Source organism: Mytilus californianus, unplaced genomic scaffold, assembly GCF_021869535.1.
Source record: "Mytilus californianus isolate M0D057914Y unplaced genomic scaffold, xbMytCali1.0.p SCAF_12, whole genome shotgun sequence".
NCBI lineage: Eukaryota > Metazoa > Mollusca > Bivalvia > Mytilida > Mytilidae > Mytilus > Mytilus californianus.
Window position 1 is genome coordinate 38,599,199 of NW_026262604.1, and position 144,179 is coordinate 38,743,377.

Sequence of the window (144,179 nt, forward strand, 5' to 3'; positions counted from 1 at the left end):
CTCATTTTGATATTCGTTTTATCTGTATTCTAGTGTGTTCACAAGCGATCAATTATCTATATATTACACTATTATTTTAATAAAATGCTGATCATTAATGACAAAATTATGATTTTTATTAAAGAAGGTTAAAGTTCGTGCAACTAAATTAAGCAAACATTAGTTGGTCTTTCTCTTTAGGTTTGGTATTTTTTTGATAAATTACACGGACCTTTGGGTGAATAAAATAAGTAAATGTGGGACTTTTAGGCGAATTCAAAAATAAAAATAGTTACTTCATCGGAGTTATTTCTTTCCAATATTTTACTTGAATATTAGTATTGTATCCATAAAGGACACGAAGATTGTTCATCATTTTACGCTTGTTACTTAAGTAAAGTTTGTGTGTTTATTTTTCAAACACCACCTTCTTAAAAGGCGTATGACTAATTTCTTGATTCATTGTTCCGCTTTTAAGATAATGCGTTTCTTTCAGGTTTTTCCAAAATCTCAACAGTAGTCTTTTTCTCAAGTTTTGAAATATTTAGAGATATGATCGAAAACCTTAACTTATAACAATTCTTTCTTGGACAGGTGTTGTCGAGTTGTCATTTGTTCAAGTTCATGCAACTAAAATTAGTAAACATAAGTTGGTCTTTGTCTTAAGGTTTGGTAATTTTTTGATAAATTACACGGACCTTTGGGTGAATAAAATAAGTAAATGTGGGACCTTTGGGCGAATTCAAAAATAAAAATAGTTACTTCATCGGAGTTATTTCGTTCCATTATTCTATTTGAATATTAGTATTGTATCCATAAAGGACACAACATTTATTCATTATTTTACGCTTGTTACTTAAGGTAATTTGTGTGTTTATTTTTCAAACACCACCTTCATATCACCTTTCTTCTTAAAGGGGTAAGGCAAATGACTAATTTCTTGATTCATTGTTCCGCTTTTAAGGTGATGCGTTTTGTTCAGGTTTTTCCAAAATATCAACAGTAGTATTTTTCTCAAGTTTTGAAATATTTAGAGGTATGATCGAAAACCTTAACTTATAACAGTACTTTCTTGGACAGGTGATGTCGAGTTTTCCTTTATTAGCAAACCATGCATGTCTTTCATTACTGATCGGATATGCCATTTTATTAAGTTATTACATTTTTGTGTGAATAACTTTAGGAAAATCTATGCTTCAATCTGAAAATCGTCTCTGAAAAACTGGATAGTACCCTAATTTTGACATTCGTTTTATCTGTATTCTAGTTTGTTCATAAGCGATCAATTATCTATATACCACACTATTATTTTAATAAAATACTTATCAATAATGACAAAGTTATGTTTTATATTAAAGAAAATTAAAGTTCGTGCAACTAAAATAAGTAAACATAAGTTGGTCTTTCTCTTAAAGTTTGATAATTTTTTTGACAAACTACACGGACCTTTGGGTGAATAAAATTATTAAATGTGGGACCTTTGGGCGAATTCAAAAATAAAAATAGTTACTTCATCGGAGTTTTTTCTTTACATTATTCTACTTGATTATTTGTATTGTATCAATAAAGGACACGACATTTGTTCATCATTTGTTACTTGAGGTAACTTTGTGTGTTTATTTTTCAAACACCACCTTCATATCAACTTTGGGCGAATTCAAAAATAAAAATAGTTACTTCATCGGAGTTATTTCGTTCCATTATTCTATTTGAATATTAGTATTGTATCCATAAAGGACACAACATTTGTTTATTATTTTACGCTTGTTACTTAAGGTAATTTGTGTGTTTATTTTTCAAACACCACCTTCATATCACCTTTCTTCTTAAAGGGGTAAGGCAAATGACTAATTTCTTGATTCATTGTTCCGCTTTTAAGGTGATGCGTTTTGTTCAGGTTTTTCCAAAATATCAACAGTAGTATTTTTCTCAAGTTTTGAAATATTTAGAGGTATGATCGAAAACCTTAACTTATAACAGTACTTTCTTGGACAGGTGATGTCGAGTTTTCCTTTATTAGCAAACCATGCATGTCTTTCATTACTGATCGGATATGCCATTTTATTAAGTTATTACATTTTTGTGTGAATAACTTTAGGAAAATCTATGCTTCAATCTGAAAATCGTCTCTGAAAAACTGGATAGTACCCTAATTTTGACATTCGTTTTATCTGTATTCTAGTTTGTTCATAAGCGATCAATTATCTATATACCACACTATTATTTTAATAAAATACTTATCAATAATGACAAAGTTATGTTTTATATTAAAGAAGATTAAAGTTCGTGCAACTAAAATAAGTAAACATAAGTTGGTCTTTCTCTTAAAGTTTGATAATTTTTTTGACAAACTACACGGACCTTTGGGTGAATAAAATTATTAAATGTGGGACCTTTGGGCGAATTCAAAAATAAAAATAGTTACTTCATCGGAGTTTTTTCTTTACATTATTCTACTTGAATATTTGTATTGTATCAATAAAGGACACGACATTTGTTCATCATTTGTTACTTGAGGTAACTTTGTGTGTTTATTTTTCAAACACCACCTTCATATCAACTTTTGACTTAAAAGGGTAAGGCGTATGGCAAATTTCTTGATTCATTGTTCCGTTTTTAAGATGATGCGTTTTGTTCAGGTGTTTCCAAAATCTCAACAGTAATATTTTTCTCAGATTAGAAATATTTAGAGATATGATCGAAAACCTAAACTTATAACAGTTCTTTAGTTGGACAGGTGATGTCGAAATTTCCTTTATTAGCAAACCATGCATGTCTTTCATTACTGATCGGATATGCCATTCATTTGAATAAAATATTTTTGTGTGAATGGCTTTAGAAAAATCTATGCTTCAATCTGAGAATCGTCTATGAAAAACCGGATAGTACCCCCATTTTGATATTCGTTTTTTTTTGTATTTTAGTGTGTTCATAAGTAATCACCTATCTGTATACTACACTATTGTTTTAGTAAAATGTTTATCATTAATGACAAAATTATGTTTATATTAAAGAAGGTTAAAGTTCATGCAACTAAAATTAGTAAACATAAGTTGATCTTTGTATTAAGGTTTGCTATTTTTTTGATACCTTATGCGGACCTTTGGGTGAATAAAGTAAGTATCAATGGGACCTTTGGGCGAATTCAAAAATAAAAATAGTTATACTTCATCGGAGTTATTTCTTTCAATTATTCTATTTGAATATTAGTATTGTATCAACAAAGGACAAGACCTTTGTTAATCATTTTACGCTTGTAACTTGAGATCACTTTGTGTCTTTATTTTCACAAACCACTTTCATTTCAGTTCCTAAAAGGGTCAGGCGTATGGCAAATTTCTTGATTCATTGTTCTGCTTTTAAAAGAGAGTCGAAAGATACCAGAGGGACAGTCAAACTCATACATCGAAAACATACTGACAACGCCATGGCCAAAAATAAAACGACAAACAGACAAATAATAATACAGATGACACAACATAGAAAACTTAGGACTAAGCAACACGAACCCCACACAAACTGGGGGTGATCTCAGGTGCTCCGGAAGGATAAGCAGATGATGTGTTTTGTTTTGGTGTTTCCGAAATCTCAACAGTAGTTTTTTTTTCTCACGTTTTGAAATATTGAGAGATATGATTGAAAACTTTAATTATAACAGTTCTTTCTTGGACAGGTGATGTCGGGTTTTCCTTTATTAGCAGATAATATTTTGGTTTATATTTTGAAACACATAATTGGTTTTATGATGTTGTAAGATAGTACTATGATGTAAGATGGTCTGTCTTTGAAAACATCCTTTGTATAATTAGTTTTTACGGTGTAGGTAGCTAGTATTATGATGTAAGATGGTCTATCTATGATAACATCTTTGGTATAATTAGTTTTTATGGTCTAGTAAGATATTACTATGATGTAAGATTGTCTGTCTGTGAAAACATCCTTGGTATAATTGGTTTGTATGGTGTAGTTAGATTATATTATGATGTAAGATGGACTATCTAAAAAAGCATCCCTGTTATAATTAGTTTTTATGGCGTAGTTAGATAGTATTATGATGAAAGATGGTCTATCTTTTGAAACCTCCCTGATATATGGTCAGATGGTCTATCTATGTAAACATCCTTGGTATAATTGGTTTAAATGGTGTAGTGAGATAGTACTATGATGTACGATGGTCTATCTATGAAAATATTCTTGGTATAATTAAATTTTATGGTGTACTTAGATAGTACTATAATGTAAGATGGTGTAACTTCGAAAATATACTTGATATAATTTTTTTATGGTGTAGTTAGATATTACTATGATGTAAGATGGTCTATCTAAAGAGAATACCAAAGTTTTGAATTTTTCTCTACGATCAAAAGTCAGATGTGCAAGTTTGGAGTGTAAATTTGGACAAATTTCTGAATTTTTCAATCTAACTGTTTGTTCCATAGTTTTAGAACGAAAAGGTGGTTTAATTACATCTGGTTTGTCATGATTGTTCTCCAATTTAACCATGGCTAAAGTGGCAATTGGATTACTTTCACCGTCATTAGTACGCTCAAAATATGGTTTTAACATACTAATATGACACACTCTATTTTGTTTGCGCCGACCTGGAGTTTTTACAATATAATTCAAATCATTGATTTTACTCTCTATTGTATAAGGACCACAATATTTAGCCTGTAAAGGATGTCCAGGGACTGGCAAAAATACAAGTACCTTATCACCAGGCTCAAAATCTCTGTCTCTGGCATCTTTATCATACCATATTTTCATCTTGTTCTGTACATTTTTTAAGTTTTTCTGAGCAATTTGACAAGCAGTATACAATTTTTCTTTAAATCTAGATACATAGTCTAAAAGATTCAAGTCAGTGTGTTCAACAAGCCACTTTTCCTTAATCAATTTTAAAGGTCCCCTTACAATATGACCAAATACCAACTCAAAGGGACTAAAACCAAGGGATTCTTGAACAGCCTCTCGGACAGCAAAAAGTAAAAAGTGAACACCATCATCCCAGTCCCTGTCAAATTGAAGACAAAAAGTTATAATCATGTTCTTCAATGTTTGATGAAAACGTTCTAAGGCACCTTGAGATTCTGGATAAGCACTTGACCTATACTGAGCAATCCCTAACTGGTACACGACTTGCTGAAATTTAAACCCTGGTCGGACTGTATAGACTTCGGAAGTCCTACTAGCGTGAAAAATTTGATAAGAGCTTTGACAATAGTTAGTGTCTTGATATTCCTTAGCGGAATGGAAAGCGAATGGATGTACACATGATCATCAATAAATACGCATTTCCGGTCTTGGTCTTTGGTAAAGGTCCAAAGCAATCAATGAGTAGTCGGCTGAAAGGTTCTTCAAAGGCTGGAATAGGCAGAAGTGGTGCTGGTGGTATTTTCTGGTTAGGCTTACCAAAACCTGGCATATATGGCATGATTTGCAGTTTTCTGCGACATCAATTTCTAAGTCTTGGCCAGTAGAAATGTTGCAAGATCTTAAGACAAGTCTTCCTTGTACCTTAGTGTCCAGCCATGGGGGTGCCATGGGCAAAACCAATAATTTCTTGCCTATAAACTTTAGCCACCACCACTTGGTATACCACTCTCCATTCCTCCTTTGGGGTAGCATCAGGGGGCCTCCACTTCCTCATTAAAATGTCGTCTTGGTGGTAATAGCATTCGGCCACTTTGTCTGCTTCCTCCTGTGGTTAAGCCCTCTTGCAGAGCTGAAGAACCTCAGGGTCTTCATTTTGTTCGACAAATTTCCTTCGGTCTAATGAATGGCTGTTTACGTCTGCCCATGGCATAATTAAATTCTTGTTAACACTAGGTGGTCTTATTATGGCCTTTTCTGAGCTACCAGGACCTTCAATGTCGGCTAGGAAAGTGTCAGAATGGTCCATGTAATCAAACTGGTCTTCTTGCAAATTAGAGTTGGGTGTATGTAAGTTGCAATAATTTATACTTGAGATACAGTTGATGTATACCTCAGGTAGACAATACCTATTGAAAGTTTTGATTGTAAAACACATCAATGTTTATCATAAAAATCTGTAGATAGAATTGGTCAACACTTGAGTTTCAGTTGATGTGTACCTCAGGTAGACAAACCATGTCGAAAGTTTAAGTAATAATACACATCAATATTCACCAGTTAGGAGTATGAAAGTTGCATTGGTCTGCACTTGAGGTACAGCTAATGTGTACCTAAAGTAGAAAAGCCTGTCGAAAATTTGGATGGTAAAACACATCAATATTCATCAAAGTTGGGTGTATGTGAGTTGATTTGGTCTGCATTTGAAGTGCAGTTGGTGTGTACCTAAAGTAGAAAAGCCTGTCAAAAATATGGATGGTAAAACACATCAATATTCATCAGAGTTGGGTGTGTGTAGATAAAATTGGACTCAACTTGAGGTACATTTGATTTGTACCTCCAGTAGACAAAATCTATCCAAATGTTTAATGATAATGCACGCCAATATTCACCAAAGTCGGGAGAAAGTATATTGAATGGTCTTTACTTGCGGTGCAGTTCAATTGTACCTCACGTAGACAAAGCTGTCGAAAGTTTTGATGATAATACACATTAATATTCATCAGAGTGAAGTGTATGTAGATTGAATTGGTCTGAACTTGAAGTACAGTTGATGTGTACCTCAGGAAGACAAACCCTGTCGAAAGGTTTGATGATAAAACACATCAATATTCATCACAGTTTGGTGTATGTAATTTGCATTGGTCTGCACTTGACGTACAGTTTATGTGTACCTCAGGTAGGCAAAGCCTGTCGAAAGTTTTGATGATAATTCACATCAAAATCCATCACATTTGTTTGGGCGATCACATGAAACCACACTCAATATCTGCACGAATATTTTGACCAGAAGTTCCTAAGTCAAAGTCTGGGTAATGTTACCAGAGGTAACCCAAGTCTTTATCTGTATTTGTATGGTGACCAGAGGTTCAAGAATTCAATATATCTGCAAGTTGACCAGAAATGAACGTAGTCTATATCTGTAGGTGTATATGACAGGAAACAAGCACAGTCAATATTTGATTAAGGTATAAACCTAACACAGGCCAATATCGTTGTAGGGAGAACACAGTATTCATCAGCAATGTTTTTTTTGTGTTAAATATATTATCAACTACGACTCAAAATTAATTGGAACAGAAATTGCAATGCATACCCACTAATCAGTTGTACATCACTGATACATGCAATCAATAAGTGGGAAATTATGTTACAGATAACCATTCCACATGAAAAATTTGATTTTTTTTCCTGCAGAATTTGCTTAAGACTAGTGAAAAAAATATTTAACCAGAAAACAACATTTTAGTTCGTGTTGCTCAGTCTTTGGTTTTGTATGTTGTGTTTTGAGCACTGTTGTTTGTCATTTTTTTTTCTTTTTTAGCTATGGAGTTTAATTTCGACTTATGAGTTCTTTTGCCTCTCTTTTGTAACGCATCAAAACAGCACAACAGATAAAATATCACATAAATAACAACTAAGTAGGGACAACAAATATATGGCATCAATAACAAATACATCCAAAGTTTATTTTATATTCTAATTTATTTTCACATTAATGAAAATGGTAATATATACAAATGAAATATGAGTTCTTCGAATACTGTAAATTCAGAAAATATTGTGATTTTTCACAAATGAACAAAAATACAAGTTTAACTTATGCGATTTCAAAAAATCTGCATAAAGATCTTTGTTTGAGTTATCAAAATGAGAGTTCTTATTATTGCGATTCTCACCCAGTCGCACTATTTGCATCAATAAAAACCTTGTAATAATTCTGAATTTACAGTCTGCAAAATGTATTCATTCACTAATGCAATGGTATATGAAGTAAACAACAACCATAAAAATTGATCCACATGTTAATTTTAGTGGAGAAAATTCAATAAGACAATTTAATAAATATTCAATAACTTTGTTGCACACTTAGGTTTACGTGCGTCTTCAGCAAGGGAAACATTTTCGACTATATTGTTATAAACTGGCTGTTTCTGTATTGGCCTTGTTAAAGATTTGAGGTCGGTTGTATTGGACCAGAGACTTGAAGAGTAATGATTTACATCAATAGGGCAACATCATCAGTATTGGACATGTTGATTTGTCTGTATTAGGGCATATTTGCTCATATCATTTAATAACAGAACTATGAAAAAGTTTCAAAGTCAATGAACCATAACGATGGGGTTGTGTTATATAATCTCCATGGAAAAGAAACTTGCAGATGTTAATACATTTGCCTATTAAATATCAATGACTTAACATAAGTGGTTCATCTCAAACTGACAAATCATAAACTAATACATGTACATGTAAACTAAACAAAAGTTTCAAAGTCAATAGACCGTGACTGAGGGGTGAGAACCAAATAGTCTCCATTGAAATGAGATGTGCTAATGCTTATACAACTGCATTACAATTATCATTGACCTACCACTAATGATTCCCCATAAACTGACCTAATCACAATCTAATACATGAAACCAAGCAAAATTTTCAGTCAATAGACCATGACTCTGACAGTGGGGCCAAATATTCTCCATGGAAATAAGATATGCCAATGCTTATACAACTGCATACTAAATATCATCGACCAATCACTAGTGGTTCCCCATAAACTGACCTATTAACAAAATAGTACATGTAAACTAAGAAAAGTTTCAAAGTCAATAGACCATGACTGAGGGTGCAAGGCAAAATAATCTCCATTGAAATGAGATGTGTCAATGCTAGTACAACTGCATACCAAATAACATTGACCTACCATTAGTGATTCACCATAAACTAGAACTAATCACAAGCTAATGCATTGTTGACGCAACCCCTGATGCCGGAAACAGCATACTTATGTCACGCCAAATTATCATTAAAGGGCAATGAAATCAGCAAGGAATTGACTAATTCCAGTTATTTGGACATATTTGGAGATCTTATCATCTAAATTTTCGGTCAATCTTTTATAGTTTCAAGATAATAGTCGAAATTAAAAGTGGTAAAAAACTGCCATTTTAGGTCAATTACTCTTAAAGAAGTTGTCTGACAGTTTTTGATATAAATCCACATTTGGTCTTTTAAAAATTCTGAACATTTTTACTTGAATAAGTTATTTTATACATCTTTGAAAGAATTAGTAATAACACTTATTTAAGGAACATATTATGTAATTGTTATGGGTTACAAGTTATATAACTTTAAGTCTTAATTAATTCACAAGTTTCTATCTATCTATATCTGTCTACCTTCAAGATTTTCGAGGAAAATGATAATCTAATAGTCCCAAGAGACCAATCTTTGACCCAGAAGCGTTGATATGAAAGATAAGTGCATCAGAAAGGCAATTAGTGTTTCAGAAGGATTAGACTTTATATTTCGTTGGAATAATAACCAGATAACTGTGAAAATTTGTTATAGCTAGTAAAATCTGTATAATTGGACACCTATGAAAATAATATTTAGAAAAGTTACTTATATAAGTAATATCTAAAAAAGCCTCAATTTCTACAAAACTTGTATAGGTAATTTTAAAAGTTAATTGTTAAAGAAATGCCCTTGACTGTTTAAACTTTTAATAAATTTCTTTTTATTTACTCTCATTTTCATTTCAGGCATTTACATTAATGCCTGGACATAATTTTCAGGATTTAAGTTTAAATCCTGGGGTTTCAGAGTAATGTCTAACATTATTCAGGTAATAGACTTACTTCCTAGGCATTAGCTTATTGCCTAGGATTTAAGGTTAATGCATAATTTCGCATATTGCCGCTAACATATATACTCCTTCATATATTTTTAGTACTGCATTTTGGTGAGTTATTATATGAAACTGTGACAAACAGGGTTGTATATACAATTTTGAAAAAATAACAAATACAAAAAAAAATAAATTGAAAGAAAATACAATTTGAAATAAAAGCAAAAAACATATGATAGTTCCTAATGAAAATATGACAAATATTTCTATTTTTCAGTTTAAGATAATTATAAGAATATTGCATTGATGAGACTGTCTGATGTATATGTGAAATTAAAATCTATTATGATACCCATAATATATAAATATACATAATATGTATATGCAACTGCAAATGCAGTTCAGATAAATATTTCACATAATTAGTAACAATTTATGCTGACCATGCTCATAGATGTACATAAACTGCATGCCCTATCATTTTAAAATATCAACAGTTAATTTACAAACATAAAGTATCTGATAATTATTCATGATATTGTTCTGTTCAAAGCAATATTTATGTCCCCATGGGCATAGATGATGCCCCCACTTGCATACAACATCATAAAGGGAAATAACACAAGAACTATAAAAGTGTGTACTTGATCTGAGTTTTGCGGTTATAAGTATTGTGTGTAGGTTTCATAATGTTTGATTGGGGCAAACAATTTTTCTATTCATAAAGGACATAACTCGATAATGGTTAAAGTGATGCCACAAAAATTCAACTTGATCTGTGTTTTGTGGTAATAAGCATTGTGTATAAGTTTCATAACATTTGGTTAAGGCAACTTAAGTAAGAGAACAGAAAGTAAAAATTTTGCATTTTTTTCCATTTATAAAGGGGCTAACATGTTTAACCCCGCCACATTCTGTACGTATGTGCCTGTCCCAAGTCAGGAGCCTGTAATTCAGTGGTTGTCATTTGTTTATGTGTTTAACTTACATTTTTTTTTCGTTCATTTTTTGTACATAAATTAGGCCGTTAGTTTTTCTCGTTTGAATTGTTTTACATTGTCATTTCGGGGCCTTTTATAGCTGACTGTGCAGTATGGGCTTTGCTCATTGTTGCAGGCCCTATGATGACCTATAGTTGTTAATTTCTGCTTCATTTGGTCTCTTGTGGAGAGTTGTCTTATTGGCAATCATACCACATCTTCTTTTTTATAATAACTCGAGAATGGTTAAAGTGACCCCACCAAAATTCAAACTTGATCTGTATTTTGTTGTAATAAGCATTGTGTATAAGTTTCATACATTTGGTTGAGGCAAACTTGAGTTAGAAAACGGAAACTAAATATTTTGTAATTTTTCCATTTATAAAGGAGCAGAACTCTAGAATGGTTAGAGTGACACTACCAAAATTCAAACTTGATCTGTATTTTGTGGTATAAGTTTAAAAAATTTGGTTGAGGCAAACTTAAGTAAGAGAACGGAAACTATTTTTTTTTTCATTTTTCCATTTATAAAGGGGCATAACTCTAAAACAGTTAAATTGACGCCACCAAAATTCAAACTTGATCTGTGTTTTGTGGTAATAAGCATTGTGTATAAGTTTCAGAACATGCAACTCAGTACTAAGTAAAAACAAAAATGTCATTTATTAGGTTATGTAATAAAGATGCATTTGTAAAATAAAAATTGTGTAACAGAGAATTCACAGATCTATTATTAAGCAAGAGGCAGATTTCAAATAAAAATCAATTGTATCAATAACACTTAAAGCAGATGTATAAATAAATTCATATGTATAAGGTAAAAAAGATTGTAAATATAAACAAATTAAAAATATTCTGTACAACTGAATACGCAATCAGAAAATATACAGCTTGAAATCAACCTGTAAACTATTATGTATTACTATTATTGAAATTCCTTGCAAACTGTACATATCATTTACAGGATATAATAGCATCTTACTGAATAAATTTGTCTTCATTCTTCATATGATCAAGTTATTATAAATTATAGAATAAACCTAAATGTCACATTCTGTATATTTTGTACTTCAATGAGCATTTAAAAACAGCAATGCCAGGCAATACCACGAAATGTAAATATTGAAACATTGAAAAGTAGCTACTGCAAGGAAACAGGAGTCCATGCAAAAAAGTATAACAGAAATACTGAACTCCCAACAAAAATCCAACTAGGAGTCTGTGTACCTCACCTATATCTACTGTGTTTTTGGAAATCATGTGAAATAAGGTTAAAATCATAATTAATAGTATTAGATACCCTAATAATGATTGAGGCCAAGTTTGGTTTAATTTGGCCCAGAAATTAAATTAAAAGCAGGTCATTCCATTGTAGTCTTACAATATTTACTGAATACCCTGGCATTAAACCAACATGGCTGCCATGGCTAATAATAGAACATAAAGGGTTAACTATAGAAGTCTAAGGGAAAATTGTAAAAAAACAAAATTCAAATGGTCACAACTTGAAAATTAATTTTGATAATGATACATTTTTCAATCAAGATACCATTGAAAATTGTGGCAAAGTTTGTAGATTTTTTTTTTAATCATACAAAATTTATGAAAAATTTACTATAAAGAGCAATAACTACTTAAGGGGTCAATTGACAATTTTGCTCATATTGACTTATTTGTAGATCACACTTTGCTGAGTATTGCATGGCATTACAAAGTCCCCTACCGGTTAAAAATTAATTGTACTTGAACAAAATGCTAACTTGGTCTATAGTGTTAACTTTATAAACTAGAGGCTCTAAAGAGCCTGTGTCGCTCACCTTGGTCTATGTGCATATTAAACAAAGGACACAGATGGATTCATGACAAAATTGTGTTTTGGTGATGGTGATGTGTTTGTAAATCTTACTTTACTGAACATTCTTGCTGCTTACAATTATCTCTATCTATAATGAACTTGGCCCAGTGGTTACAGTGGAAAATATTTTGTAAAAATTTACAAAAATTTACAAAATTTATGAAAATTGTAAAAAAATTTACTATAAAAGGCAATAACTCCTTAAGAGTTCAATTGACAATTTTGGTCATGTTGACTTATTTGTAGATCTTACTTTGCTGTACATTATTGCTGTTTACTGTTTATCTCTATCTATAATAATATTCAAGATAATAACCAAAAGCTGCAAAATTTTCTTAAAATCACCAATTCAGGGGCAGCAACCCAACAACGTGTTGCCTGATCGGTCTGAAAATTTCAGGGCAGATAGATCTTGACCAAATGAACAATTTTATCCTCGTCAGATTTGCTCTAAATGCTTTGGTTTCAGAGATATGAGCCAAAAACTGCATTTTACCCTATTTACTATTTTTTAGCCATGTCAGCCATCTTGGTTCGCGGGCGCGGTCATCGTACACATTTTTTAAACTAGATACCCTAATGATGATTGTGGACAAGTTTGGTAAAATTTGTCTTCGTAGTTTCAGAGAAGATTTTTGTAAAAGATTACAAAAATTTACGAAAATGGTTAAAAATTGACTATAAAGGGCAATAACTCCTTAAGGGGTGAACTGACCATTTTGGTCATGTTGACTTATTTGTAGATCTTACTTTGCTGAACACTATTGCTGTTTACAGTTTATCTCTATCTATAATAATATTCAAGATAATAACCAAAAACGGCAAAATTTCCTTAAAATGACCAATTCAGGGGCAGCAACCCAACAACGGGTTGTCCGATTAATCTGAAAATTTCAGGGCAGATAGATCTTGACCTGATAAACAATTTTACCCCCATGTCAGCTTTGCTCTAAATGCTTTGGTTTCAGAGGTATAAGCCAAAATCTACATTTTACCCCTATGTTCTATTTTTAGCCATGGCGGCCATCTTGGTTGGTTGGCCGGGTCACCGGACACATTTTTTAAACTAAATACCCCAATGATGATTGTGGCCAAGTTTGGTTAAATTTGGCCAAGTAGTTTCAGAGGAGAAGATTTTTGTAAAGTTAACGGACGACAGACCCCAAGTGATGAGAAAAGCTCACTTGGCCCTTTGGGCCAGGTGAGCTAAAAATATCAATTCAATATCTTCAAGCATGACAAAGAAAATGTAGAAAACTGATTATTTAAGTGAATTTTATAAATCCAAGGACCATAACTCTGTAAAAAATCATCAGCCTGAAACAAAATTTGAACATTGTCTGTAACTTTTAATGATAAAACTTTATACCAATTATCAAATCAATATCTTCAATCATGACAAAAAAAGTGTGGAAAACTGTTCATTTGAGTGAAGTCAAAGGACCATAACTCTGCACAAAATCATCAGACCAGAACATAATTTAAACTTGATCTGTAACTTATCATGATAAAACAATACACCAAATTTCAAATCAATATCACTCAATATTTGAATGATGAACATTTTGACCAATGTCAGATTTGCTCTAAATGCTTTAGTTTCAGAGATACTAGAAAATAACAGTGAAATATACTTTGGTTCATAATTTGAAGATATATAGTTTTGGTGTAAAGTGATATTAAGATCTTAAATCTTTTTGAAGCGTGTCACAGACGAAATACCACCACTCAATATGACACCCAAAACTAGAGGCTCTCAAGAGCCTGTGTTGCTCACCTGACTCTACTTTTGTTTTAGAAATCATGTAAAGATAGATAAAAATCATAACAGATACCCAAGTAATGATTGAGGCCAAATTCAGTTTAATATTGGTCCCATCATTTAATCAAATATCCTAGTGGCCATCTTGAACAGTAAATCGGCAACAAAGTAGCAACACTTGGTCAGCACCTCATAAGGAACATTCATGCCATGTTTGGTTTCATTCCATTCAGTGGTACTCTAAAAGAAGACATTTGTATGTATTTTCAATAGGGTCCTATGTTAAACTAAGTCCCCCCATGGCAGCCATCTTGAATGATGGATCAGCTGCAAAGTAACAACACTTGGTCAGCACCTAATAAGAAACATTCATGCCATATTTGGTTCCAGAAGTCAGAAGTCCCCCCCCCCCCCCCCTTGTGGCCTTCTTGGATGATGGACCAACTGCAAAGTAACAACACTTGGTCAGCACCTCATAAGGAAGATTCATGCCATGTTTGGTTTCATTCCATTCGGTGGTTCTCTAAAAGAAGACATTTGTATGTATTTCCCATAAGGTCCTATGTTAAACTAAGTCCCCAACTGGCGGCCATCTTGGATGATGGATCGGCTGCAAAGAAACAACACTTGGTCAACACCTCAGAAGGAACATCCATGCCATGATTAGTTCCATTCCATTCAGGGATTCTCTAAAAGAAGACATTTGTATGTATTTACCATAGGGTCCTATGTTGAACTAAATCCCCTGTTGGCGGCCATCTTGGATGATGGATTGACTGCAAAGTAACAACACTTGGTCAACACCTCATAAGGAACATTCATGCCATGTTTGGTTTCATTCCATTCAGTGGTTCTCTAAAAGACGACATTTGTATGTATTTCCCATAGGGTCCTATGTTAAACTAAGTCACCCACTGGCGGCTATCTTGGATGATGGATCGGCTGCAAAGTAACAACACTTGGTCAGCACCTCATAAGGAACATTCATGCCATGTTTTGTTTCAGTCCATTCAGTGGTTCTGTAAAAAAAGACATTTGTATGTATTTCCCATAGGGTCCTATGTTAAACTAAGTCCCCCGCTGGTGGCCATCTTGGATGATGGACCGACTGCAAAGTAGCAACTCTTGGTCAGCACCTTATAAGGAACATTCATGCCATTTTTGGTTTCATTCTATTCACTGGTTCTCTAGAAGAAGTTCAAAATGGAAAAAGTTTACGACGATGGATGACGGACGCCAAGTGATGAGAAAAGCTCACTTGGCTCTTTGGGCCAGGTGAGCTAAAAAGTAGTCTTCCTGACAAACTATTGGCGTTTGTGATCTAATCATTGGATATGTCATTGTTATACCCTGGATGCATTGCACTGATCAAAATAATATGTGTTTATAAATACCTTTAACTAGTGACATATAGAGTGAAAACTGACTGGGATTTTTTACAAAAAATATCGTGACCCTGATTTTGTTAAAAAAAAATATCTGTCTAGCACTTCTAGCAGTTTTGCCAATCCCCAAAAAAATTTTGGAAATACATTTTGTGTACTGATATGTAATTATAGGTCAAAGTAATAGTCAAAATATATTTGACTGTTCCAAAACGTTTGGACTATATATAATTAGGTTACAATTGTTATGCATACATATATGAATAGGCCAGATTTATGGTCTTGGGCAATGTATATGAATGGGGGTGTTTTTTAAATTCCAGTGGCACACCTGTACCCTTTTTTTTTTCGAAGTCGCCCCTGCATGCACAGCCTGCCGGTTGTGAAGAATCATGTGTTTGGGTGCTTAAAAATGGTTAAAATTGAGTTAAAATATATCATACATGCAAGATGTTGATTGTATTTTTCGTAAATGAATATCCATATTTGTGCTGGTAAACATCATATGGTCTGGGGTTGAAAGTCTGTTATAAGAGACGGGTCATTATTTATCTGCAGGGGGGCCGGCAACTTATTTTGAAAGTCCAGAAAAAATTCAATGACCACCCCCCCCCCCCCCTTTCCATTTCTGCAGAAAAATGTTTTATTGCTATCAAGCTTATAATGTTTTAAAAAATAGTAAATAAATACTACAGTTTTCAGTTTGGATTAAATACAGATTGTCACCTTTAAAAATTTCTATATGAGTGGGCTGAAAAATTTTATGCATTATACATCAATGGGGGTGTGTAACATTCCAGCCGCACTTCGGTACCCATTCTTAACCAAAAACTGAAGTAATCCCCCTACCCTTTTCATGTTGAATTGATGCAGTTCCCCGGAAGGAAACGCTCTTGACGTGTAAAAATCTGTTGTTAAATTGCTGAGAGCGTTAAGGGAATGTGTATCACAAAGTGTTTCAGTGTAAGGTCAATATTTACCGTATCTGCTACGAAATAAAATTTAATTTTGCCAGGCAGACGTGCAATGACAGAAATGATGATGGCACATGAATTTCAGAAAATTTAATATAAAGTGCAATAACTCCTTAAGAGTTCAATTGACAATTTTGGTCATGATGACTTATTTGTAGACCTAACTTTGAACATTGCTGCTCTTTACAGTTTATTTCTATCTATAATAATATTCAATATAATAAACTAAAAACTGCAAAGTTTCCTTAAAATTACTAATTCAGGGGCAGCAACCCAACAACAGGTTGTCTGTTTTGTCTGAAAATTTCTTGGCAGACAGATCTTAACCTGATAAACATTACCCCATGTCAGATTTGCTCTAAATACTTTAGTTTCAGAGATATAAAACAACTAGGAGTGTCGTTCCCTGATATTTTTGTTTATAACTGATGCATGAAATAATGCAACCATTTGCTTTTGTTTCAGAGATATAAGCAAACAAGAATGTGTCCATAGTACACGGATGCCCCACTCGCTTTATCATTTTACTATGTTAAGTGGACCGTAAAAATGTGGGTCAAAACTCTATTTTGGCATTAAAATTAGAAAGATCATATCATAGGAAATATGTGTATATGTGTATTAAGTTTCAAGTTGATTGAACTTCAACTTCATCAAAAGCTACCAAAATCTTTAACCTGAAGTGGGACAGACGAACGAACAGACGAAAGAATAAACGAACGAACAAACAAAAGAACGCACAGACCAAAAAAAACATAATGCCTATAAATGGGGCATAAAAACTGCATTTTACCCCTATATTCTTTTTTAAGCCATGTCGACCAAGTTGGTTGGCAGGCAGAATCATCGGACACATTTTATAAACTAGATACCGTAATGATGATTGTGGTCAAGTTAGGTTATATATGTCTCAGTAGTTTCAGAGGAGTAGATTTTTGTAAACAATTACAAAACTTTACACAACAAGAATGTGTCTATAGTACAAGGATGCCCAATGGCACTTTCATTTTCTATGAATTCCCATTGAAATTGGTCAAGAAATAACAATTTATACAACACATATTAGAAAAGTATTGTTTTTGGCCCCTAATTCCTTAACATTAAGGACCATAACCTCCAAAAGCAACCCTTACCTTCTTTTTTTAATATAGAACCTACTGGTAGAACTTTATAAAGATCCTTAGACTTATACTCAAGTTATTGTCCAGAAACCAGAAAATCCTTGTTTTTGCCCTCTTGTTTCTAAACAGTTTGGGCCATAACCCCCAAAATATTCCCAACCTTGTGACACAATTACATAAAGATCCTTTAATACACAAGTTATTGTCCTGAAACATGAAAATTACTTGTTTTTTGGCCCATAATTCTTAAACAGTTAAGACAGAAACCAAATGTCATTGGACAACAACATCGACATACCATATATGGTCTTATAAAAATCAATATTTAGAAGTTTGGGTCCAGTTCTCAAAGATAACAGCTCAGAAACAATTAAAAAATCGAAAAATGTTTTTAGTACAATTAAGATGCAAAAGATAATACAGAACAAATTAAATAAAAATTTGACAAAATGAATGTTCAACATCATGAACAATGATATTAACACTTATATTGTTTTCTAATTCATTATTTCAGTATTTGTTTTATGTCAGTGAACTACCTTTTGCTCTGTCATTAATTATAAGGAACTAATAATTAACTCTGCAAAACAATACATTCTTGTGAGTGTTCAAGTCAATCTAATTACATACTTACACAAGGTAATAACTATGAAAATTATGTTTTTCAACACATCCTAGCCAAATGAGTATATATATTTACTGGTCTCTGTCTTCTTTTTTCATTATGTCATAAGACTAAGAGTACTTGATGTAAGATGTCTTTCCTTTTAGATCTTTGTTTTTTGTCAAAGCTTCATACTGTTCTGGATTCATACAAAACATAATCTAAAATTATATCACATTTCTTGTATTAAGTAAATTTTTTAATCATGTGTTAAAAGACTGTTATGAGTTGTTGAAAGAGAGGAAAAGATACCAAAGATACACATATATATTTATATATTTTTCTAATTCTTACTTGATTTATCCCTTTCCTGACCAGTTGATTATTTAAGAAATAATTCATGGCAGCTGTAGATTTGTTTTCATTTAACCATGGGTTGGGCATTTATATTCCATTATTTTACCCTGAGCGTTAGCGAGGGGTAAAATACGAATATAAATGCCCAACCTATGGTAAAATGAAAACAAATCTACCGCTGCCATGAATTATTTCGATTCTAATAGGACAAATTCGGTAATTTTGTTAACCCTGAAAGCCCTATACATACGATACTGTTTTGGCTGTTCCGTTTTACGCAATTTTGATAATATTAGTAAAATTATATAATTCAGTGATTATTGTTCACTTATATATTTTCTTCCAATGTAATTTTATTCGTTCTGAGGCATACAAGAAGCTTTAAAAGGCCCATTGGTGGCCATCTTGGATGATGGATCGGCTGCAAAGTAACAACACTAGGTCAGCACCTCATAAGGAATGTTCTTGCCATGTTTGGTTTTATTCCATTCAGTTTAATATTGGCCCTGTAAATTAATAAACAAATCCTGGTGGCCATCTTGAACAGTAAATGGGCAAAAAAGTAGCAAAACTTCATCAGCTCCTCATAAGGAATATTTATGCGATATTTGGTTTCATTCCATTCAGAGTTTCTCTAAAATAAGACATTTGTATGTATTTACCTCAGGGTCCTATGTTAAACTAAGTCCCCTGCTGGCGGCCATCTTAGACAATAGATTGGCTTCAAAGTAACAACACTTGGTCAGTACCTCATGAGAAACATTCATGCCATGTTTGGTTTCATTCCATTCAGTGGTTTTCTAAAAGAAGACATTTGTATATATTTCCCATAGGGTTCTATTTTAAACTAAGTCCCCCGGTAGCTGCCATCTTGGATGATGGATGGGCTTCAAAGTAACAACACTTGGTCAGCACCTTATAAGGAACATTCATGCCATGTTTGGTTTCATTCCATTTAGTGGTTCTATAAAAAAAAATTGTATGTATTACCCATAGGTTCCTATGTTAAACTAAGTCCCCCGCTGGGGGCCATCTTGGATAATGGATCGACTTCAAAGTAACAACTCTTGGTCAGCACCCCTAATTCCTAAACTGTTAGGACCATAAACCCCCAAAACCAATCCCAACCTTCCTTTTGTGGTTATAAACCTTGTGTATAAATTTCATAGATTTCTAATTACTTATACTAAAGTTATTGTCTGGAAACCAAATGTCTTCGGACGACAAAGACGACATGATACAAATATTTTGTGGTCGTATAAAAAAGTGTGTAAAACACTTTTGCCGGACTGAAGGATGGACAGACAGATAGACGGATGGAGTGCAATCCTAAAGTTCCCTTTGACTTTGTCAGTAGGGGACTAATAAAAAGTTATCAAAGGTACCAGGATTATAATTTAATACGCCAGACGCGTAATCTTTTCACATCAGATTATAATTGTTTTCTGCATGAACATTCTTACATGCATGTGTACTACTGTATTCATTCAAATTAATAAAGACAATGAAAGAATTGATGCTTCTACAACATTTATGAACAGAAAGATTTGGGAATCCTCAGAGGCCCAGACCACAATTAATGATCCCGCTTTTTGTTGTCCACGAATACAGTTCCCTTTAATTTAAGTGTATTTTTTGGGGGTGGAAATGAAAGAAGAGAACATAAATAAATTTTTGGATGTTTTATTTTAACTGATTTTGATATGGAAAGAGTGATTTTTTAATGCGACAAAAAGAACTAATAGAGGAATTAATTGTGGTCTTTGGCCTAAGAGGTGCATTTTCGCAAATTTCAAATTTGTACTTTGACAACTTCTCAGAATGATTTTCTGGTATGAATTTGTCAAACTACATGATAATAAATGATTTCCACTTTAACCTGATAGAAATTTGGTAAAAAAGTCCCATTTTAGCTTATATAATCGAAATTTAGCTTTTTCACTTGTTTCAATATTTTCACAAAAGTACATGTAGCAGGCTTACTTTCTCTCTGACAGGTTCTTCTGATTTTCAATTTGTGTTTAATTTGTGTTTGTGGTATTTAATTTAGATGTTTTACTCATTTGTGAACTCTGAACACAAAGAAAATTAGATAAAAACATAAAAAGTGTGCATAATGAGTTGTTTTAATGGTTCAAGTCTAACAGTCTACGAAGCAAGTGAAATGTGATGTTATATGCTCATAGATTACCTTTATTTTCTTCTGCTGAATAGCTAGTGATTAAAATATTGGCCTTTAAAGGCTGAAATTTCATGCAGATTTAAAACAGTAAAGCGAATAAAAGAGGGACGAAAGATACCAGAGGGTCAGTCAAACTCATAGATCGAAAACAAACTGACAACGCCATGGCCAAAAATAAAAAGACAAACAGACAAATAATAGTACAGATGACACAACATAGAAAACTAAAGACTAAGCAACACAAACCCCACCAAAAACTGTGGGTGATCTCAGGTGCTCCGGAAGGGTAAGCAGATCCTGCTCCACATGTGGCACCCATCGTGTAATAAACTTTGCATCAGACCATACTGTCTACATATAAAGTTGAAAGCTACAGACTTGTTACATACAGGCTCATGTTTTATCATATCTAAGCAAAGATTGAGCAAAAAGAAGCATATTTCCAATTCCCATATCATTTATATGTTTTTTAATATGGAAGTATGTGAAACGGCCTAAATTGACAATTTGATTTTTAAGCTTGACATTGCTTAAGACCATGTCATCCTCATGTGTTATTTGATTTGAAACTTATGTTTCCATGAAAAGTACATTTATGATATATATGTGGAAGGTTTTTGTTTAACTTCACAACTCCAAAAAATTGTTGTCAGTGAAAAATATTACATTTCATATAAGGCCTCACTTCATTTAAAAACCTCTATTTTTTTGGCACAGGCTCATATAGAATAAGTGAAACTATGAGCTACTGCTCACCGTTTGTACTCCCGCCCAAATACTTGACAGTAAACAGGAAGTTTTTGAGTGATGAATCTTATAACGCACCATACTGTAAAGCTGACCTATACAAACCCTAAACAAAAATTTCAGACATCCTTGTAAAATGTAGTTCCTGAGAAAAATGTGACGAAACTTTTCAACTTGGATATCATGTGTAAAATGATGTATGTTTTCGGTAAACAGGAAATTGGTGAGTGATGAATCTGAAAACCCATCACAAGGTATACCTGACTCGTATAAACCCTGAAACCAAATTTCAGAAATCCTTGTAATTTAGTTCCTGAGAAAAATGTGACAGAAATTTTCAACTTGGATGTCATGTGTAAAATGTTGTAAGTTTTCGTTAAACAGGTAGTTGGTGAGTGATGAATCTGAAAACACATCACAGTATATCTGACTCATATAAACTCTGAAACCAAATTTCAATAATCCTTGTAATGTAGTTCCTGAGAAAGATGCAATGAAAATTATTCATCGGATGGATTGACAGACAGACAGACAGACAGACAGACAGTATACCCCCACTTTTTTTAAGGAGAAGGGTATAATGATAATTAAGTTTTGGCAATTTTTTTATAAGTCTGATACATACTGTATGCTATCTATAACTTTAAATAAATAATAGCTAATACATAGAGACATTAAAAAGTGCACTTTTTTTTTTTTTTTTTTAATCCAAAATTTGATAGTTAAAATTGTTCTATTTCAATAGCACAATTTATCAACCAAGTTCAGATATAAAAATGGCCACATTTTCTATAATTGATATCATATGGCTTTGAAACTATGTAAACCGTCTCATAATACACTAAGCTTACATCATTCCAAGTTTTATTGGAATTGGTAAAGTTTTTGACTTCTAATAGGCCCCAGACCACAATTAATGATCCCGCTTTTCATTGTCCACAAATATCATGAATATAGTTCCCTTAAACATGTTTAATCAAAGTGTATTATTTCTTTATTTTTTTCTTTCCCTTTCTCATACATTTCTTAGTTTGTATGGGGTGGAACTGATTTTGATATTGAAAGAGTGATTATGGCAGGTGTAAAAAGGTAATATTTACAGTTTTTGGAACATCTCTTAACCTGTTTATAGGTTGCATTTCTGTAAATATTGACAATGCAATTTCCCATAGGAACTCCTTTTACGGCTAAAACTATACCACTTTTACTATAAAGTTTTGAAAAAAATCATATCCTAGAATGGAAAGTTCATATGCACTACTATTTTTTTCAAAGGTCAAAATATAGAGCTGTGTGGCATATTTTCAACTTTATATGCCCCGAACTTCTAAGAGTTTAAACTAACACTAAATTTCTTAATTACCCTTACCTTAACTGTAGGATTACCACAGATTTCAATATAAACATTATGCATATGTATATTTACTGGTAACATTCCCAAGTTATGTCTCTATGAGATGAAACATAGAGATCATAACTGGGATCCAGTTTGTAAACAAAATTAATTATCTATGAATATTCTATATCTCCCCAAAAGAGGTGTGGTTTGAGAAACAGCTGTATTTACAAAGTGCAACCTAAAGGGTATGGATGTGTATTGGCTAAATTTTTAAGATTTTAACATGCAATTTTTCTGAAAGTTGGATATATTTTTGGACTTGTAGTGTACATTACACACACAAAGTACTTGACAAAAAAAGCAGGTGAATTTTTTTTAATGCAACAATCCATTATGAAGAACTAGTAGAGGAATTAATTGTGGTCTGTGGCCTGTAAGTGCATGATGTGCTTGGAAGGGTGTAAGTGCCATATTGCCAATGAAATTCTTGTCCAAGATTATTATGAATTTTTGTAAATGATAACGAAAATGATTAGAATGTGTATATTTTATATTTGTGTAAATGTACTGTACATGCTGTATAACCTCTGAAACATATCTTCCACTGTCATAACTACATGTACCATGACTACATGCTAAATTTCAATTATCATGATTATCCAGTACTTACTCTGGCTTCAAAAAGAAAATTTCAGTGAATTTCATGAACAAGTGTGTAAAGGCAGCCTCTTTCAAATTTTTTCTGTCTTCCTTTGGAACTCCATGACTGGGCATTGGATTGTTCAATTTTTCTAACATTTCTTTTTCCTCAGCAAGAAAGTCAAATGTGTCCTCAAATCATCAGCGCAACAATCTGAAAAGGAGGTAAACAGTTTTGAAATGACAGCTGTTAACTTGACTATTTCAGAAATGTAATTTGCATATATACATGTACATCATAAGTAGATGAAAATACATGTACTCACAAAACTGCATGTGATGTTGTATTTATTCAATATCAATTACATCATGTATATATTTTCAATCGGTTCAATGTAAACACTGATTTAATCATAAAAAGATTATTTCTTTCATTTGTCTTTATATCAGAATGCATGCTCTTATTACAATGTATTATTGCTATATCATGTATATAAACCTAGTTGCATTATTGGCATTAATAAAAACCTTTCAATAATTTCTGAATTCACAGTTTTTAATATAATACACACAATGTATGTATAAACATTTGGATTTGTTTAATTGGTGTAAAAGTTTTACGATACATGTACCAAAAAGATGGTGAAGTCATCCGAGTCCTCATAATCAGTCAGCATATAAAAGAACCCCAGTTGCATATATTCAGTTTTTGTTGAAATCTAACAAAGTGGAGTTTTGGACCCTATTTGAATTGAACCCATTTCAAAACTGGGCCAAAATTCAAAACTTTCAACATGTTCAATACACACATGATACATGTTTCACTTCTGCATATCGAAGAACCACAAGAACTCAAGTTGTATTGAAATCAAACAAAGTTTAATTTGGGACCCTAAATGTGGACCAATTTGAAAACTGGCCCTAAATCATCATTGTTAATACACATTTGGATTCAGCATATCAAAGAATCCCAAAAATTTAATTTATGTAGAAAATGAACAAAGCCTATAATTTTAACCTGAATTTTACCAACTAGAATAAACTGCTTCGCTGAGTGAAGCTGAATACGCCCGCAGAGGTCCAACCCTGAACAGTTGGGGCAAAAATGTACACAATATTCAAGCTTGATACAGGTCTGAATTTGGATTGTATTAAATATTTGACATATTACAGGTTTCTGAATAAATGTAGTGAAAGAACTTGAAATTGGTCATATGAATTGAATTTATATTCAATTAAAGATTTCTTGCTGTTGTGCAATACACCATACCTGCCAACCCTCCTGTTTTGAGCAGGAGACTCCCGCTCAAATGGCGAATTTCAGGAAATCTCCCGCTTGACAGTACTCTCCTGCTTTGGGATATTTTTACCTTGAATGACAAGTCAACATTTATTACGTTTTTGTCTCACTGATGAAGGTTGTTTTTAACCTGTAAATCACAGACCATGTGAAATTAAATGGCTTCACCTGACAGCTTGGGTGTCAAATATAGTACTAATTAACGATCATTAAAGACTTTTGCTTCAAGCAAAACACTTAAAAGAAATTTCGGGCTACTTCCCCTGTTTAATCCTGTTTTAAGTTACCCTTCTTAAAATAATGTGAATTGATAAAACAATATAAACTAAATACAAATTAAACAAAGAATCATAAAAGGATGGCAATTAAAAGATTTTGTATGCCTCAAGACAAAAAAAATAATTATATTTTAAAAATCACTTAAAAGATCTATACTTCTATTCATTGTTTATATTGAAATTTATACGATATGTATTGAATAAAAGTTGTGAAATAAATATGTGCACACAAAAATGCACCATCTGTGACTACATGAGTGCTCTCTTATAACAGAGCCTCAGAGATGTCTGGGGTGAAAGTTGTCCCGAAGGGATTCAAATATCAAAGTTGATGAAATAGGAAAGAAACAAACAACACACCTTCTGTAGGATATAACCATATTTAAAGAAACAAAGTATATCTATTAACTCTTATATGTGTTTCGTAGATTAATAAATAAACACGTCATATATTTCACTTGAAAATGTTGTTCGCGCAAAATCTCCCCCTCAGCTGTCATAGCTGAGAGGGAGATCTCCCTCTTTGAAGGTTTCAGAGGTTGGCAGGTAAGAATACACTGTGCTGTTGTGCAATACTTAGAAAATCTGTTGTCAGACTATAAACAAATAAAATTCAATTAATTCTCAGTCATTTTAGAAATTTATGAAAATGTAAAGGGAGCTTACATCAATAGATATAAACAATTCACCAAAGTTTCATGAGAATTGCATACAGCATTTTTGAGTTATTGTCTGAAAACTTGAAAATCCCCCCTTTTTAATGAATAAAACCCTGTAACTCAGAAATGTAAAATATAAAATTTATAAAATTCTAAACAATTCAACAAAGTTTCATACCAACTGCTGAAAGCATTTTAGATTTTTTGTCTGAAAACTGGAAATTATGAATAAAACCCTGTAACTCGGAAACGTAAAATCGAAAATATATAAAAATCGAAAGGGAGCTCATGTCAATAGATATAAACAATTCACCACAATTTCTTGCAAGTTGGTGAAAGCATTCTTGAGTTATTGTCTGAAAACTGGAAAATCCCCCTTTTTTAATGAATAAAACCCCATAACTTGGAAATGTAAATTCTAAAATTTATAAAAAACAAAAGCGAGCTCATTCAAAACAATTCACCAAAGTATTATGCAAATTGGTTAAAGCGTTTTTGAGTTAATGTCTGACATGTTGACGACAGACGGACGGACGGACAGACAACCGTATACCATAATATGTCCTGTAAACAGGCGTATTAAAATGGGCCCAAAATAATAAATCTTTATTTATACATGTTTTTAGCATATCAATGAACCCCAAAATTTCAATTTTTATATCGGCTGTAACCTTGAGAGGTCATACTGGTGTTGTGTTGCCGCAGAATTTTCTGCAAAATACTACAGGGACTGATGAAATTTTAACGAAAATGTTTCTACTGTTAAGGATGTAGAACAGGATGAAGGCACTAAAGCAGTTAGTCTGAGATTTGCCAGACAAGCTGGGGCCGTAGGTTGTCTGGCAAAACAGCCGTAGGAGGTCATAGTAATAGGAAGATATCGGATTCATGAGTTGTCATGCATTCCTGTTTTTGATATCCAAATGGACGATTTTTTTTATTATCTAAGAAACAAGAAAATTCAAAATTGTTCATGAATATCTATTGCTTTAACTTGACGTCTTTTTTGACAGGTTTCGCTCCGCTGAATTATTTGCACAAACAACATTTTAAGGTCAGTTATGATTAATTTGTCTATTTTTAAAACAATAAACATACGGATTATTTTTGAATTTTTATTTTTTCACAACACAATTTGTTATCAATTCTGTTTGTGTTTGATGCATTTCTTTTCATAAAAAAGAAAATTTTATTTATATTTCAGGGATTAGGTATTTGTTAGGGTCAGCGGGATTTAAAAAGCATGAAATGTCAATTTTATTTTTATTCTGCAAATCAGAAAAATAGGGTCTGCAGATCCATAAATCAACAAATTAAAAAACCCTGGCCTTATACGACACATTTTCTAGGGCCCAGGCCCCATTTGAAAAGGGTAGGAAAATCACTGCATAAGGCATCTATATACAAAGAATGACATTCTTAAATATTAACATTTTAAGTAGTTTGATGCTGCCGCCGCCCCTGGAATATTATCACTATGATGAGTTACAGATCGAGTTTGGTTTTGCTCTGCTGATTTTTTGCTGAAATTACAGGCTATGAAAATGTTGTGAGAATATCAGTTATGCAGACATTCAATCACAAATTTCAACTCCTACAAATGGCTTCAAGAGTTTTTGCCAGCTGCTGTTCCTGTCTTTGTAGCACATCCAGTTTTTGTGAAGCCTGTGACTTAAGCTTGACAAAGGGATAATAATCCAGGGGTGGCAGCATCAAACTTCTTAAAATTTAAAATAAAGACTGCACAGTGTTTTCATTATTATTTCTTCGATACCATTTTTCGTGGATTTCATTGGTACAGATAGATCATGAATTTAAATGTTCAGCCGATTACAAAATTTCCATCAGGTTGAACGTATAATTTAGTTTAGTTTAAACATATTTTATTGTTCAAAAATGACAAATGGATTAGACACAAGTTTTTCAACACAAGGTTGTACGTATGCAGACTAGAACAAAACCAAAAAATTTAATTTTCACGAAAAAATACAAGTTTTCATCAATCCAAAAAAACTGATACCCATGAAAATAAATGAATCCACAGTAACTGTTATTGCTAAAGACAAAAGCCTGAAATTTCTACAAAAATCAGTGGAGCAGACCCAAAAACATAAACTCAATCTGTTAAACATCAAAGTAGACTCACATACTTGAAGCAACTAAATATGTGAAGGTGTTAAGAAAAAAGTCTGTATAACTGTTGTGAAATAATGGATAAAGATAACACTACATGTAAAATCACAAAACTTCATATCATACCCTTAAATCCATTGTCATTATCATCTACATGTACTGCCTCTTCATCTCTTTCCTCATCATCACTCTAAAAATTAAAAAGAAAAAGTTAAGATAATAAAATTGAGAATGGAAATGGGGCATGTGTCAAGGAGACAACAACCCGACCAAAAAGTAGAAAACAGCCGGAATCCACCAATGGGTCTTTAACACAGTGAGAAAATCCCGCACCCAGAGGCGTGCTTGTGTAACAAAAAGTACAAAGTCAATTGAAATCTACAAAGATTATTATAATATTGATAATCAAAGTTGTTAATAATGTGATCCAGACAATTTTAAATGAACATAAACACATGTATGAAAACTATAACATAAAATCATTTCTTTATCAAGGTTTTACTCAAAACAGCATTGTTGAAAGAGTTTTCAAGAATTCATGTGACTTACTTAACTACATGATATTGAATTGTCAACCTCATTGGCTCATTAATCTTTTTAGCCATCTAGGTATTTGTATAGACATCATTTTTTTTCACTATATAAACTCTTGTTACAATAAGGCATACATTGTTTGACAAGAAATTCCATCTGTTGAATTGAACATAAATCATTTTTGTCAAATGTGAGTACACATCACATGCATGGACAGGAACAATATTTTCACTTACTTGTTAATCTTTCAATAACTACAACATTCATAAAATTTTTAATAAATAATTGCCTTTGGACAAAAAAATTGTTCATCTATGCTTACAATTTGTTTTGATTGAAGGAAATTGCAAAGTAAACATTTTAATTGTTGCACACTTTTAATCAGAAGGGATAACACTAATTAACCAGAGATCAAATGATCTGAAAACAGATTGCCAATCATCAAAGGTGATACTTGGGCCATTTACGTATCAATTAAATCTCTTTGGCTAACTCGGCTGTGAATTTTTATGTGCTGGTTTGTTGTTTTATGTATCCGTTTTTATGCTAGAGACTATACTAAATTGAGGTAAATTATATGGCCTTCCAAATACTGTTTCGATTCCTAACATCACTGAAGAGACATTAATTGTCGAAATCCGGATATGGTGTACAAATTTGTGCACTTCATGTTTGCGCTATATCATCTTTTCCGCAAGTTTATTGTTTTCTGTTTGGTAATAAATTAATAATAAGATCTATTTTGTTACATCTTGTGATCCGTTTATTTGGCAATCGCCAATAGCAGTAAGCAGGGTTTAAGAACATCAGTTGTTCGACCTGCTAGTCAAATGCATTTTGTTAAAATATACTTTTTTACTCATTTGGTCTTTTAGAAAATGTTGTTTGTGTTGTATTATTTAGACCCCTCTACCAAGAAATTTGTTTTGCATGCACACGTATAAAAATTGCGGTTTTTATCCAACGCAATCATAGGTTTGAACATTGTTTTCAATTTAGACTTGTTTACAGCTACTATTTGAATATACATTTTAAAGCTCGGCTATTTTATTTATTAACTGGGAATACAATGAAATATACATAATTTTTTCATAACCATTTTGCAAATCCCAGTTTCTACAAACCAGATGTCTAATGCAAATTGCACAAACCAATAGCAATATACATTTAACCACTCAGTTTGCTATATAATCAGGATGCATTTATTTTATCTGTCAAATCTTTATATTTTGTTTCCTGCATGCCGTGGATGCCTTCAAATACTCAACTCATTATTGAAGCTGTATGAACTCATGGTAGATGTTGTACTGATAAACTTAAGACCAATTTCCATTTGAAGTGAAACCCTGTGGCATGCAACTTATAAGAAGGTTTGGTATATTTTTCTAAAGAGTAACACACCAGCTTCATTGTACGGTGTTTATATTTCACAACTCATTCGCTATGCCAGTATCTGTTGTGACGTTTTTGATTTTAACGAACGTAATCTATGTATCACTGGTAAATTATTAAGCCAGGGATTGCGTTACCACAAATTACTTAAAACCTTTACTAAATTCTTCCACAGATATAAAGATTTGGTTCTGAAGTTCGGTTGTACCTGTAGAAAACTTATTTCAAACTGGATTGCACATCCTCATTTTTCACGGCAATATTGTTTACCGTGCCCGGAAATTTAGAAATGATCCTGGTAAACTTATTCTTAAAGGTTACCAATTCAACACTATAATTAGATAATTAAATATTGTTTTTATTGGTACTAATATTGATTTTGTTATCAGTAAATTAAAAGCAAACTAAATATTATTGTTATATACATATACACATTCATGGATCTACAATCTGTTGATACCTGTATCTTGGCATTGCACGAGGTCATGTTTTTCTCTGACTGTTTATGACGTCTTTACACTAAATCCATTGGATGTTGGATGTGTACGGATTGATAATTTAGTCTTAGATGCATGATTTTTTTTATTAATTGTTAGTTGCTTTGAACTAGCTGTCAGTAACTGCGAGTACTCTCAGATCTGTACTTAGGTGTATTTTTGTTGTTTGGATGTACAACTACCCGGCCACGTCCACTTGTATTTGTAGTATTTGTATTTTATCCATCCGATGAGTTAAGCCTCTTTCAACTGATTTTTATAGTTCATTCTTATATTGTACTGTTACACCACTGTCCCAGGTTAGGGGGAGGATTGGGATCCTGCTAACATGTTTAACCCGCCACATTCTATATGTGCCTGTCCCAAGTCAGGAGCCTGTAATTCAGTGGTTGTTGCTGTTGATCATATGCGTAATTTGTTTATTGTTTTGTACAGTTGTTGTAGTGTTTTGTTGCACCACTGACCCAGGATTAGGGAGATGGTTGGGATCTAGCTAACATGTTTAACCCCGCCACATTCTATATGTGCCTGTCCCAAGTCAGCAGCCTGTAATTCAGTGGTTGTCGTTTGTTTATGTGTTACATATTTGTTATTCGTTCATTTTTGTACAGAAATTAGGCCGTTAGTTTTCTCGTTTGAATTGTTTTACATTGTCATTTTGGGGCCTTTTATAGCTGACTGTGCGGTATGGGCTTTGCTCATTGTTGAAGGCCGTACAGTGACCTATAGTTGTTAATTTCTGTGTCATTTGGTCTCTTGTGGAGAGTTGTCTCATTGGTAATCATACCACATCTTCTTTTTTATACAGACATCGCCATCTATGACATTTGAGTGCTTTAAAAATGATGCCTGATCATATCTTACTAGCATGTTTCATTATGCTTCAGACAGAAATCCATTGCCAATATCGTTAAGAAATAGTACAAATATGCTCCGTGTTTAAGGCTGTACCTTGACCTATAATGGTTTACTTTTATAAATTGTAACTTGGATGGAGAGTTGTCTCATTGGCACTCATACCACATCTTCCTATATCTACTTAACTTCTTATCTAGCACAGGCAATCATACAGTTCACTACTACACACAGCTGATTAGTTAGCTACTGCAGCTGATATGTAGGTTAACTACCAGAGATAATTTGCAGTGTGAGAATTTTTACAGCGGTGTAATCAGTACTCTAATCAAATATGAAATTATTAAGCAATTACTGTATAGAAATAAAAAATAAAAAAATGTGGATAGTGTCCACATGTGGACACAGATGATGCCCCCGCTTGCATATCATATAGTTATAAAGGGACATAACTGAAGACCGATAAAAGTGGCGCTACCCAAATTTGAACTTGATCTGAGTTTTGTGGTAATAAGCATTGTGTATCAGTTTCATAACATTTGGTTGAGGCAAACTTAAGTTAGAGAACGGAAACTAAAAATTTTGCAATTTTTCCTTTTATAAAGGGGCATAACTCTAGATCGGTTAAAGTGATGCCACCAAAATTCAAACTTGATCTGTGTTTTGTGGTAATAAGCATTGTGTATAAGTTTCATAACATTTGGTTAAGGCAAACTTAAGTTATAGAACGGAAACTAAATATTTTGCAATTTTTCTTTTTATAAAGGGGCATAACTCTAGATCGGTTAAAGTGACGCCACCAAAATTCAAACTTGATCTGTATTTTGTGGTAATAAGCATTGTGTATAAATTTCATAACATTTGGTTGAGGCAAACTTAAGTTAGAGAACGGAAACTAATTTCGGGACGTATGTACGTACAGTCCGTGTAACGTAAAAGTTAACAATACGAACGATGCCCGAATCATGTACGGACGATGCCCGAACGATGTACGTACGCTTCCCGAACGGTGTACGAATGCAAACGAAACGCTGACCGAACGTTGTACGGACGCTGAACGAATGATGTACGAACGAAACCATGTCCCATAAACCTTACCATAAACGATAAAATAAGCGCCCTTTTATCGTACATCGTATGTTTTTGCGTACATCGTTTCATTTAGCGTATACCGTATCGTTTAGCGTACATCGTTTCGTTAAGCGTATATCGTATCGTATTGTATCGTATAGCGTACATCGTTTCTTGGCGTGCATAGTTTCGTTAAGCGAATATGTTTGTTTGTTTTTTTTTAAATATAAAACATGAATGGCGTTCTGTTAAATATTTTTATATAGGTGATAATAGGCGTAAAATTTAGATTGGATGCATGTTTCAGTTTTTAATTAATAATTTAATAAATTATAACTCGATGTTAATCCAAAACTATTTACATAAAAAGTTTGAAAAATAAACACTGAATTAAATTTAAATAAATTAAAAGATACGATTATGAATTTTGTTAGCCGTAGAAAATGTGCGAGTAAACTGCAATCTGCAGGGTATTCAGTCACACTTTTTTGAAAAAAACTTAAGGTATTAACATTTTTTTTTTATTACCTAAATGAACAATTTATTTTAGATGGAATTTGGAATAAATCTAATGTTCTTACAAAAGTATAATTGGGGTCTTAAAGTGTTGACCTTTTGTCCAAAAGGTTTGTTAAATATTGTTATGTATTTTAAAATCGACTGAATAGCAGTTTTATCTATATATCGTAATTAAAAAAAAATTAGATTATAGATTTTTTTTTATTCATTTATCAAATCAGTCGAAAAAAAAACAAGTATTCGAGAAATTTCAAATAAGAACAATAGTCGTTATGTGCCTCATCAACCCTAAACAAAAAATCCCTACCAATGTACATACGATTGTGTATTATTTTAACTATAAATGCACTTGACTTTAAACAATCATCAACAATTGTCCGGCAAAAAAACTAAACCCTCTATTCTTTAATTTTCTCAACTATTTTCCTCTCTTCTTTATTTTTCCCGTTATACTCTAATTTTATATTTTCTTTATTTTCCTGCATCTCTTATACCTCCTTTATTCGGAGCAACCCCACCCTAAATAAACATATGATACACACGGTCTATAGGTCATCGCTTGTGCCGTGATACACATGTTTGCATAACAAAGAATGTCCCTGTTCATATTTATAACATTTTAAATGTCCTTCTTATAATACATCTAATAGTTGCCACTGGACATTAAACAGATAACTATAAATTCATCTATCATATTCTCAGTTTTGTTATAATGTGTAAATCAAACAACATGATAAAACAATAATTATTGCAGATTTTCACTGCCGAAATAATGGGGGAAAAATGTAAACAAAACCACCCAATCACATCCCTACGCCACAAAGTATAGCATGTTCACATGTAAATAAATTATTTTCATAAATCTATTTCAAAATAATTTTAAACAATCAAACAGTCATTTTTCTTATTTGCCAAAAAAAACCACCAAACAGTTATTTTCATTTCTTATTTTAAATAGATCGATTGTTTTCAATGGTCGGTGCCTGACAGCATCTATAAAATCTATCACCATGTTTGCCAGTAAGAAAGCTACATAGAACAGGAAAACAACAATGTCTTAAAAATACTTCCAGGCCATATTTTCCAATTTCTGTTGTAATGTGGTTTAATGCAAAAAGGGTAACTCCTGAATACTTAATTGTACCCATCAAGTATCTGGGGTTAATAACAAATCTATGGTAGTCTCTTTTTCTTTACTCACAAAGTATTCGACTAAATGTTTTATTTATGAAAATTGCTCATTGCTGACGAATGTAAAATATTGAACCATAGATTTTCAATTGTTTAGTTGTTAGGGGACTGTCTGATCTCGCAAACCTGACATTTTATGGTCATTATTTTTTGCATCCAATTGCACCAATTTACGCGACACCGTACGAGAGTCGTGACATTACATAAACTACTAGTATTTTTTTTTCTATAACGAAATACGAAACCACTTCTCGCAATTCGCTTTGGGGTAATTGTGCTTCTCTTTTGACAAAATATGGCCTTGTCTCAAAAACAAAAAGTATAATATAATATAGAGTAATATATAAAACTGGACTAGAGTGAAGAGTTGGGAAGTAGGAATTCCGAATTTTAATTGAATGTTCTAAATCTGTGTGTATTTCTGATATATGATTGTACAGACTCAAAAATTTCTTTGTTTTGCTGAAATGAAAGGTCACCGTCACCAGCCAATAGAAGCAAAATGGATATAGTAGATCTTTCTAATTTTGAAAACAATATTTCTCTTGCTTCGTTGATAAACGGGCACTTAAAAAATAGTGAATACTATCCTCAACAGGATGGCCACAGCTGCATGGGGGATTCGGTTTAATATTAATAAGGTTTAAATCTGCTATTGAAGAACTGCACAATATTTCTCAACTGTGTATCAATGATATTAAGATTTCTATCACCACAACTAAATTAGGAGTGTGTACTGTGAATAAATTATTATACTCAGTTTACTATTGTTTACAGCATTTTATTACATTTAATACCATGTTAACAATTAGGGTGACGGTGTTTGACAGTCTGAAGGAGACAGCATCAAGGATTTAATAAGGCAAAGCTTTTGTTGTACTCAATCTTACTGAAGTTTTCTGTATTATATTTAATAGATATATATCCGAGATACGATAATGTGGTTTTCTTTTTTATATCACACCTGATCATCTATGATGGGATAATGTCTAATGAGATAATTTAACCAGAAACTGAATAACGTAGAAATTACAAATTAAAGGTCACTGTACGGCCTTCAACAATGAGCAAAATCCATACAGCATACTAAGATATTAAAGGCTCCGAAATGACAAATTTAGAATAAACTCAACACTGTTCAAACATCACCGCACGTCAAATTTTGAACAACAGAAAAACCTGATTGGACATTCGTGACAATTTGTCACGCCTTCATGAATTGGCGTATGTCCTATCAAATACCTTCAGAAAGCTTCCATTGAAATAATTTTACACACAAGAAACTGTGTATTTTATTTTCTTAATAAAAAAAACAAAATGTATTTTGCGTAATGTGCAATGAAGCCACGGATTCGTAATCTTCAAAAATAGTTCAGAAACGCTTGAAATAAAACAATTATGGCCAGTGCGCGTTTATAAAACGGGCTCTATTTGGAAATTTTGAGATACTATAAGTACTTGTGTTCTGTGTATAGAATTTTAGAGGTCAATACGAGTTTTAATCAGTTGGATTTTCAAATTTGACAAAATATATGTTTTCTTCTTTTTTTAAATTCATATCATGATTCTTTGATATTTCACATTATCTTCTGAATATATTTTAAGATGAACAATCTAAAATTTGTATACCAAATATTTTGAAATATTACTCTGCGTTTTTAAATAGCATTGAAAGTACAACATCTTATAAATGATAAACATTGATAGAGGCAAATGAGCCACTCTTTCTCATGTTGAGATGGAATATGTTCGTTATTTGATTTAATGAGTTTAACAATCGAAACCCCCTGAATTATCGTCTCATGACAATCACGAACAATGGCGAAACAGAACTTCCAACAGCGGACAATGATTTCTAATTATACAATATTCTTTCAATGGATTTTTTTTACATGCAATGTAGAACTTATCAATTCAGATATTTCTTATCTCTTTTGAAATTACTTAATCGAATATGTAGTCACATGCACGAAGAAGTTTGAAATTTGAAAAAAAGGCATGACGGGAGTTTAGAGAGAAAAAAGGCAGGATGGACATCTTGCCAAAAAGAAAAAAAAAGGCATGATGACTTATGTAAAACCAAGTGAGGATAAATTATTAATTAAGAAAGGCAGGAAAGAATAGAACGAATAGAGTGTAAAATAAAAAAGCAGGACTACATTTACATTGAGTTTACATTTAAAGAAACATGCAGGACAACATTTTTCATCCTATTACGTGTCATTGATGATCTGATCACTACAACAGTTTTACAAAATATTCGTTCCTGTGAAAACTAAGATTTGTTTAACTTTCAAATCATTCATCGAGGTCTTTTCTCAGGATATAACGGCCATCTATCTGTATGTTGGCTTTAAAGTCGACAAGATAACAGGTCAGTTTATTCAAGTGTATTTAAGATTTGTTACAATTCTAAAGTACAATGGGTAAATCAATCTCATCTTTGGTGTGACATATGGGCATCCCTATAAGTAAGACAGTCCACTCGTGAACCATGGCATTAGATATTTTATGCATTTCATTGGATATTTTCTATCACAATCCAGGTCAGCTAATAACCTATATTATTTACGTATAGATCTGAAGACGAATTTGTATAAAACGTTGTGTTTGATTTCAATTTCTAGCTTTCTGCATTTTCTTCTGTCCACTAGCAAATGTCGGCCTGTACCACTGAAAATATATAACTTCCGGACTAGCAAACACGGGGCCGGGCAACCCAGTTACTAATCTTCCTGCTTTCAACTAAACGTCATGTTCTAGATTGTCCATAATTGATAATTTCTAGTCAATACATATTTCAATTCTTTTTAGAAATTTAATATTGTGCTTGCACAATCTAAAACGTGTTCTATATGTGTATAGAATTTACAATTGGAATCAAAAGTAATCCCTAAGTGCTTATGACAGGAGACAATTCTACTACTTGATTTTGAAGTTCTATTTTAATATCATCTGGGGAAGAATTATATGAGAATAGCATAGTAATTGTCATGTTAGGATTAAAATCAATAAGCCAATCTTTAGACCATGCTGAAATTTGTTCTAAATCGCTATTAAAGACATCCTCTATTGTGTAAGGACTATAATACTTAAATTAGAAAGTGATGTTTCATCAACACACAATCGAGTTTGACTTATCAAATAACCACCTATGTCATTTACATAAATAAGGAATAGTAGGGAACCTAATACAGAGACTTGTGGAAGTCCTGCATTTGTATTATGAAAAGGCGAATATAAACTTGAAACAAAAACGCTTTCTTGTATATTTGAAATATAACTAATTAAGTGATTAAATACATTTTTAAATACAATTTTTTCATATACTTTTCCCACTGCTGATAATAATGAGATTGGTCTATAATTGGAAATCAGTGATTTGTCTCCGGTTTGAAAATATATATATGCTCAAAGTCAACACATTTTAACGATGTTTTCAAAATAAAGTGGTTAAATGCATTTTTTTTTTTACATAAAGCACAAATACATTTGCATACATTGTCAGATCAAAATATCTTAAAAACCCCAGTTCAGAGATACCGTGTATATTCGACTGAATATACCAAATCGATAATTTTACATTCGTACTTATTACGTAATAAGATCTGTGTCCAGGTAAAAAGAACCAGCAGATGGTGTACATTCTAAAGTGTTTATCACCTTCCATTATACATCTGACGATGACATTTAGCTTTAGGGCCATTTTATTTTCGCATCGAAAAACAAAAAGTTTAAAATTTTATATAGATAACATTCTGTTGAAAAATCATTTGAAAGGTAAACTGATAAGCATAACGTCCTCACAATTTCTTGTTCAGATCCAGGGACACAGATGTCAGAATGAATAAGAAAACACTAAATTCTTAAACAATGGACATCAAAAACATTTTTATAGACCAATGTACTAATAGATTTACTTGTGTACTTTCTATGTTCTGGAAACTTCAACATCCCATATAAAATACTTAAATTTTAGTCCTAAGTTTTATAAATTAAATGTTGTTTTTTTTTTAATTATTTGCAAGGCTACATATTGATAAGCAAGTATGACAAACCAATCAAAAAAATTGTTGTTTGGGATTATTCATGGTTGACTAGTTCTATATTAACCAGTGGCACGTGTCCTAATTATCAAGAAAAGGGAAAGAAAAGTATTAAACAGAAACATCCGGTTTTTTAAAACCATATTTTCAAAATTCACTGCATGATTTAAACAGCTTAAAAGTGTTTCATTTATTTTATCTTTGTACGTATACAAAAAATTGATAGAAAGTTAATCTTCAATGTTCATGACTTACGAGTATTAGATTTCTTGTGAAATTGATCGATGAGTGGCTTTTTACAAATACCGAAAAAAAGAATATGGCGTAAACGTCAATTAATGGAAAAGCAACCCAAGGAGAAAAATAAAATTTAAGATGCAGCTATAAATAGTTTTGAGTTGGAGAAATCATTCAAGCCATATGATTCTATTTAAGTTTGTGCGTTTTTCGATTTACGAATAAGTCAATTAGAAAAAATTAAGTAATAGAAGCCAAAAAAGAAGACAAAAAAGATACATGAAATAAAGTAATAACATAAGTTTACCAATACGTACCTATATGCATTTAATAAAGCACCTTTTGAACTTATTATTATCATTTTTTTTTAATTGTATTTTTATGTTTATGTATATTTAATGTTACCCGATATGGAGTTCTTTTAAAGGATAAAATTCACTTGAATGGGTATCTCTGGTGTATATACATGTATCACACGTCCTATCTACATGACTGTACAATATACGGAAATGACACGGCTGTGTATTGTAAAGTTACTGAAGGAAGATTTATAAATGTCAAATGCATATCCCGGGCGAAGAATTTACTGGTTTATCAGAACGGTTAAGTGTAATTTATGCCAGCTACATGTACCATCATATTGAAAAGGTTTGAATCTCGCCCATCTCTTCTTTTCTTATAATATGAATTGCGCCAATAAATGGGACTTAATTGTGCCATATGTACCTCTAAATGATTAACCTAATTACACGAAACATTAGAATACTCACTTCAAAGGATGTCTGATTTTTCTTTAAAAAAATGTGGTCTGATAGAGAGCCCGAAACCTGTCGTGGTTATGAAGATTATAAATTCCGCCAGGCTTTTATAGAGAAAAAGGAGAAATTAGATGGAAACATAATGCGCGCTGTTAAATCATATTTTGCAAGGCTGTTTACAGATGACTCCTGCACAATCATTTTAAACTTTGAATAAGATCACATACATGCATCAGATACATAAAATACTAGCCCTTAAATTAAAACGGTGGTGCAGAAATACCGCAAAGGACTTTTAAGTGCACTAAGACCAACGTGTTTGCACTAAGGACACTAAAACGGTGTTTTAAGATCACAAAGAACATGGATATAAGAATATATGCGTATATAACTCATAAATATTAAGTTTGGTGTGAATAGATTTTATTATTTTGAAGTTAAATGACTTTGTAATCAGCACGTGCCACACATACAAATCCAGGATAGTTTAAGAAAGTTTTTGAAAAATTTAAAACTTTTAACCACAGAGTGAAAATAATGTTAGCTGGTTGATAAACTTAGTCCATTCATAAATAAAATACGACTTATTCTACAACATTATGATCATAAACATTCTTTTGTTGGTAGAAATCCTGGATAGTTTAAGAAAGTAATTAAAATTTCAAAAACTTTAACCACAGGGTGAATATGTGGATGTCGCTAGCCGACACAGATGGCTATGTTCCGCTTTTGCGACAAAAGTCGTAGGCTCGACAAAAATGTAATAAACTGTTATAATTTGAACATGTGTATCTAATGTGCTGGTAAACAAGTTTATACATTCTAAAATATTTTTTAATAAAGAAATAGTAAAAAAGTGAAGTTTACAAACAAGCGAGAGAAATTAAAAGGAACAAAAATAAAAAAAATAGTAGAACATACATTATTACATTGAACGAAAAAAAAAATAACAGACAGAAAAACAAAAGAAATACGACAGTAACAAACAGACGAAAAAATTCAGAGAAAATTGAAATATCATATAATGTTAAATACAAGCGGATTCAAAACAGGTCGAGGTTGAACGAATATGAATTTCTATCGATTACACGGTCAGGTGACAATCAGCGGAGGGTGGCGCATGTCAATAAAACATAAAATAACTTTTTTAATTACTAAAGATATGATTATAAAATTTGAAATTATGTTCTTTTAGAAAGTCTCCTTCTATATGCCATGTTTTTTGTGTCAATTCTATCATTCCATCAGGTCCTTAGTGCAATATTTTGTTCTTATTGCACTAAGGAGGCCCTTTGCAGTATTTCTACTTGTCCGTATAAATACCGCAAAGGACCTCCTCAGTGCACTAAGAACAACAATTTGCAAACAAAAATATAAGTCTATAACATTTGCGCACCTAAATGCTTGTTTTATTGGCGCAAATGAATGCTGCAGTTTTTAAAATAAAGTGATGCAAAAAAAAAAAAAAAAGAATTGGCGTAATTAAGTTGCGGTGGAAATTAATTCTTTTTCAGCAAAATTGGATAACGGCCTTCAAAACACCGTGTGTACACTAAGAAATCAGTATTCATCTTTAACGCTGTCTAGCCTGAGAATAAAAGTTTTGGCAATTTGTGTAGGATTTTAATTTTAGAATGTAATGAACAAGACTGTAAGAAGATCGTTGAAAACCTTAAGTGAATCGGAAAATGAGATATGCACGATAAAAGGAAATAGTTTGAAATTTCATAGAGGCATGTGATATTTGTAAAATTTTAAGTCTTTCAGTAACAACCATTTGTAGAACTGATTATTTCGATCCTTCAAATATGCGTAAAAAAAAATAAAACTCATATTATTTAGTCTCTTTCATATATACAATTGCAGTATGTTTTTAAATACTGTAGATTTGTATTTGATCATCGATTGCATGCATAACGTCCAGTGACAAATATTTCATGTATTCGCACAAAGAACAAGTCAACAACTTTTAGAATACAATTGATTGGTTATTTAAGGTAAATGATTTGCGTTAAAATTGGTGAAACTTGGACAGAAACTTACCTCTAAAACAAAGAAATAGAAAAAAACGGTGAGAGTTATATTTTTAATTCTGTATTTTACACATACGTGGACTTAAGCACTTTTTACAGTCAAAATGACAGTTTTAACACCGACAACAGGAATCACAAGCGACGCTGGTACCATAGAAGTCTTCAACGAATTTATATATATCCCTGGCAATTTTCGGTTTATATCAGACTCTGACATTGAGGGGAACAAATACCATGGATGTCTCGTCTTTTTTTAAATACATTAGATATAAAACGTGTTTCTCATATCAAGCCTCATTTATAGAACATTATATATAATTTACTGTTTCAAGGAAATATTTGGTGGAGGAGAGAGAGAGAAAGAGAGAGACTTATTTAGCGGTATTTGGTCTCCTGTTATTCATGTCAAAATGTGATGGAAGGAAATATTTCCCCCTTCGTTTTATATAGCAGGGTATTCCATAATGATATAAGTTGCAGATTTTTTTTCTATCGGTAAGACATGGTATACAGTTCGAAATCTACATTAAGTTATAGTACATTTAAAGTAAGTTTATTGCATTGCTAAACGTATGAAACAATTAGTATGAAACAAAATATATAATAAATAAGATAACTTATTTGCTTTAATTAACAAGTGAAATGTTTCCAATCCAATCTTTCAAATCTAATATAGTCCAAAAGGGTACAAAAGGATATAAATGAAAGGTTTTCTTACGGCTGGCGGTAAAATTCTTGCCAAAGTGGGGACATTCGTTTGGTTGTTTGGTATATACAGTACGCAACCAACTTTCAATCAATCCAAACTAATAAATGTTTTTTTTTAATCCCGCATCTTTTTATATACAATTATTTTAACTCAAAATAATAATTGAAATATCTTTCTAAAATAAAACCCTAACATATAGCAGACGCTTAACAAAACGATATACCATACGATAGATGAAATGCTTAATGATATCATATACCATACGATAAACGAAACGCTAAACGCCTAACCATACCATGTACCATACGACACATAAAACGCTTAACGATACCATAAACCATACGATATACAAAACCCTAAACGATGGCATTTACCATACGATGAACGAACGATGAACGAACGCTGACCGAACGTTGTACGGACGCCATACGAATGATGTACGAACGATGACCGAACTCTATACGAACGATTCCCGAACGCTGTACGTACGATTCCCGAATGAAAAAAGTGTTAACTTTTACGTTACAGGGACTGTACGTACACACGGACAAGGGTAAAAATTAATGCCCCCTCCGCTACGGTGGGGGCATAAAAATGCATTTAACTCACAATTGTTTGAATTTTTATATTCCTTATTTTAATCCAGTTATGGTCACTAATTAATCCAATAAAATATGTTGAAACACAAAATTTTGTTATAATTATATATAATCTCCTAAAAATTCCAATATATATTCCAATTTATATACATGAATAATGCCACAGCTTCACTTTAACAGTTCCTCATGGTATTTGAAAAAGCAGTCATTCTTAATGCAAAGTTTTACATTGCACTGTTTGCAGCCAATTGAAACTTCATGTCTTCTATTTTGCTTGAGACATTGTTTGCATCTGCCTGGTTTTTCAAACTGAAAGGGCCAGTGTGCCAGTCCACAGTTTCCAGTCACTGGTGGAGCTTTTCATCTCAACTGCAGTTGTTTCAACCCACACTTTGTCAGGTTTTGTTAATATGCTTTTACGTGCATATGAATTTGTTTCTTCCGCTAATTTTTCAACAAGTGCAAAAGGAAAGAATTTGTGAAAGAAATCTATTGCTTTCTTTTCCTTTTCGAGATTAAAAGCTGCCCCAAACGGTTGTGAAAACTCAGTGACTGGGGGTTTATACAAATTATTTGTCCAAATGTCATTATCTAACTCCGGTTCCTCGTCCTCAGATGACTTGCTTTCTATTTCCGATAAACTGATATCACTGCCAACACTTCCAACTTCACTTTCGTCAATATCAGACTGCGTAAACCCTTCAAACTCTTCATCTTCATCGTCCGATTCGAAGAATGAAGCCCATTCATTCGCCATTGTTTCAATCGCATTCCGCAAACAAAAACATGTGTAAAAAACAATGTATTTTAATGTAAACATATTACCTTTTAATGAAAAGGAATATAGGAGGAGAAAGTTTATTCATTTGTAAAACCGAATTTGATTGGTTCATTTCGGGATTCCCCCTAAGTATTGTCCAATCTAAAGGGTTTTAACAGTGGTATATTTTACGGGAATATCCGTCACCGCGACTGCGCATGCCGTTGTTTACAGAGGATAGATCAGTCACTGCGAATACACAGATGATTTGGCAAGCAGATTTATCAGTCACTACGAACTAAACGGTGATAAATACTGCGTATATATCCGTCAGTGGTAGATAAAGAGTTAATTCTTTCAAACACAAAATAACATAATTTCTTCACCTAAAGCTTTCAAACTTTTGTGTTTTCTATCATGATTTTCTTTATAGAGAGTTGATTCTCACAAGAAAGCTATCAAACCAAGATTTCCAAGTGGTGAAGTTGAACATTTCCCATAAATTTTATGGAAGCCATCATGAGTTGGTAAACTGTTATGAAATATCCTTTTCACAGATGACAAAGGATAAGTTTTCAAATGTAGTATAAACTACACTCCTGTACATTTTTTTCCAAAAAGTACACTACCAAATTAGATTATCACAATCTTTGTGCTAACATGATCAACATGATGGGTGCCACATGTAGAGAAGGATCTGAATACTTTCCCAGAGCACCTGAGTTCACCCCCTGTTTTTAATGGGGTTTGTGTTGCTTAGTCTGTAGTTTTCTATGTTGTGTTTTGTGTACTGTTTTTTGTCTGTTGGTCCTATTCTTTTTAGCAATAGTGTTGTTAAGACCATTTAATGTGACTTAACAATTAGAATTATTCCTGAATTTGTACTTAAAGGAGCAAGAAAATGGTTTCAACATGTGGGGCATGACATGCTAAAGCAACTGAGTTTACCATTAGTTTTGTTTTAAAGGGGAGTGTGTTGCCCTTGCTTCAGTTTTTAGTTTTGTACTATGTAATTTTTAAATTTCAATATCTCTGTTGTTTAAACCAGTAACAGTGTTGTCTATCCTTCGTCAAGACAAACGTGTTTCTTTTTCAAATTTTCACAGTCGATCAAGTTTCAAGATTAGAACATTTACCTTACCAATGGTTTATCAATTTGGTGATGTCTTAGGGTAGGTTAAGAAGCAATTAACAATGCACATTTTTGTAATACTATAGCATTTGATATTTATCAATGCATTTTATAGCAGTAGCATGACAGGTGTTGAATGTGAAGCACCTGTGATCATCCTTGTAAATTGTACCATCAAGTACACAGCGATCATAATGATAAACTTTGCCTTGAATTAAAAACACCCTACATATTCTTATTTCAGATTCAAAGTGACAATTATACATTTTAAACATACTCTCCGGGTCTTTTAATGCCGCTTAAATGTGTCATCATCCATTACATCTCCACTTATCAGTTATGATCCTAGTTCCTTGTTTAGTTCAGCAGCTGGTTACTGCACATTCTCCAAACTTGAAATCTCCTGATAAATATAAAATCAATCATTTTGAATTAATTATTCAATTATAGTTTGGTTACCTAATAGTAATACATAAACAATTGTCAATTGTCATGAAGGTTAAGAATTTAAACATGCTTCTGATTATTTAAAAAAAAAAACTTGATTCTCCATGTCCTTTTTAATGACTATTTACTCAGTGTAAATTGTACCATGAAGTACACAGCTATCAAATTGTTGAACTTTGCCTTGAATTGTTATCATAGTTATACATTGTAAGTTTAAAAAGAGACAGTTTTACAATGGTCTATACTCTTCAACAATAAAATTAAGAATGGATATGGGGAATGTGTCAAAGAGATAACAACCTGACCAAAGAGCATAAAACAGCCAAAGGCCATCAATGGGTCTTCAACACAGCTAGAAAATCCTGCACCCAGAGGCATGCTTCAGCTGGCCCCTAAACAAAAATGTGTACTAGTTCAGAGATAATGGACATCATACTAAACTCCGAAATATATAAATGAACAAAAAATAAAAATCATACAAGACTAACAAAGGTCAGAGGCTCTTGACATGGGACAGGTGCAAAAATGCGGCAGGGTTAAACATGTTTTGTGAGATCTCAACCCTCCCCTATACCTCTAGCCAATGAAGAAAAAACAGACGCACAGCAAAACACACAGGAAAACTCAGTTTAAAAGATGTCAGAGTCTGTTGTCACAATAGGTAACAAAAGAAACTAAACAAAATGACAATGATACATAAATTAAAATTTGTAAGGGTTCCGCAGAACCCAGCGTCTTGCCTACTTGAGCTGTTAACCGCAGGCTCAACAAAAATGAGGAAAAAAATTAATAAAAATATTCCTCTCTATATTATCTTTTGATTGTAAGTAGCTTCTGTCCAAGTTGGGTAAAAATCCAGGATAGTTTATGAATCTAATAAATGTTTTAAAAACTTAAACTGCAGACTGTATGTAATGTTAACTGGAAGAAAAACTAAGTCCATTTATAAGTCTGTTGTCAGAATAGGTAACAAAAGAAACTAAACAAAATGACAATGATACATAAATTAACAAAGGACTACTAGCAGTTACTGACATGCAAGCTCCAGCCCTCAATTTAACTGATTGAAAGATTATGTCTTCGTCATATGAATATCTAGCAAAATCTCTCCCATTAGTGGTTAAGTATCATACTATCATAAAATATATGAGAACATAACACGTATCATGCCAACAACTGGTTTTAGAATAGACTGATAAGGAACGACTTGTAATCAAAGCACCAAGGGGGCTATAGGCAGTTAATTAAAAAACCCCAAGGCAAATGTGGCAGAAGCTTAAGTTAAGATGAATATTGTGGAATAATTGGATAAATTATTTATCTCAGCTATTTCAAGTTAAAAAAATGTTTGTACCTTAATGTTTTCCCTATCCAATCCAACCATTTTCAAAAGTTATTTTTAATTTATCTTTAATATGTTTCCTTTAAAATGAGCCTTAAATGAAAATTTTATAGGCCCAGAAATAACTCAAAAAATAAATAAAGTTAATTTAACCTAGACTTATTTTTTGCATCAATTAAATTCTATAATAAACATTGATTGATTGATTGTTGGTTGCTTAACGTCCAGTGGCAAATATTTCATGCATTTTCAGGACGAGAACAAATTAACAATAAATACAATAGGTAGGTTCTGTAATAGGGGCGTCCAGGATTAAGGTCGGAGAAATTTAGACTACCACGGGAAATGAGGGTATATTGGATAGGGACAGAAATTTAGCCTTGCAACAGGCTAGGTCACCTACGGACCCCTCAAAGCGTTGTTGCAAGGGTTCTGAACGTGCAAAGAGCGTAGCACTCCCTTCACACGAGGCATCGGATTTAACTACCCCATTCTGACTGGACGTAGCTGCAAATTTGTACATCCCGCACAGCCAAACGGACGCCCCACTTTAGCAAGGGTTTTACTGCCAGTCGAAGGAAGACCAATGGTGACCATACTTCTATTCCCCAGTCACCCTTGGGGGCTATTATAAACAAGAGTTAATTGAAACAGGATACTGTTACGAAGTCTCCCAAACAAAGCTCCTATAATTGGTCATTCCCATGGTAGCCTGACGTTGGGCCGAGTCCAGTACAAATTGGTTTGGTCAAGTAAAGTGATATGCATATGTGACGCCTAGGAGATTGACCCTGTATGTCATTTAAACATTCTTGAGTTAACGAACAGGAATATATATGGTTTAGGGGTGGGGATCTCGACCGTTTTCAAGTTCTCAAAAGGTGAGGGTTGATCCCCATGGGACTCTCCCTTTATTTCATTTGATTTGTTTTAATGCCCAATACAAAAATATATATGGTTTCGGGGTGGGGATCTCGACCGTTTGCAAATTTTCAAAAAGAGGAGTGGGGTGACCCCCATTGACTAATCCCCTATATTTTATTTTATTAGTTTTATTGTCCCATCAAGAATATATATGGTGTAGGGGTGGGGATTTCGACCGTTAACAAGTTCTCAAACCGGAGTGGGAAGGGTTAAACCTGTGGACTCCCCCTATATTTCATTTTATTTGTTTTATTGTACCATACAAGAATATGTATGGTTTAGGGGTGGGGATCTAGACCATTAACAAGTTCTCAATCAGGAGGGGTGGAGTTGACCCCCTGTGGACTCCCCCTGTATTTCATTTTATTTGTTTTATTGTGCCATGCAAGACTATGTATGGTTTAGGGGCGTGGATCTCAACTGTTAACAAGTTCTTAACAGAAAGGGGTGGGGTTGACCCCCAGGGACTCCCACTATATTTCATTTGATTTGTTATATTGTCCCATACATGAACATATATGGTTTAGGGGTGGGGATTCTCGACCATTTACAAGTTCTCAAACAGAAGGGATAGGGGTGACACCTGGAACCTCAAATTATTTTCATTTGATTTGTTTTATTGTCCCATACAAGTATATATATGGTTTAGGGGTGGGGATCATAACCGTTTACAAGATAAAAACACATTTTCAAATTGAAGGGGGTGGGATGACCCCCAGGGACTCATCCTATATTTTATTTTATTTTATTTGTTCTATTGTACTGTTATCATGACTGAAGATCGTGTGTGTCTATCACTTACTGTTTTCAAGTAAATGTCACTAGAACACACCCGCGAAATCGTGGGAATTTAGTGTGTGGTTGAAAGTATGTAAACTGTTGTGGAATGAATTTCTGTAAAAGATTTTATGACTGGAGAATTTCAGGAGAGGTATCAAAAGCTATAGGTACTTGGTGAAAGGACAATTTTGTTTAGCCATACCCCTTTTTTCCAAAGTCCGTTATTTTTTGGTTTCTGTTTTTCTGTATACTATGAACATACATATACTATAAATAAAGTGTATTTGCTATTTACTATCAATTCCTAATTGTAAACCTATCCTAGGCGGTATAGTCATTTATAAAGAGACTCTCTATATAATATATCAGTGACAGTCGCAGAAAGTAAACTTTGAATTGATAGTATATAGCAAATACACTTTATTTATAGAATATGTATGATCATGGTATACAGAAAAACGTGAAAATATTTGTCCTGTCCCCAAGGATTTATGTGTAATATTTTATAAACAGTCCTAAACGGAAGTCTTGTCTATGACTTAAAAGTCTGTCCGATGACGAAACAATATCCGTACACCTTTATTTTCGTTTTCCTCCCAAAATATATCAAACTGAATAATCATAAGCGAGGATGACAAATGCGACTATGCATGGTACCTACAAGACACAGAGGCATGACGATTAATTTATTATGGAATGAAGAGAAGCGACACACAAAATGAGGACTTCTCATTTAAATATATAGATTTGAAAATTGAAAAAAATTGTAAACCCCTCCCTTATTTAGGCCCTAAAAATACCCCTTAATACACCCCAATGCACAAACGAAAGATTGATAACTTTGCTAGACATGTTAGTCTAACATTTTATGAAACCCAAGTAAATCTGACAAGCAGTCAGTGGACTCAGTCCGACTTGTCTCGAGGACGAGTTGTCCACATTTCTTAAAACATCCCATCAACGACGATTTTCGGATCTTTTTCATTTATATAAAAACAACAACTGCCAAGGTCAGTGATAAACGGTATAATCATATAATATTATAAAAGAAAGTAATTTAAATGTGCATACATTTAATTGAAATAAATAAAATAATCACAATCTCCTTAAACGAAAAGAACATCATTATTAGCAAAACTTACTTTAAAACACCAGAATACTTACCTTACGTTTTGTATAAGTTAAAATTACTGCCAACTTAGACTACTACATATAACTTTATTTCCTTTATCATAGAGATTAAATGTACATGAAAAATATTCCTGCGCCTTTGGCCATTTGAAAAATGTAAACGACTTGTAATTACAGATTTTCGGCGATGAAATATTTCATACAATTGTTCTTTGACGTCTTAGCCAAAAGCACATGGGATGATAAACTACGTACGGATTTCTATTGAGCACTACTTCCTATGTGCAACTTCAAAAGTTTTGGGTAGTTCGACAATCATTTAAGGTTTTTCTGGTCATATTTTTTGTATTCCAGAATTGAAAGCATGAAAAAAGTGCCATATTAGTTATTAATAACATATTAGCCAGCTAGATAATAACAATAGCACCTTTTACACCATTCAGTGAGAAGATCACAAATCTAGGGTGGTAGCATAAGGCAGCTTAACTGCCTAAAAATCTTAATTTGTATATATACAGTCCGCCAAAAGTTAAGCACCACCTAAATATAACTGGCAATATTTTTTTAACTATTGCGAACACAATATTTATGTTTGGTGTTATGAATTGCCTATAACATACACTAAGAAAATTCATTATGACAAAAAAAATAAACTCCGATAAACAGGACAGGCAATTTTTTATTAAAGGTCATCTGCACTTTTTCGAATACACTGTTTCGATGCCTTTAAATCATCTTCCTACTGTCCCGCGTACAGGTGAAATTTGGCCTTCACCAAGTTACTGTGAAATATGGCAAGGGGTAAGTTATATGTGACTAAACCTTGACAAGCAATTGACATGTCAAATGCCGGTAGGAGCACTAGTTGCATAGGTAACCATTTCAATGTTAAACACACCGTCATTGTCAGATTTTTACAACGTCATGTTGACACAGGAACTGTAAATGATAGACCAAGGTCCGGAAGACCCCGTTAAACTACCGATTGTGATGACAGACTCATTATTGGTTGTGCTAAAGCCAACCCATTTACTCCTGCCCCACAACTTAGACACCACTGGCATCAAGGTGGTCATGTTAGTGTTTGAATATTGGTCCGTCGACTTCATAGAGGCTACCTAAGAGCACGTCGTGTTGTCAAGAGACCTGCCCTAACAGCCTGGCACTGTATAATCAGGTTTTAAAGTGCTAATGACCATCGACGCTGGAACATGAGAAGCTGGCAAAATGTTCATTGGTCAAATGAGAGTCAGTTTCTGTTACGACCAATAGACGGCAGAATACGAGTTTGTCGTGGAAATAAAACTGCTAATGACCAAAACAACATTTGCCCAACAACTGCATACGTTGCTGGATTCTTCTCATACTGTTGTAAGGTGGGTATGCATATTCTGCAGGGTAACATGAACGGACAGACATACAGGGATTTGGTGCTTAGAAACATTGTAGTCCCTCATTTTGATAATCCTCCACTTGCTTCAAGACCCTTGCGCATGTACGACAATGCTAGACCACACAGGGCAAGGATTGTAACCGAGTACAAAGAGTACAAAGAGCAAGAAGCCATTGACACTATCTTTTGGCCGTCCGTGTCTTCAGATATGAACCCTATCGAACATGTCTGGGATGCCATTGGAAGAAATCTCAATCACAGAGATCCACCTTTGCAAAATCTTAGCGATTTAAGAAGCGCAATTGTTGCTGAATGGAATAAATTTGCTCAACTAAAGTTCAGAAGGCTTGTACAGAGTTTGAGACTCCCTGTTATGGATCTGTACCGGAAGAGAAGGTGTTACACATCCTATTGACTCAAATATTGACATTAAATTTGCCGAACATACCAAAGATTATTTGTAGAGACTTTTAATGATATTGGGTAATTAATTGTGGTAAAAAAATAAAATGACAGTGAAACTTAATTCCATTTCTGATTTGTGTAATTTTCACTATTTCTATGAATGCAAATTTCAAATGCATAGAACCTGCATACGTGAACAAACTTAAGTCTATGGTTTGTTTATGGTATATATATGTAAGCAAAATTGCTACATGAACATTTTCTCTTTTTCGAGGATTGACTGATTTTTTTAAATGAAAAAAATTTCGATGCAATAAAAATAGGTAGTGCTTAACTTTTGGCGAACTGCATATTTAATTATACAACTTAAAGTCATAACTAAAATCTTCCAGCATGGTTAGTAAATGTTTCAGATATATGGTGTCAAAGATAACTAGTGCCACAGATTAAAGCTAGTTTCCTAAAGCAATGACATATTCAAACCCTGCTTTCCAAATTGTGTGAAGTCTTTCACTTCCTTCTTATACTTGGGTGAACTGTTGTTTCTGTTGCTCAGTCTTTAGTATTCTATGTTGTGTTTCATATCCTGTTGGTAGTTGGATGCTTAAAATTTTTTTATTTTGTGTTTTAGTTTAAAATAGTCTACAAATGCAAAAGGATGTTACATGTTGAGATAGATCTGCTTACCCTTCTGGAGCACCTGAGATTATCCCAGTTTTTGGTGTTGTTTGTGTTGCTCAGTCTTTAGCACTCTAATTTAAGTTTCATATCCTGTTGGAAGTTGGACAGTTAAAATGTTTTATTGTGTGTTATAGTTTAATACGGTCTACAAATGCAAAAGGATGTTACATGTTGAGATAGATCTGCTTACCCTTCTGGAGCACCTGAGATCATCCCAGTTTTCGGTGTTGTTTGTGTTGCTCGGTCTTTAGTTTTTTTATGAAGTGTTTTGTGTACTGTTGTTTGTCTGCTGGTCTTTTAATTAGCCGTAGCATTATCACTTTATCTTCAACCTATGAGATAGAATGTTCCTTATGTATCTTATAAAAAAGTGAAAAAAGATGAATTAAAAAAGAAGGACCAAAGATACCAGAGGGATAGTCAAACTCATAGATCCAAAACAAACTGACAATGCTATGGCCTATAACACCCTACTTATACTTATTTCAGTTTCAAGGTAACAATTATATATTTCAAACATACTCTCCTGGTCTTTTAGTGCCGCTTAACTGTGTCATCATCCATTACATCTCCACTTATTAGTTATGAAAATAGTTCCTCTTTTCATTCAGTAGCTGGTTACTGCACAGTCTCCAAACTTGAAATCTCCTGATAAATATAAAATCAATCATTTTGAATTAATTATTCAATTATAAGTTTGGATTTCTAATATTTGTACATAGACAATTGTCAATTTTTAGGAATTCAAACTAAATTGCTTATGTTTATCAACAAAAAAAATAGAACTTTATTCACCATGTCCTTTTTAATGACTTGTTACTCAGTGTAAATTGTACCATGAAGTACACAGCCATCAAATTGATAAACTTTGCCTTGAATTGTTATCATAGTTATACATTGTAAGTTTAAAAAGAGAAAGTTTTATAATGGTCTATACTCTTCAACAATATTTATTTATTTATTGGTGTTTTAAAGCCATTTTTAAGCATCGCTTTTGGGCTATTTCATGGCGGCCAGTTTTTATTGGTGGAGGAAGCTGGAGTACCAGGAGAAAACCACCGACCTTCGATAAGAAAACTGACAATCCTAGTCAATTAAGATTGGAGTCGAGTGCACCTGCATGAGCGGGGTTCGAACTCACAACCTCAGTGTTGACTGGCTAGTGATTACAGTAGTAACTACTTAGACCACTCGGCCACCAAGGCCCATCTCTTCAACAATAAAAGTAAGAATGGATATGGGGAATGTTTTAATGAGATATCAACCTGACCAAAGAGCAGAAAACAGCTGAAGGCCATCAATGGGTCTTCAACACAGCCAGAAAATCATGCACCCTCAATCGTGCTTCAGCTGGCCTCTAAACGAAAATGTGTACTAGTTCAGTGATAATGGACATCATACTAAACTCCAAAATATATAAATGAACTAAAATTAAAATCATACAAGACTAACAAATGCTAGAGGCTCCTGACATGGGACAGGTGCAAAAATGCGGCAGGATTAAACATGTTTTGTGAGATCTCAACCCTCCCCTATACCTCTAGCCAATGTAGAAAAAACAGACGCACAGCAAAACGCACAGCAAAACTCAGTTTAAAAGAAGTCAGAGTCTGTTGTCACAATAGGTAACAAAAAAAACTAAACAAAATGACAATGATACATAAATTAACAAAGGACTACTAGCAGTTACTGACATGCAAGCTCCAGACCTCAATTAAACTGATTGAAAGATTATGTCTTCATCATATGAATATCTAGCACAATCTCTCCCATTAGTGGTTAAGTATCATACTATCATAAAATATATGAGAACATAACCCGTATCATGCCAACAATTGGTTTTAGAATAGACTGATAAGGAAAGACTTGTAAAAATCTTAATTTGTATAATACGACTTGAAGTCATAACTAAAAGCTTCCAGCATGATTAGTATATGTTTCAGATATATGGTGTCAAAGATAACTAGTGCCTCAGATTTAAGCTAGTTTCCTAAAGCAATGACATATTCAAACCCTGCTTTCAAAATTGTGTGTAGTCTTTCACTTCCTTAATAAACTTTGGTGAATTGTTGTTTGTGTTGTTCAGTCTTTAGTATTCTATGTTGTGTTTCATATACTGTTGGTAGTTGGATGGTTAATTTTTTTTTATTTTGTGTTTTAGTTTAATATGGTCTACAAATGCAAAAGGATGTTACATGTTGAGATAGATCTGCTTACCCTTCTGGAGCACCTGAGATCATCCCAGTTTTCGGTGTTGTTTGTGTTGCTCGGTCTTTAGTTTTTTAATGAAGTGTTTTGTGTACTGTTGTTTGTCTGCTGGTCTTTTAATTAGCCGTAGTATTATCACTTTATCTTCAACCTATGAGATGGAATGTTCCTTTGGTATCTTATAAAAAAGTGAAAAAAGATGAATTAAAAAAGAAGGACCAAAGATCCCAGAGGGATAGTCAAACTCATAGATCGAAAAAAAACTGACAATGCTATGGCCTAAAACACCCTACTTATACTTATTTCAGTTTCAAGGTCACAACTATATAATTCAAACATACTCTCCTGGTCTTTTAGTGCTGATTAACTGTGTCATCATCCATTATTTCTCCACTCATTAGTGATGAAAATAGTTCCTCTTAATTCAGTAGCTGGTTACTGCACAGTCTTAAAACTTGAAATCTCCTGATAAATATAAAATCAATCATTTTGAATTAATTATTCAATTTTAAGATAAGATTTCTATTATTCGTACATAGACAATTGTCAATTTTTAGGAATTCAAACTAAATTGCTTATGTTTATCAACAAAAAAAATAGAACTTTATTCACCATGTCCTTTTTAATGACTTGTTACTCAGTGTAAATTGTACCATGAAGTACACAGCCATCAAATTGATAAACCTTGCCTTGAATTGTTATCATAGTTATACATTGTAAGTTTAAAAAGAGAAAGTTTTACAATGGTCTATACTCTTCAACAATATTTATTTATTTATTGGTGTTTTAAAGCCATTTTTAAGCACTGCTTTTGGGCTATTTCTTGGCGGCCAGTTTTGATTGGTGGAGGAAGCTGGAGTACCAGGAGAAAACAACCGACCTTCGATAAGAAAACTGACAATCCTAGTCAATTAAGATTGGAGCGAGTGCACCTGCATGAGCGGGGTTCGAACTCACAACCTCAGTGTTGACTGGCTAGTGATTACAGTAGTAACTACTTAGACCACTCGGCCACCAAGGCCCATCTCTTCAACAATAAAAGTAAGAATGGATATGGGGAATGTTTTAATGAGATATCAACCTGACCAAAGAGCAGAAAACAGCTGAAGGCCATTAATGGGTCTTCAACACAGCCAGAAAATCATGCACCCTCAATCGTGCTTCAGCTGGCCCCTAAACGAAAATGTGTACTAGTTCAGTGATAATGGACATCATACTAAACTCCAAAATATATAAATGAACTAAAATTAAAATCATACAAGACTAACAAATGCTAGAGGCTCCTGACATGGGACAGGTGCAAAAATGCGGCAGGATTAAACATGTTTTGTGAGATCTCAACCCTCCCCTATACCTCTAGCCAATGTAGAAAAAACAGACGCACAGCAAAACGCACAGCAAAACTCAGTTTAAAAGAAGTCAGAGTCTGTTGTCACAATAGGTAACAAAAAAAACTAAACAAAATGACAATGATACATAAATTAACAAAGGACTACTAGCAGTTACTGACATGCAAGCTCCAGACCTCAATTAAACTGATTGAAAGATTATGTCTTCATCATATGAATATCTAGCACAATCTCTCCCATTAGTGGTTAAGTATCATACTATCATAAAATATATGAGAACATAACCCGTATCATGCCAACAACTGGTTTTAGAATAGACTGATAAGGAACGACTTGTAAAAATCTTAATTTGTATAATACAACTTGAAGTCATAACTAAAAGCTTCCAGCATGATTAGTATATGTTTCAGATATATGGTGTCAAAGATAACTAGTGCCTCAGATTTAAGCTAGTTTCCTAAAGCAATGACATATTCAAACCCTGCTTTCAAAATTGTGTGTAGTCTTTCACTTCCTTATTAAACTTGGGTGAACTGTTGTTTGTGTTGCTCAGTCTTTAGTATTCTATGTTGTGTTTCATATACTGTTGGTAGTTGGATGGTTAATTTTTTTTTATTTTGTGTTTTAGTTTAATATGGTCTACAAATGCAAAAGGATGTTACATGTTGAGATAGATCTGCTTACCCTTCTGGAGCACCTGAGATCATCCCAGTTTTCGGTGTTGTTTGTGTTGCTCGGTCTTTAGTTTTTTAATGAAGTGTTTTGTGTACTGTTGTTTGTCTGCTGGTCTTTTAATTAGCCGTAGCATTATCACTTTATCTTCAACCTATGAGATGGAATGTTCCTTTGGTATTTTATAAAAAAGGTGAAAAAAGATGAATTAAACAAGAAGGACCAAAGATACCAGAGGGATAGTCAAACTCATAGATCGAAAACAAACTGACAATGCTATGGCCTAAAACACCCTACTTATACTTATTTCAGTTTCAAGGTCACAACTATATAATTCAAACATACTCTCCTGGTCTTTTAGTGCCGCTTAACTGTGTCATCATCCATTACATCTCCACTTATTAGTTATGAAAATAGTTCCTCTTAATTCAGTAGCTGGTTACTGCACAGTCTTAAAACTTGAAATCTCCTGATAAATATAAAATCAATCATTTTGAATTAATTATTCAATTTTAAGATAAGATTTCTATTATTCATACATAGACAATTGTCAATTTTTAGGAATTCAAACTAAATTGCTTATGTTTATTAACAAAAAAATAGAACTTTATTCACCATGTCATTTTTAATGACTTGTTACTCAGTGTAAATTGTACCATGAAGTACACAGCCATCAAATTGATAAACTTTGCCATGAATTGTTATCATAGTTATACATTGTAAGTTTAAAAAGATTGATTTATTGATTGTTGGTTGCTTAACGTCCAGTGGCAAATATTTCATGCATATTCAGGACAAGAACAAATTAACAATAAATACAATAGGTAGGTTCTGTAATAGAGGCGTCTGGGATTGAGGTCGGAGAAATTTAGACTGCCACTGGAAATGAGGGTATATTGGATAGGGAGAGAAATTTAGCCTTGCAACAGGTCACCTACGGACCCCTCAAAGAGTTGTTGCTCAATGTAGAAATAAAATGCTCCGCAGGGCGCAGCTTGATACGACCGCAAGGGTCGAACCCTGAACAGTTGGGGCAAGTATGGACACAACATTCAAGCTTGATACAGCCTTGCATTTGGATTGTTATTAAATATCTGACACAGCATAGGTTTCTGACACAGAATGAATGTGGTCTAAGAACTTAAAAATTTTAAATTGGACATTCACCTATTATGGTCCAATATCCAAAACCTAAATACATGGTTAGATTCAGCATATCAAAGAACCCCAAGAATTCAATTTTTGATGAAATCAAACAAAGTTTAATTTTGGACCCTTTTGACCTCAATGTGGACAAAGTTGATAACAGGGCCCAAAAATCAAAAATCTAAATACATGGTTAGATTCAGCATATCAAAGAACCCCATATATTCAATTTTTGTTGAAATCAAACAAAGTTTAATTTTGGACCCCGATTTGGACCAACTTGAAAACTGGGCCCATAATCAAAAATCTAAATACATGTTTAGATTCAGCATATCAAAGAACCCTAAGAATTAAACTTTTGTTAAAATCAAACAAAGTTTAATTTTGGACCCTTTGGACCTTAATGTAGACCAATTTGAAAACGGAACCAAAAATTAAGAATCTAAATACACGGTTAGATTCGGCATATCAAAGAACCCCAATAATTCAATTTTCGATGAAATCAAACAAAGTTTAATTTTGGACCCTTTGGACCTCAATGTGGACCAATTTAAAAACGGGGCCCAAAATCCAAAAACTAAATACACGGTTAGATTCAGCATATTAAAGAACCCCAAGAATTCAAGAACAAGAGTGCACACACTGAAATGTCTCGCCTTCTTTTTTAATCATTGATATTATATGATAGTCCTAAATATAAAGCTTTCTTACAACTGTCACATAAACTTAACATTAACCAAGAAAACTAAACATTGACCAATGAACCATGAAAATGAGGTCAAGGTCAGATGAACCATGCCAGGCAGGCATGTACAGCTAACAATTCTTCCATACAACAAATATAGTTGACCTATTGCTTATCATGCTTATAGTTTAAGAAAAACAGACCAAAACACAAAAACTTAACACTGAGCAATGAACTGTGAAAATGAGGTCAAGGTCAAATAAAAACTGCGCGACTGACATAAAGATCATAAAATATTTCCATACACCAAATATAGTTGACCTATTGCATATAGTATTAGAAAAAAAGACCAAAACTCAAAATCTTAACTTTGACCACTGAACCATGAAAATAAAGCCAAGGTCAAATGACACCTGCCAGCTAGACATGTACACCTTACAATCATTCCATACACCAAATATAGTTGACCTGTTGCTTGAAGTGTAAGAAAAACAGACCAAAACAAAACTTAACATAAGTAATGAACCATGAAAATGAGGTCAAGGTCAAATAAAACCTGCCAGACTGACATGTACATCATTAAATATTTCCATACACCAAATATAGTTGACCTACTGCATACAGTATTAGGAAAACAGACCAAAACACAAAAACTTAACATTTAGCAATGAACCTTGAAAATGGGGTCAAGGTCAAATAAAACATGCCAGACTGACATGTACATCGTAAAATATTTCCATACACCAAATATAGTTGACCTACTGCATACAGTATTAGAAAAACAAACCAAAACACAAAAATTTAACATTGAGCAATGAACCGTAAAAATGAGGTCAAGGTCAAATAAAACTTGCCAGACAGACATGAACATCATACAATATTTCCATACACCAAATACAGTTGACCTATTGCAAACAGTATTAGAAAAACAGACCAAAACACAAAAACTAAACTATGACCACTGAACCATGAAAATGAGGTCAAGGTCAGATGACACCTGCCAGTTTGACATGTACCCCTTACTATCATTACATACACCAAATATAGTAGACCTATTGCTTATAGTATCTCAGATATGGACTTGACCACGAAAACTTAACCTTGTTCACTGATCCATGAAATGAGGTTGAGGTCAGTTGAAAACTATCTGACGGGCATGACGCCCTTGCAAGGTACGCACATACCAAATATAGTTATCCTGTTACTTATAATAAGAGAGAATTTAACATTCCAAAAAATCTGAACTTTTTTTTCAAGTAGTCACTGAACCATGAAAATAAGGTCAAGGACATTGGACATGTGACTGACAGAAACTTCGTAACATGAGGCATCTATATACAAAGTATGAAGCATCCAGGTCTTCCACCTTCTAAAATATAAAGCTTTTAAGAAGCTAGCTAAAGCCGCCGCCTCCGCCGGATCACTATTCCTATGTCAAGCTTTCTGCGACAAAAGTCGCAGGCTCGACAATAAAACCCCATTGAAATTGGTCAAGAAATAAGCAATTTATACGAAGTATCTTCTTTTGCACAATACTGTGCAATTAAATATTTCTTGCTATTGCGCAATACTGTACAATTGACAATTTCTTGCTATTGCGCAATATTGTGCTATTGAATATTTCTTGCTATTGCGCAATACTGTGCAATTGAAGATTTCTTGCTATTGCCCAATACTGTGCAATTGAAGATTTCTTGCTATTGTGCAATACTGTGCAATTGAAAATTTCTTGCTATTGCACAATACTTATTATATAATAATTTACACATCCTGTTTGGTGTGTATCTCCTACCATATCATTATTATTTGCTTTTAAATATAAATCAGAAATAACCAACTTAAAATGGAAAATTTTAAAAGAAAAAAAAAAGGAAAAAAAGAAAAAAAAAGAAAAACAAAAAATCCCCCCCCCAAATTTTTTGAACCCCCTTATGATTCATCATCCCCAAACTCAATCCCAGCCTTCCCTTAGTGGTATGGTACCTTTCAGTACAATTACAGAGAGATCCATACACTTGAACACAAGTTATTGTCTGGAAACTAGAAAAATGATTATTTTTGGCCCCTTTTTGGCCCCCAATTCCTAAACATTTTGGGCAATTACCCTCAAACTCAATTCCAGCTTTCCCTTTGTGATATGCAACCTTGTAGTACAATTTCAGAAAGATCCATACACTTACACACAAGTTATTGTCATGAAACTAGAAAAATGCTTGTTTTTTGCCCCTTTTTTGGCCCCTAATTCCTAAAATTTTGAGGCAATTACCCCCAAAATCAATCCCAGCATTCCTTTTGTGATATGGAACCTTGTGGTACAATTTCAGAGAGATCCATACACTAACACACAAGTTATGTCTGGAAGTAACAAAAATGCTTATTTTTGGCCCCATTTTGGCCCCTAATTCCTTAACTATTGGTACCATAACCCCCAAAATCAATCCTAACCTTCCTTTCGTAGTATTGAACCTTATGGTAAAATTTCATGGAGATCCATTAACTTAAACTAAAGTTAGAGTGCGAAAACCAATGTGTCTTCGGACGACGCAGGACGACGGCGACATCGACGACGACGACGACGCCAACGTCATACCAATATACGACCAAAAAATTTTTAATTTTTTCTGTCGTATAAAAAGAAGTCAGAGTCTGTTGTCACAATAGGTAACAAAAGAAACTAAACAAAATGACAATGATACATAAATTAACAAAGGACTACTAGCAGTTACTGACATGCAAGCTCCAGACCTCAATTAAACTGATTGAAAGATTATGTCTTCATCATATGAATATCTAGCACAATCTCTCCCATTAGTGGTTAAGTATCATACTATCATAAAATATATGAGAACATAACCCATATCATGCCAACAACTGGTTTTAGAATAGACTGATAAGGAACGACTTGTAAAAATCTTAATTTGTATAATACAACTTGAAGTCATAACTAAAAGCTTCCAGCATGATTAGTATATGTTTCAGATATATGGTGTTAAAGATAACTAGTGCCTCAGATTTAAGCTAGTTTCCTAAAGCAATGACATATTCAAACCCTGCTTTCAAAATTGTGTGTAGTCTTTCACTTCCTTATTAAACTTGGGTGAACTGTTGTTTGTGTTTCTCAGTCTTTAGTATTCTATGTTGTGTTTCATATACTGTTGGTAGTTGGATGGTTAATTTTTTCATTCTGTGTTTGAGTTTAATATGGTCTACAAATGCAAAAGGATGTTACATGCTGAGATAGATCTGCTTACCCTTCTGGAGCACCTGAGATTATCCCAGTTTTTGGTGTTGTTTGTGTTGCTCAGTCTCTAGTATTCTATGTTATGTTTCATATCCTGTTGGAAGTTGGACGGTTAAAATTTTTTTATTTTGTGATTTAGTTTAAAGTAGTCTACAAATGCAAAAGGATGTTACATGTTGAGATAGATCTGCTTACCCTTCTGGAGCACCTTAGATTATCCCAGTTTTTGGTGTTGTTTGTGATGCTCAGTCTTTAGTATTCTAATTTATGTTTCATATACTGTTGGAAGTTGGACGGTTAAAATTTTTTATTGTGTTTTTTAGTTTAGTATGATCTACAAATGCAAAAGGATGTTGCATGTTGAGATAGATCTGCTTACCATCTGAAGACCCTGAGATCATCCAAGTTTTTGGTGTTGTTTGTGTTGCTCGGTCTTTAGTTTTTTTATGAAGTGTTTTGTGTACTGTTGTTTGTCTGCTGGTCTTTTAATTAGCCGTAGCATTATCACTTTATCTTCAACCTATGAGATGGAATGTTCCTTTGGTATCTTATAAAAAAGATGAATTTAAAAAGAAGGACCAAAGATACCAGAGGGATAGTCAAACTCATAGATCGAAAACAAACTGACAATGCTATGGCCTAAAACACCCTACTTATACTTATTTCAGTTTCAAGGTCACAACTATATAATTCATACATACTCTCCTGGTCTTTTAGTGCCGCTTAACTGTGTCATCATCCATTACATCTCCACTTATTAGTAAATAAAATAGTTCCTCTTTTAATTCAGTAGCTGGTTACTGCAGTCTTAAAACTTGAAATCTCCTGATAAATATAAAATCAATCATTTTGAATTAATTATTCAATTATAAGATAAGATTTCTAATATTAGACATAGACAATTGTCAATTTTTAGGAATTCAAACTAAATTGCTTATGTTTATCAACAACAAAAATAGAACCTTATTCACCATGTCCTTTTTAATGACTTGTTACTCAGTGTAAATTGTACCATGAAGTACACAGCCATCAAATTGATAAACTTTGCCTTGAATTGTTATCATAGTTATACATTGTAAGTTTAAAAAGAGAAAGTTTTACAATGGTCTATGCTCTTCAACAATAAAATTAAGAATGGATATGGGGAATGTGTTAAAGAGATAACAACCTGACAAAAGAGCAGAAAACAGCTGAAGGCCATCAATGGGTCTTCAACACAGCCAGAAAATCATGCACCCTCAATCGTGCTTCAGCTGGCCCCTAAACGAAAATGTGTACTAGTTCAGTGATAATGGACATCATACTAAACTCCAAAATATATAAATGAACTAAAATTAAAATCATACAAGACTAATAAAGGCCAGAGGCTCATGACATGAGACAGGTGCAAAAATGCGGCAGGATTAAACATGTTTTGTGAGATCTCAACCCTCCCCTATACCTCAAGCCAATGTAGAATCGAAGCGTGAAAGCGCTGTAAAGGCAGTTAATTACAGGTTGTATGTATTTTTAGTCCAGTTATATCATTATCTTGCATAGTACAGTGTACTTATCAGAGGTGGCTTTCAGTATTTAAGATTTAGAATTCTCTAATGATATTGAACAAGTTTTATGAATGTCATATTCTGAGCACGATATGAAGGCGATTGTTCTCACTTGTTTATGAACTAGTGCATTATGTCCAGTTTATCTATGTTTATCTATGTTTATAGTCAAATACTGTTTAAAATAGTTAGGCATTTTCTTTTTAGTAATAAGTAAATGTTATCAACTGTATTTTATTCAACTTTGCAAATGTGGTTTGTTACTGGCAAGTATGGATGATAGTTGTTTCATTGGCAATCATAACACATCTCCTTATTTATATAATGATCTATATTCAACGACCTCAGGTACAAAAAAAATGTATGTAACTAAACTATGATGGGAAACATTTGACTTCTTTCTTTTATATAAACTTTTGATTTGGTACCATAGAACTATGTAGAATAAATGTACATTGCAACATGTCAACTCTTTCAATGACAATACTTTTTTTAGAAACTATAACTCCAAGTAAAATTATATTTCCAAGTATAAAGTAATTTATGATTGAAAAAAGGAGTTCTTAATTAAGAAATAAACTGATTTGCTGAGCGCAGCATGATACACCCGCAGAGGTCCAACCCTAAACAGTTGGGGCAAAAATGGACACAATATTCAAGCTTGATACAGGTCTGAATTTGGATTGTAATTAAATATTTGACATATTATAGTTTCTGAATAAATGTAGTCAAAGAACTTGAAATCGGTTATATGAACTGAATTTATATTCAATTAAAGATTTCTTGCTGTTGAGCAATACACTGTGCTGTTGCGCAATACTTAATAAATCTGTTGCCAGACTATAAACAAATAAAGTTCAATTTCTTCTCAATGTCATATTTGAAATTTATGAAAATCAATAGCGAGATTACATCAATAGCTTTAAATAATTCACCAAAGTTTCATGCGAACTGCTTAAAGCATTTTTGAGTTGTTGTCCAAAAACTGGAAAATCCCCCCTTTTTTAATGAATAAAACCCATAACTCAGAAATGTAAAATCTAAAATTTATAAAATTCTAAAGGGAGCTTACGGATTGATAATTTAGTCTTAGATGCAAGATTTTTTTATCAGTTGTTTGTGGCTTTGAACTAGCTGTCAGTAACTGCGAGTACTCTCAGATCTGTACTTAGTGTCTTTTTGTTGTTTGGATGTACAACTACCCGGCCACGTCCACTTGTATTTGTATTTATCCATCTGATGAGTTAAGCCTCTTTCAACTGATTTTTATAGTTCGTTCTTATATTGTACTGTTACACCACTGTCCCAGGTTAGGGGGAGGGTTGGGATCATTATTGAAGCTGTATGAACTCATGGTAGATGTTGTACTGATAAACTTAAGACCAATTTCCATTTGAAGTGAAACCCTGTGGCATGCAACTTATAAGAAGGTTTGGTATATTTTTCTAAAGAGTAACACACCAGCTTCATTGTACGGTGTTTATATTTCACAACTCATTCGCTATGCCAGTATCTGTTGTGACGTTTTTGATTTTAACGAACGTAATCTATGTATCACTGGTAAATTATTAAGCCAGGGATTGCGTTACCACAAATTACTTAAAACCTTTACTAAATTCTTCCACAGATATAAAGATTTGGTTCTGAAGTTCGGTTGTACCTGTAGAAAACTTATTTCAAACTGGATTGCACATCCTCATTTTTCACGGCAATATTGTTTACCGTGCCCGGAAATTTAGAAATGATCCTGGTAAACTTATTCTTAAAGGTTACCAATTCAACACTATAATTAGATAATTAAATATTGTTTTTATTGGTACTAATATTGATTTTGTTATCAGTAAATTAAAAGCAAACTAAATATTATTGTTATATACATATACACATTCATGGATCTACAATCTGTTGATACCTGTATCTTGGCATTGCACGAGGTCATGTTTTTCTCTGACTGTTTATGACGTCTTTACACTAAATCCATTGGATGTTGGATGTGTACGGATTGATAATTTAGTCTTAGATGCATGATTTTTTTTATTAATTGTTAGTTGCTTTGAACTAGCTGTCAGTAACTGCGAGTACTCTCAGATCTGTACTTAGTGTCTTTTTGTTGTTTGGATGTACAACTACCCGGCCACGTCCACTTGTATTTGTATTTATCCATCTGATGAGTTAAGCCTCTTTCAACTGATTTTTATAGTTCGTTCTTATATTGTACTGTTACACCACTGTCCCAGGTTAGGGGGAGGGTTGGGATCCCGCTAACATGTTTAACCCCGCCACATTCTGTATGTACATGTATGTGCCTGTCCCAAGTCAGGAGCCTGTAATTCAGTGGTTTTCGTTTGTTTATGTGTTGCATATTTGTTATTTGTTCATTTTTTGTACATAAATTAGGCCGTTAGTTTTCTTGTTTGAATTGTTTTACATTGTCATTTCGGGGCCTTTTATAGCTGACTGTGCGGTATGGGCTTTGCTCATTGTTGAAGGCCGTACTGTGACCTATAGCTGTTAATTTCTGTGTCATTTGGTCTCTTGTGGAGAGTTGTCTCATTGGCAATCATACCACATCTTCTTTTTTATATTTACATCAACAGATATAAACAATTCACAAAAGTCAAGGTGAGACAACAAAACGTAGTTGTAAGATCTCTGAAATGTTTTACATGGTACAAGTTTTTCTCATTGTTGGAGATTGTACGGTGACAGTAACACCTATAACTGCTTAAACCCATTTCTTATGCACTTTGGTTCAATAAACTCACTGAATATCATACCACATCTCCTTAATTTTATATGCATTACAATTTACATGTGCATGTAATTGTAAATATATATATATCAGAACAAAATTCATTGCGTCACTTTTATTTATGCATCCTTTGGCACAATACAAGTTCTAAAATTACACAACATGAAACAACTAAATGTTATTTAAGATGAAAGTTTTGTTTCAGTTCCATTCATAGGATTTATTAGAATTTTGTATGTTTTGCCAAGTCCAATAATTCGCTCTATCACTACAAACTGCTCAGAGTCTGAAAAGACCAGTTTTTACTTGACTAGTCTCGACATTGTCTCGACAGTACTTAACTGTACTTAATTGTACTCTACTAGGTCTCGACTTTACTTAATTAGTCTGATTCAGTACTTGATGATCTTGGTGTAGTCTGAAATGGTCTCGACCAAGGCTCGACCAGTCTCGACCTGTCTCAACTAGTCTGGACCTTCAAATTTAGTCTTCACTGCAAGGATCCGGAAATTTTTCCACACAATTTCGGTCATTTTGAGATGATTGAAAAGTTGGTGCCCCTTTCCAAATTGTCGATGTCAACTTGACTAGATTCATAGCATCAACGAACTTGTATTGCTGTTTCATCGCATTTACTAAGTAAATGTCTTACCGTTACCATGAAGAACAGTTTAGGGAAGGCAATAGTTTAAAATTGAAATGATTTTAATGACTCAAAATGGTAAATCTCTCAGACATTGCTTACGTTTCTTTCGATTTGACAAAAGTTAAAACCGGAAGTTTGCGATAAAGTTAAAGTACGAATAATTCCGGATTCATTTCCGGGATTTGTTTTGTTTATCAAATTGACAGGAAATCACCGGCTTTTTATGTTTTTTTTATTTTATTACCTTAAAAAGTGTTTGAATGTAACAGACAATAGTTGCACTCGTTTAATTTAGCATGAAATCAATTTGCATTTTACGATTAAATATTAAATTTGCTGAAGACAATTTCACGCATGCGTAATATATAGTAAATAAAGCACATGAAAAAATACTTTTTTCCGTAAATTTAGATTTAATTTTTAAATCAGTTTTGATGATTGTCTTTGCTGAAAAGTAATTAAATAATGAATACACTTGTCAGTGAATTTCAATTTTTGTTAAGATATTATTCTGAGCTTGTGATCACTGTCAGGTGTGAATTAAAACCACAGGTAAAGTGATTAGCGATCATTAGCCAATGTTTCCCGGAGGCATTGATATAGATATTAGGAGGGCCCTCAGGATTACCAAACAACTGGAGTGGCAGTTTTATTACAGGAAAGGGATTATAAACAAAAACAAATGATCACAACTTACACAAGACAGTGCAAAATGGCGATTAAGAAATCCGATTTCAAACATTGAGTCAATGAAATGACCTAAATCCCAATTACTCGTTTAGGACAAATAGTTTCATCTTAGGACATGACTGGCATATATGACCGTTTCTGGACCCTTGCTTCACTGGTACTAATCATCCCATCTAACTAAATTAAATAAAGATCTTACAAAATTCCAGTTTATTTGTTAGTTTGATTCATTGCTGTGAAATGAAAGAATTTAATTAATGGGTAAAAAAAAAATGATTAAATTCAGATAGGCATCTTTAATTTTTTCTATAACTTTTTCAAATCAACTTGGATTTTCATCTAACTATACAGCTACCTTGGTAATATATTAATCTTACTGAATCCCAGGTTGTTAAGAAGTTTGGTGTATTGCTCTCAAATTAAAGAATTAAATTAATCTAGGTCCAAAAAGCTAGGATTTGCAGTTCAGACAAAATAGAGATAGTACACTTTAATTTTTTTTATAACTTTTTCAAATCAACTTGGATTTTCATCCAACTATACAGCTACCTTGGTAATATATTGTTCTTACTGAATCAAAGGTTATTATGTAGTTTGGTGTATTGCTGTCAAATTCAATCTAGGTCAAAAAGCTAGGATTTGCAATTTTGGACAAAATTCAGATAGTACACTCTAATTTTTTTATAATTTTTTCAAATCAACTAGGATTTTCATCAAACTATACAGCTATCTTAGTAATATATTGATCTAACTGAATCATACGTCATTATGTAGTTTGGTGTATTGCTGTCAAATTTAAGGATTAAATTATTATAGGTAAAAAAAGCTTGAATTTGCAGTTCGGACTATTTTCAGATAGTACACTTTAATTCATTTTATAACTTTTTCAAATCAACTTAGATTTTCATCAAACTATCCAGCTACCTTGGTAATATATTAATCTTACTGAATCCCAGGTTGTTAAGAAGTTTGGTGTATTGCTGTCAAATTTAAGAATTAAATTAATCTAGGTCCAAAAAGCTAGGATTTGCAGTTCAGACAAAATAGAGATAGTACCCTTTAATTTTTTTCATAACTTTTTCAAATCAACTAGGATTTTCATCAAACTATACAGCTATCTTAGTAATATATTGATCTTACTGAATCAAAGGTCATTATGTAGTTTGGTGTATTGCTGTCAAATTTAAGAATTAAATTAATCTAGGTAAAAAAAGATTGAACTTGCAGTTCGGACTATATTCAGATAGTACACTTTAATTTTTTTTATAACTTTTTCAAATCAACTAGGATTTTCATCAAACTATACAGCTATCTTAGTAATATATTGATCGTACTGAATCATAGGTCATTATGTAGTTTGGTGTATTGCTGTCAAATTTAAGGATTAAATTAATCTAGGTCAAAAAAGCTAGAATTTGCAGTTCGGACTATATTCAGATAGTACACTTTAAATCTTTTTATAACTTTTTCAAATCAACTTGGATTTTCATCAAACTATACAGCTACCTTGGTAATATATTGATCTTACTGAAAAAAAGGTCATTATGTTGTTTGGTGTATTGCTGTCTAATTTAATCTAGGTCAAAAAAGCTAGGATTTGCAATTTTGGAAAAAAATTCAGATAGTACACTTAAATTTTTTTTATTACTTTTTCAAATCAACTTGGATTTTCATCAAACTATGCAGCTATCTTAGTAATATATTGATCTTACTGAATCACAGGTAATTATGTAGTTCGGTGTATTGCTGTCAAATTTAAGAATTAAATTAATCTAGGTCATAAAAAGGTTGAATTTTCAGTTTGGACTATATTCAGATAGTAACACTTTAATTCTTTTTATAACTTTTTCTAATCAACTTGGATTTTCATCAAACTAAGCAGCTATATTTGTAATATATTGATCTTACTGAATCAAAGGTCAGTATGTAGTTTGGTGTATTGATGTCAAGTTTAAGAATTAAATTAATCTAGGTAAAAAAAGATTGAACTTGCAGTTCGTACTATATACAGATAGTACACTTTAATTTTTTTTTTTAATTTTTCAAATCAACTAGGATTTTCATCAAACTATACAGCTATCTTAGTAATATATTGATCGTACTGAATAATAGGTCATTATGTAGTTTGGTGTATTGCTGTCAAATTTAAGAATTAAATTAATCTAGGTCTAAAAAGCTAGAATTTGCAGTTTGGACTATATTCAGATAGTACACTTTAAATCTTTTTATAACTTTTTCAAATCAACTTGGATTTTCATCAAACTATACAGCTACCTTGGTTATATATTGATCTTACTAAAACAAAGGTCATTATGTAGTTTAGTGTATTGCTGTCAAATTTAATCTAGGTCAAAAAAGTTAGGATTTGCAATTTTGGACAAAATTCAGATAGTACACTTTAATTTTTTTATTACTTTTTCAAATCAACTTGGATTTTCATCAAACTATGCAGCTATATTAGTAATACATGTAATATTTTGACCTTACTGAATCACAGGTCATTATGTAGTTTGGTGTATTGCTGTCAAATTTAAGAATTAAATTAATCTAGGTCAAAAAAGGTTGAATTTGCAGTTTGGACTATATTCAGATAGTACACTTTAATTTTTTTTATAACTTTTTCAAATCAACTAGGATTTTCATCAAACTATACAGCTATCCTAGTAATATATTGATCGTATTGAATCATAGGTCATTATGTAGTTTGGTGTATTGCTGTCAAATTTAAGGATTAAATTAATCTAGGTCAAAAAAGCTAGAATTTGCAGTTCGGACTATATTCAGATAGTACACTTTAAATCTTTTTATAACTTTTTCAAATCAACTTGGATTTTCATCAAACTATACAGCTACCTTGGTTATATATTGATCTTACTGAATCAAAGGTCATTATGTAGTTTGGTGTATTGCTGTCAAATTAAATCTAGGTAAAATAAAATGCTCCGCTGGGCGCAGCTTGATACGACCGCAGAGGTCGAAACCCTGAACAGTTGGGGCAAGTATGGACACAACATTCAAGCTTGATACAGCACTGAATTTGGATTGTGATTAAATATTTGACACAGCATAGGTTTCTGACACAGAATGAATGTGGTCTAAGAACTTAAATTTTTTTAATTTACCTATTCAAACCATATCATTATTATTTGCTTTTATATATAAATCAGAAATAACCAATTTAAAATGGAAAATTTTAAAGAAAAAAAGGGAAAAAAAAATCCCCCCCCAAATTTTTTGAACCTCCTTATGATTCATCACCCCCAAACTCAATCCCAGCTTGCCCGTTGTGGTATGGTACCTTGCAGTACAATTTCATAGAGATCCATTCACTTGAACACAAATTATTGTCTGGAAACTAGAAAAATGCTTGTTTTTTGGCCCCTTTTTGGCCCAATATTCCTAAACATTTAGGGCAATTACCCCCAAACTCAAACCCAGCTTTCCCTTTGTGATATGGAACCTTGTAGTACAATTTCATAATTCACTTACACACAAGTTATTGTCATGAAACTAGAAAAATGCTTGTTTTTTGCCCCTTTTTTAGCCCCTAATTCCTAAAATTTTGAGGCAATTACCCCCAAAATCAATCCAAGCATTCCCTTTGTGATATGGAACCTTGTGGTACAATGTCAGAGAGATCCATACACTAACACACAAGTTATGTCTGGAAGTTACAAAAATGCTTATTTTTGGCCCCTTTTGGCCCCTAATTCCTTAACTGTTGGTACCATAACCCCCAAAATCAATCCCAACATTCCTTTTGTGGTATTGAACCTTATGGTAAAATTTCATAGAGATCCATTCACTTAAACTAAAGTTAGAGTGTGAAAACCAATGTGTCTTGGGACGACGACGACGCCAACGTCATACCAATATACGACCACAAAATTTTTTTGCGGTCGTATAAAAATAAGATGTGGTATTATCACCAATGCAGGTGTGTGGAAATGTGATGCCCTACTTGCCCGACTCGTACATTTGAACACTTAAACAAATACCACAAACATCATTTATATTGTGATACAAATCAGTTTTAAGAATCATACAAGCTTACAGTAAAATACTTCAATAATTATTGGGAAATTAAGAGCAAGCAACTTTTTAACGGACATGTAAAATTTACAGTTTTTCTTGCCCATAGACAAGAGTTCACAACAATTTCCACACCCCTGCAATGTGACAAGTATTCATAAGACACTAAATAACATAGATGTGAGCAACTAGAGGTCATTGTATGGCTTTACAAGTTAACTGCATGCTTACATGGACATTGACAAACTTACCAGTTGCTGACCATTGTAACTGATGGTACATTTAATAGAGGTTCTGGTAACTGGTTCATCTCCATCATTATATTAGCCAAGCCTACTGGCAATTCTCGTCTCAAAAATTCAAAGGATGATTGTTCTGTACCGGTTTTTGTCCCTTTAAATAAAAAATGTAATGAATTAAGACCAAAAAAAATGTTCTTCCTATCTTATTGTTAAATTAAATTTGTCTGAAACATTTATTTTTATTTATATTGTAGAGAAAAAATTTCAACATATGACTGTCTCAAACTTTAGAAAGTGCATGACATTTGAATATTTGACTTCTAAATCTAACAGTTTATAAAGTCTTCTTACAATTGAAAAGTTGATTTCTAGTCTAACAGTTTAAAAAGGCTTCTTACAATTGAAAAGTTGACTTCTAAATCTAACATTTTATAAAGTCTTCTTACAATTGAAAAGTTGACTTCTAAATCTAACATTTTATAAAGTTACATATCTCTGGAACAACAACCCAATAAATTCACAAAATCTATTTAGGGAGCTAAACAAGTGGCATAGAAATAGAAATATTCTGTATTCTTATCTATAGAAAACTGTATTTTGAACTTTATTATTAATAAGTAATATCGTTGATCCAGTGTTTTTTTAATGTAATGTAAATAAAATGCTCCGCAGGGCGCAGCTTGATACGACCGCAGAAGTCGAACCCTGAACAGTTGGGGCAAGTATGGACACAACATTCAAGCTTGATACAGCTCTGAATTTGGATTGTGATTAAATATTTGACACAGCATAGGTTTCTGACACAGAATGAATGTGGTCTAAGAACTTAAAAATTTTAAATTGGACATTCAACTATTATGGTCCAATATCCAAAATCTAAATACATGGTTAGATTCAGCATATCAAAGAACCCCAAGAATTCAATTTTTGATGAAATCAAACAAAGTTTAATTTTGGACCCTTTTAACCTCAATGTGGACAAAGTTGATAATGGGGCCCAAAAATCAAAAATCTAAATACATGGTTAGATTCAGCATATCAAAGAACCCCATATATTCAATTTTTGTTGAAATCAAACAAAGTTTAATTTTGGACCCCGATTTGGACCAACTTAAAAACTGGGCCCATAATCAAAAATCTAAATACATGTTTAGATTCAGCATATCAAAGAATCCTAACAATTCAATTTTTGTTAAAATCAAACTAAGTTTAATTTTGGACCCTTTGGACCTTAATGTAGACCAATTTGAAAACAGAACCAAAAATTAAGAATCTAAATACACGGTTAGATTCGGCATATCAAAGAACCCCAATAATTCAATTTTTGATGAAATCAAACAAAGTTTAATTTTGGACCCGTTGGACCTCAATGTGGACCAATTTAAAAACGGGGCCCAAAATCAAAAAACTTAATACACTGTTAGAATCAGCATATTAAAGAACCCCAAGAATTCAAGAATAAAACCCCATTGAAATTGGTCAAGAAATAAGCAATTTATACGAAGTATCTTCTTTTGTACAATACTGTGCAATTGAATATTTCTTGCTATTGCGCAATACTGTACAATTGACAATTTCTTGCTATTGCGCAATATTGTGCTATTGGATATTTCTTGCTATTGCACAATACTGTGCAATTGAAGATTTCTTGCTATTGCGCAATACTGTGCAATTGAAGATTTCTTGCTATTGTGCAATACTGTGCAATTGAAAATTTCTTGCTATTGCACAATACTTATTTTATAATAATTTACACATCCTGTTTGGTGTGTATCTCCTACCATATCGTTATTATTTGCTTTTAGATATAAAACAGAAATAACCAACTTAAAATGGAAAATTTTAAAAGAAAAAAAAAGGAAAAAAAAAAAATCCTCCCCCCCAAATTTTTTGAACCCCCTTATGATTCATCACCCCCAAACTCAATCCCAGCCTTCCCTTTGTGGTATGGTACCTTGCAGTACAATTTCAGAGAGATCCATACACTTGAACACAAGTTATTGTCTGGAAACTAGAAAAATGCTTATTTTTGGCCCCTTTTTGGCCCAATATTCCTAAACGTTTTGGGCAATTACCCCCAAAATCAATCCCAGCATTCCCTGTGTGATATGGAACCTTGTGGTACAATTTCAGAGAGATCCATAAACTTGAACACAAGTTATTGTCTGGAAACTAGAAAAATGCTTATTTTTGGCCCCTTTTTGGCCCCTTATTCCTAAACGTTTCGGGCAATTACCCCCGAACTCAATTCCAGCTTTCCCTTTGTGATATGGAACCTTGTAGTACAATTTCAGAAAGATCCATACACTTACACACAAGTTATTGTCATGAAACTAAAAAAATGCTTGTTTTTTGCCCCTTTTTTGGCCCCTAATTCCTAATATTTTGAGGCAATTACCCCCAAAATTAATCACAGCATTCCCTGTGTGATATGCAACCTTGTGGTACAATGTCAGAGAGATCCATACACTAACACACAAGTTATGTCTGGAAGTTACAAAAATGCTTATTTTTGGCCCCTTTTTGGCCCCTAATTCCTTAACTGTTGGTACCATAACCCCCACAATCAATCCCAACCTTCCTTTTGTGGTATTGAACCTTATGGTAAAATTTCATAGAGATCCATTCACTTAAACTAAAGTTAGAGTGCGAAAACCAATGTGTCTTCGGACGACGCCGGACGAAGCCAGACGACGACTACGACGACGACGACGACAACGACGCCAACGTCATACCAATATACGACCGCAAATTTTTTTTGCGGTCGTATAAAAAGCTAGGATTTGCAATTTTTGACATATTTCAGATAGTACATTTTAATTTTTTTTAAAACTTTTTCAAATCAACTTGGATTTTCATCAAACTATACCGCTACCTTGGTTATATATTGATCTTACTAAAACAAAGGTCATTATGTAGTTTGGTGTATTGCTGTCAAATTTAATCTAGGTCAAAAAAGCTAGGATTTGCAATTTTGGACAAAATTCAGATAGTACACTTTAATTTTTTTATTACTTTTTCAAAACAACTTGGATTTTCATCAAACTATGCAGCTATATTAGTAATACATGTAATATTTTGAACTTACTGAATCATAGGTCATTATGTAGTTTGGTGTATTGCTGTCAAATTTAAGAATTAAATTAATCTAGGTCAAAAAAGGTTAAATCTGCAGTTTGGACTATATTCAGATAGTACACTTTTAATTCTTTTTATAACTTTTTCAAATCAACTAGGATTTTCATCAAACTATACAGCTATCTTAGTAATATATTGATCTTACTGAATCATACGTCATTATGTAGTTTGGTGTATTGCTGTCAAATTCAAGGATTAAATTAATCTAGGTCAAAAAAGCTTGAATTTGCAGTTTGGACTATATTCAGATAGTACACTTAAATTCTTTTTATAACTTTTTCAAATCAACTTAGATTTTCATCTAACTATACAGCTACCTTGGTAAAATATTAATCCTACTGAATCCCAGGTTGTTAAGAAGTTTGGTGTATTGCTGTCAAATTAAATCTAGGTAAAAAAAAAGCTAGGATTTGCAATTTTGGACAAATTTCAGATAGTACACTTTAATTTTTTTTTAAACTTTTTCAAATCAACTTGGATTTTCATCAAACTATGCAGCTATATTAGCAATATATTGATCTTAATGAATCATACGTCATTATGTAGTTTGGTGTATTGCTGTCAAATTTAAGAATTAAATTAATCTAGGTCACAAAAGGTTGAATTTGCAGTTTGGACTATATTCAGATAGTACACTTTAATTCTTTTTATAACTTTTTCAAATCAACTTGGATTTTCATCTAACTATACAGCTACCTTGGTAATATGTTAATCTTACTGAATCCCAGGTTGTTAAGAAGTTTGGTGTATTGCTGTCAAAGTTAAGAATTAAATTAATCTAGGTCCAAAAAGCTAGGATTTGCAGTTCAGACAAATTAGAGATAGTACACTTTAATTTTTTTTATAACTTTTTCAAATCAACTAGGATTTTCATCAAACTATACAGCTATCTTAGTAATATATTGATCTTACTGAATCATAGGTCATTATGTAGTTTGGTGTATTGCTGTCAAATTTAAGAATTAAATTAATCTAGGTAAAAAAAAGAATGAAACTTGCAGTTCGGACTATATTCAGATAGTACACTGTAATTTTTTTTATAACTTTTTCAAATCAACTAGGATTTTCATCAAACTATACAGCTATCTTAGTAATATATTGATCTTACTGAATCATAGGTCATTATGTAGTTTGGTGTATTGCTGTCAAATTTAAGGATTAAATTAATCTAGGTCCAAAAAGCTTGAATTTGCAGTTCGGACTATATTCAGATAGTACACTTTAATTCTTTTTATAACTTTTTCAAATCAACTTAGATTTTCATCTAACTATACAGCTACCTTGGTAATACAGTCGAACCTCGTTGTGTCAAACTCGGTTGTGTCGAAAACTTGGATGAGTCGAAGTAATTTCTCGGTCCCGGTAAAATTCCTGTTTGATCAATGCATAATTACCTCTGATGAGTCGAACTCGGTTGATTCAAATACTTGGTTATGTCGAGTAAATTTTATAGTCCGGTCGATATAAAATTAATGTAAATTGACGCCGATGTCTCGAAGTTCGAAAGTAAGAATTTTCGAAAGATGCAGACCTAATGATAAAAACTCAAATAGGAGGTATTTCTTATGCAACCTAATCATTTTCAAAAGAGATTAAAGCTCAGTAAACATACTTGTTTGTATAACAGTTAAATTGACATGTTTATGGTTGCCCGTAATTAACACCTTTGTTGATTGTACAAGCGGAACTTAAGTGTGCTGAACATATTTCACATGAGATAAAAACGAAACAAATTTAAATGACACTAGCCAAGATTAAATCAATCGTTAGAATTAAAACTCATTAATTACAATAAATAAAGGATTAAGACAATTATGATAAATTCATGATAATTTAATGTACAACAGACAACCTCATCAGAGACCGTCCAGAACATATATTTCGTTCCGCGAATGATTTCATAATTTATAGTGACTGACCTTCATAAATATTTGTGTAGACTATTGATTTTATTTGTGCAAGATTTGTATCTGTTCTTGTGTGCTTGAATATTATGAAGGACCAACAATGGCGATTGCATACACAATTATAAAGTGTGTCATATCGAAAAAAGGCACGCTGTTCAAAGTATCTAGTTTCCGCAAATCTCATACCGTATTTCTTGCATTCCAAATTTTTGATGACACACTCGACCTCGGATTAGTCGAACCTCGGATGAGTCGAATACTTTGGTCGGTCCCTTTCGACTTCGACACAACGAGGTTCGACTGTATATTAATCTTACTGAATCATAGGTTATTAAGAAGTTTGGTGTATTGCTGTCAAATTTAAGAATTAAATTAATCTAGGTCCAAAAAGCTAGGATTTGCAGTTCAGACAAAATAGAGATAGTACACTTTAATTTTTTTTATAACTTTTTAAAATGAACTAGGATTTTCATCAAACTATACAGCTATCTTAGTAATATATTGATCTAACTGAATCATAGGTCATTATGTAGTTTGGTGTATTGCTGTCAAATTTAAGGATTAAATTAATCTAGGTCCAAAAAGCTTGAATTTGCAGTTCGGACTATATTCAGATAGTACACTTTAATTCTTTTTATAACTTTTTCAAATCAACTTAGATTTTCATCAAACTATACAGCTACCTTGGTAATATATTGATCTTACTGAATCAAAGGTCATTATGTAGTTTGGTGTATTGCTGTCAAATTAAATCTAGGTAAAAAAAAGCTAGGATTTGCAATTTTAGACAAATTTCAGATAGTACACTTTAATTTTTTTTTAAACTTTTTCAAATCAACTTGGATTTTCATCAAACTATGCAGCTATATTAGTAATATATTGATCTTACTGAATCATACGTCATTATGTAGTTTGGTGTATTGCTGTCAAATTTAAGAATTACATTAATCTAGGTCAAAAAAGCTTGAATTTGCAGTTTGGACTATATTCAGATAGTACACTTTAATTCTTTTTTATATAACTTTTTCAAATCAACTTAGATTTTCATCTAACTATACAGCTACCTTGTTAATATATTAATCTTACTGAATCCCAGGTTGTTAAGAAGTTTGGTGTATTGCTGTCAAATTTAAGAATTAAATTAATCTAGGTCCAAAAAGCTAGGATTTGCAGTTCAGACAAAATAGAGATAGTACACTTTATTTTTTTTTATAACTTTTTCAAATCAAATAGGATTTTCATCAAACTATACAGCTATCTTAGTAATATATTGATCTTACTGAATCATAGGTCATTATGTAGTTTGGTATATTGCTGTCAAATTGAAGGATTAAATTAATCTAGGTCAAAATAAAATAGGCACAGCTTGATACGACCTCAGAGGTCGAACCCTGAACTGTTGGGGCAAGTATGGACACAACATTCAAGCTTGATACAGCACTGAATTTGGATTGTGATTAAATATTTGACACAGCACAGGTTTCTGACACAGAATGAATGTGGTCTAAGAACTTAAAATTCTTTTAATATACCTATTCAAACCATATCATTATTATTTCTTTTATATATAAATCAGAAATAACCAATTTAAAATGGAAAATTTTAAAGAAAAAAAAGGGAAAAAAAAATCCCCCCACAAATTTTTTGAACCCCCTTATGATTCATCACCCCCAAACTCAATCCCAGCCTTCCCTTTGTGTTATAATGTATGGTGCCTTGCAGTACAATTTCAGAGAGATCCATACACTTGCACACAAGTTATTGTCCGGAAACTAGAAAAATGCTTGTTTTTTGGCCCCTTTTTGGCCCCAAATTCCTAAACATTTAGGGCAATTACCCCCAAATTCAAACCCAGCTTTCCCTTTGTGATATGGAAACTTGTTGTACAATTTCATAAAGATCCATAAACTTACACACAAGGTATTGTCCTGAAACTAGAAAAATGCTTGGTTTTTTTTCCCTTTTTGGCCCCTAATTCCTAAAATTTTGAGGCAATTACCCCCAAAATCAATCCCAGCATTCCTTTTGTGATATGGAACCTTGTGGTACAATGTCAGAGAGATCCATACACTAACACACAAGTTATGTCTGGAAGTTACAAAAATGCTTATTTCTGGCCCCTAATTCCTTAACTGTTGGTACCATAACCCCCAAAATCAATCCCAACATTCCTTTTGTGGTATTGAACCTTGTGGTAAAATTTCATAGAGTTCCATTCACTTAAACTAAAGTTAGAGTGTGAAAACCAATGTGTCTTCGGACGCCGACAACGACGACGTCGACGACAACAACACCAACGTCATACCAATATACGACCACAAAAATTTTTTTGCGGTCGTGTAAAAAGCTTGAATTTGCAGTTTGGACAATATTCAGATAGTACACTTCAATTCTTTTTATAACTTTTTCAAATCAACTAGGATTTTCATCAAACTATACAGCTATCTTAGTAATATATTGATCTTACTGAATCATAGTCATTATGTAGTTTGGTGTATTGCTGTCAAATTTAAGGATTAAATTAATCTAGGTCAAAAAAGCTTGAATTTGCAGTTTGGACTATATTCAGATAGTACACTTTAATTCTTTTTATAACTTTTTCAAATCAACTTAGATTTTCATCTAACTATACAGCTACCTTGGTAATATTATAATCTTACTGAATCCCAGGTTGTTAAGAAGTTTGGTGTATTGCTGTCAAATTTAAGAATTAAATTAATCTAGGTCCAAAAAGCTTGGATTTGCAGTTCAGACAAAATAGAGATAGTACACTTTATATTTTTTTATGACTTTTTCAAATCAACTAGGATTTTCATCAAACTATACAGCTATCTTAGTAAAATATTGATCTTACTGAATCATAGGTCATTATGTAGTTTGGTGTATTGCTGTCAAATTGAAAGATTAAATTAATCTAGGTCAAAAAAAGCTTGAATTTGCAGTTCGGACTATATTCAGATAGTACACTTTAATTCTTTTTATAACTTTTTCAAATCAACTTAGATTTTCAACTAACTATACAGCTACCTTGGTAATATATTAATCTTACTGAATCCCAGGTTGTTAAGAAGTTTGGTGTATTGCTGTCAAATTTAAGAATTAAATTAATCTAGGTCCAAAAAGCTTGGATTTGCAGTTCAGACAAAATAGAGATAGTACACTTAATATTTTTTTATAACTTTTTCAAATCAACTAGGATTTTCATCAAACTATACAGCTATCTTAGTTATATATTGATCTTACTGAATCATAGGTCATTATGTAGTTTGGTGTATTGCTGTCAAATTTAAGGATTAAATTAATCTAGAACAAAATAGAGATAGTACATTTTAAAACTGTTGCACTCCTGACATCAAAGAAATGGCTCAAAAAGATAAATTCCTTATTTATCAGGCTACTCTTTGGGTGCAATCTTGTATCTAGTATAGTATCTTTTGAAAAATAAAACAGAACAATATGTTGGCTTTTGTATTTATCAGGTGTGAGTCTTTAAACTTCAAAGTTGCACTCCTGACACTCATAGGGAGGCCTTATTTACTTGACTCTCACACGTTATTTATACCAATAATCAGGTAAATGAAGTATTCATTTTGGAAAGGACAAATTTGTTTTACAGGATTGACTTTTGTTTATGTTTAGGTGTGATTCATTTATTAAAAAAAAAACATTCTATTCCTCAGTAGTACTAATTTATGTGTTGCACTCCTGACAGGGCACTGCTTTTTTTCAAAACACATCTGTATCAAAATGGTTCAATGGAAAAGCTTCATTCTAAGCTAAATTCATCACTAAGACATAATAGTTGTAAAACAAATTAGAATTTAAGGCACATACCTCCATACAATAATTTGTTGTGTCTTTAAAAAAAAGTATTTTTTCAAAATGTCACAAAAAAGTGTTGCACTCCTAACAATTTTGGTATCTTTTTTTAATGTCATTTTTTAAATACTTGAGATTTTCCAAAGATATTTTGCAGTAATATTCTACACATCAAACCACATCATTTGAAATTACTTTATTCAATCAAATGATCAGTATGATCATGATGATTGATAAATATTGTTTTATATGCAGGGAACCATTTATTTTGACTTTGCCCTAAACAGGAAGTTGTTTAGTGATGAATCTAAAAACGCATCACACAGTAAAGCTGACTACCATGACTTATATAAACCCTGAAACCAAATTTCAGAAATCCTTGTAGTGTAGTTCCTGAGAAAAATTTGACGAAAAATTTTCAACTTGGCTATCATGGGTAAAATGATACAAGTGTTTGTTAAACAGGAAGTTGTTGAGTGATGAATCTAAAAACGCATCACTCGGTAAAGCTGACTTATATAAACCCCCTATTTTACCCTTATGTTCTATTTTTATACATGGCGGCCATCTTGGTTGGTTGGCCAGGTCATTGGACACATTTTTTAAACTAGATACCCTAATGATGATTGTGGCCAAGTTTGGTTAAATTTTGGCCAAGCAGTTTTAGAGGAGAAGATTTTTGTAAAAGTAAACGACGGACGACGACGACAGACGACAAGTGGGCCAGGTGAGCTAAAAAATTAAATCCCATAGGGTTCTATAGTAAACCCTCCTTCCTTTTTGCCCCTCAATTTACCCCTTTAAAAACTCCATAGCACAAACAAAACCCTAGCTCTTACATATTTGGAACCCCTAAGTTAATCTGACTAGTGTTTTTGGAGAACAGGTGTGAACAAGTTCAAACTTAAAAGCAGCTGAAGAGGAAGAGGAAAAACTGAGCAAAACCAATTAGTCTCCAAACATTGTTTGGGAGACTTAATTATGGTCCTGTTTAAACACGGTTGAACTAGTTTTGTGAGATCTCAGTCCTCCCCCTATACCTCTAGTGAATGTGGAGTATACAGACACAAAATACCCAGAAAAAAACTGAGAAATTGTTTTAAAGTCAATGAACTGTTATCACAGAGATACATTGTCTCGCCTTTTTTTAATTTTGATTATGCAAATGTTGAAATTAATATACTGTGAAAGTACTTTTATTCGTGGGGAACCAATTTTCGTGGTTTTCATGGGTGACTTTATCAACGGATTTAAGTGTCCAACGAAATATAACAACTGTTGTCAAAATGGAAAGATCCCCATGTAAGTTTGACTACAGATATGATCTAGAGAATATATTGCATATCCACAAATCTGAGACTACTATTCTAGTAATCACAGGGCAAACAGACTATGAACTACAACTGCAGGAAGGATCATACCCATTTAATCTTTAAAAACTTAAACTGTACAACTTTTGATCTTTTCATTCTCAAAAAAAAAAAAGTTTTATAATAAAAATTTCATGCTGGATTTGCTTTTGAAAAGTACTTATTTTACAATTCAAGGTATGTTTATATCATTTGTTTATATAACTGTTTTCTTTATGGGACATGTTTGCCTAATTAACACCTTTGATGGTCTTTAATCTGTTGATCACTCTATCTCAGGTTAATTAGAGTCATCACTACAATTTACCCAGGTGCAACAATTTATATCTTTACTTTGCAGTTTCCTTCAATCCAGACAATTTGTAACCTTTGTTCCTAAATCTAATGGCTTCGATTCTTCAATTTTTTTTTTTTTTTTAGAAAACTAAAATCCATGAACATGTAAATTTTGCCCAAACCACGAAAATTGACACCCACGAATTAAAGTACTTTCACAATAGCAATACTTTAACATCTTACCTAAGTTATACTAATATTCAAAGTCAATGAACCATGACTGAGGTACATGGCTAAACAATCTCCATGTAAATGAGATGTGCCAATGCTAACACAACTGCATACTAAATACCGAAGACTAATTATAAGTCGTTCCCTTAAAACAAACCTAAACAAAAACATTAACTTGTAAACTATGTAAAAGTTTCAAAGTCAACCATGAAGAGGGGGTAGGGCTATATAATCTCCATGGAAACGATACATGCAAATGCCAATAAATTTGCATACCAAATATCATTGACTTAACATTAGCAGTTTATCTTAAACTGATTTAATCACAAACTAATACATATATGCATGTAAACTAAGCAAAAGTTAAGTCGATAAAACATGACTGAGGGGGCGTGGCGAAATATTCTTCAAAGAAATGAGATATGCCAATGCTTATACAACTGAATACCAGTTAACATTGGCCTACCACTAATGGTTCCCATTGAACTGACCTAATCACAAACTAATACATGTTAACTCAGCAAAGTCTTTAAAGTCCATAGACCATGACTAAGGGGGCGGAGCCAAATGATCTCAATGGAAATGAGATAAATGCCAATGCTTATACAACTGTACATACCAAATATGATTGACCTACCACTAGTGGATCACCATAAACTAACCTAATCACAAACTAATACATGTAAAATAAGCAAAAGTTTCAAAGTCAATAGACCATGACTGAGGGGGCAGGGCCAAATAATCTCCATGGATATGAGATGTGCCAATGCTTATACAACTGCATATCAAATATGATTGACCTGTACCACTTGTGGTTCACCATAAACTAGACCTAACCACAAACTAATACATTGTTGATGCCGCTGCCGGAAACAGCATACCTATGTCTTGCTTTTTAACTCCATCAAGGAAAGACAATTAACCATAAAAGAGAGGGCAGGGCTAAACAATCTCCATGGCGATTAAATATTCCAATGTACATTGTGATATACCATGTATACACTTGTGTACCATATACCATTGACTTATCATTATCGGTTCTCCTTAAACTGACTTAATTTTTGGGGCCCTTTATAGCTTGCTGTTCGGTGCACGTGAGAACCAAGGCTCTGTGTTGAAGACGTACTTTGACCTATAATGGTTTACTTTTATAAATTTTGACTTGGATGGAGAGTTGACTCATTGGCACTCATACCACATCTTCTTATATCTATTAATCACAAATTTTAACATGTAAACTATGCAAAAGTTTTAAGTCAATAGACTATGACCACGCGGACAGGGTCAAATAATCTGTGTGGAAATGAAATGTGCCACATTATGCTTATACAATTGAATGCCAAATGTCATGGACTTATGATAAGTGGTTCCCCTTAAACTGATCTTGTAGAACACATTGTTGAATGTCACCAATGCCACATTAAAATAAACAGCATATATCTATCTGTATATATAGATAATAGACTGTCTTGCTTTTGGACTATAGTGTCAAGGAAAAATTAAAATTACATGAATTAAGGATTCTTTTGTCAATATACATTTTCATTTTCATAACATAACATTTGGTTGAGGAAACTTAAAAAAGAGAATGGGAACAAAAAATTCAGCAATTTTTTTATTTGTAAAGGAGCATAACTCTAGAACAGTTATAGTGTCTGTCATTATTATTAGTGACGCCACCAAAATTCATACTTGATCTGTGTTTTGTGGTAATAGGCATTTTGTATAAGTTTCATAATAATTGGTTAATGCAAACTGAAGTTAGAGAACAGAAACCAACTTTAGGAAGTATGGACAGACAGATGGATTAACAGACGAATGATCAGACGGACAAGGGTAAAACTTAATTCCCTCTCCACTACGACAGGGACATAAACAAGAGGCTCTCAAGAGCCTGAATCGCTCACCTGTAATTTTTTGCTTAAATCTTTCATCAATGATTATTTTTGCTTTCAATATATATTATAAATGAATGGCTTAAAACTTCCATTGAAATGTTCTTTGTATCTGTCATATTTTCTTCAAAATCAAAGAAATGCATTTTACCCCTATGTTTCTTGACATACAAGAAAATAAAATACAAAATTTATACTAGATACTCTGAAACTCATTCAGCTTAAGTTTGGCTGAAATTGATTCAGCAGTTTCAAAGGAAAAGATTTTTCAAAGTAAGCAAACTAAATGAACAAATTGTGAAAAATTGATGTTAAAGGGCAATAACTCCTTAAGTGGACACTTGACAATTTTGATCATCGAACTTATTTGTAGATCTTACTTTGCTGAACCTTTTTGCTGTTTACTGTTTATCTTTATCATTAATAATGTTCAAGATAACAAGGCCAAAAAGAATATATAAAATTGAGAATGGTATGTCTGTTTACGGTTACCCGATCAACCCTACTTTTGAGCGCTGACCCTAAGTCATTTTATTTCTGTCATAAAGTGAAAAATAAATTGAACTTGTGTCAAAAGTGAAATTAGTGTTGCCAATAATATAAATCAATTGCCTGATACATCCCAATGTTCACAATCGTGAATATGATAGCTGTTTTAAGGAAATTCGTGACTCGTGTGATGAAATAAACACTTTGCCGCCATTTTTTTACAACCAATAACCAAGGGAAATAATCCAATCATTACAAATACAGGTAAACTGGGCCCATTATCAACTTGGACTCAAAATCATGTCTCAAAAAATAAAATGAAAATGAAATGGAAATACCGACCTACCTACCCTATTTTTTTAAACTATGTAACCTTAAACAGACATGGTTTTTTTTTGGCCTAACCAAAATCTGCAAAATTTCCTTAAAATTACCAATTAAGTGGCAGCAATCCAACAATGGGTTGTTAGATTCATCTGAAAATTTCAAGGATGACAGAGCTTGGCCTCATAAACATTTTTACCTCGCATCTGATTAGCTCTAAATGCTTTGGTTTTTTGAGATATAAGCCAAAAATTGCATTTTACCCCTACTTTCTATTTTTAGCCATGGCGGCTGGTTTTTTTTACGAAACAGAAAATAAAACATAAACTTTATTCCAGGTACCCTTAGAATCATTCAGCTTAAGTTTGGTTGGAATTGGTCTAGTAGTTTCAGAGAAGAAGATTTTTTAAAGTTAAAAAACATGATAAACAAATTGTGTAAAATTGTCCTTAAAGGGCAATAACTCCTTCAGGGGTCAATTGACAATTTTGATCATATGAACTTATTTGTAGAACTGCTGAACATTTTTGTTGTTCACAGTTTTTCTTTATCATTAATAATATTCAAGATAACAAGCATTCTGAGAGTATTGCATGGCAATACATAGTCCCCTACCGGGTAAAAATTCATTATCCTGGAACAAAAAGCTAAATTGTTCTATAACTTGTCATGGTGTAAACAAAAAGAAAATATCAAATCAATATCTTCAAGCATGATTAAAAACAGTGTGGAAAACTGATTAAATGAGTGAATTTTTCCAAGTCCAAGGACCATAACTCTGCACAAAATTATCAGACCGAAACAAAATTTTAAACCTGATCTGTATAACTTGTCATGATAAAACTAAATACCAATTATCAATCAATATCTTCAAGCATGATGAAAAAAAGTGTGGAAAACACCTTAACATTAGATATGATTAATAGTTCTCTAAAATTAGATATGATGTAATACAGTATATATCTATTTTCAAATTATAATGAAATGTAATTAATAGTTCAAAATATTTTTTCTTTTATTTGTCACAAACTAATATAGATTTGTAACTTATCTATAAAATGTCAAAAATTTTTATCTACACAATGTAATGTAATATATATACATTAATAAAAATAGATTATTATCTAATTCACTTCATAATTTTTTTATATATATATATAGCATTCAGAAAATTAGTTTATACAAAATAACAAACAAGCCTGCCAAAAAATTGTTCAAATAATTTACCAAAGCATGTCTTTTAAAAAACGAGTTATGTCCCTTTGTCTAGAAATTATGGTTTAATATAGTACTCTCAACATTAGATATGGTCCAGAGTTATGGTCCATAACTCTGGACTAAATCATCAGACCGGAACAAAGTTGGAACTTGATCTATAACTTGTCATGGCAAAACTATTTACCAAATATCAAATCAATATCTTTAAGGACGAAGAAAAAAAGTGTGGAAAACTGATTTGACGGACTGACGGATGGATAAACGGACGGACAGACGGACAGAGTGCAAACCTAAAGTCCCCTTGACTTTGTCAGTAGGGGACTAATAACCAATAAACTGCTTCGTTGAGCGCAGCTGGATACGCCCGCAGAGGTCCAACCCTGAACAGTTGAGGCAAAAATGGACACAATATTCAAGCTTGATACAGGTCTGAATTTGGATTGTATAAAATATTTGACATATTATAGGTTTCTGAATAAATGTAGTCAAAGAACTTGAAATTGGTTATATAAATTGAATTTATATTCAATTAAAGATTTCTTGCTGTTGTGCAATACACTGTGCTGTTGCACAATACAGTAAATCTGTTGTCAGACTATAATCAAATAAAGTTCAATTAATTCTCAGTCATATTAGAAATTTATGAAAATGTAAAGGGAGCTTACATCAATAAATATAAACAATTCACCAAAGTTTCATAAGAATTGCTGACAGCATTTTTGAGTTATTGTCCGAAAACTTGAAAATCCCCCCTTTTTTAATGAATAAAACCCCATAACTCAGAAATGTAAAATGAAAAATTTATAAAATTCTAAAAGGAGCTTACATCAATAGATATAAACAATTCACCAAAGTTTCATACTAACTGCTGAAAGCATTTTTGATTTTTTGTCCGAAAACTGGAGAATCCCCCTTTTTTTATGAATAAAAACCCTGTAACTGGAGAATCACCCTTTTTTATGAATAAAAACCCTATAACTCAGAAACGTAAAATCTAAAATATATAAAAATCGAAAGGGAGCTCATGTCAATAGATATAAGCAATTCACCACAATTTCTTGCAAGTTGGTGAAACAATTCTTGAGTTATTATCCGAAAACTGGAAAATCCCCCTTTTTTTAATGAATAAAACCCCATAACTTGGAAACGTAAAATCTAAAATTTATAAAAAAACAAAAGGGAGCTCATGTCAATAGATAAAAACAAATTCACCAAAGTTTTATGCAAATTGGTTAGAGCGTTTTTGAGTAAATGTCACGGACAGACGGACGGACAATGGTATACCATAAAGGCATAATACGTCCCGTAAACAGGCGTATAAAAACTGCAAAATTACCTGAAAATTATCAATTTAGTGGCAGCAACCCAAAAAAAGATTAGCTCTAAATGCTTTGGTTTTTGAGATATAAGCAAAAAACTGCATTTTACCCCTATGTTCTATTTTTAGCCATGGCGGCCATGTTATTTGAAGAAACAGTAAATAAAACACAAACTTTATTCTAGATAACCTAAGCATCATTCAGCTTAAGTTTGGTTGGAATTGGTTTAGTAGTTTCAGAGGAGAAGATGTTTGAAATAGTTTACACCAGAAGGACGACGATGGACGCCAAGTGATGGCAAAAGCTCACAGTTCGAAGGAACGGTGAGCTAAAAACACATATGTAATTAAAAAGAAATTATGCAATGAAATTTATGTCGAATTTTTCAGTTCAAGCCATGATATAGTTTTTGACATGAAATGTCCCTTCATTTGAACTTAAAAAGTTGTAGAATTTAACATATATATATATAACAAGACCAATGGTTCTGTAAAAGAAGACATTTGTATGTATTGTCCATAGAATTCTATGTTAAATTAAGTCCCCCGCTGAAGGCCATCTTGGATGGTGGATGGCCAACAAAGTTACAACACTTGGTCAGCACCTGATAAGGAACATTCATGCCATGTTTCATTTCATTCCATTTAGTGGTTCTCTAAAAGAAGATATTGTATGTATTTCCCATAGGGCCCTATGTTAAACGAAGTACATGTTTTTGTCACAATAATTATTTTTAATTTGTTTATATGACATAATTTATGCCAATATGAAGGATTAATTATTTAATACGTTATTTCAAAATAGGTACCATGTAAATAAATTCAATAATAGATTTCATAAAATATTTTAAACTTAGCCAAATAATCCCATATAGTACCTCTATTTCACAGTGGTGAAGAATGTGTGTATTAAATTTACAAGTTTACCAAATAACCACATTCTGTTTGTGACCTAATTGCAGCTGCCAAGCCTTGAAAAACAAATTTAAAACAAAGTGGTAGTACAGGTTATTTTAGTGCAATCCTCATGAGTCATATTATGTGCAACTTAAGCTCTTTCAATATTTTTGGCAGACTATATTTTAAGTTATAACTGTACTTATTAGATATTTTTGATAAATATCTTAAATTTTATAATTGATATATTCAAGAAGTGATAATACTGAAATACTAGTTATAAACTATAATTAATGAAATAAACATTGATTAAACAATTTAATGTAAAATATTTACTTGTGAAATAAATAAAGATATATAATCAAACTCATCAGATTTACTTAAAAGAGTATTATTCTCTTTCAAAGTCATTTCCTGTTCAAGGAATATATTTACTCATGGTACTCATATGTAAAGTTATTAGGTACAACAATAATATTACCAAACCCAACGATGAATCTAGGGCCTGTAAGAATCCTAATAAAAACATATAATAAAATGCTTCGCTGTCGCTGAGTACAGCCTAATACGACCGCAGTGTTCAAACCCTGAACAGTTGGAGCAAATTTGGACACAATATTCAAGCTTGATACTATCTGAATTTGGATTGTGATCAATATTTTGACATAATATAGGTTTCTGGCACAAAATATATGTGGTCAAAGATCTTACAAATCTAATGTGCAATACTGTGCAATTAAAGATTTCTTCTTGAAACTTTTAAAAATTTTGAAATTTTGAAAACTTTGAAAAAAATTGGAAACCCCCCCTTCCCCCCAAACATTTTGAATCCCCCTTTTAGCATTAACCACCAAACTCAATTGCAGTCTTTCCTTTGTAGTATGGAACCTTGTAGTACAATTTTAGAGAGATCCATACCCTTAATCACAAGTTACTGTCTGGAACTAGAAAAATGCTTTTTTTTACCATAAAAGCCCATTTAGATACATGTACATCATAAAAGTATTAAAATAGAAAATGACATCATAGTCATGGCTAAAATTAAAAAAACCTTCTTCAGCAACTTTTAATAGTAATATCTAAAAATAAAATTCCTTCATCAGCATTTAAAAGTAACTTCTAAAAATAAATTGACAGCTAGGACTTTGCAACCATAAAAACCCTTTAAAATACATCATAAAAGTATTAGAATAGAAAATGACATCATAATCATGAGTTAATCTATTGTCTGGAAACTAGAAAAATGCTGGTTTTATGCCCCTTTATGGTCTGTTAAAATGAAAGTATATCAAACCAAGATGTTCATCCACCTTAAATATGTTTCTTTCATTTAATATATATGTGATGGCTGTTTTATTTGGTTTATACACTGATGAGCAAATGTTCGTTTAATTTGTGTCTGGTTTGTTTCAACCGTTCTGCCAGATTTGTATTTTTTCTCAACTTATATAAAATGGTGTCATTAGCGGGACAGTAACAACTGTGAATTCATTTATTTTCATGGGTACCAATTTTCGTGGATTTCGGAAAACTTGCCTTTTCGTGGATATGTGATTTCGTGGTTTCTGCAGACATCCTGATCATGCTGATAGAAAATTTGTAATTCAATGAATATTCAAATTCGTGGTTCAACTGTATCCACGAAAACCATGAAAATTGGTGCATGTTTTCCAACAAATTTTAATGAATCCACAGTAATTACCTTTCTAGAGCACATTAAGGAGAGGGATTTGTATAAGTGACTTATCACTTGTTTTCCAATCCATGTATAATAATTGTATTGATGTACGTATTTATTTATTTCTAAATAAAATATTGTTCTTACTAGAGCACTTTCAATCACCCTTTGGGTTATTTGGGGTAGGTATGGCTAACTTTTTAGATTTTTATGCAGTAATTGTGAACACAGGATCCTGTAAGACAGTTTAACAAGTCCTATCACCTGTTCGTATAGTTTATAAGATATCTTATATAATTTTCTTTATTAGATATCTTATAAATTATATGAAATATCTTATAAACTAATAGAGATATCTTATATAATATCTAAGATATCTTATATAATATATAAGATATCTTTTATAATATATAAGATATCTAATAAACATTAAATTATATAAGATATCTTATATATTAAATGAGATATCTTATACAATACATAAGAAATCTTATTAATTATATATATGAGATATCTTGAAATTTGAATATTAAAATAGTAAAACGGCTAGCCATAGACCTACTTTAAAAAAAATAGTTCCGAGTTGGATTAAGATACATCTTAAAACATTGACTAGAACGACCAGGTTAAGGATATGACCATATGGCGTGGCTTTAATGACTGAGCCAAGTTCAGGGGATAAAAAAAGGGGGAGGGTAATTAATTTGATTCCAAATGGCTTCCAATGTACTGTATAAACAAGCAATAATATTTCTATTGAATTTATTTCTTCAAAACGTCTTGAACAAATTGATTCTTTGTGGATTTTTTTTATTACTTTTAGGGGATTTAATGATTTTAAAATGGAACTGCCAACTTTGATAGTAAACAGATTGCATGCAGATTCCAGTTACCTTTACTCAGCAATACTAGTTGGAAGTACAGAGACAGCAAATTTAATTACAGAAAGGAGAAGAACTTAACATGTATCCTTTATATCTGATTTTTATTAAGCCTAAATTAATATATTGTTTGTTTCCCCAATCCCGACACCGCCAAGCCAGGTGTGGGTAGGTAGGTAGGGAAATAATTTTATTTTTTCCAAAAAGCTGGAACAATATCGGTCGATCTGGCAAGCCAGAAAATTAGAACTGAATAAAATAATATTTGACTTAGTTTTGACAATAAAATTTTATGAGTCGGACCCGTTTTTGCAGGGTCGGTAGGGATTGGCGAAACAGACAATATTTTATTTTAGGCCTTATAATATTTGAAATTGAACAGCGAGCATCGTTAAGCCATGGTGAACAATGTATTTCACAAAGGGAAAGCTGGAATTGAGTTTGGGGGTAATTGCCCAAAACAATTATTGAATTAAGACAATGAAATGCTTAAGGGTATTAGTAAACATGAGGAGGAGGGGGTGGGGGTGGGAACCATTTTGATTGGTAATAAATTTAACAATCTAAGCAGCCATTAAAAATGGCCAACAAATTTGCTAGTAGTAAGTACTAGTATCTAATTTTGATGGGAGTTTAAGGATCTGACATTAAAATAAATACAAGTCAATTTTTTTTAATGGGAACTTGACAGCCATTTAAATAAGCTATTAAACACAGTGATAGGGAAGGACGTCCGCCTTGCGCCAATTGCCCTTTTCGACCAGAAATGGCGCATAGAGTGACAAATGTAAGCGCCCATGTGGTGCACGATATTTTCTACTCCGTTTTGAAACATTTGATATCGTAAAATGGATTTCCGATTGTGTTTCGTGTCGCCATGTGTATGTACAAAACTGGGTAGTGTTACCGCACCGCCTATATATATTTTTGGGACGTCTCGGGTGTGAACATATTTTGGATTATATCTTTTGATAAGTACAATGTAATAGAATTTCCACAATTTTGAATATATGTGCATGCTCTTTTAGTTCAAAGTAGTGACATTTAAAGTGTTTTATTAACTTTTAAGAGTCAACAAAAAAAGAAGGTCATAGATTTATAAAAAGTATTAATAAGAAGATGTGGTATGCTTGCCAATGAGACAACTCTCCACAAGAGACCAAATGACACAAAAATATGCATATACATATCATAAAATTGTGTAGGACATGAGTCATATTTTGTATCATTTTAAAACATTATTTGTTTTATAAAATAGTACTTCTGAAAAAGTAATTTTGCTATAAAATTAGAGATCTGTGGTGTGACTGACAATATGACATTTATATATCCACAAATGGTAAAATAATATATCTTTATATATACATGTATAGTATATACCATACCCACCAAAAGTATGATATAAAACATGGGCAAGACCCATTATGTTATAGTACAATGATTATGAAAAACAAATATTAAACAAAAAAGAAAGGACAACCTCTTTATTTCTAGGGACAGTCACTTATTATAATGATGATAATTTAGTACTGACATGAGGTTTAATGTATTGTACAGTTATATATCAGCTGCTGAACCAGGGTGGTGGTGGTGGCAATTAAGTCAACATTAGGAGTAAGACTTATAAAACTTCTATGCAATAAGTTATGTAGCTCTAAAGCTCAGAAAGGGGGAGCCCCCTTTCCTAAATCCACCTCTGAATATTAAATTTCTAGAAGGATTTGACACTCTTAGAAATTGACCCTGCAAGTGACACATTAATACAAATCTTTTCAAAAAGTGTTATTTTCATTTGATAATTTCAGAATTGACAACAAATGTAACTAACTAACTTTATATCTGTACAATGTTAACTTATTCTTTTATATGCTAGATTCTTTTACTTTTATTTTTGCAGAATTTGCCATCAACAATTTCAACTTTAAGGACAGAGAGTTCAATGGGACACTGAACGAAAAGATACACACATATAACAGGACTACCTATTATAGATGACAGAGAACAAATATTATTTTATTAAATCACAGAAAATGCCATAAATGGAAAGATTTTCTAAAGACATTCTCCTTACTCATCCATCCAATTCCATCTGATGGTCAATTCTCCATCAAGTTTCCATGCATTTTACATGTAATGGAAATATTCCATTGGTTTTCCATCTGATAGCAAAATTACCATCAGTTTTCCATCAGATGGCAAAAATACCATCAATTATCCATCAAATGGCAAAATCAGTTACCCATCAGATGGAAATTATGCCATCAATTTTCCATCATCATGAACACAAATTCCATCAAACCTTTTCCATCAACCATTTTCCAGCATTGATGGAAAGTTGTTCCAATAATCCATCAACATGATGGAATGTGATGGCATTTTTTCCATCACAAAATTCCATCATCTTTGATGGAAAATCTAGGGAAGGGTAATAAAATAAATGTCTTTTTGGCATAAGAACAATTAGATAAAAAACAAAGAAAGTGGCAAGCTACATATAGTCAAAACGAATATGTGTGTCATTTATCAACAGAAATGGAAAAAAAATACTCTTTAAAAACTAAAATAATACTTAAATGTTTTTGTTTCATTTTATTTACATAAAATTATGTGGTCATTAGTTGTCTTTTATTAGAACTTTTGGTTTCCAATGCTTTTCAACTATATGATTGATTTGGCCTCTGATCAGTCATATGGAGACGAAATCCATGTTTATCCTACTAAAAATGTTCTAGTTTACACACTTATACTCGCCCTGGACACATGAACTTGTGTGTACGCGGAACGCTTCCTGATAACACTAGCCGAGTCTTGTTATCATCAATATTATCCTTCAGCTATCAACATGATCAAAAAGAAGCTGAAAACATGCTATGCTTCTATTCAATATTTTTACCAGAAATTTACTTTCGTTATAATTCATTCATTGTCATAAGGGGGAGGGGGGCTAGGGTGAAAAATTTTGTCCTGAATTTTTTTTTAGTTCAGTTGTAATCTCTGTCCTGCCTTTTTATTTTTCACTTTATTCGGTCCTGGATTTTTTTTTTAGTTTATCCTGACTTTATTTTGCATAAATTGTCATCCTGCCTTTTTTTTTTGCAAAGTGTCTCTTCCTGCCTTTTTTTTACTCAAAACTCCTGTCCTGCCTATTTTTTTCAAATTCATCCTAGACTCCCCCCCCTTATAAAAATCAAACAGTAGCTCCCTAAATCTCGTGCAATACGAAAATAATTGATTACCTGACTTACGCTACTTGGATAAAAGCAGAGAAGATCGAAACCGGTTTACATCTTTGAGCAACGGACAATTCCAACAGGCACCCAGATCAATTATTTGACGCGAATGCTCTATTTTTGGAACACAAGCAGATTTCCAATTTAAATTATAAATACTACAAAAATAGATTTACTCGACGATAATGGATAGACAAGGGTTAATAACGCACATAAAAATGACTAGAAGGGTTGAGAACGCATAGTTTTGACATGTAATTAGGTTTTCCTTTGCATGAATTGGGTTTTTGTATCCTCTAATCATCAGTTGCATTGGGTTTTCAATTGTTTTTATTGCATGATCACGAAAATATGCAGCTTATCTGGAGCTCTGCTTGTATTACAATTTCATGAAGATCCATACACTTACCATGCTTACACACAAGTTATTGTCTGGAAACTAGAAAAATGTGTTTTTTGGCCCCAAATTCCTAAAATATTTAGGCAATTACACCCATCATCAATCCCAGCCTTCCCTTTGTGGTATGGTACCTTGCAGTACAATTTCAGAGAGATCCATACACTTACACACAAGTTATTGTCCTGAAACTAGAAAAATGCTTGTTTTTTGCCCCTTTTTTGCCCCTTTTTTTATAAAATTTTGAGGCTATTACCCCCAAAATCAATCCAAGCCTTCCCTTGGTGGTATGGTACCTTGCAGTACAATTTCAGAGAGATCCATACACTTGAACACAAGTTATTCATGTTATTGTCTGGAAACTAGAAAAATGCTTGTTTTTTGGCCCCTAATTCCTAAAATTTTGAGGCAATTACCCCAAAAATCAATCCTATCATTCCTTTTGTGATATGGAACCTTGTGGTACAATGTCAGAGAGATACACTAACACACACATTTTTGTCTGGAAGTTACAAAAATGCTTATTTTTGGCCCCTAATTCCTTAACTGTTGGTACTGGGGGAGCATAACCCCTAAAATCAATCCCAACCTTCCTTTTGTGGTATTGAACATTATGGTAAAATATCATAGAGATCCATTCCCTTAAACTAAAGTTATTGTGCGAAAACCAATGTGTCTTTAGACGACGCAAACGTCATAGATCGTATAAAAATGAATTTCAACAAAGATATAAAGAAATATATGACAATAAGATATTAGGGCGGGTGTCAATCAAATGTCGTGAAATGAAGATTTTTGATGATCCAGGAATATTTTTTAGGTCAACAGAACCATCCTGATAAAATCTTATGTGCTTTCAAGTTTCTTGTTTATCATGTTGATATCTTATTACTGTTTGGAAGATATGCTCCAAAAACATGTCCTAACTGTCAGAAATGTGACCATTTAAGTGTTACATTATAAAATTGTTTAAAAACAATAATAAATGAATTCTAAAAAGATATTTTTTATTTAATTAAACAACCAAATATCTTTGATATCATGGATTATTTTACATGATAAGATGTAAATTAATTCTAAATATATATATATATAATATATGCTAGCTTTATAGCTAGGTATGGAATACGTAAATTCTAAAACTTCAAATTCTTAATTCCAGGTTAATGGTGTTTTTTTAAAAAGAGCAAAAAATGGTTTTTTATATATAAAATTGAGAATGGAAGTGGGGAATATGTCAAAGAGACAACCCGACCAAATAGCAGATATTGGCCAAAGGCCACCAATGGGTCTTCAATGCAGCTAGAAAATCTCAAGATCTCAAACCCCCCCCCCCTCCCTTTACCTCTAGCCAATGTAAAAAAAAACAAACACACAGCAATATGCACAGTAAAACTCAGTTTAAAAGAAGTCTGAGTCATATACTCACGGTCTCAATAGGGCAACATTTACAACCAAAATATATTTATAACATACATACATGTAACAATGCATAAACTTAATAAGTTGAGGCACTCAAATATGTCAGGAGTACCCCTCTATAAATTGTCATTAGAAGAAACCTAAATTCAATGTCTTTTCAATAAGTTCTGATGCCATAGAGAAGAAAACATAAATGAGTGGGATGTGAAATAAATTTGAACAGAAATTTTAAGTAATAAATGTTCAAAAGAGTGTGACTTTGTTTTAAAGACACTTTTTAAGATTATATAATATCAAAGTACATGGTTCATTAGTTATCTTTTGTATATAACATAAATTCATATAAATTGTATAACTATAAAATGTCTTTATTAGAATGGGAGGAAATTTACTGATACAAAGTTTAAAACACAGCTTACACCAGAGTATGTAACTTGGTTAATTGTTATCGTTGCTTAGATATAGAAGTGCTCCATTTACCATATCTTTATTTTCATGTTAAATTCTGCATATATTTAAAATTTTTCATTAAAATAGCAATTTAAAGCATGTGCAATTGTCACACTCCACATGCATCCATAAAGCTTTGTAGGTCAAAGTGTATGTTGACCCTGGATATTGACCCTTAATAAGCTTTCAGATGATACCATGCAAAAGAAAACCATCCTGATATATATGTATTTTCTTACTTCTTTCAAGTTAACCAAAATTATTTTCAATATTCTTTATTCACATTTGCAGGCTATTTTCACATTTAATCAATGGCTATTATTTATTTGTAATGCTTTTAACCAATCAGAAGACAGTAAATACACCAAATTTATTTATTATATGATAAAATTGAGAATGGAAATTGGGAATGTGTCAAAGAGACAACAACCGGACCAGGAGGGCAGAAAACAGCCCAAGGCTGGATCCCACCTCTGGGTGAGAGATTTTCTTGCCATGTTGAAAACCCATTGGTTGCCTTGGGCTGTTTTCTGCTCTTTTGTATCTTATCATCCTATCTAATTTTTTTGCTTAAATTTTTCATCAATGATTATTTTTGCTTTTTGCCTCTGGCCTTTGTTAGTCTTGTATCATTTTAATTTTAGTTTCTTGTGTATAATTTGGAGTTTAGTATGACGTCCATTATCACTGAACTAGTATACATATTTGTTTAGGGGCCAGCTGAAGGACGCCTACGGGTGCGGGAGTTTCTTGCTGCATTGAAGACCCATCAGTCAGGGGACTTACTTAAATGAGTGATTTTCTAAATCACTGATTCAAGTAACATTATGTCCATAAAGGTTGGAAGTAAGAGTTGTCTTTCTTTAATAATCACCTATTTAAGTAGTACAAATTAATCACTAGACTAAGTGATTTAATTTTATTGTAGCTTTAAATATAGAATACTAATGATCTAGGGACTAATTATGTTGCTAAAATTATCAGAACCAACATCTGTGTTGATAGGATGACCAGGTCATGTCAGGTGATGACCTTGTACTAAATCTAGGATAATGACATAAAAATCACTTGTTTAAGTATCATACCTCAATTTCCTTCCAAAAAATCACTTCTTTAAGTATCATTATTTTAATAACCCCCACTAATTTCAACACCCCCAAACAGTGAAATTTTGATCACAAACAGTAGAATTTTATTACATAATCTATAAGATGAAACCTTGAATTTTACAGGAAAAATAATCACACTGCTGGGAAAAATCTGTTGAGAAAGTATCAGTTCATTATGTAAAGCCATTTTTATAGCATTTTTTCAACTAAAACAGAATTTGCAGCTAAATGATTGCATCAAAGGCATAAACCTTGCTGCTTAAAAGAAGCAAAAAGTTCATTTTTTTTAATTTTACTAATGAAAAGATATTATCTAAACCTATGTGTTTAAAATTTTGGTAAAACTACAAAATCACAATTTGTGACAAAACTTTGAATTTGCTACTTAAATAAGTGATTTAAAAATCACTTATTTCAATAAGTCCCCTGACTGCCCATTGGTGGCCTTCGGCTGTTGTCTGCTCTATGGTCGGGTTGTTGTCTCTTTGACACATTCCCCATTTCCATTCTCAATTTTATTAATGATAAAAATGTCATTTAAATGTTCTTTGAGTCTCATATTTTCTTCAAAAGCAAATAAATGCATTTTACCCCTATGTTCCATTTTAGCCATAGTGGCTATGTTTCTTGATGTACAAGGAAATAAAATATAAAATTTATACTAGATACTCTGAAACTTATTCAGCCCAAGATTGGCTGAAATTGATTCAGCAGTTTCAAAGGAGAAGATTTTTTAAAGTAAGCAAACTACATGAACAAATTGTGAGAATTGTCTTTCAGGGATAATAACTCCTACCTGATGCCTACAGGGGTCAATAGTCAATTTTGGTCATATTAACTTATTTGTAGATCTTACTTTGCTGAACATTTTTGCTGTTTACAGTTTATCTTTATCTATAATAATATTCAAGATAATAACCGAAAACTGCAAAATTTCCTTTAAATCATAAATTCAGGATAATAACCTAATAAAATGTTAAGTAGAGTACAGAAACTAATAAAATGCTCCGCTGGGCGCAGCTTGATACGACCGCAGAGGTCGAACCCTGAACAGTTGGGGCAAGTATGGACACAACATTCAAGCTTGATACAGCACTGAATTTGGATTGTAATTAAATATTTGACACAGCATAGGTTTCTGACACAGAATGAATGTGGTCTAAGAACTTAAAATTTTTTTATTTTATCTATTCAAACCATATCATTAGTATTTGCTTTATATAAATCAGAAATAACCAATTTAAAATGGAAAATTTTAAGAAAAAAAAGAAAAAAAAAATCCACCCGCCCTCCACCCGAATTTTTTGAACACCTTATGAAACATCACCCCAAAACTGAATCCCAGCCTTCCCTTTGTGGTATGGTACCTTGCAGTACAATTTCAGAAAGATCCATACACTAGAACATAAGTTATTGTCTGGAAACTAGAAAAATGCTTGTTTTTTGGCCCCTTTTTGGCCCAATTTCCTAAACGTTTAGGGCAATTACCCTCAAACTCAAACCCAGCCTTCCCTTTGTGATATGGAACCTTGTAGTACAATTTCATAAAGATCCATACACTTACACACACAAGTTATTGTCCTGAAACTAGAAAAATGCTTGTTTTTTTGCCCCTTTTTGGCCCCTAATTCTTAACATTTTGAGGCAATTACCCCCAAAATCAATCCCAGCATTCCCTTTGTGATATGGAACCTTGTGTTTGAATGTCAGAGAGATCCATACACTAACACACAAGTTATTGTCTGGAAGATACAAAAATGCTGATTTTTTTGCCCCTTTTTGGCCCCTTATCCCTTTACTGTTGGTACCGTAACCCCCAAAATCAATCCACACCTTCCTTTTGTGGTATTGAACCTTATGGTAAAATTTCATAGAGATCCATTCACTTAAACTAAAGTTCAGAGTGTGAAAACCAATGTGTCTTCAGACGAGGACGACGACAACATCATACCAATATACGACCGCAAATTTTTTTTGCGGCATATAAAAACTGCATTTGGCCCTTACGTTCTATGGCCATGTTTGTCAATGGATCAAAACTTCGGATAACGTTTATAAACTAGATATCCTAAGGAACATTCAGTTAAAGTTTGAAGGTATTTGGACCAGTAGTTTCAGAGGAGAAGATTCTTGAAATAGTTTACGTAGTCGACAACGACAACGGACGCCAAAGTGATGGCATATGCTCACATGAGGCCCTTTGGGCCTCAATGAGCTACTAATGCATATTTTTGTTCAGGGAGGAGTATCTGATCATTTATCGTAATAAAAAAAATTAAATATTGCCCGTCCTGTTTTTTTGTGTGAAAAGCTCAAAATGTCGGTTTTTGATGTTTTTTAGAGAAAATTTTATTTGAACTCTTCTTAATAAATAGTGTACATGCAAGTGACAATAAAAAAAATAAAACTGAATAAGACATGTATAAATAATCATGATAATTGTGGGTCCATTCATAAATAATTAATTTTAATTCAAAAGTTCATAAAAAAGTTCTCAAAAACAAGTTTATTTTTTCGGGGGGTTAAAATAAAACCATTGCCATGGCAACAAAAAGCTAAATAAATGGAGAATGTGTTCATGCCCCCCGCTTCCATACAACATTATAAAGGGACATAACTCAAGAACAATAAAAGTGATGCTACACAAATTTGTACTTGATCTGAGTTTTAAGGTAATAAGTATTGTGTATCGGCAGGGGCTATCTTAAGTTACAGAACGGAAACTAAAAATTTTGCAATTTTTCGATTTACAAAGGGGCATAACTCGATAATGATTAAAGTGACGCTACCAAAATTTAACTTGATCTGTGTTTTGTGGTTAAAAGCATTGTGTATAAGTTTCATAACATTTGGTTGAGGCAACTTAAGTTAGAAAACGGAAACTAAAAATTTTGTAATTTTTCCACTTAAAAAGGTGCATAACTCTAGAACGGTTAAGAGTCACCCTACCAAAATTCAAACTTGATCTGTATTTGGTGATAATAAGCATTGTGTATAAGTTTCATAACATTTGGTTGAGGCAAACTTGAGTTAGACAACGGAAACTAAAATATTTTTTTTCCATTTATAAAGGGGCATAACTCTAGAATGGTTAAAGTGACATCACCAAAATTCAAACTTAATCTGTGTTTTGTGGTAAATAGCATTGTGTATAAGTTTCATAACATTTAGTTGAGGCAAACTCAAGTTAGAGAATGGAAACCAATTTTGGGACGTACGGACGTACAGGTACGTACAAGGGTACAACTTAATGCCCCCTCCACTATGGCGGGGGCATAAAAATATCCCATTTCCAGTGCCACCACTTTTTGTAAAAACTTGAGAACTTAAGCATAAAATTGATGCAACCAAAATGGGGGGGGGGGGGGGGGGGGGGGGGGGGTGGATTTGGTTATTTTTCTAAAAATATTCTGATCCCCAAATTTGATGAAATGAAAACAAATCCCCCCCTTTTTTTGAAGGCGCTTTCAAAATCCATAAATCCTGCAAAGTCTCTAAAAATTTGGGATTTTATCAATACACCTTATCGCTATTTATCTGCCGTTACTGGACATCACAAAGGTTCCCGTAAAATTTTGATGTCATATACAAAATATCTGACTCCCCAATGGAAAAGTGATTGTTGTACGACGTCAATAGTTCAAGTGGGGCAGATTCTCTGGTCAACCGAGACAGATTTCCAAATAGCGATAAGTTGAATTCTATACTGAAAACCCCAGGAAGGAAATATCAGATGGGTGGTATGGCATAATCTGTTTTAGTTTCTTTTACTGACTTAATATAAGGAAGAGTAGTTCAAATATCTTGCCATCAACGATTCTCTTAAATGGATTTTTGTCCAACTATCGGGGTGTCAGATAAACTCCATTTATTGCTTTTTGTCCGTCATTGGGTATTACCATGATTACTGATCATCAAAAAAGTTACTGTGAAATTTTGACGTCAAAATAGAAAATATCTGACCTCACAATGGAGTGATTGTCGTATGATGTCAATAGTTGAGGCATAGATTCTTGCCAAGAATCTTGGGTCAAGCGGCGTAAATTTCCAAAATAGATAAGCATAATGATCATAAGGTATATTTATGATAATCATATGGGGTGTCAGATTTAATTGGATGTCAGACCAATGGGACGAGGACTAGTGAGGTGTCTGACTTTTAGTACGGTACCTGAAGGTCGTAAGGAAGGGGTCAGATCTATGATCTGACAGTCCCATAATCCTACAGTCCTGTAGTCCGACAGTCCTATAATCCTACAGCCCGATAGTCCGACAATCCTATAATCCAACAGCTCGATAGTCCAACAGGTGGTCACTTGTCGCTGAAATGTATGCCTATATAGACATGGAACATTTGTAAATTAATATACTTTTCAAACAGAAAATTAATCAAATCAGTCATTATGACGTCTTGTACAGGGCCCCACTGATCCCATACGAACATGATGAACTTTTGCATCCTACACGTTTGCACGAAAAAGTTTGTTCGCACCCTACAAGTTTGGTTTTGTTTATTTAAGAAACAATGAAAAATATAAATAAAAACTAGAAGCTCTCAAGAGCCTGTGTCGCTCACCTGACTCTTCTTTGGTTTTAGAAATCATGTAAAGATAGATCAAAATCATAACAGATACCCAAATAATGATTGAGGCCAAATTCAGTTTAATATTGGTCCCATTATTTAATCAAATATCATGGTGGCCATCTTGAACAGTAAATCGGCAACAAAGTAGCAACAATTGGTCAGCACCTCATAAGGAACATTCATGCCATGTTTGATTTCATTCCATTCAGTGGTACTCTAAAAGAAGACATTTGTATGTATTTTGTATAGGGTCCTATGTTAAACTAAGTCCCCCGCTGGCGGCAATCTTGGATGATGGATCGGCTGCAAAGTAACAACACTTGGTCAGCACCTCATAAGAAACATTCATGCCATGTTTGGTTCCATTCCATTCAGTGGTTTTCTAAAAGAAGACATTTGTTTGTATTTCCCATAGGATCTTATGTTAAAATAAGTCCCCTGCTGTCGGCCATCTTGGATGATGGACCGACTGCAAAGTAATAACACTTGGTCAGCACCTCATAAGGAACATTCATGCTATGTTTGGTTTCATTCCATTCAGCGGTTCTCTAAAAGAAGACATTTGTATGTATTTCCCATAAGGTCCTATGTTAAACTAAGTCCCCCGCTGGTGGCCATCTTGGATGATGGATTGGCTGCAAAGAAACAACACTTGGTCAACACCTCATAAGGAACATTTATGCCATGTTTGATTTCATTCCATTCAGTGGTTCTCTAAAAGAAGACATTTGTATGTATTTCCCATAAGGTCCTATGTTAATCTAAGTCCCCCGCCTTCGGCCATCTTGGATGATGGATTGACTGCAAAGTAACAAAACTTGGTCAACATCTCATAATGAACATTCATGCCATGTTTGGTTCCATTCCATTCAGTGGTTCTCTAAAAGAAGACATTTGTATGTATTTCCCATTGGGTCCTATGTTAAACTAAGTACCCCCCTGGCAGCCATCTTGGATGATGAACCAACTGCAAAGTAACAACATTTGGTCAGCATCTCATAAGGAACATTCATGCCATGTTTAGTTTCATTCCATTCGGCGGTTTTCTAAAAGAAGACATTTGTATGTATTTCCCATAGGGTCCTATGTTAAACTAAGTCAACACTGGTGGCCATCTTGGATGATGGACCAGCTGCAAAGCAACAACTCTTGGTCAGTACCTCATAAGGAACATTCATGACATGTTTTGTTTCATTCCATTCAGTGGTTCTCTAAAAGAAGACATTTGTATGTATTTCCCTTAGGGTCCTATGTTAAACTAAGTCCTCAACTGGCGGCCATCTTGGATGATGGAACTTCTGCAAAGTAACAACACTTGGTCAGCACCTCATAAGGAACATTCATACCATGTTTTGTTTCATTCCATTCAGTGGTTCTCTAAAAGAAGACAATTGTATGTATTTCCCATAGGGTCCAATGTTAAACTAAGTCCTCCGCTGGTGGCCATCTTGGATGATGGACTGACTGCAAAGTAACAAAACTTGGTCAGAGCACCTCATAAGGAACATTCATGCCATGTTTGGTTTCATTTCATTCAATGGTTCTCTAACAGAAGACATTTGTATGTATTTCCCATAGGGTCCTATGTTAAACTAAGTCCCCCGCTGGCGGTCATCTTGGATGATGGATCGGTTACAAAGTAACAACACTTGGTCAACACCTCATAAGGAACATTCATGCCATGTTTGATTTCATTCCATTCAGTGGTTCTCTAGAGGAAGTTCAAAATGTAATAAAATGCTCCACTGGGCGCAGCTTGATAAAACCGCAGAGGTCGAACCCTGAACAGTTGGGGCAAGTATGGACACAACATTCAAGCTTGATACAGCACTGAATTTGGATTGTGATTAAATATTTGACACAGCATAGGTTTCTGACACAGAATGAATGTGGTCTAAGAACTTAAATTTTTTTTAATTTACCTATTCAAACCATATCATTATTATTTGCTTTTATATATAAATCAGAAATAACCAATTTAAAATGGAAAATTTTAAAGAAAAAAAAAAGGAAAAAAATATCCCTCCCCAAAATTTTTTGAACCCCCTTATGATTCATCAACCCCAAACTCAATCCCAGCCTTCCCTTTGTGGTATGGTACCTTGCAGTACAATTTCAGAGAGATCCATACACTTGAACACAAGTTATTGTCTTGAAACTAGAAAAATGTTTGTTTTTAGGGCCCTTTTTGGCCCCAAATTCCTAAACGTTTAAGGCAATTATCCCCAAACTCAAACCCAGCTTTCCCTTTGTGATATGGAACCTTGTAGTACAATTTCAGAGAGATTCATACACTTACACACAAGTTATTGTCCTGAAACTAGAACGGTTGTATAAAAATGCTTGATTTTTGCCCCTTTTTGGCCCCTAATTCCTACAATTTTGAGGCAATTACCCCCAAAATCAATCCCAGTCTTCCCTTTGTGGTATGGTACCTTGCAGTACAATTTCAGAGATCCATACAATCGAACACAAGTTATTGTCTGGAAACTAGAAAAATGCTTATTTTTGGCCCCTTTTTGGCCCCTTATTCCTAAACGTTTTGGGCAATTACCCCCAAACTCAAACCCAGCTTTCCCTTTGTGATATGGAACCTTGTAGTACAATTTCATAAAGATCAATACACTTACACACAAGTTATTGTCATAAAACTAGAAAAATGCTTGTTTATTGCCCCTTTTTGGCCCCTAATTCCTAAAATTTTGAAGCAATTACCCCCCAAAATCAATCCCAGCATTCCCTTTGTGATGTGGAACCTTGTGGTACAATGTCAGAGAGATCCATACACTAACACACAAGTTATGTATGGAAGTTACAAAAATGCTTATTTTTGGCCCCTTTTTGGCCCCTAATTCCTTAACTGTTGGTACCATAACCCCCAAAATCAACCCCATCCTTCCTTTTGTGGTATTGAACCTTATGGTAAAATTTCATAGAGATCAATTCACTTAAACTAAAGTTAGAGTGCAAAAACTAATGTGTCTTCGGAAGACGACGACGACAACGACGACGCCAACGTCATACCAATATACGACCGCAAAATTTTTTTTGCGGTTGTATAAAAGTTAACAACAAAGACGACAGATGACGACGCACGACAAGTAATGAGAAAAGCTCACTTGGCCCAAAGGGCCAGGTGATCTAATAAAATATTTATAACAATACACTAACCAAAACTCGATTTTTGTCATTGTTTCATAATAAATTGACATTCTGAACGTTTTTGTGTTGAATAAATCTTTAATCATGTTTTGGTTAAAGAATTGCTATTATTAAATTTCATCAATCCCTCTCCTTTTCCCCCCTAAAAGTCAAAAGTTAGCTCCCTAATTGTTCAAACAATATAGGATTTAATTTGTATACATTACAACATATTCAACTTTTTAAAATTTTAAACATGCTCCCATTTCGGCAGTATTTTAATAAGCTTATATGAAGACTAGATTTATATCTTTTGCAACAACACGGCTTTGTGTCACACCATCGGACTGTCGAATTAACGGACTGTCGTATTATCGAACTGTCGGAATTTCTGCCTGGCAGACTACTGGAACATGTGGAGTGGACTGTCGGAATTTTGGGGTGTCAGATTCTATAGCTACGCTCCGGTATGGAAAATAGTAGCACTTTTTAGAATTTTCTCATCATCATCATCATACTTATCTTTCTCATACACCTTATCGCTATTTGTCCGCCATTACTGGACATCACAAAAGTTCCCGTAAAATTTTGACGTCATAATAGAAAATATCTGACGCCACAGTGGAAAAGTGATTGTTGTATGACGTCAAAAGTTCAAGCGTGACAGATTCTCTGGTCACGCGGGAATAGCGATAAGGTGTATTGCAGGGACTTTCTATATATGTTAGTATATATAGACTGTCCCTGCTCATTGACTCAGAACCTTAATTGTGCCATTTTGACAAGAAACCAACTTTACTATTAAACCGTGTGCCTTATTTTGCTAAATACTAAGCTATGCATCTGGGGGAATACTTTGCTTACATGATTAAATCAGTTTTTAGTGATTCTTTTAGTGCGTCTGAGAACTCTGACGGTATGACGGGAAAGAACAAAAAAATCCGTAATTGAGATCTTTTTGACCCGTCATCGCCTATCGAGAATTATTTCGTGTTTACTATTGACACAACAACCCAACGTGACATTTAAACGTCAACTGACAGACTACGCTATCGGGACTTATCAATTTGTAATGTGACATGGATGCTTGTAATGTTTTGTCTTTTGATATTGCTTCAAATGTGTACATGCATTAGGGGCTATATTTCATCAGAGACATGTGTATATATGTCTCTGATTTCATGTATTTATATGTATGATTAAAAAATACTTACATTGTAATATAATGAACGTTTGGTGTGATCAAATAAATATCCAAATTACTATTCTAGCAAAACAGTAATTGTAATTGAATGATAAAATACACTAGTCTAGTGTAGCTTAGTATAAACACAAACAGATTCTGGAAAACCCCATGAAAATGAGGCCCCTCATGGGGGTATCCAAGTAATCACTAATTATTTTTTTAAACAAGATAATCAAACAATCAAAAATACCTTCCTAGATCATTAAATAATCATGAAATATTTGGTCTGGTAATTCAATAATCACTATAAAACAGCCACGTAATCACATAATCCAAAACCCCACGAGGAGGCTCAAAAATGTGTGTGTGTGTGTGTGTGTGTGTGTGTGAAGAGAAGGGGGGGGGGGGGGTAGGAGGGGTCCTGATACCGAAATCCCGGGCTTAAAAACATGGAATCCTTAGGTCCCGAATTTAAAAAAAAACTCAAGTTTAATCCGACATCCCGAAATTCGAAAAAAGAATTCCCGGATCCCGAAAGGATCAATCCCGAAATCCCGAGCTTAAAAACACCCGATCACGGAGTCCTGATAAAGGTCCAATCCCCCCCCCCCCCCCCCCCCCCCCCCCCCCCCCCCCCTTTGAAGAGCTCAGCTATGTAATACTGTAGGATTTGATAACAGAAAATAAGTTTTATAATGCATGAATAAAGAGCCTATGGCTTCAAAAGTGATACTTGTCGATTTTAACAGATTGGAAGAGGGTGTCTTCGCAATCCGGATCTCTTTGAGTTATCATAAGTTTTTTGTTTTGTTTTGTTATTTGTTTATTATTATTATTATTAAAACAAAGAATTGTAAAAGAAAAGGGGGTTTTCTTAATTTATTCATCTTTATCTTGTTTTTTTTTTTTTTTTTTTTTTTTTTTTTTTTTTTCTGTTTCTGTTTTTATTTTGTTTTTATTTTTATCAATAATTTTTTGTTGTTGTTTGGGGACGTCAGTTTTCTCATATCTGAACAAAACAAAGAAACCCAGAATATTTTGATTCTGAAAATAAAAAGAAGGCTGCAGTGGCGGGTCCAGAGTAGGGTACGAGGGTTGGAACCCCCTTTTTGGACGATCAATGCATTTGAATGGGGACATATGGTCGGACCCCCCCCCCCCTTTTTATACCGGGTTGGGAAGCCCCTTTTAAAAATGACAGGATCCGCCCCTTGGCTGTAAAAGGATTAATTGTGCAACTGATGATAAACAAATATAATTAAAAGAAAAGGGGGTCCCTTAATTTATTCATATTTTTGTTTTTGTTTTTTGTTGTCTTTTTTCTTTTCTTTTTTTTTGATAGGGGGACGTAAGTTTTCTCATATTTAAAAAACGAAACCAGAATATTCTGATTTTGAAAATAAAAAAAAGGATGTAAAGGATTACTGATGATAAACAAAAATAAATAAACTGGACATTATCAAAATAAGAAGATGCAGTAAGATTGTCAACAACCATCTGAGACCAAATCACGTTGATTTAAAGTTCTATAGGTCTAGATGTAAAGTTCTACAGGTATAGATCTTTGTCACATGCAGGCACTTGTTTCTAAAAAGAAAAGATATACTTTAATACTTCTGAACTGAGACTAATAAATATCTCAGTCCGAAAAGAAATCCTGAATATATGATCCTATATATACTTCAATAAAATATATATAGGTAATCGTTTTGCAGAGGCAAGTGCCTGTGGTCGTCGTGCGGCCTTCAACAATGAGCAAAAACTTATAACACAAGGTAAGCTATACAGGCAAGATATGACTAAAGGATTAACGCTTGGAACAAAAAAAAAAAAACAACCTGACTGTCATAATTATATGTACAGCACGACAAACGAAAACAAATATGATAATCAGCAACCAATAACCAACCAGTAAAATACAGGCTTCAGACATGAAACAGGTACATGCATACATTATTTGCCGGGGTTGAACATTTTTGTGAGCTACACCTTCCATTAACATGAAGCCAATGCAACCAATATAGATACTAATGACACAAGTACACACAGCTACTGATTTGATTTGATTTTGATTTTTTTTTTTTTTTTAACTTTTAAGCACCGCTTTTGGGCTGTTTCATGGCGGCCAGTTTTTATTGGTGGAGGAAGCCGGAGTATCCGGAGAAAACCACCGACCTTCGATAGGGAAACTGACAATTCTAGCCAATTAAGATTGGAGTCGAGTGCACCCGCACGAGCGGGGTTCCAACTCACAACTTCAGTGTTGACTGGCTAGTGATTACAGTAGTAACTACTTAGACCACTAGGCCACCGACTATCAGTAGAAGTTGAATGTGTACTGATTGATATCTTAGTCTTCAAAGCTAGTTCAAAGACAGTTGCAACTAATAAGTAAATCATGTTTTTCAGACTGTTCGTGTTCATGCAATGTGATATATACATCAAAATGACTTTCAAATGGTTGGACCTGAGTGTTCCTGATGAAAGCAGGCGCGTAGCTACGTTTACGTCAAAATGCCTGGGCGTACACATGATTTTTGGAGGGAAAAATATTTTGATCCAAATAAATTTAAGGGACTGTTTAAAGCACATGAGCAATTGTAATGCTTTCTTCGATGACTCGTAATTGAAGATAAAAGTGATGAAATTTACTTTTTAATCAAATGGTATATTATATATTTCTTCATTATCTGTCAAACTTTGAATCTACTGTGAATATTCTAATCAGATTACTATTGTTTAAAGCAATTTAGTATCTGCTGGGATACAAGATGTGTCAGAGTGGCTTGCCTTTTTATGTTACACCTGACCATCTATGAAAATTAATTATTTCATGGGTCCGTTAACGAAATTTTCCTGTAAAAAGGAGTGAAAATTATATGAAGTTAAAATAATTGATCGATCTTGCTTTTTTTTTTTTTTTAACTATTTCTATAAAGTTTGATTTTGTGTCGATTGATTGGTTAACCCAACATCTCCTTTTAAACATATCCTAAAGTAACTGGTTTGGACATTTTTCTCTAAAACAAAGGTTTTAGATTTAGATTCCAAATCAACACAATGAAATCAACATGAAAAAAACCCAAAATCAAACTTTAAAAGAGAGGCGACAGATACAAATGGGATACTCAAAATCATCAGTTGGAAAACAAACTGACAATTCATTTCAAAAGACGAAAAACGATGAAAAGACAAACAGTAGTACATAAAAGACAACATAAAAAAACTAAAGACTAGGCAATACGAACCCCACCTAAAACCGGGGTGATCTTAGGTGCTCCAGAAGGGTAAGCATATCCTGTTCCACATGTAGCACCGTGCTCATGTAAGTAAAAACTCGGTGATAAGTCTAATTCGGTAGGTCAAATTCAAAGAAAAGAGGACGGAATTGTTGTGACAACAATGGAACATGTCCGTCGTCATCTGTGAAACAGTCAACCAACTCGTTATAGCGATCTGAAAATTTTCGAAGGAAAGCGTTCAACTTCACTACTTGGAACTCTTGGTTTAATAGCTTCCTTTTAGTGTTCGCCCCCTACCCGGAGGTCCTCTGCCCTGGGACCGCTGGGGCTGCCTTCAGACCACTCGCCGAAGTTCGTGCGTACACTTACAAATGGCCTTGCTACGCCACAGGAAGGCAGTGACGTATTTACACTAGATTCAGTAGAAGTTGAATGTGTACTGATTGATATCTTAGTCTTAAATTCTATTACATGATTTTCTTATTAATTATTATTATATATTGGCTTTGAACTAGCTTTATGTAGCCTTTTTAAACTCCCGCACGCCCTCAAACATGTTTAACCCCACAATATTATGTTAGTGCCTGTCCTAACACAGGAGCATGTAGTTGATTCAGTAGTTGTGTTTCTGTTGCATCGTTTTTTTTTATTTGACCTTTTATAGCTTTCTATAAATGGATTTTACTCATTGTTTAAGGCCATACGATGATATCTAATTGCTTATTTCTACGTCATTCGGTCTTTCATGCATGGATCGAGAGTTGTCTCATTGGCAATCATATCACATCTTCTTATTTTCATAAAGTAATAAAAAAAAAACGCTTCAAACACACGAAATGAATGAAGTGTTAATTTCGTGTAGTATAGCAATAGATATATTTATTAATGTTTTAATTCAATAGAAACGAAATCAATGTTGCAGTACAGATTACGAAGATATTCGATGGTTTTGTTTCAGTGTTAAAATTGATATATAGATTTTCTTTTTTCGTAGGACCAATAAGTTTACGTGGATCGTAAAAACTTTTTCTGCATGTACATTTGCAGTCGAATTTTCCAATGAAATGTTTGTATCTACGAAAGCAAATTAAGGTTTCAAGTAATTTGTGAAAGAGTCATATATATACAGTATAGTTGTATAGTAGTTGATACTTTAGTCTGGAAAAACATGATTTATTTATTAGTTGTAATTAGCTTCAAACTAGCTTTCAGTAACTAAGAGTACTCTTTTTTCGATGTTTTGTGACTTGTTTTTTGGTTCCTCTTGCCAATCTTTTGAGTTACAAATTGCAACTGAATTGTTCACTTTGTTTCGCCTATATGTTCAGTTGTGCTGTAACACGGCTGCCCCAGGCTAAGGGAGTTTTAAGCGCCAACAAACATGTTTTACCTTGCCACATTCGTTATGTGCCTATCTCAAGTCAGGAGCCTGTAGTACAGTGGTTGTCATTGGTTCAGGTCTATCTTACATGTGTTTGTTTTTCGTAAATTGTTTTGTTATACAGTTAAAACGTGTTCTAGTTAAAATTGTTTAATGCAAATACCACGGCAGATGGGGAATACCATGTCTAAAATAACCCAATGAATTATTTCTATTCTAGCAGGAGAAATGCATGGTTATTCTTTATATAATGCAACTCCTACAACTGTTCCAATTGAAATATTTAGGATAAAAACCATCTTTTTCGAATATGGAGCGAATGACCGTAAAAACTCCGCAAAACTGTACTCTTATGATCCGTGTAAACTCATCGAACCTTTAAACAAACTTATTAGTAAAGGTTATCTTACCAATGTTGTAATTAGATCTTTGAATATAGTTAACATTGGCACTAATATCGATTTTGTCATCAGCAAATTAAAACATAACTAAATTTGTATTCTTTTCGAACGGGATGTATAAAGACACACACACGTTCATTTTGATCTATAAAGAGGTTAACTCCTAACTATAGCCTACTGCCTGTCGATACATTTATTTCTGGCATTGCGCAAGTCATGTCTTCTTTGACTGTCCATGACGTTAAAATACTAAATCCCTGGGATGTGTTTTAGTTGATTTTAGTCTCTGATGCATGATTTTTTATTATTAATTGTTTTTGGCTTTTAACTAGCTGTCAGTAACTGCGAGTACTCTCAAATCGTACTTTCTTGTTTATGACCTGTTGATACTAATTGTAATGTTTTTTTGTTATTTAATGTTATTCAGGGTTATATCTGGTCTATACACCAGCTTTGGTAAGTGTTTGATATTACTATACATTTTAACTTCTTCGTAATGGCTGATATTTGTGTTCAAGTATATTGTTTTTCTTAAATTGTTTAACATTTCACAGCGGTATAACATGTTACTTTAATTATTCTTCCCTTAGTTTATTTATTTTGTATTTGCATTGTATCATAGATCAAATTAATTTGTTCAGTGTATGTTTACTGGTGTTAATATGTCTTTTGATTGCGTTAAGCCATTTCAATTGATATTTTATAGTGTGTTTTTCTATGTTGTGATGTTACACTATTGTTTCAGATAAGGGTGAAGGTTTGGTACCATTAAAACGTTTAAACCCGCTGCAATTGTTTGCACCTGTCCTGAGTCAGGAATCTGATGTTCAGTAGTTGTCGTTTGTTGATGTGGTTCATAAGTGTTTCTCGTTTCTCGTTTTTATATAGATTAGGCCGTTGGTTTTCCCGTTTGAATGGTTTTACACTAGTAATTTTTGGGGCCCTTTATAGCTTGCTGTTCGGTGTGAGCCAAGGCTCCGTGTTGAAGACCGTACTTTGACCTATAATGGTTTACTTTTATAAATTTGGACTTGGATGGACAGTTGTCTCATTGGCACTCATACCACATCTTCTTATATCTATTTCTAATGACGTCATAAATAAAACAGGAACGCATGCATTGTCAACGGCATTCATAAGGAGATATATACGGTCAGTGACTGTACATCAGAAATGATTATACGTCCAATGCAATTTGACTGCGCAAATAGCACAGCTGCAGCTCTTAGGCTGATATTAAACCTTGGGCTGATAATGCATCTGATATGAAAAATGTCATGTAATAATCTGATATTATCGCAATGGATTTCCTATGCTTTTTAGGCATTGAGAAAATAGAAAAAATAAAGTCATATAATGAAACAAATGGTCAACCCTTTAGAGTTATAGTGGTATATCCTCAACTTATAATGTCTCTCGGACACAGAAATTTCATCTTACTTTTATGCTGAATTTATTTATTTAATAGGTTTAGATAAAATCCTAAAATTCATAAACATCAATTTCGGTGTTTATATACCTACTAAAATAGTAGCTCCGTCATTGAATTGATTGGGCTTTGCTGGTTTAACGTCTAGTGGCAAATATTACAGGCATATTCAGGACGATCTATAGGTGGAAAACCGAAAGCTATATATAATTATATCATTGCCCTTGTTTTATTGTTTTCTGGGAAAATGTTATAAGTACACCGGTTTCTTACACCAAAAGTGGATTTTATAAGAAATGTCGGAATCCAAATATTGTTAATGAAATGCCTATAAATTGCAATCCATGATATTCAGTAGCACGTTATATTATAAGTGAATCGACCAGTTTAACCAAAGGGGTCAAAGCACAGAAAACCTTATAGGAATAAAGGCACGATATGATTTATCTTTTATGATATATATAAATGTAAAAAAACAAGTATTACCGAAACAGTTGAATCAATCTGCTGTAAGATTTATTATGCAGAAAAGGCTACTGTGTACATATGCCAACATTGAATTCTACATTACTGGCAAACTAAGGTTTTGAATTTTTAAATATCCTCCAATGGTTTTCTGTTTTGTTTGAAAATGCGTGATATATTTGTCATTGACGTCAAACAAACATTGTAATATGACGTCCTAATTACGCTTTTTGAACAAAGCCGTATTCTTATTACTAGCACAAAATATGTCTGGCACATGCGCACACACATACTGTTTATTTTCTCGTTATTTTCATTCGCATCCTTCAGATATAATGACCACTCATGTTAAAATGAGTAAAGAGAATGATATGAAGGAAATATTTCTTTTAAAAACAATCTATCAGTCATTATCCCAACGCGGATAAATTATGACGTTGTGATTGGTTAAACGCTGTGACGTGGTGACCCTGACCATGTAAATCCGTAGGGGTAGTAAATTTCATATGGGGTTATTGATTTCACATCTACTGTTAATGGTAACGTCATAGATTGATGTTGTATTTCATTGTTTATTTTTCTACAAAACGCCGCAGGAAAAGTCCCGCGTGCGATCATTCGTTACACGATTCACAACTGACGGTGACTCCCTACGAACCATAGAGGGTGAGTCAAATCCACAGGAGGTTCGGCCTTCGGTCTCACCAACTATGGATTTTACTAACCCTCTATGGATCCGTAGGGGTCAGTAGCGAACCATATAACTTATATAGTTTGAGCAAACGGTTAAGTCAAAATTATTGGTCATGTTGCAGGCCATTTCGGGGTTACACAAGTATTCTTCTATTAAAATCATAGAGAACAAACAAAATTAATGTAAGGCGTCAACATATGATTGTAAAAAAACATTGGGTTTCCCGAAACTGAAGAATATAAATGCCAATTAATGGTAAGATACAAAAAGCAATATCGTGTCAGGATGAATATTACAAAAATGTATGTCACTTGATGTTTATCGATGTTGATCGATGTTAATTCATTTCTTTTACTTTACACAAGGTCTTTGTCCGTGAACTGGGTATGCTTCAAATATGTATCCCTGTATGTTACGCATATTAGACCTTTTCAATAACTCTCGACACCGACTAATGACGCCTACAGTTTAGAGGTAAAATGAAGGGGTCGTCTCAAAACTAAAAATCATTCATAAATAGTATTACTTTTACACCTTTGATTTATCGTTTTACACTATTTGGACGAAAGAACATATTTCTAACAAATATGAACTATTATATCTCTCTCTTTTGTATAGCATTCTTATTACATGTAGTTATACGACATTTTACGTTGAATTTATTAAACCTTCAAGTAAATAATTACTGCAATCAATTCACATAATCTGCCTTTTTTTCTTCTTAAATTTCATGATTATGTGAGTATTTAGATAAGCGAGTCTGTCAACGCAGATTGTTCCACATGCCAATTGCGATTAACTCGCTTTTGTAATGCTATTTATGAAATTTGCTGAAGGAACATTGTAACAGGACTACCGTCCGTCCGCTCGAGTTGTGTTTCTCAACCGATCTTCACGTCACTTGTTGTACACATTCAATTTTGGAAGGGGTAAAAGCCTATTTGTTTAAAGGTCAAAGGAAAAGGTCACATCGATAATTTAGTTACGAGAGACTACTCCGCTTTAAGATACCATGTTAAAATTGAGATGTTTCCTTAATGAACTGGAAACATTAACGGCACCATTTTTTTCTGCGCCACATGCGCATTTTTACAATTAATGTCTCTTCAGTGATGCGTATGGTATTTATATCCCAACAGAGCTTGTTGTCATTGCAGTGTCTTTTTGACAGCGCCGAACTGATTGACCGTTATAGGTTGTCCGTGTCCCGAAAGACGTGAACATACCTTTTCCCCTGTCGTAGATTCCTTTCCTTTCCTTTCCCTGTTCCTGAAAAATGACCTTCGTGTGTCTTGCAAGAAGCGAAGAACTGCTTACCCTTCCCCTTTTCAGGACATAGCTTTGGTTTTCTACTCTTTACTATTTTTTCCATGCATAAAGGTTTTTTAAATTTCATCTCTGACCATACATACGGGAGATTTAAGATCCCAATTATACTAGTGAAACCCCGCAGCATGTTTTATGCGCATGAAACAATTCCTAAACAAGTTGGTCATTGCAATTGGTAAGTTTTTTCACAATAGAATATTTAGTTTACAATTTGATATTTTGACATTATGCTTTGCTCTCATATTTATTTACTTTTTATTCGATCAAAGATAGTAACTTTGTTTCCTTTTTTTGGAAGGGGGGGGGGGGGGGGGGGGTGGAGATTCGGGTCTTTAACCAAAATGCAGACTATGCGGTACCTGAATGTCTGTTTTATATGTTGCATTGTGTGGTTTTTTTCCTACTGCAGAAGTCATAAAAATAGCAAGAGAACGAGAAAAAAAAGCTTACGATTTGAATCTGAATCTGAATCAGAAGAGACACCAAGGGCCTTTAAAAATCTTGGTATCTATTTTGTTATGAGTACCACTGAGACATTGGAAGCCAAAATTAACAGACATTGTAGAAACATGTACCGCCCTAGTCAACAGATATAAAACATTGATTAATTAAACATCTACTACAAAAATACAGGTATTTTTTTTTTTTTTTTTTCATTTTTCAACTCGACGTCTAAAAGAAATGAAACATTGAAGTCCTTCCTTTTCTTCATAGTCAATTCACAAATAGATTTCGTTTTGATAAACAAATACCTAATAAACAAAATAAGGTACGGCACACAACAATTGCTTATCTACACGTCATGTTGGATAGTGGTCTCATTGGCAATCAAAATAATCATATGCGATCAATAATAATTTTTTTCAATTTTATTTATGAAACGACCCCTCATATCTCACCTGTCGTAGTCGTTCTCAACTGTAGGTGTAGACAATTGTTGAAAAGGTCTATTATCATTATCACCTTTTGCGAGTCTCGAATATTTTTCTTTTTGTACATAACTAGTTTCTACATTTGTTGGGCAAAATATTTATTTGTAACCTTTTTTTGTTTTATTATTCTAGGATATTTAAATCCCCCTCCCATATCAAATTCCCTGTGATGAACCTTAAATAAGCCATTCACCATTTTACCATAAACGTCCTGAACAGCCAGGACAATTATTTTAAGCGCACCGTAGGCGTTGAGAAGATATCTCCTATCCTTCCTTATATCATAAATTATCATCTTTGAAAACCGTTAATTCTGACACATTAAACATACATGTATACAATTATTTATATAAGATTGTTTTCCATCTGACAACATCTTTTCAGTACTTGAATGTGTTTGATATTAACGGATAGTCCAAAACTATATCAATTTTCTTTTCTCCTTCAAAATTTACAATCGCCGGGCGGGGATGACATTTTGTTTGTTCTTGTAGTGCATTAAATATCAATAGGAAAATGTGGTATCCATGTCACAATGTTTACGACGGAGCCTTGACTCACACCGAAGAGAAAGCTGTAAAGGGCTCAAAAATGATTAGTGTAAAACAATTCAAACAGGAAAACCAACGGTTTAATCTTTATAAAAAAAACACAAACGAAAAACGAAAAACATAGGTGTCTATGATCCACACCAACAAACGACATGCACCCACTGAAAAACAAAGTGATGTTCAAATCCATGCAGATAAGAGAAGTTATAGTCTGAAGCATGCCTCATGCTGGGAGTGTGCCATGCTCTTTGTATTTTAAAGAACCTTTGCAACAACTGTTTGATGTGGTCTGTTCTAAAGCTAACTTGATTTCCCCAATATACGCAAAACCCTCAGCCTTCAATGCAGACATATCTATATTGCATTCATTGTTAATTTGTTTTCGTCCAGATCATGCATGAAATACTTGTCACTAGACGTAATGCAAATTAATCAACCATTTTAGATCCTCCATGTATCTCCAGTTTGTTGCAAATTAATCAATTTTTAATATACAAGATCCGAGACGATTAATACTATTTTTTTGTAAATGCAAAAGTTTATTTGTTAGATATACTTCAAATATAGACAGAAATCAAACTACACAGAAACACATCAGCCAGAGGTCAACTACGATACATATATGCCTATACAATATATGCCAAACTTATATTGCCCTGAATCTAGACAAGTTTAATGTCTTAAACAAACACTCTGCCCCTTACTCTTGACTCTTGAACACTTACTATAAAATAGTTCATAACAAACAACAGAGCAGCCACATGAACGAATGGAAGTAATACACTTGTTTTTGTTGGGTTTTTGTTTACCTCTGTCTTCTGTTATTTCAATTATTAGAATAACAAAAGAAACGTTAAGAGAATTATGTTAAGAACCTATATCTTTGATATGGTTAAATGGTTTATTAAAAAAATAATAATGACCAGCCTTTGTAAATGTATTTTTTTTCAAACAAAGCAATAACATGTATAATGCTGATCATGCAGTTTTCCGTCATTTCCCAAAGAGGAACAGCCAACGTCCGAGAAACACTATTATAAAAATAAGTCTCCACATTTTGCTTGCAGGGAACAAGAAGATAAAAGACATAGGCAGCAATGAAGACTTGAATTAGCCTCAGCGGACCCAGGGCTGATGATCCAGGGGTTGAAAACCCCCTCCTTCGATATATATTTTTAGCTCACCGTTCCGAAGGAACTGTGAGCTTAAGCCATCACTTGGCGTCCGTCGTCGTCGTCGTCGTCGTCGTCGTCCGTCTGGTGTAAACTATTTCAAACATCTTTTCCTCTGAAACTACTGGACCAATTCCAACCAAACTTCAGCTGAATGATCCTTATGGTATCTAGAATAAAGTTTGTGTTTTATTTTCTGTTTCGACAAAAAACATGGCCGCCATGGCTAAAAATAGAACATAGGGGTAAAATGCAGTTTTTGGCTTATATCTCAAAAACCAAAGCAGTTAGAGCAAATCTGACATGGGATAATAGCTAGTGTTCATTAGGTAAAGTTCTATCAGCCCTGAAATTTTCAGATGAATCTAATAACCCATTGTCGGGTTGCTGCCACTAAATTGGTAATTTTAAGGAAAATTTGCAGTTTTTGGTTATTATCTTAAATAGTAATAATGATAAAGATAAACTGTAAACAGCAAATATGTTCAGCAAAGTAAGATCTACAAATAAGTTTTATGTGACCAAAATTGTCAATTGACCCCTTAAAGAGTTATTGCCCTTTAAGGACAATTTTACACAATTTGTTTATCATGTTTTCTAACTTTAAAAAATCTTCTCCTCTAAAACAACTGAACCAATTCCAACCAAACTTAAGCTGAATAATCCTTATGGTATCTAGAATAAAGTTTGTGTTTTATTTTTCTGTTTCGTCAAAAAACATGGCCACCATGGCTAAAAATAGAACATAGGGGTAAAATGCAGTTTTTGACTTATATCTAAAAAAAAACAAAAGAGTTAGAACAAATCTGACAAGGAATAAAAGTGATCATTAGGTAAAGTTCTATCAGCCCTGAAATTTTCAGATGAATCGGATAACCCATTGTTGGGTTGCTGCCACTAAATCGGTAATTTTAAGGAAATTTTGCAGTTTTTGGTTATTATCTTGAATAGTATTAATGATTAAGATAAACTGTAAACAGCAAATACTTTCAGCAAAGTAAGATCTACAAATAAGTTTATATGAACAAAATTGTCAATAGACCCCTTAAGGAGTATTACCCTTTGAGGACAATTTTACACAATTTGTTTATCACGTTTTCTAACTTTAAAAAATCTTCTCCTCTGAAACCACTGAAACAATTCCAACCAAACTTAAACTGAATGATCCTTAGGGTATCTAGAAAAAGATTGTGTTTTATTTTCTGTTTCGTCAAAAAACATGGCCGCCATGGCTAAAATTAGAACATAGGGGTAAAATGCAGTTTTTGGCTTATATCTCAAACACTTAAGCAATAAGAGCAAATCTGATGAGAGGTTAAAATGTTCATTAGGCCAAGTTTTATCAGCCATGAAATTTTCAGATGAATCTAACAGTCCATTGTTGGGTTGCTGTCACTAATTTGGTAATTTTAAGGAATTTTGCAGTTTTTGGTTATTATCTTGAATATTATTAATGATAAAGATAAACTTTGAACAACAAAAATGTTCAGGAAAGTAAGATCTACAAATAAGTCAATATGACCCAAATTGTCAAATGTGGCCTTAAGGAGTTATTGCCCTTTAAAGACAATTTTTCACAATTTGATCGTCTAGTTTGCTTACTTTAAAAAATCTTCTCCCTAACCAGGGACAGTGGTGTAACAGTACAATAGAAGAACGAATTATAAAAATCAGTTGAAAAAGGCTTAACGTTCCTTCAGATGAATACAAATAGAAATACAGATAACAAAAACACAGAGTGGACATTGCTGGGTACTTCCCAACAACAAAAAGACAATTAGTACAGATCTGAGAATACTCGCAGTTACTGACAGCTAGTTCAAAGCCGATAACAACCAATAAAGAAAAACCATTCATCTAAGACTTAATTATCAATCAGTATAAATCCAACATCCAACGGATGTAATTTTGTGTATACATATAGACGTCGTAAACAGTCAGAGAAAAAACAAGCTGCAGGAATCGACAAGAATCAAAAGTATGTGGTAGTTTCTTTTTATTTCACTGCATATCAATGCTGACAGCGAAATAAATATTTGATTGATTGAGACCATCCTATGTGACATTAAACAAAGCTTCATATACTCTGTCAGTGCTTTATATCTCATGAGCTGCCCGTCGAAGGGTTTAGGGCACTGAAGGCAATATAAGCCCATATCTCCTGTTAAGCCCGCATAACAATCATACAATACTAGAATGTCCAGAGTGACATGTATATGTTCCGGACCATATGAGTATTTGGAGCATACGCGTATGATCATGAGCATATGGGTATATACTCGTATGGTACGACAATAGGCGTATAGTCCGGGTAATTAACAGACGTTGAATGCTTAAAAGGTGTCGCGTAGTTAAGATTGTTTTAAATGAAATTTTGACTTATTCAATCATTAGGTTATCAATGTTACAAGTCATGTTTAATAAAATAAAGTGAAATCTTCTTACAAATAAGAATTATTATAATATGGAAAAATATTTTTTTATGGCTACTATTTCGATAATATGTCGACTTTGAAAAAAGCTCCAAAGAAATATCTATAAATGAACAGTTTAATAAGAAATTATCTGGGTTGCTTAACACACATGAACTTTGAACACCACAAATTACTTAAAACCTTTACTAAATTCTTCCATAGATATAAAGATTTGGTTTTGAAGTTTGGTTGTACTTGTAGAAAACTTATCTTAAACGGGATAGCACATTTTTACGGAAATTAAGAAACGATCCTGGTAAACTTATCGATCCTTTAAATAAACTTATTCTAAAAGGTTACCAATTCAACACTGTAATTAGATCATTGAATATTGTTTTTATTGGAATTGATATTGATTTTGTTTTCGGTAAATCAAAAGCAAACAAAATATTATTGTTATATATACATATACACATTCATGGATCTACAACATGTCGATACCTGTATCTTGGCATTGCACAAGGTCATGTTTTTCTCTGACTGTTTATGACGTCTTTACACTAAATCCATTGGATGTTGGATGTGTACGGATTGATAATTTAGTCTTAGATGCATGCTTTTTTTAATTAGTTGTTAGCTGTCAGTAACCGCGAGTACTTCCAGATCTGTATTTAGTGTCTTTTTGTCGTTGGGATATACAAGTACCCGACCACGTCCATTCTGTGTTGTATTTCTGTGTGTATCCATCTGATGAGTTAAGCCTTTTTCAACTAATTTTTATAGTTCGTTCTTATGTTGTACTGTAACACCACTGTCCCAGGTTCGGGGGGAGGGTTGGGATCCCGCTAACATGTTTAACCCCGCCACACTCTGTATGTATGTGCTTGTCCCAAGTCAGGAGCCTGTAATTCAGTGGTTGTCGTTTGTTGATGTGTTACATATTTTTTTTTCGTTCATTTTTTTGTACATATATTGGGCCGTCATTTCGGGGCCTTTTATAGTTGACTATGCGGTATGAGCTTTGCTCATTTTTGAAGGCCGTACGACTTATAGTTGTTATTTTCTGTGTCATTTGGTCTCATGTGGAGAATTTTCTCATTGGCAATCATATCACATCTTCTTTTTTAGCTCATCGTTCAGAAGGAAGTGTGAGCTTTAGCCATCACTTGGCGTTCGTCGTCGTCCGTCATCGTCCGTCGTCGTCGTCGTCGTCCGTCTGGTGTAAACAATTTCAAACATCTTCTTCTCTGAAACTACTGAACCAATTCCAACCAAACTTAAGCTGAATGATCCTTAGGGTATCTAGAATAAAGAAACTAACAACTATAGGTCACCGTACGCCCTTCAACAATGAGCAAAGCCCATACTGCCCAGTCAGCTATAAAAGGCCCCGAAATGACAATGTAAAACAATTCAAACGAGAAAAATAAAAGCCTAATTTATGTACAAAAAATGAACGAATAACAAATATATAACACATAAACAAACGACAACCACTGAATAACAGGCTCCTTACTTGGGACAGGCACATACATGCAGAATGTGGCGGGGTTAAACATGTTAGCGGTATCCCAACCCTCCCCCTAACCTGGGACAGTGGTGTAACAGCACAATATAAGAACGAACTATAAAAATCAGTTGAAAGAGGCTTAACTCAGCAGATGGATAAAATACAAATACTACAAATACAAGTGGACGTGGCCGGGTAGTTGTACATCCAAACAACAAAAAGACACTAAGTACAGATCTGAGAGTACTCGCAGTACTAGCTAGTTCAAAGCCACTAACAACTAATAAAAAAAATCATGCATCTAAGATGAAATTATCAATCCGTACACATCCAACATCCAATGGATTTAGTGTAAAGACGTCATAAACAGTCAGAGAAAAACATGACCTTGTGCAATGCCAAGATACAGGTATCGACATGTTGTAGATCCATGAATGTGTATATGTATATATAACAATAATATTTAGTTTGCTTTTAATTTACTGATAACAAAATCAATATCAGTACCAAAAGAAACAATATTTAATGATCTAATTTTAGTGTTGAATTGGTAACCTTTAAGAATAAGTTTATTTAAAGGATCGATAAGTTTACCAGGATCGTTTCTAAATTTCCGGGCACGGTAAACAATATTGCCGTAAAAATGAGGATGTGCAATCCCGTTTGAAATAAGTTTAAGACTTTTTAGCTTATTTTACAACTTATCTACTTTAAATTGTATTCAAGTTATGAGCTACATCAAGTTGTAATTAAAATGTGTTATAAAAACTTACTTGACATTGTTAGATCACTGATAATCAGCCCCCTCTTAACTTAATTTGAAAAAAAACACATAATTTACAGGTATAAAAGATTAAAATTTTGCAAGCCGAAACAAAAACAGCAGCCACATACTTAACTATGTGAATTACATTTTTGGTTTATCCTACATATTGGTCTTTTGATGTTGTTCCTAAAAACTAAAGTCTTACACTGAATCTATACATTTAGCTTTGAGACTAAAATATTGTCAAAAAAATGATTAAAACAGAACTTGCGTTTTCAGATTAAGGAAGGGTCTGGGAAACGCCCAGAAAGCACTAATTTGCATCATTTGTTCTATAGCTTCTTGGGGCCTTCAACGGCTCCCAAACCCTTCGTTAATTTTTTAGCCTCGCTCCGCTCGGAGAAAAAAAATGTGTGGCAATACTTTTAAAAGAGGCTAGTAACAGCCCAACTGTAATACCGTGTATGTATGCAATACATGTATATGCAGTTTGGAATTCAGAAGATTCATTTCCACAGAGGATGATGATTAATTCTGATTAAATGGTACATAATGACTTGACTATACATGTATTATTTTATTTTATTTAAGAATAAAAAAATGAATTTAAAAATTGTATGTTTTCAAATATTATAAATATAGTTGTGAAAATAAATAATCACTCCCTTGTTTTAATGAAAATTAAAAATCTTGCTTCATCAGTGCAGAAAATAAATAATGTGTCCTCTTAGTCTACAAAAATAAACAACCGATCCAAAACAAATCCTCCTCCCCCAGCCAGAATATCAAATGGTCGTCCCCTAAGATACCACAAGGAACATTCAAATTCAGTTTGATGTCATTTGCATGCATGGCCAAGTTGTTTCAGAGAAGATTTTGCATAAGTATAGTTCCACAAATTTTAGATTTGACAAACAAGTCCGACTTCCTGTCATTTTTCAGAATATTTGAAAGAAAAAAATCAAAATCCCGTTGCCATGCACACCTCCATTATGTGTTTGAACATCCTACAAAATATTAAAGCTGTATCTCCTTAAATGTAGGAGTAGATAGCCAGACATGATCTCTTTATGTAGCTTGTACCAAAAATGACTAAGTCCAACTACCTGTCATTTTCAGAATATTTGTGTCCATAGTACACGGATGCCCCACTCACACCATCATTTTCTATGTTCATAAGACCGTGAAATTGGGGGTCAAAGTTCTAATTTGGCATTAAAATTAGAAAGATTATATCATACGGAAGATGTGTACTAAGTTTCAAGTTGATTGGAATTCAACTTCATCAAAAACTACCATGACCACAACTTTAACTTGAAGCGGGCACTATCATATTTTATGTTCAGTGGACCGTGAAATTGGGGTCAAAACTCTTAATTTTACATTAATATTAAAAAGATCATATCATAGGAAACATGTGTACTAAGTTTCAAGTTGATTGGACTTCAACTTCATCTAAAACTACCTTGACCAAAAACTTTAACCTGAAGTGGGCACTATCATTTTCTATATTCAGTGGACCGTGAAACTGGGGTCAAAACTCTAATTTGGCATTAAAATTAGAAAGATCACATCATAAAGAACATGTGTACCAAGTTTCAAGTAAAGTAGACTTCAACTTCATCAAAAACTACTTTGACCAAAAACTTTAACTTGAAGAGGGCACTATCATTTTCTATGTTCAGTGGACCGCACAATTAGGGCCAAAACTCTAATTTGGCATGAAAAGTAGAAATATATTATCATAGGGAACATGTGTACAAAGTTTCAAGTTGATTGGACTTCAAAATCTACCTTGACCAAAAACTGTAACCTCAAGTCGGACAAACGGATGGACGCATGAACTGACGCACAGACCTAAAAACATAATACTCCTAGGTGGGGGATAAAAATCAAAATCCTGTGGTCAAACACACCTCCATTATGTGTATGAACATCCTACAAAATATCAAAGTTGTACCTTCAAAACTGTAGGAGAAATACAGCAATTTTCCCAACATGAAGTCATCAACATTAGTTTCTGTATCAGACAAGAAGTTTGTAAGCTGCAGATAATGTCTGTTCATATTTATAATGTGTACTTCTTTTTTTTCAATAAAGAAAGCTGGACAAACTATGTATCCTAATATGGACAGACAGACAGGTGGACGAACGGACAGACCAACGTACAGGGGTACATGTATATGCAGTTTGGAATTCAGAATTAATATGCCCCTCTACATTTTGTTGAATTACATGGTTAAATTTAGTATATCAAGAACCCAAAGAATTAATTTTTTGCTGAAATCACATGAAGTTGGATTTTGGACCCTTAGGATTTACCTTTTCAATTTGGACCTTAATTTGGGCCAATTTGATAATGGGGCCCAAAATCCAATATCTGAATACAGTTAGCAATCTTCATAATAGACTTTTGAATTTCAGACCTATGCTAAATTTTAAGAAAATTTTAGTTAAGATTTTAATGGCCTGTGGAAATGATTTTTACAGGCCAGAAAGAAGTTTTATAAGCCTGGGCTGGTGGGCCTGTGATTGTTTGCGAAGACCAGGTTCGATTCAACATACCAAGGAATATGGAGAAATTCCATTTTTATTGACAGCAAACAAACCTTTAATAATTTGAAAACTGGGCCCAAAATCAAATCTTAATACATTTTACATTTCAGCATACAAAAGCCCTTGAATTCATTAAAAAAACTATGTTCAATTTTGGACTCTTTGGACCTTAATATTAACCAAATAGAAAGCCAGGCCCAGTATGATAAAAGAACAGAGTTCCAATGCCCCCAACATTGCACTTATTTAATATTTCCAAGGGCATAACTCTTTTAAAATAAAATGCTCCGCAGGGCGCAGCTTGATACGACCGCAGAGGTCGAACCCTGAACAGTTGGGGCAAGTATGGATACAACATTCAAGCTTGATACAGCTCTGAATTTGGATTGTGATTAAATATTTGACACAGCATAGGTTTCTGACACAGAATGAATGTGGTCTAAGAACTTAAAAATTTTAAATTGGACATTCACCTATTATGGTCCAATATCCAAAATCTAAATACATGGTTAGATTCAGCATATCAAAGAACCCCAAGAATTCAATTTTTGATGAAATCAAACAAAGTTTAATTTTGGACCCCGATTTGGACCAACTTGAAAACTGGGCCCATAATCAAAAATCTAAATACATGTTTAGATTCAGCATATCAAAGAACCCTAAAAATTCAATTTTTGTTAAAATCAAACTAAGTTTAATTTTGGACCCTTTGGACCTTAATGTAGACCAATTTGAAAACGGAACCAAAAATTAAGAATCTAAATACACGGTTAGATTCGGCATATCAAAGAACCCCTAATAATTCAATTTTTGATGAAATCAAACAAAGTTTAATTTTGGACCCTTTGGACCTCAATGTGGACCAATTTAAAAACGGGGCCCAAAATCCAAAAACTTAATACACGGTTAGATTCAGCATATTAAAGAACCCCAAGAATTCAAGAATAAAACCCCATTGAAATTGATCAAGAAATAAGCAATTTATACGAAGTATCTTCTTTTGCACAATACTGTGCAATTGAATATTTCTTGCTAATGCGCAATACTGTACAATTGACAATTTCTTGCTATTGCGCAATATTGTGCTATTGGATATTTCTTGCTATTGCGCAATACTGTGCAATTGAAGATTTCTTGCTATTGCGCAATACTGTGCAATTGAAGATTTCTTGCTATTGTGCAATACTGTGCAATTGAAAATTTCTTGCTATTGCACAATACTTATTAGATAATAATTTACACATCCTGTTTGGTGTGTATCTCCTACCATATCATTATTATTTGCTTTTAAATATTAATCAGAAATAACCAACTTAAAATGGAAAATTTTAAAAGAAAAAAAAAAGGAAAAAAAGAAAAAAAAAAAATCCCCCCCCAAATTTTTTGAACCCCCTTATGATTCATCACCCCCAAACTCAATCCCAGCCTTCCCTTTGTGGTATGGTACCTTGCAGTACAATTTCAGAGAGATCCATACACTTGAACACAAGTTATTGTCTGGAAACTAGAAAAATGCTTATTTTTGGCCCCTTTTTGGCCCCCAATTCCTAAACGTTTCGGGCAATTACCCCCAAACTCAATTCCAGCTTTCCCTTTGTGATATGGAACCTTGTAGTACAATTTCAGAAATATCCAAACACTTACACACAAGTTATTGTCATGAATTGTTTTTTGCCCCTTTTTTGGCCCCTAATTCCTAAAATTTTGAGGCAACTACCCCCAAAATCAATTACAGCCTTTCCTTTGTGATATGGAACCTTGTGGTACAATGTCAGAGAGATCCATACACTTACACACAAGTTATTGTCTGGAAGTTACAAAAATGCTTATTTTTGGCCCCTTTTTGGCCCCTAATTCCTTAACTGTTGGTACCAAAACCCCCAAAATCAATCCCAACCTTCCTTTCGTGGTATTGAACCTTATGGTAAAATTTCATGGAGATCCATTCACTTAAACTAAAGTTAAGAGTGCGAAAACCAATGTGTCTTCGGACGACGCCGGACGACGCCGGACGACGACGACGACGACGACGACGACGCCGGACGACGCCGGACGACGACGACGACGACGCCGGACGACGACGACGCCAACGTCATACCAATATACGACCAAAAAATTTTTAATTTTTGCGGTCGTATAAAAAGTCGATCGTCCACCATTTTAGAACTTATCCGAGATATTGCTGATATTAGCCTATAGTAAAAGTTTTATAAAAATCTGGCAAATATTGTGCCCTTGAGAGCGCTAATGAGGCCATTTTCCATCAATTTAATATTTCTAAGGGACATATAAACTATTCTAATAAAAAGTCGATCGTCCACCATTTTAGAACTTGTCAGAGATATTGCTGATATTAACCTTAATAAAAATCTGGCAAGAATTGTACCCGTGAGAGCCCTAACAAGACCATTTTCCATAAATTTAATATTTTTAAGAGGCATAATTCTTTCAAAAAAGTCGATCGTCCACCAATATAGAACTTATCTGAAATATATTGCCGATATAGACCTATAGTATAAGTTTTATAAAAATCTGGCAAGAATTGTACCAGTGATGAATAAATTCATTTTTTGTTGAAAACAAACAAAATCTTATTTTGACCCGATTTGGACCAATTTGAAAACTGGGCCAAAAATCAAAATCTTAATACATTTTTAGATTCAGCATACTTAAAAGCTCTTGGATTCAGTAAAAAAATAATCAAACTTAGTTTAATTTTGAACTCTTTAGACCTTGATGTGGACCAAATAGAAAGCCATGCCCATTAAAATAAGAACTGAGTTCCAATATCCCCCGCATAGCACTTATTAAAATATTTCCAAGGGGCATTACTCTTTTAAAAAAAATCAATCATCCACCATTTTGGATCTTGTGAGAGATATTGCTGATATTATCCTATAGTATAAGTTTTGTAAAAATCAGGCAAGAATTGTACCGGTGAGAGTGCTAACAAATTATTTTTCTTCACCCCACACCTTTTTTTACATAGAAAAAATGATATTAGAAGAAATTTTCTTTTTAATTTCTGAAATCAGTAATGAGAAAATAAATCTGGATAGTGTCCACATGTGGACACATGATGCCCCCGCTTGCATATCATATAGTTATAAAGGGACATAACTGAAGAACGGTAAAAGTGACGCTACCCCAATTTGAACTTGATCTGAGTTTTGTGGTAATAAGCATTGTGAATAAGTCTTATAACATTTGGTTGAGGCTAACTTCAGTAGAGAACAGAAACTAATAAAATGCTCCGCTGGGCGCAGCTAGATACGACCGCAGAGGTCGAACCCTGAACAGTTGGGGCAAGTATGGACACAACATTCAAGCTTGATACACACTGACTTTGGATGGTGATTAAATATTTGACACAGCATAGGTTTCTGACACAGAATGAATGTGGTCTAAGAACTTATAAATTTTTAATTTATCTATTCAAACCATATCATTATTATTTGCTTTTATATATAAATCAGAAATAACCAATTTAAAATGAGAAATTTTAAAGAAAAAAAAAAGGAAAAAAAGGAAAAAAAATCCCTCCCCCCAAATTTTTTGAACCCCCTTATGATTCATCACCCACGAACTCAATCCCAGCCTTCTCTTTCCCTTTGTGGTATGGTACCTTGCAGTACAATTTCAGAGAGATCCATATATTTGAACACAAGTAATTGTCTGGAAACTTAAGAAAAATGCTTGTTTTTTTTTGCCCCTTTTGGCCCCAAATTCCTAAACTTTAAAGGCAATCACCCCAAACTCAAACCCAGCTTTTCCTTTGTGATATGGAACCTTGTAGAACAATTTCATAAAGATCCATACACTTACACACAAGTTATTGTCCTGAAACTAGAAAAAATTGCTTGTTTTTTGCCACTTTTTTGCCCCTAGTTCCCAAAATTTTGAGGCAATTCCCCCCAAAATCAATCCCAGCCTTTTCTTTGTGGTATGGTACCTTATAGTACAATTTCAGAATGATCCATACACTTGAACACAAGTTATTGTCATGAAACTAGAATCATGCTTGTTTTTTGCCCCTAATTCCTAAATTTTAAGGCAATTACCCCCAAAATCAATCCCAGCATTCCCTTTGTGATATGGAACACTGTGGTACTATGTCAGAGAGATCCATACACTAACACACAAGTTATGTCTGGAAGTTACAAAAATGCTTATTTTTGGCCCCTTTTTGGCCCCTAATTCCTTAACTGTTGGTACCATAACCCCTAAAATCAATCCCAACCTTCCTTTTGTGGTATTGAACCTTATGGCAAAATTTCATAGAGATCCATTTACTTAAACTAAAGTTAGAGTGCAAAAACCAATGTGTCTTCGGACGAAGACGACGACGCCAATGTCATACCAATATACGACCGCAAATTTTTTTTGCGGTTGTATAAAAAGTTGATCATTCCCCATTTCAGAACATGTCCGAGATATAGCTGATATTAACCTATTGTATAAGTTTTATAAAAATCTGGCAAGAAGTGGACCTGTGAGAGCGCTTACTAGACCAGAAGGGTGGACTCACGGAAGGACGGACGACCTGTATTTTCATGTACCCCGCTTTATGTGGGGGACAAAAAATCTAAGTTACATGGTGAGATTCAGCATACCAAAGAACCCCCCAAAAAGCTGAATTTAAGATCTTTAGACCAATTTGAAAACGTAGTAAAAAAATCCAAAATTGTAACTACACAGTTAGATTCAGCATATTGAAGAAGCCAAAGAATTCAAGACCGAATTAAACACTATTGAAATTGCGAAAAAACAAGCAATACATAATCCCCAACCAGTTAAAAATTCATTGTAATGGAACGAAATTCTAACTTGATCTATAACTTGTCATGGTGTAAATTATATAAAATAACAAACAAACCTGCCACTAAATTCTTCAAACAATTTACTAAAGAAAAGGAAAAAACTCCAAAACGTCATTTATCTTAATACAATGTCTTTTACAAATCTTAAAAAAAAAAGTTATTTCCCTTTGAACAGAAATCTAGTAATTAATAAGTATTTCATCAAAAATGTTATTCAAGGGAAAGTTAAAAAATGAGTTATTTCCCTGTGAACAGAAATCTAGTAATTAATAAATATTTCATCAAAAATTTAATTCTAGGGAAAGGGCTGAGAAAAGCTAAAATCATGAAAATCAAACTTGACCTGTAACTTGTCATGATAAAACAATACACCAAATATCAAATCAGTATCTTCAAGCATGAAGAAAAAAAGTCTGGAAAACTGATTAGCCATACTGACGGATGGACAGACGGACAGAGTGCAAACCTATAGTCCCCTTCGACTTCATCGGTAGGGGACTAAATAAGCAATTTATTTGAAGTTTTAAAAAAATACTGTTTTAGGAACCTTTTCAGCCCTCAAAATCATACCTAATATTCCTTTGTTTGTATGGAACCGAACCGTGTGGTACAATTTCATAGTGATCCATATATACTTATACTCAAGATTTGTCTGGAAACCAAATGACGTAGACTGAGCAACACTGACAACGTGATGACATTATAGGACCAAAAAATAATTAGCGGTTGTATGAAAGCAGTTAGATTCATATGCATCTTGCATTTTCAAGACACAAGTTATTGTCCCAAAACATGAAAATCCTAGTTTTTCAACTATTCCAAATGGTTTGGGCCATAACCCCAAAATTCAATACCAACCTTCCTTTTGAGGTATTGAACTTTGTGCTACTATTTCAGAGGAACGTACACTTATACAAAAGTTATTGTCCAGAAGTAACAGAAATGCTTGTTTTTGGCCCTTAGTTACTAAAAAGTTAGGACAATAACCCCAGATTTCAATCTCTCCAGCTATGGTGTGGAACCTTGTAGTATAATTTCACAGAGAACCATATACAAAATGTATATACACTTATACTCAAGTTTTTGTCTGGATACCAAATGACTTTGGACGACGACGAAACTGACAACTTGATAACATTATAAAATTACAAAAATTTGTAAGGGTTCCACGGAACCCAGTGTCTCGCCTACTTTTGCTGTTAATCGCAGGCTCAACAAAAATGAGGAAAAAAATAATAAAAAATATTCCTCTCTATACTGTCTTTTGATTGTAAGTAGCTTCTGTCCAAGTTTGGTAAAAATCCAGGATAGTTTATGGATCTAATAAATGTTTTAATAAAATGCTCCCTGGGCGCAGCTTGATACGACCGCAGAGGTCGAACCTTGAACAGTTGGGGCAAGTATATACACAACATTCAAGCTTGATACAGCACTGAATTTGGATTGTGATTAAATGTTTGACACAGCATAGGTTTCTGACACAGAATGAAAGTGGTCTAAGAACTAAAAAATTTTTAATTTACCTATTCAAACCATATCATTATTTTTTGCTTTTATATATAAATCAGAAATAACAAATTTAAAATGGAAAATTTTAAAGAAAAAAAAGGGAAAAAAAAATCCCCCCTCAAAAAAATAAATTTTTTGAACCCCCTTATGATTCATCACCCCCAAACTCAATTCCAGCCTTCCCTTTGTGGTATGGTACCTTGCAGTACAATTTCAGAGAGATCCATACACTTGGACACAAGTTATTGTCTGGAAACTAGAAAAATGCTTGTTTTTTTGCCCCTTTTTGGCCCCAAATGCCTAAACGTTTAGGGCAATACCCTAAAACTCAAACCCAGCTTTTCCTTTGTGATATGGAACCTTGTAGTACAATTTCATAAAGATCCATACACTTACAGATAAGTTATTGTCCTGAAACTAGAAAAATGCTTGTTTTTTTCCCCTTTTTGGCCCCCAATTCCTAAAATTTTGAGGCAATTACCCCCAAAATCAATCCCAGCCTTCCCTTTGTGGTATGGTACCTTGCAGTACAATTTCAGAGAGATCCATACACTTGAACACAAGTTATTGCCTGGAAACTAGAAAAATGCTTATTTTTGGCCCCTTTTTCCTAAACGTTTTGGGCAATTACCCCCAAACTCAATTCCAGCTTTCCCTTTGTGATATGGAACCTTGTAGTACAATTTCATAAAGATCCATACACTTACACACAAGTTATTGTCATGAAATTAGAAAAATGCTTGTTTTTTGCCCATTTTTTGGCCCCTAATTCCTAAAATTTGGAGGCAATTACCCCCAAAATCAATCCCAGCATTCCCTTTGTGATATGGAACCTTGTAGTACAATGTCAGAGAGTTCCATACACTAACACACAAGTTATGTATGGAAGTTACAAAAATGCTTATTTTTGTCCCCTTTTTGGCCCCTAATTCCTTAAATGTTGGTACCATAACCCCCAAAATCAATCCCAACCTTCCTTTTGTGGTATTGAACCTTATGGTAAAATTTCATAGATATCCATTCATTTAAACTAAAGTTAAAGTGCGAAAACCAATGTGTCTTTGGACGAAGAAGACGACGACACCAACTTCATACCAATATACGACCACAAAATTTTTTTGGGGTCGTATAAAAACTTAAACTGCAGACTGTATGTAATGTTAACTGGAAGAAAAACTAAGTCCTTTTATAAGTAAAATACAGAAAAAATGGAACAAAATTTCCTTCTAGATACTAGCTTTTAATCATAAACAAGCTTCTGTCCAAGTTTGGTACAAATCCAGAACAGTTTAAGAAAGTTGTTAAAGTTTTAAAAACTTTAATCACAGAGTGAATGTAATGTTAACTGGCAGAAAAACTAAGTCCATTTATAAGTAAAATACGGAAAAAATGGATTTTTTTTTTAACAAAATTTACTTCTGCATGAATACTATCTTATGATCATAAAAAAAGCTTCTTTCCAAGTTTGGTAGAAATCCAGGATAGTTTAAGAAAGTTATTAAAATTTTAAAAACTTTAACCACAGAGTGAATGTAATGTTTCCTGGCAGAAAAACTAAGTCCATTTATGAGTAAAATACGGAAAAAATGGAATTTTTTTTTTACAAAATTTACTTTTGAAAATTATCTTATGATCATAAACAAGCTTCTGACCAAGTTTGGTAGAAATCCAGGATAGTTTAAGAAAGTTATTAAAATTTCAAAAACTTTAACCTCAGACATGTCAGAGTGAATATTTGTGGACGCCAACGACGACGGAATGTAGGATCGCTATGTCTCGCTTTTATCAACAAAAGTCGAAGGCTCGACAAAAATGAAGCTGTTGTATGAAAGCAGGTAGATTCATATGCATCTAGATGAATCTTCAAGACACAAGCTATACCCTGTTTAAAATCATCAAAGTAGATAACACAACTTATGATTCCCTTTAGTATGAGTTTCAGGGCAGCAAAATGAATAAAATGCTTCGCTGAGCGCAGCTGGATACGACCGCAGGGTCAAACCCTGAACAGTTGGGGCGAAAATTGACACAATATTCGTACTTGATACAGGTCTGAATTTGGATTGTAATTAAATATTTGACACATAATAGGTTTCTGACAAGGAATAATTGCAGTCAAAGAACTTAGAATTGGTTATATGATTTGAATTCATATTAAATTTTTTGCCTTTGTGAAATACACTATGCTGTTGTGTATTGACCCCTCCCCCAAAAATTTTTTTTTCTGAAATCTGAAATGAAAAAATAAATTACCCCCCACAATTTCTTTTTTAGCCCCCCTTTTCTCAAAAAAAAATCCTTTCCCTCAAGATATGGTCATAATCGCAATTCAAATTTCCAATAGAGTTTGCAACCATAATTACCAATTTAAATACATCATAAAAGTCTTGAATAGATAATTTAAAAGCAGTGTAAGGGAGGTAATCCAACATTGTACAACATTGTACAATTTTGTTTTTGGATTACCTCCCTTACACTGCTTTTAAATTGTCCATTAACCAGGAAACCCTTGTTTTCCCCTTTTTTTGCTTCCTAAACAGTTTGAGCCATAACCCCCCAAAACAATCCTAACCATCCCTTAGTGGTATGGAAACTTGTGGTATAATTTCAGAGAGATCCATACACTTAAACAGAAGTTATTGTCTTGAAGTTACAAAAATGCCTATTTTTGGCCCCTTTTTTACCCCTAATTCCTTAACAATTGGTACCATAACCCCCAAAATCAATCCCAACCTACCTTTTGTGGTATTGAACCTAGTAAAATTTCATAGAGATCCATTCACTCAAACTAAAGTTATTGTGCGAAAACCAATGTGTCTTTGGACGACGACGGCGCCAACGTCATACCAATATATGACCGCAAAATTTTTTTGAGGTCATATAAAAATCTGATGGAGACATTTACTTAGAGAAGAATGCATCTACTGTACATGTAGCTGTAATCTTTTGTTAATGACAATGAATGATGTTCATTTCCAGCTTAATTTTCTGTTCTGCTATCCACCAATTGTCTATGGAACTTTGCTGTATTATGCATACCAGTGGATTGAGAAAAGTGCAGCAGATTTTACAACAATGCTGACTGTCACCATGCTCAAACCAGTGAATTTGCAATTCATCAATACACAAAACTTCAAGTCCCACTCTGTTGAAAAAATGAAAATCTTCATTATAAACACTCTGTGTAGTATTTCTGTTTGTATCCATCTGATGAGTTAAGCCTTTTTCAACTGATTATTACAGTTCGTTCTTGTGTTGTACTGTTACACCACTGTCCCAGTTTAGGGGGAGGGTTGGGATCCCGCTAACATGTTTAACCCTGCCACATTCTGTATGTATGTGCCTGTCCGAAGTCGGGAGCCTGTAATTCAGTGATTGTCTTTTGTTGATGTGTTACATATTTGTTTTTAGTTCATTTTTTGTACATAAACATGATACAATAGGCAGTTAGTTTTCTTGTTTGAATTGTTTTTCATTTGTAATTTCAGGGCCAATTATAGCTGTCTATGCGGTATGGGCTCTGCTCATTGTTGGAGACCATACGGTGACCTATAGTTGTTAATTTCTCATCACTTGTCGTCCGGCGTCGTCCGTCATCGGCGTTAACTTTTTACATTTTGAACTTCTTCTAGAGAACCACTGAATGGAATGAAACCAAACATGGCATGAATGTTCCTTATGAGGTGCTGACCAACTGTTGTTACTTTGTAGCCGATCCATCATCCAAGATGGCCGCCAGCGGGGGACTTAGTTTAACATATGACCCTATGGGAAAGGCATACAAATGTCTTCTTTTAGAGAACCACTGAATGGAATGGAACCAAACATGGCATGAATGTTCCTTATGAGATGCTGACCAAGTGTTGTTACTTTGCAGTCGGTCCATCATCCAAGATGGCCGCCAGCAGGGGACTTAGTTTAACATAGGACCCTATGGGAAATACATACAAATGTCATCTTTTAGAGAACCACTGAATGGAATGAAACCAAACATGGCATGAATGTTCCTTATGAGGTGCTCACCAAGTGTTGTTACTTTGTAGCCAATCCATCATCCAAGATGGCCGCCAGCGGGGGACTTAGTTTAACATATGACCCTATGGGAAAGGCATACAAATGTCTTCTTTTAGAGAACCACTGAATGGAATGGAACCAAACATGGCATGAATGTTCCTTATGAGATGCTGACCAAGTGTTGTTACTTTGCAGTCGGTCCATCATCCAAGATGGCCGCCAGCAGGGGACTTAGTTTAACATAGGACCCTATGGGAAATACATACAAATGTCATCTTTTAGAGAACCACTGAATGGAATGAAACCAAACATGGCATGAATGTCCCTTATGAGGTGCTGACCAAGTGTTGTTACTTTGTAGCCGATCCATCATCCAAGATGGCCGCCAGCGGGGGACTTAGTTTAACATAGGACCCTATGGGAAATACATACAAATGTCTTCTTTTAGAGAACCACTGAATGGAATAAAACAAAACATGGCATGAATGTTCCTTATGAGATGCTGACCAAGTGTTGTTACTTTGCAGTCGGTCCATCATCCAAGATGGCCGACAGCAGGGGACTTAGTTTAACAAAGGACCTATGGGAAATACATACAAATGTCTTCTTTTAGCGAACCACTGAATGGAATGAAACCAAACATGGCATGAATGTTCCTTATGAGGTACTGACCAAGTGTTGTTATTTTGCAGTCGGTCCATCATCCAAGATGGCAGACAGCAGGGGACTTAGTTTAACAAAGGACCTATGGGAAATACATACAAATGTCATCTTTTAGAGAACCACTGAATGGAATGAAACCAAACATGGCATGAATCTTCCTTATGAGATGCTGACCAAGTGTTGTTACTTTGTAGCCGATCCATTATCCAAGATGGCCGACAGCGGGGGACTTAGTTTAACATAGGACCCTATGGGAAATACATACAATTGTCTTCTTTTAGAGAACCACTGAATGGAATTGAACCAAACATGGCATGAATGTTCCTTATGAGGTGCTGACCAAGTGTTGTTACTTTGCAGTCGATCCACCATCCAAGATGGCAGCTGAGGGGGGGGCTTAGTTTAACATAGGACCCTATGGGAAATACATACAAATGTCTTCTTTTAGAGTACCACTGAATGGAATGAAACCAAACATGGCATGAATGTTCCTTATGAAGTGCTGACCAAGTGTTGCTACTTTGTTGCCGATTTACTGTTCAAGATGGCCACCAGAATATTTTATTAAATAACGGGACCAATATTAATCAAAATTTGGCCTCAATCATTATTTGGGTATCTGTTATGATTTTTATCTATCTTTACATGATTTCTAAAACCAAAGTAGAGTCAGGTGAGCGACACAGGCTCTTGAGAGCCTCTAGTTTGGTCTCTTGAGGAGAGTTGTCTCATTGGCAATCATACCACATCTTCTTTTTTATATTACATACAATTCAAAAAAATACTGTAGAAGGTCCTATAACAATGCAACAACTCTTTATGGAATGCAACAGTAATTTTTTGAGATCAACATGTTTCGGTGGCTAGGCCACCCCCATCAGGATAGAAAACAATACCATGAATACATAAAATCATGCTGATGTATAAAATCCGGTTGAGAAAATCATAACGTTACAATGTTGCTATGGTGAGTAACGTTATAAATAGCAATTGAAAGAGAAAGTGAAAGCAAGTATATTTGTAAGTAATCTATTAATATAAAATAAAACAAGTGAATATGTAAGGGAGCTACTATTTGATTTTTATGGGGGGGCTAGGATGAAAAATTTTGTCCTGCCTTTTTATTTTCCCCTTTATTTGGTCCTGCCTTTTTATTTTTCACTCTATTCGGTCCTGTCTTCTTTTTTTTTTAGTTTATCCTGACTTTTTTTTTTACATAAATTGTCATCCTGCCTTTTTTTTTACTCAAAACTCCTGTCCTGCCTATTTTTTTCAAATTTCATCCTAGCCCCCCCATAAAAATCAAATGGTAGCTCCCTAAGCTACATTTGTGTACTGCTCACTAATGATACCCCGCCCCGCTAAAAGTACATGTATAAGGTAAACAGGAAGTTGTTGAGTGATGAATCTGAAAACACATCACACAGTATAGCTGACTCATATAAACCCTGAAACCAAATTACAGAAATCCTTGTATTGTAGTTCCTGAGAAAAATGTGACTAAAATTTTCAACTTGGCTATCATGTGTAAAATGAATTACAAGTGTTCGGTAAACAGGAAGTTGTTCAGTGATGAATCTGAAAACCCATCACACTGTAAAGCTGACTTATATAAACCCTGAAACTAAATTTCAGAAATCTGTGTAATGTAGTTCCTGAGAAAGATGCGACGAAAAGTATTCATGGGACGGAAGGACGGACTGACCGATGGACGGACAGACAGAGGTACATGTAAAACAGTATACCAACACTTTTTTAAAGCGGGGGTATAATAAAATAAAAATACAATGTTTTTGTTGTTAAAATGTTTGTTAAAATTATTCTGCCATTATGTGTTAACACTCTTGCACAGTGGAACAAATTATACAATAAATTATTATCAGTTGTGTTCTATGTATACATTGTGTTCAATTTAAGTCTTCATTTGCAAATATATACATTTTACTAGCAATTCTGTACCATTTGGCCTGGCTTCCCATGGCCAGAGGTACTACTCCCAATCACGTCTAAAGTGTTTGACCGCCGAAGGTATAGTGAAAATAAAATAAAATATCACAAATCTATGATGAATGTAAACGCTGTGTTCCTTCATTAAACTATCGGAAGAGGCTGGTAATCTGTTAAAAAAATACTGTTATAGAAAATTTTGATATTTTCTATTGCAACCTTCAACTGTAGAACTTAAATAATCAAATACATGTATACAGAAAGCTCTGTTAATTTCTTTATGTGCCCATGCCATGTCAAGGGCCTGTCAATTTAATATTTTTCTATTGGTTTAGGTCCTTCATATTTGTTTTTAGTAAAATGCTTTGTTACTGATTTGTTCCACATGTTTCATCTCAGGGCCTTTTATAGCTTACTATATGGTACAAGTTTTTCTCATTGTTGATGACCGTATGGTGGCCTATAGTTGTTAATATATCTTCCTCCTTTAAACTCTTTTGGATAGCATTGGTCCATTTGCAAAAAAAATATCACATTTTTTTTAAAATAAAACAGTTAACTTAAATCAATACAACTGTAATGAAAGTGAATTTATATTGAAGGCAATAAATAGGGAATGTGTCCATGACACAAATGATGCCCCCGCTAGCATTAACATTATTAAGGGTCACAACTCAAGAACTGTAAATGTGATGCTACCAAAATTAGTACTTGATCTGAGTTTTGGGGTAATAAGCATTGTGTATACATTCATCACATTAAGTTGAGGCAAACTTAAGTTTAAGAAAGGAATCGAAAAAATTATAATTTTTTCCATTAGTAACGAGGCACAACCGTAGAGCAGTAACTAGAGGCTCTAAAGAGCCTGTGTGGCTCACCTTGATCTATGTGCATATTAAACAAAGGACACACATGGATTCATGACAAAATTGTGTTTTGGTGATGGTGATGTATTTGTAGATCTTACTTCACTGAACATTCTTGCTGCTTACAATTATCTCTATCTATAATGAACTTTCAGTTTCAGAGGAAAATATTTTGTAAATATTTTACAAAATTTATAAAAATTGTTAAAAATTGACTATAAAGGGCAATAACTCCTAAACGGGTCAATTGACCATTTTTCAGTAGTTTCAGAGAAGATTTTTGTAAAAGATTACAAAAATTTACGAAAAATTGTTAAAAAATTGACTGTAAAGGGCAATAACTCCTTAAGGGGTCAACTGACAATTTTGTTCATTTGACTTATTTGTAGATCTCACTTTGCTGAACATAATTGCTGTTTACAGTTTATCTCTATCTATAATAATATTCAAGATACAAAAAAAACTTGTAACCAAAAACTGCAAAATTTCCTCAAAATAACCAATCCAGGGGTAGCAACCCAACAACGGGTTGTCCGGTTCGTCTGAAACTTTCAGGGCAGATAGAAATTGACCTGATTAACAATTTTACCCCCTTGTCAGATTTGCTATAAATGCTTTGGTTTCAGAGATAGCCAAAAACGGCATTTTACCTCTATGTTCTATTTTTAGCCATGTTGGCCATCTTGGTTGGTGGACCAGGTCATCAGACACATTTTTAAAACTAAATACCCTAGTGATGATTGTGGCCAAATTTGGTTAAATTTTGGAGTAGTAGTTTCAGAGGAGAAGATTTTTGTAAAAGTTAACAGACGACGGACGCCAAGTGATGAGAAAAGCTCACTTGGCCCTTTGGGCAAGGTGATCGAAAAAATGGCTCCACCAAAATTCAAACTTGATCTTGGTTTTATGGTTAAAAGTATTGTATATAAGCATGATAAGTTTCATAACATTTGGTTGAGCGAACTAAAGTAAGATAACGGAAAAGAAAAAATTCAGCAATTTTTACATTTGTAAAGGGGCATAATTCTAGAACAGTATAACTGACGCCACCAAATTTCAAATTTGATCAGTGTTTTGTGGTAATGAGCATTGTGTGTAAGTTTCATAACACTTGGTTTAGACAAAATAAAGTTAGAGAACAGAAACTAAAAATTCCAGCAACTTTTCTATTTGTAAAGGAGCATGTAACTCTAGATTTGTAAAAGTGACGCCACCAAAATTCAAACTTGACTTGTGTTTTGTGGTAATAAGCATTGCGTATAAGTTTCATACAATAAATTTGCTTCAGGCAAACTCAAGTAAGAAAACAGAAACCAATTTTGGGATTTACGGACGTACGTACAAGTAAGAGACATACATACTTACAGAAGAACAAGGATAAAACTCAATACAGTAGGGGCATAATAATAGCAGTATGACCACAGGAATAAAAAGTTTATATACATTTTACACTAGATTCATAGAGGTGCTTATAACCCTGTAACACATTTTAGTTGCTGCTGTGAGATTTAGCATTTAGGCAATAACATTTGAGATGTAAGTTTTAAGCCATTCATTTGATATACTAGTAATCATTGCCTCTTTGTTTGGATGACACATTGTTAATTATAGGTCAGTCTTAAAGAATCATACTGCCCCAGGTATAAAGTGTGAGGATAAAAAGTTCTGGATCTGCCACTGCATTGTTAAGCACTAAGAAAGTCATTTTGCTAGTACATGGACAAATGTTATTTAATCATGTTAATAATTTCTACAACACTTGTCTTGATACACTGAGCTATAATATTCTAAGAAGTATATGCTGACTCGGCTGCTTTTAATACAAGCCTTATCCTGGTAACAATATTATATGTGTACAAATGTAGTTGTTAGTCATAACACTGATGAGGAGGCTATGATAGTTCACTGAGTTGATACGAATTGTCGTTGAGTCAATGTTTTTCTGCTGTCAGTTTGATCCACTCGAGCATGCTGAACGAGTGAAGGTTCTTATATCCACATTGGAATGTGAAACAGCTAGTATTTAAATAACAGAATTAAAAGTTTTCAAATGATTTTTGGCATCAAAACCTTCTGATCGATATTTTGACAAAAACAATGCACTTTTCTATCAAAGCCGGTATTTACATTTACTCATTCTTGGTGTGACACATTAGCCATTTAATTATCGAGTATTTTTTATTCTATCACATGTGTATTGTTCAATCAAACCATTATCACTTGTTAATTATCCGACGGCTTGGTCAAAATATCAACTTGATCTCGCATTTCAGTCAATCATGCTGGATTCTTTCGATACACTCCGGCATTTACTTATTCAATAATAAAGATTTGTAAATATCGTACGTAGTAAAAATAGCGCTGGAAAATGTTCATTCATGAAATATTCATGAATGAAACACTGTCTCGTGTAGATTTCTTTTGATTTTCTCTTCAGCGCATGGCAGATCCGCAAAGTAGTGTTTGTGATACTCATTCAAGTTCAAAATGAAGTTAAATTCATCTGAATTGTCGGTGAACATTCATTCCTGTTTTATTTTCAAAAGAGTAGAAACTCAAAATTTCAAAAGCATCTTCCTAGCATCAGTATTCAAACACTACATGTAGTACTACATTATCTTGGAGCAGAACATTTGCGATAGTCTGTCACCGGAAGTTTGAGGCCGACGCCTTAGGAAAGTAGCTATAGCAAGCTATAGCAAACTTTCCAAAAACTAGAAGCTCTAAAGAGCCTGTGTCGCTCACCTTGGTCTATGTGCATATCAAACAAAGGACACTCTCTAATATTGTAGACGAGAATAAACTTCATGACAAAAATCTCTATTTTCTTGATCTTGTATTACTAATCTTTTAGTCTGTTTAGTTTCCAAGTTTCTCTCTTTCTTGTTGAGTTTTTGCTTTAAACACAATAGAGTGTAAAAAAAATCCTCATTTATGGGTAATCACTCTTATTAAGAGTATTAACTATAAAACCAAACTTTTATTGTTACTTTTGTATTAAGAAGTTCACAAGCTTTTTTATTCCAGCTGACAATTTTTCTACAGTTATAATTGTAGTTTTTAAATTGAATAATAAATTTATAATATAAACATATTTACATGTATCATTTAATATTAAAACCATCATAATGACTCATGACACTGATATAATATGGCATCTAGGATCTGCTATTCATTTACCACGTTGATGGTCAAACATTATTTTCAACTGTGTGCTAATTAAGTTATAGGGTGTTTTGCATAAATTTTCTCTAACCAGAATGCATCACAAAAAATTTGGCCATTGATTTTTGTTACTGTCATGACTGTTAATAGCCATCTCGCTCAAATCCCTTTTCAATCACAGTTGGAAGTACGTGGACAACGTGATCGCCTTACTTATAATATAGCGGGTTGCACACTTCGTCTAGTAATGGACTTCTGCCATGTCTGCTATTACATGTTTCAATTATCATGATTATTGCACTTTACTGGAAATTGTGATAAATATGTATAAGAAGATGTGGTATGAGTGCCAATGAGACAACTCTCCATCCAAGTCAAAATTTATAAAAGTAAACCATTATAGGTCAAAGTACGGTCTTCAACACGGAGCCTTGGCTCTCACCGAACATCAAGCTATAAAGGGCCCCAAAAAATTACTAGTGTACACCCATTCAAACGGGAAAATCAATGGTCTAATCTATATAAAAAACAAGAAACGAGAAACACTTATGAACCACATCAACAAACAACAACTACTGAACATCAGTCCTGACTTAGAGTTAGGACATGTAGGACAGGTGCAAACAATATTGCAGCGGGTTTAAACGTTTTAATGGTACCAAACCTTCAGGCTTCACCCTTATCTGAAATAATAGTGTAACATCACAACATAGAAAGACACACTATAAAATATCAATTGAAATGGCGTAACTCAATGCCCAGTTTTCTGCTAAAGTGACAGAACTTGTAATCTAGCTTTTGTGTACCTATTTGAACATAACAACAATAGAGGCCTTAACAACTGTGGAGCACAAGTACAAAGAAGGGCTGCAAAGTATGTGACATATAAGTCAAACAAACTGCTAGTGTCACAGACATGATGAAACCCCTAGGCCTAGATTGGAAACCCTACAACAATGAAGAAAGGAAACCAGACTTGTCATGTTTTACAAAAATGACAGTAACATGGTTGAAATATCTAAAGAAGGGCGACTGACACCATTTTTGCGCCAAGGAATAAACACATCCAAAAGCATACCAAGTACACGAAGTACCACACTCGAGTATTACATAAGATGTCCTCAACGATGGTTATCCGACAGAACCTGTCAGAACAGAAGAAAGCGAAAATAATTTATAAGTTACATGACATGCATGAGTAACGAATGAATGTAAAAAAAAACAAACACTTCTTTCTTCATTCGACCAAAAACAACATCTATCTGAAACAAAACGTTAAAAAAACAGTTGAAAGAATGACATTAAACGGAATTACCTGTAAGCTGCCATTTTGTCCTATTTAATCGAAGCGAATGAGTCCAAAGGTGTTCCGAATTAGATCTTCGAATGAATATATATATGAAATTTCAAACATGCTACTCATATATATGTCGAATATTTTTTCTATTTCTCACAATTTCTTGGTAAAAATTAACAGAAAACTGCAGAAAGTTCCCACCACTATGCTTAAATAATTATATACTTGATATACATTAGTGTTTTTGGTAGAAAACAAAAAAAGGCGAATTAGCCCAAACGCCCGTTTATAACTCCAGCTAGATATGCACTTTGCAGACGGTCATATTTCAGAAATCGATAATTATTCAAATGGTTGTCCGATTAAAATGTTTGGACGCGTTTTGGGGAGATATCAACTAGCTGTATAACATATCAAAACCACAAAATGATAGCATTATTATTTAGGGTCGAAATTAGCACCGATCTTTGGGCTAATTTTTTTCAATTACCCCAAAGATTTTATTACACCAAAGGTACCAATTTTACATATAAACGGACACCAACAATTCATATTTCGATTATATATATATATATATATATATATATATAGATCAATGTTAAAACTTTAAGCAATTACAATAACATTCCATTTTTCACAAGAATTTGCAATATATTATACAAAACGCCAACAATAGAAACAGCACTTCTTTAAGCTTCTGAAGTTCTGAAAGAGTTCCACTTGTGTTTTATTTCAATGAGAAAATACCTTGAACTCTTTTGACATGTTGGAAATTATAACATTAATACAAAAAATTATATTGTTTTTTTTTCTTATTTTTGTGTTGTTCGGTTGCTGTCTCATTTTTATATATGGTTATACATATATCCTAAATCTTCTTTTTGTTAACACTTAATTATTAATAGTAAAAATGGGATACATGTATTTTTTATTTTGATAATCTCAAAACATTATTATTCTTTCAAATAACATATTTCCAAGTTCACAAAACAACAATGTGTCAGATATTAATTTTAAGACGTGTATAAACATGATCAACAAGCAGTTGACAGGATGTCATGCAAAAATCTCACTAATATTAAACTTTCACAAAAACTCCATACTCAGCGAGTACTATTAGAGTTCTTAGTACAGGACAAATTCCTAGTACAGGACACCATGCCTGGCAAACACTAGCATGTGTCAATGTCTAGTCAATCATGTAATCAGGCTCAAAATCTTAGTTTGGCACTGAATTTAAAAGTTCACCACATAATGAACATGTGTATAAAATTCAACTTCATGGTAAGCTATGTACCTTAACCTAAATATTTAACCTAAGAATGTACTATAATTTCACATTATGACATTTCTATGTTCAGTGATCCATAAAATCAGGGTAAAAACAGTAAATGTGGTGTATAATGTATAAACAAGAGTGCACACGCTGAAATG

At 33.4% G+C, this 144,179-nt stretch overlaps 2 long non-coding RNA genes across 5 annotated transcripts; one reads left to right on the forward strand and one right to left on the reverse strand.

Annotated features, from left to right (window-relative positions):
• Window positions 1–16,296: 16,296 nt before the first annotated feature.
• LOC127721793 (uncharacterized) lies at window positions 16,297–105,920 on the reverse strand. Of its 4 annotated transcripts, XR_007991466.1 has the most exons (10): window positions 105,651–105,920; window positions 70,671–70,812; window positions 61,457–61,580; window positions 56,029–56,152; window positions 54,004–54,127; window positions 51,977–52,102; window positions 44,629–44,754; window positions 28,145–28,208; window positions 23,680–23,862; window positions 16,297–18,605 (listed from the first exon to the last, which is right to left on the reverse strand). It is a non-coding gene; the product is annotated as an uncharacterized LOC127721793 (long non-coding RNA). The 4 variants fall into 4 exon arrangements; XR_007991468.1 differs by lacking the exon at window positions 70,671–70,812; XR_007991467.1 differs by lacking the exon at window positions 54,004–54,127.
• Window positions 90,029–92,719, forward strand: LOC127721796 (uncharacterized). The gene is made up of 2 exons (XR_007991473.1): window positions 90,029–90,186; window positions 92,000–92,719. It is a non-coding gene; the product is annotated as an uncharacterized LOC127721796 (long non-coding RNA).
• Window positions 105,921–144,179: the final 38,259 nt, after the last annotated feature.